The sequence below is a fragment of the Ixodes scapularis genome, unplaced genomic scaffold (assembly GCF_016920785.2).
Source record: "Ixodes scapularis isolate PalLabHiFi unplaced genomic scaffold, ASM1692078v2 PGA_scaffold0__279_contigs__length_252992795, whole genome shotgun sequence".
NCBI classification, from domain to species: Eukaryota; Metazoa; Arthropoda; class Arachnida; order Ixodida; family Ixodidae; genus Ixodes; species Ixodes scapularis.
Genome location: NW_024609835.1, coordinates 61,185,613 through 61,329,791, shown reverse-complemented (window position 1 = coordinate 61,329,791; position 144,179 = coordinate 61,185,613). Strand labels below are relative to the sequence as shown.

The 144,179-nt window shown below is 46.6% G+C and overlaps 2 protein-coding genes across 2 annotated transcripts; both read left to right on the top strand.

The window, feature by feature from the left end:
* The first annotated feature begins 82,540 nt into the window (after positions 1–82,540).
* On the top strand, positions 82,541–88,435 carry LOC120849836. Its single transcript, XM_040222092.3, has 2 exons — positions 82,541–83,205; positions 88,327–88,435. Exons 1-2 carry the CDS (start codon positions 82,652–82,654, stop codon positions 88,352–88,354), a joined length of 582 nt encoding a protein of 193 aa, XP_040078026.1. The 5' UTR covers positions 82,541–82,651; the 3' UTR covers positions 88,355–88,435.
* A 1,731-nt stretch (positions 88,436–90,166) lies between these two features.
* On the top strand, positions 90,167–138,886 carry LOC120849835. The gene is made up of 3 exons (XM_040222091.3): positions 90,167–90,808; positions 137,591–138,052; positions 138,619–138,886. The coding sequence occupies exons 1-3, from the start codon at positions 90,167–90,169 to the stop codon at positions 138,859–138,861; spliced, it is 1,347 nt and encodes a 448-aa protein (XP_040078025.3). The 3' UTR covers positions 138,862–138,886.
* Positions 138,887–144,179: the final 5,293 nt, after the last annotated feature.

Sequence of the window (144,179 nt, the reverse complement as noted above, 5' to 3'; positions counted from 1 at the left end):
TGTTTTTATATTTACACCGTTTCGCAACTGGGCAGAAAATGTCGGCACTTCGAAACATCTCTCGTTCCAATCCCCACAAAAAAAAAAAAAGAAAAAAAAAGAAAAAGGGGGGACGAAAGTCCCGAATTAAATATTTTCAAAGCTTGATATGGGAACCCTAAAAGGGGTATTGCTTTCTCGTGTTAGCCGTTGGTCGCAATCTAGGAGGGAGCGAGGGCTCCCTTTTTCTCTACGTTCCCTCCTACCGTGTCCCCAACACGAGCAAGCCTCAGCAATCAACTCCCTCAAGTGCTACCGCACCTTCATTGCCTTTGACCAAATGTCTAAACCAGAAAAACAAAACCTTATTTTTATACTCAAAAAGAACGGCAGTTTATTACATCGTTTGTTATATAACAAAAAGAAAAACAAAGTGTGCCTGGAAACGTCTCTTTGTACACCACTCCTTCTACAATGCGTCTCAGCACCACGTGTTGCAGGAAGAATCGTCCAAGCGGGGTCAGTTTTCCGTCCCGCTTTGGAAGCGGCGCATGATGTTCCTCAGGACAAGCTTTTCTCACTTCATCGACACGAAAGCTGACGCGGGATCCTTCAGAAACTGGATGATATCGGGCATCATTTCTAGCTCCGAAGAAACGTAGTAGCACAACACACGGCGCATCTACCTGTACCCGGCGGTCCTTCCTTCGTTCGCTTCTCCGCAGTATAGCGCTGTGAGGTGGCGAAGCACCCTTGCCAGGTCGGTTGTAAAGCGCGAGCGTATTATGTACGGGCAACAATGTTGCTATTCACGTCAAATGTTCTTTTATGTTACTTTTTGTTTTTAGTGGGGTATTTATGTGTGTGTGTGTTTGTTTGTTTTTGTGCCTGCGTGTGTTTGTTCGTTTGTTTTTCGGGAACGGGGGTTAGACTGTTATAACTGGGTTATCGCCCATTTATGTTAATATTTTATATTAATTCATTTATTTAGTCAGCGGAACCGCATCCTTTTTCTCCGCTGCTAAGTTAAAAAAAAAATTAGCATTTTTTTATTTGAGCCAATCTGGTCTTTTTTCTGTGGCTTTTTTTTTCGAACTACACAATTTAATTGAGCCGACAAATAGCGTCATATTTTTGTTTTCTACGTGAAATTAAAAAAAGTATTTTGTTGACAAAAAATATTAATTGTGCATTTTTATTTACCAACAAATATTCAGTATTCACTTAAAAAAAGTTTAAAATATCTTCCAAGAAAACCATGATTTCTTCAAAAAGTACACTTAAAATGAACTGAATCTTTTATTTGTAAGCTACCTAAATTGAAAACTTCCTGGAAAGAACCTGAAATAAGCCGTCAGTAGGTACAGTCACACGAACAAGACTGCTGACTGGGCGAGTTGGTAGTTCGTGTCGAATAACGTAACAGCGTACAACAGCGCACAACAGCGCACATCGAAGGACACATTGACAAGTGTGTCAGCAGGCCATCTTTAACTCTCTCACAAAGGGAGCGGGAGTATTTAACCAAAAGTTATCCTTGGCACCAGCAGTGAGAAATCTTTATTATTCTTCACTTTTTAATTTGTAATATTTATTTTTAAATAATTCCTAAATTTTATTGGGTTTTCAGTTTTATTTTTGTCAAAAAAAGTCAAATTGGACGTTTTAGTGATTTATACAGCGTAAGGTTGGTCTGCCAGTAGGGGCGACACTGGTTTACACTGTAGATGAGCAATTTAGCCAGTGCGGTACAACCGCTAGCCTGGGGTCTTTAACGTGCGCCACGCAGTAGTGATACAGGACCGCACGCCGGTACGATGCTCCTCCAGATCGAAACGGGCAGGGGTGGGGCTCGAACCCAGGATCCCTGGGTTCTGCAGCGCGAGCTTTCGCTCCACGCGCGTCGAGCTGGGTGTGCGCTTCAGCCCACTCGACCACCGATCCCCTTTTTTTTTTTTTTTTCGTTTTTTGTTGTAATCTGCATTTGAGGTTGTCATCTCTTTCTTAGGACATACAAAAAGAGGAGGTGGGTCTTTTTGCATAGGAGAAGAAGACAATACAAATCCAAGAGTTGTGAGTCAGCGCCGAGTGAGTGTATATTTTTTGGTGTGTCTGAGTTTGCGAGTGTATCTCTTGTTGGTGCGCTGTTACGTTAGTCACACGAACAGTAGTAGAAAAAAAATGCCTATTACAGACATTAGTAGTGCCTACTAGCGCGTGTAATCGTACGACGCGTGCTTGATTACTTCTGGTTTCGCCTTCTTTCTATAAAATAAACAAATAAACGTAGCATAGCAGAGGAAAAGTAAACACAACGAAAAAGAGCGCGGTTGCTTTGCGTGTGTTCTCCTTTTATCGCTCGGTCTAAGTTTACTTATAATATGCATATGTTTTAAGATCTTGGACGACACCACCCACAAAACCGCGGGCCGTACATCGGATCGTCATAATTTTGAGATGGCCAAAAGCGTCAGTAGTGTTCGTGAATTTAATCACAACGTTACTTTTGCTCTTTTTGAAAACTTTTACCACTAAGACACAACTCAATTTCGCTTTTAAACGGAGAAAGTTGATTGTGCGTCTGTTACCGTGTCGCTCCCCTGTCGATCTCTCACGGAGACTCCGTCATCTATGACCCCGTCCCGTCATGATTTTCCCGCCGACGTCTCAGATTCCGTTTGGTTTCCGGTCCGCTCTTGCCGAGCGTTTGTGACTTCGCATCCCCAGATGGCTCTTGTGATGGCGGCGGAACTCACCTAGTCTTGCTCAAGTTCGGCCGAGCTAGTGTAAACATCACGCGAAACCACGGGCAAAGCTCAGTCCGTCAGGCGCCTGTTGATGTTACTTGAGCATCCTCGTGCTCGTCTTCCTTCTTCTTTTTTTTTTTTTTTTGTGTGTGTGCGTGTACTTCCTTTCGTCCCGTTCAAAGTTGTATTTTCAAAGAAATAGAGCCGGTAACAATTTCTAAAATGTTAATGGCACATTCGATTGAATACCAGGCGTAAGACACAAGTTACTGGAGTGGTTAAAATATAAAAAAAAAGATTAGTAAAAAAAAAACGCCATGAAGGTCACGTGCAGCTAGACAACAACAAAGTGCATTTTTCTGCCCCAGAAAAACAACCGCAAACAAATATAATGAAATAAATAGACAAACAGGGGATTCGCCTTGCATTTTTTTTTAACATAAATGTAGTTTTTGACTTTCAATGAAATTCTTTTTTGTCAACCGGAGCTCATTATAAACGTCGTTCATGTGGTACGTTGTGTTCGTGTCCTCTTCGGTGCCTCTTTTATTTTTTGTCTTTGGTTTATACAGTTGTATTAAGAGTTCATAGTGCTTTACTTACAGCATTATGTTCAAAATGTTATATAAATAAGGTCTAACGAAAGAAACTCGTTACATGTATCTTGTAATTACGTTACGAATTACTGTAGCCACATGTAACGTTGAAATGACAAGATAATTTAAAATAGAAATGAATTACAAATATTTTGTTATTTGGAAGTTGTAACGCATTGCTTATCAAGTCTGCTGGTGAAATACCCCCCTGTAATGAGTGGCTTTCCACCAATGACGACGTCTCGGCACTGTTGTTTCATTGGGTCAATTCAAGGTGCTTGATAAAGTCGGCAGAAATGCACGTGTGAATGCATTCACAAAGTTGCGTTTGATTGCATTTGGCAGCGTTTGACGGCCTTTGACTGAGTCTGACTACGTTTGACTGTTTTTTTTACTGTGCTTGACTGCGTTTTCCTGTGTTTAACTGCGTTAAAACTGCCTTTTACTGCGTTTGATTGTTTCCACGGCGTTTGCCTGAGTTCGACTGATTTTGACTGCTTTTTATTGCATTCATCTGCATTTGACTCTGCTTGACTGCACACCCCTTCAGTGAGCATCGTTACACGACGACATTATGTACCAAGCGAATTGAAGAAAATGTGAAATAACGATGGTGGCGACCTTAGCGCTACCAACGCTCTCCCAGCACGTCTTTTCCGCTAATTTTGAAGGTCCCTTCACCAAGGGCTTTTTTCCTCGGATGTTTTGTCCGATAAAACGGGGCTGTCCACGGGTTTTCTTGACATAACTGAATGCGCACTTCTAGTGCCGTAACGGGGCGCGAACCAAGCTCAAGACATTCTTGTCGTTTAAGGAAATCTTTCCTGACCCTCATCAGGAGGAAGGTCACTCGGTTGTGCGCACGAACAATGCGTTGACTTTAGTTGTAAACATACCGACTCGCAATGACCTAAGAAGCAACCCAAAGGAAAAAAAAAAAAAGTAGGCGCTAATAAATGCGTGGTTGGGGGGCTCCATTTGGATATGAGAAGACCAGATTGAGTATCAATAGTTCGCTCGGTGATAATTTGCGCAATAATATCCGCCCCACTCTCAGACCTTTTTGTAAGTGCTCATATGGCGTGTCAAAGACAAAGAGATAGCGAGATCATACGCGTACGTAGTCTTGACTCCCTGGTGAATTGGCAGTGCCGGCTGTCGTGTTACGCCGCCGGAGAACTCCCTGACTGTCCGTCATAATTACATGGGAACATGCTAGAATCGAGTTTGCTAAATAATTTCTCTACGAGGAAGACGTTTGCCAAGATTTCACAAATAAATCACGGAATACCTAATGAGATTACGGCGGGTTGAAGAGAGATAGCTGTACTAATGAAATAGCAACGTCGCATATGGCGAGATAACGCAAACAAATGCCTTGCAGAACAGAACCCGATGATAAGTGCGGACACCTGGCTATCACACATGATTCCTTGATTACACAGTGGTAGATATGTAAAGCGGTGAGCTCTGTTCGTAAAGCGTTATCTCAATTTATTTTTCTTTGTTATCACTTTCCAGGAGTCCTACGTGCCCAGCATCGGCAGGTGTAACCAAACGAATTCGCCTGAAGCACACGTGTCCTCTCCTCTGTTCCTGTTTACGAGCGAAACAGGTGTAACCGCCACGAAGTTCCTCGTAACGGCATCGAACCCCCGCACTGATGAAACGATGATCACATAACGCGCTCCCTTCATGCATTTATTACGTTCCCAGCTACCGTCGCCCACGCTCTTAAACCAACTTATCACTGTGCGTTTCAATTTGAAACGTCTCTTCCATGCGTGTTATACCCGAGCCACACGGGCAACTCGAATGCCATTTACAACGAATGACATTGGTGTAATCGGCGAATCAGCTCGCACTCTTTCGCGCATGGAATGCGCTACGCCCGGAGTGTCGCGCGCTGATTGGCCGTCCGCTCAAATGTCATTCGTTGTAAATGGCACTCGAGTTGCCCGTGTGGCTCGGGTATACACCATGATTTCATTTCAAAATTGGTACCTTGAAACGCTTTACGTTATTTCTGTCGCTCGTGCCACTCACGCAGCCGACTAACCAACCGCCCAGTGGGCCACTCAGCGTGTAGGTGCGAAGCATGTGACAACGTATTGTCGGAATGCTCTTCTCCTGAGGGGAGCTGTCACGTGCTTCGCATCCATCGTTCTGATTGGCTCACGGGGGCCATAGCGTTGGCTCTTTGCAAAGCTACAGTGAAACGAAGTACAGGAGGCTTCGGAGCGAAGGACCTGGTTGACGTAAATCTGCTGGCCTCCTGGGCGCAGCCACCGCAAAACCCCTTGCCGAGCGGTATTAAAGTTTCTGCGAAAACTTGGCCTCGCATCGCGACTCTGATACTGTCCAACGTCGGGGGGTTGGGGGGGTATCAATGGGGATCCTCATAGGGAGGGGGGTGGAAATAAAACATCATTGCGGTGGTGGTTGCGTGGCACACTTGTTGCCCTGCGACCATCGACGACTCACAAGTATCGCCTTCTTGTGCCCCCTCGCAGGGTTGGGCTAGTGTCGGGCACCCATTGGCTTTTTATGAAATTCCACCTGATCCTAGGATCCTATTATTTATTTGAGTCTTGGCAGTGTTGTTTGAAGACCGGTGGCTTCGCTGCATTTCCATAGGAGCTAAGCCTTTTTCTTTCTTTACTTTTTCCTCAGGCAAGTTCGCGCTTTGCAAATTTTACAAAAAAAAAAAAATAAAAATACACAAAGACACCATCTGTGGGAAACGCTGCAGAAAGTCGTAGCGCGATAAGTCAAGAAACAGAATTTTGCGGTCGATTTAAAGAGCCTGGCCTCTCCTTGAATCACCCTGTACCTAAAGCCTGTTCACACATGCAGCGGAGTGCTACAAGCATAGCGCTGACTTCGCGCTAAGCGCGTGCTGACGGGAGCGTTCACCAGCTCTGTAACACACCGTAAAAACTGTTGCTCATGGCAGACGAGAAGTAGCTGATGACACGCTAGCAGCGCCACATCAGCGCTTCGCTGTATGTGAGAACCGGCCTTTATACGGTCGCTACGAAAAGTCACCAATTCAAGGAGACAGCCGGGCACGCGACATTCGAGACACGAATGTTTCGGTGACTTAGACGTAACGTAAAAAAATGGTACTGTGTGAAAAGTTGAACCGAGCTCAACTCCTTACGTTACGTTAAGACGAGCCTTGTGTCCTTGGTTGCACGGTAATTCACCCTCCTACCTTGTCGTCACCGAAACATTCGTATTTAAAATGTCGCGTGCAAGACTATCTCTTTGAATTGGTAACCACGCTTAATTCGAAGCACAGATTTTCCGGTGAATTTTCGTAACGTAAAGAAAGAAAAGGGGTCTCTGTGAACGAGCCTTTATGGGCTATATAGCTGTTCAATGTTTGCCCAGACATATGCACTCCGCTAAATTGAGCGCATATTTTATGCAATAAAGAACCAGTAAAAAAAAAATGAAAGCCGTTCACAACTCCCTGCAACGCCGAATTAGAGCGCAGCTCTTGAGGAGGAGGAGGGAAGGGTACTGAGAGGAGGGTATACCCCTCCTTCCCCCTCCTTGTTGTGGCTTACGACCACGGTGCTTACGACAAGAGACAGGACGAGGTGCAGCCGATGTAGCTTCCAGAGCCAAACGGTTTTAATGTCCCGTGCATTCGTTTCGTCTCGCACATCCCAGGCGCGCGCTCACTTCTTTGCCCGCCGCCTCGCGCTATTTATTGAAACAATACTCAAACACAACACTCCTTCCCCATCAATGTTTTGGCTGACTCACAAAAGAATACCTCTCCGGTGGCCTACGTTGTCGTATGCTACTTCGAAGCACTGGTGTGGTCGGTACCGCTGTCTCGGAAACAGGCTCCATATCGAGGGCAGCAGGCTCTGTCATGTTGTCTCGAGAACCACCGGACGCCCTTCGTGGTGTTGCAGCCGGAGTGTCGACATTTCTTCTCTGTGCAGACGAATCTTCGAAGTGTCTCGGACGGACATCATCCACGTGCACATACCGATGCTGATCTTGCACTATCACGACGTAGGTTGATGCACTTACTTTCTTCATAACACGTCCCACCAACCATGCAGGATCTGTCGGACGTGATCCCCGGACGAGGACTTGGTCGCCTTCTTCGAAAGTTCGCCAAGAGCCTCTTCTCATGTCGGCGGCTGTCTTGATTTGTTGCTGGCGATCTCTCATGCGTCTCTCCATTTCAGGATGAAGGAAGCTCAGACGGGTCCTAGGCTTCCAAGAGAGAAACAGCTCGGCTGGAGTTCTGTCGGTCGTACCAGTTGGGGTGTTTCTGTATGCAAACAGGAACTGGTCGACTCGATGTTGCATCGATTTCGGTACACCCGTCCGTTGCTCGTCGATTACCTGCCTCAAGAGGTCTCCGAATCGAAGCGCTCCAGCAGGATGCGCAGGTCCTCGTTCAGCTGGTTCCAGTACCTATTGACAACAGTGAGGACCCCCTCGTCGGAGGTCTGGCGCTTTTCGAGCTGCTCCACCCTCGCCCTGAGCTCGTTCTCTTGCCGGATGCGCTGCTCCAACCGCTGGTAAAAGTCCTCCGTACCATGCCATCCTCGTCGCCAATTATGTTGTGGCTTACGACCACGGTGCTTACGACAAGAGACAGGACGAGGTGCAGCCGATGTAGCTTCCAGAGCCAAACGGTTTTAATGTCCCGTGCATTCGTTTCGTCTCGCACATCCCAGGCGCGCGCTCACTTCTTTGCCCGCCGCCTCGCGCTATTTATTGAAACAATACTCAAACACAACACTCCTCACATCGTCACCCTGCCTCCCCTCCTCCTCCTTCACCCCCGTGGGGTCACGTGACCTCCCCGAGCTTTTCAGCCTTTCCACTCTGGTGAAGAAGGAAGACCAGCGGAGCTGTACGTACAATGGAAAGTAAAGGCCGGCCGCAAGTCGGAAAGCCAGAATGGAAAGGCTGCCGCCATCTATGAGCGACGGCGGCAATCAGATACGTGGCTTGCCGCCGTGACTCATAGATGGCGGTAGGTGTCCAGAGTTCGGTGTCTTCATTTCTTTGTGGGGGACACTATCCTGGGGAAACTAGCCCTTAACAGCTCCGCTGGAAAAAAACAAATCCGACGGGGGACGTTTGCCTTTCACGTTGCTTCGTTGTAAACCTATATCTAATGGGCTTAATTAAAACAAAAACTTCTGGACACATCAAATGTCCCATGTAAGGCACAATTTGCAAAATAGAGCTAAAAACAGCAGCTGCAGCCTGCACCATCAATATTCGAAGTATATATATATCGTTGGCATAAAACATTGCTTCATGTCATCATATTAAAAACATTGCTCAAGTTGTGAGGAAGAGAACACAGCGCTGACTGCCAACTGAGGTATTGTGAAACAGGAAGACGAAGCATCAGAAATGAAAGACACGCACTATACACGCTTGCAAGTCCGGCTTCAGGGCGCTGCCATCTTGCTCGGCTGGGGGGCGCTTGGACGAGCCGTAATCCGATTACGAAGCGTTGCTAAGGCGTCGTAATCGTATTATGGCCGCGCCCAAGAGCGCACCCCACTGAGGAAGATGGCGGCGCTCTGAGACCGGACTTGCAAACATGCATAAGCAAGAGGTTTTATTGACGGAATATGAAGAATTCCTTAGAGTGGGCGGTACTCGTTGTGGCCGTGGTGGCAGCGACCTCCTTAGCCCTTTCCTCCAAGGCGCGGTCCACCTCAGGCTCGGAGCTTCGGAGCAAGGCCTCCCACTCATCATGGTATGGGATTGGGGGAATAGGGCATTGTGGGCGAGCCCACATTATGTGGGGCAGAGTGGCTTTGTCTCCACATAGGGGTCCTTCCGAGGGAAGTACATTGAGGGGAAGATGTGGGTGAGGGTGGCGGGATTGGGCAAAGTGCCCGTCTGGAGTTGGCGCCAACTATAAGCCTGCTCCAGGGTAAGGGACTTGTCGGCTGGCAGATAAACCAGACGGGAGAGGAGGCAGTGTGTGGTGAATTTTTTTTTTTTTTTTTTTCATGGAAGCTGGATGGACTAGGGTGCCTACATGTTTCCGCCGCTCCGCTGTTTAGGGTGGCGACAACGTTTGTGATACCTGTTGCCGACAAACCAGTGTTGCCTACCTCGTTACCATGGCAGCCTCCGCTGTTTCGTCGACCATTTTGTCACACTCGCCAGTCGTGCGCTCGCGCTACTCCGCTAATCCTCGTTAGGGCTAGGGAGCGCCCACCGCTCTCGTTCCGACGGCGAGGTTTCGGCGTGCGATGCCGGTCTGTTGCGTTCCATTTTGTCGAGGGGACTCACGTTTCGATAAACGCAACGCATACTTCCTGCTTGCAACTTCAAAGTATGAAACGCCCGAATAAAGAGAGCGACAGCCACGACGACCGCCATTCCGCTGAGCCTCTGACTCGTCCGACTCCTCTTATTAACGGAAACGGAAGTGACCTCACAGTGTTGCCGGTGTGTCGAAACTACGAAAACTCAACGTTGTGTACGTTTAGGCAAATAAGAAGTGGGTCAAAATGGCGGTGGGAGAGGATCTGGGAAAGGGTAACAAGAAGTTGGCGCCACCCTAAAGCGGAGCGGAAACATGTAGGCACCCTAGGATGGACGGTCCCTGGCGGATCTGGCCTGGTGGTAGGTATAGAGGCTAGGCTCTGCCCGGATGGTGTATCCTCGGGCTGGTTCATGGGCCGCCTCGTTTCCCCTGAGACCAGAGTGCACGGGTGTCCAGACCAGTCTGACGGGGGTCTGGGGTGGGTTTCTGTCAAGAAGTTTGAGCGCTGGCTTGGAAATGCGGCCAGCTGCAAAATTTCGAAGGGCGGTTTTAGAATTCCTGATGACCACTGAGGGGGTTGGGATCACAGTGAAGGCGAAGGCAATGGCTATCTCCTCCGCAGTCTCCGGGTCAGTGGTCAGGACAGTGAGGGCGTCGATGGGGGAGTGTAAGTTGTCAGTCACCGCTGTCGTGAAAATCCCTTGGTGGTGTATTCTGCTGCGTCCACATATAGGACACCCAGGTTAACCCCGTAGGTTCTTTGCAGGGAAATAGCGCGTTGTTCCTTGCGAGCAAAGTGGTAGGTGGGGTGTACGTTTCGAGGTAGCTGATTTTCTATAATTTTGTTGTGGATATTGGGCCTAATGGGGATTTGTCTTGGATGAGCTTGTGATATTAAATCTTTAGTTTGGCGAGTATGTGCTGTAACAGCTCCGGGGTCGTCCTTGCTGTCGGGCTCCGCTGGAGCCAGGCACCGACCAGGACATCAGGCAGAAGGAGCTCGGAAGCAGGGCCGCTTTTGACAACGGGTTTACTTTACATTTGTACAGGGTCGAAAAACAGCATCAGAAGACAGGAGTCCCGAAGAAGTCCGCTTCTTTTAACGGGACGCGCTTCCCTACATTCCCCACGTAGGGATTTCAGCTAGCTATGTCAGCTCCTCCCCCACACACAGCGACACACCCTCGTGTCCGCCCACAGACGCCATCAACACCATGCAGATTAGCTGTCCCAAAGTCGTGTCCGCTTGTCCCCCGAGGGGTCGGCGGGGTCGGCGCGGCGCGCATCCATGATTGCTGCTGCAGCGGCTTCCTCTTCCGAGGGGAAGGTAATTGGGTGCGGGGCGCCCGACGGGTGGGGTCCACCTGGGAAGGTCGGGAAAGGATGCATTGACCTCGTGGGCCACTGTGGGATTCCTGGAAGGCCGAGTGGCTGGCCTTCTTCCCACGTCGGCGGGCCTCTTGAAAGGACGCTGTCCAGCACTCTCGTCTCGCCGCCGCCGCTTGTCCTTGGGCTTTCGGGAGCCCAATGGGTTCTTGGAACGTAGAAATGCCTGAACGTTTTCCCACGTCTGCTGGCTTCTTGGAAGGTCGCTTGGACGCCTGTCGGTCTCCAAGACGGCGTTCGTTACAGCTCCTCCACGGACGGGAAGATCTCTGAAGGGGAGGAGTTTCCGCTGCTCTCCTGAAGAGATCAGCTTTGAGGTCGTCGAGAATGGCCAACACCCCAAAGAAACACAGACCGCAACACACAAATCCAGTAAGCGACGCCACCCTCTCCGCAATCACCAGGCCCGCAATCACAAAAATTAACTTGGCAAAGTACAGTACGTCCTCGTGGACAGGAAAGGTGACGTTTTTTCGCGCCACGCCATCCTTGCAAGTTTCCCAAAGCTTGGTCAGACTGGGATCGGCCCTCTGCTCTTCGATGAGCACTACCTTTGTTTCGGAGACGAGCTGTTCGAAGCCTTTTGAGGTAGGGGCTAATAGCACCCCATCTGTCTGCGTCAGCTGCTCGTCGGGGGTTTCCCTGTCTAACGCGGAGCTTTTCTCGCTTTCTAACCCTTTCCTCGTCTCTTTAGAGCTACTCTGCTCTAAAACCCTTACTGGAGAGTTTTTTAGATTTCCCGGGCTAGAATCGTCATAAGCAAGCCGCGTGGACACCTCGTGAGCTTTAGCTCTTATGACTGCCTGAACGAGACCCTCCCCGAGGCTTTTGCCCTGCTCTCTTAGAATCTTCTCTGTTCGGTTAGAAAACAGGTAACGGTACTGCGGCGGCAGTTTGTCCGAAACCGCCGCCTCAGTGCGAACCTCTCCGAACGGACCAGAAACGAGGACATCCGCCACGGGAAGACACACGCTCCCTTTGTCTAACACCGACTTGATCCAACTACACTTTCCATTGTAGTTGGCTTCGGTGACATAAGTAGGGTGAACAAGGTCAATGGTGGCTCCACTGTCACGCAACACGCGGCATGCCTTCCCGTTTACCGTCATGTCGAACAGGTACGGGCTCAGGAGCTCATCATTTTCCGCGCAGTGACTAGCGCAGGCGAAAACCACCCTTGGTTTAGTGCATCTTGCGGCAATGTGCCCTGTCTCATGGCAATTGAAGCACGTTATGGGCCTCCTTGCCTCGAATGCTTTCTTCTTTTGCCTATCGTCCGCGTCACTGCCCTGGGATGCTTTCGTTTCCTCATCCCCCCGATTTTCCTCAGTATTCCTTCCCGTAGGCTCTCGCCCTTTCCATCCCTTGCCGCGTCGCTCGTCCCAGTTTGTCTTTTCGAAGGTTTTCCCCGTTCCTTCTTTGTTGTTTCTGCGCGAGCTATACTCGTCCGCGAAATCCGCGGCCTTGTAGACGGAGTCTACATCTGTTTTGTCTTGAATCCAAGTCCGCATGGGTTCACTTAGGGTCTTATAAAACTGTTCCAGCGCGACCACCTCCAGAATCCTTTCTTTGTCGTCATACGACTTGGCTACCTTCATCCATTCGATAAGATACGACCTCAGTTCGTACGCGAACTCCGCGTAGCTAGCCTCTGGCTTTTTGCTCACGCTTCGGAACTTCTGTCGGAACGCTTCCGCCGACAGGCGGTACTTTTTGAGCAAACAGCCCTTCACACACTCGTAATCGTCCGCCTCTTCCGCAGTTAGCCTGGCGATTACCCCGGCTGCCTCGCAGGGCAGTACACCCAGCAACCTTCTCGGCCAAGAGTCCCGGTTAAAACGGGCCCTTTCACATGCCCTCTCGAAGTTTACAAGGTAGAGACCCATGTCCTGTCCTACCTTAAAAGGTTGTATCAGCTTCGACATGTCATAGAGATTTCGGCTGCCTGCTACCTCCATCTCTGGTCCTCCGTTCGTCTTCCTCAGTTCCACCTCTAGACGAAGTTTTTCAAGTTCCAATTCTTTAAATTTTGCATCGTCTTCGTTTCGGTTTTTGATTCGTTTCCACATTACCTCAATTTCATCGTTGTCAAGACCCTCTTCCTGAATAGCCTTAAAGGAGCGATGCAACAATTTTTGTACTTTGCGCAAATACCGCTTAAAACGGATCCCTAACGTTAATGACTTATGAAACACGCGTTCGTTTTTCACCCCACGCAATAGAAGTCCCAGAAAAAAATTAAAGACAAACGAGCAGCGTTCACCCCCTCAACTCGCAGCTAGTACAAGCGGCCACGTGATCTGAAGCCGATTATATGCCGCCAGTGTTGATCATAGCCACGCGCTGGGGTTGGCAAAGCGCAGGACACGCGCTGAGTTCCAGACATTGTTATGGCTCGGCTGTTGTCGTCGTTGCAGCGATTGGACACGGGTCACTACCCGAGGTAGCGATTATCACGAGCCCAAGTCGAGTGCCCACGCAATGCTCGGGACCAATCTATGAACCGCATTCAAACATCGTCACTTGGGTGTACTGCGATCCCCACGGTACGTCACCAAATTTTGCGAAGGAGAGATTGAATGAAAATGATCGCTTTTGTCCTTGAAATTACACCGCAACAAAGGAGTTTCTTGGCCAGTGGCGTTGCGTGCGAGTATCCTTGAGTCCCAGGTGTGCCAGTAAGCTCGTGTCAAGTGAAAAACATTTCAATTGAATATCGTTGCACAGCTCCTTTAACGAGCTCCATTTTTTTCATTGATGTGCCCGCCTCAACCCCAAGCTCTTCACACAAGTCGAGCAACTCCGATTTCAGCAAGCGCTGCAGCTCCATGTCCGCGACCTATCTGGGCGGCAAACTTTGCTCCACTACCAAGAAGTACCAACTTCAAAACTTTAAAACTCCCAAGGTAGTCCCCACGCCCCTGCAAAATTCTCAACTCTATTTTACAGGCCTGGCGAAAGAGAAAGGACGCCGTCACTCACCAGACTCGGATCACGGTCCATGAAATCTTTCGGCGCCGCCGCTCACTGGTCGTTGAACTCGATCCCACCGGCTGCCATCCAGTTGTAACAGCTCCGGGGTCGTCCTTGCTGTCGGGCTCCGCTGGAGCCAGGCACCGACCAGGACATCAGGCAGAAGGAGCTCGGAAGCAGGGCCGCTTTTGACAACGGGTTTACTTTACATTTGTACAGGGTCGAAAAACAGCATCAGAAGACAGGAGTCCCGAAGAAGTCCGCTTCTTTTAACGGGACGCGCTTCCCTACATTCCCCACGTAGGGATTTCAGCTAGCTATGTCAGCTCCTCCCCCACACACAGCGACACACCCTCGTGTCCGCCCACAGACGCCATCAACACCATGCAGATTAGCTGTCCCAAAGACGTGTCCGCTTGTCCCCCGAGGGGTCGGCGGGGTCGGCGCGGCGCGCATCCATGATTGCTGCTGCAGCGGCTTCCTCTTCCGAGGGGAAGGTAATTGGGTGCGGGGCGCCCGACGGGTGGGGTCCACCTGGGAAGGTCGGGAAAGGATGCATTGACCTCGTGGGCCACTGTGGGATTCCTGGAAGGCCGAGTGGCTGGTCTTCTTCCCACGTCGGCGGGCCTCTTGAAAGGACGCTGTCCAGCACTCTCGTCTCGCCGCCGCCGCTTGTCCTTGGGCTTTCGGGAGCCCAATGGGTTCTTGGAACGTAGAAATGCCTGAACGTTTTCCCACGTCTGCTGGCTTCTTGGAAGGTCGCTTGGACGCCTGTCGGTCTCCAAGACGGCGTTCGTTACAGTGCCTACCGGAGGGGTGCGGGATAGTCTAGTCAGTTGGGCAGCACGATGTGCTTGTATTAATTCGTCCAGGTGATTAAGTAAACCGAGTTCGTCTAGTTTGGCAGTTGGAGTGCTAGGCTTTAGGCGTAGTGCTATTTTGTGAACCTTGCAGATCAAGGTATTAACCTTATAGGTGAAGGCCGGCGTTAGACGTAGGTATGGGGCCGACTATGTTTGCCGGCTTAGGACGAATGCCTGTAGAATGCGTATGCGATCCTCTTCGTTGAGGCCGTTATGTTTATTAGTCACCGTTTTCAGTAGGCCTATTGTTTGATTAGAACGAAAGGAAAACTATGTAGTGGTACATAATTGAGCTGTCCCAGGAAGGTAAGAGGATGAAAAAAACAAACCACAAACGGGAGCCAAATTAAATTTAAGAAAAGGAAATAAAAAAAGAAAACAAAAAAGAAGGGAAGAAAAAATAAGAAAGGAGAAATTAAAATAGGCAGAGTCAAATACTATACTTCGTTTCACCTTATGTTGTACCACTGCGAAGGCTAGAAGCGCGAGCTCGTAGCGTTGGCAGCGGCCCTATTATGCACGAGAGCTTGTGCCGCCGAGATGTGCCCCAGAGCAAGGAGCTCGCGCTTGTAGCCTTCCCTGCGGTACATCATAAGGTGAAACAGAGTATAGGACGGCCAAAATCAATCGTTGTTGAGGCGTTGGCTAGGAAAACTATACTTCCTGATCACTCAAAAATGGCGAGGGGTGGCTCGCACCTCACTGGCCAATTGTTTTTATATGATCGGCTTCCGAAATTTCTCTGATATCCCGATCTCGATACCTCCCAATGATTGCTGTGCTAAAATAACTTGGTGAGCACTGGCAGGTGAAACAGCGCAAAGGCAGGACGTCTGCCGCCATGGCATGAAGATAATAAAAATGTTCTCGTAATCGGTTGTTTAGGCGTCGTTCGGTCGGTGACTCCTATATAGACCCCTTCAAAAATTACACCCTCTTGCGGTTGGTCTGAATATACTGCAAAGTGGCGTGAGCAAAAGACACAATAAAAATATCTGATCTATCAATTGCATTAAGTATCTTGGAAGTGAGTATTATATCAGTTATGAACTTGCCAGCTTCTTTTTTTTTTTTTACGCGCATTTTGAAATATTTTTAGATCAAATGTAAGGGGCCGCAATTCTTTAAGGGTTTATAGCAACCACCAGACGTTAGGGGGATCCTGTACACAACACCCTCTGAGCAGAGAACGGGAGCAGAGAGACTTTCACTATCTGTCGAGACCAATCACCTTTTGCTGGTCTTTTTCTCCCTGATCAAAAAGAGACATTCTTCCATACTCGGCCTTCTATTTTAATGTGGTAAAAAGAGGCACATCCATTTGAACGCCCAAGGGCGTCTGGGTTTCCCTTACAGGTACTTATATAGGGGTGCTAAGGACCCTGTTCTAGAAGGTTAAAGGTGTTCACAAAAGTAGACCAAATATACAGGGGGAGGGACCGGTGAGAGTCCCCTACCTGCATAAATGTTCACACAATTTGAAACAAGTTGCCAACCGGTATGAGGTCCCAGTAATATTTTCAGCTCCACAAAAGATGACCAAGATTTGTTCTAGGGTGGGATGCATAATTGACTCGATCGCTCAATACGCGGGTGCCAAAAGCTTCACAAGCACAACCTCGCTCGCGAGCATTGCGCGAGCACTCGATTTGGGCTCGTGGTAATCAATAGCTTGACAAGCATTCGGGTAGTGGCCCGCGCTCAATGGCTGCAACGACCACAATAACAATGTCTGAAACTCAGCGCGTGTCCTGTGCTCTGCCAACCCCAGCACGTGGCTGTAATCAACATTGGTAACATATAATCGGGTCCAGATCACGTGGCCGCTTCTGCTGACTGCGAGGTGACAAGATTAATGGGAAGCCCCCCTATCCTGGGAAAAGTGTCGCCATTCATTGTTGTGGAAATGTTCGAGACACGTGCCGCGCGCCATATCTGGGAAGAACATGGTGTCTGAAATCTAGCTTAGTGGTGCGCAACGCCGCCATGATCTTCCCAAAGGCTGCACGTTGCACGTGTCTCGTGCATCGACGCACCTTGTGCTACGTTCGAAACATGAAGGGGCTTTAGGTTAACTCTGCTTGCTTTTTTTCGATTTTGTTTTCTGTGATTTCTATTGCGTGTGGTAAAAAAGGAACGCGTGTTTCATAGGTCGCTAACGTCAGGGATTCGTTCTAAGAGGCATTTATGCTAAGTACAAAAATCGTCAAACCCACGTTAGCAGTTCTGCTATACATAGCTTGCATGTGATGTCATTCTCGGTCATGCCAAACTTTAGTCCTTATTTTTTTGGCTCTGGAGAGCCGCGGCACCGCGGAAAGGCAGCAGCCCATACCATATGGAGGCCCGCAGTGCCACGTCTAGTGAGCATGATAATGTGATGAGTATATACATGCAGTATTTTGTACGCCGCAAGCGTTCGGTTCGCCATGTTAGTTTTACACCGCAGAAGTTGTATTTTTGTGGAAACCAGTAAGTAGAAATAACCGTCAGTACCAAGCCATGGCGACACTTGCAAGCTATGTATTGTCCTGCTGCAACTAGCATTCAAGAATTTTGCCTTCTTTTAATATTTGCTCGCCCCGTTTGTTTTTGTCTATAGTCCCTTGACACTGATTCTCAATGGATTATTGAAGTGATTTCATGGATGTCCACCGCAATCTTGCCCATCATGTGTCTTTGACAGAAGCCAAGAGATCGCGTCAACGAACATGATTGCAGAAAATGGGATCCTTCAAACGTTCTCTTTCTTCCTTTGTTTTTATCAAAAATACAAAACAAAAACGTTCGACATTTGTAAAGAGACTCATATCACCCTTGTAATAAGCTCAGAGACGTCTTGTGATAAGATCAATGACGCGATGATGTTTTGATTCGCCTTCTAGAGTAATGGACCATCCGTTCGCAGGTAGAATTACTAACATTGTCGCAATCTGGGACTCCAGGGGAGATCACACCGCGTGCGTAAAGCCCACGGTCACACCGGTAATACGTCTTACAAAAGACAGTGTGCACACGCTGTCTCAGCAATGCTTCTTTTTTATATCGCTGCCACAATCTTCATAAAATAAACTGATTGTAGACATGTTTGAAGCACATTTGGGGGGGGGGGGGGGGGGGCGTACTATGCACGAAGGAAGCATGCTTTTAAGATGCTTGAGGAATGTGTCTAGATAATTCTGTCGTCATGTCTGCAGCGAGCAGGGTGTCCTTAGCGGCTTAAGGGCGTGTCGGTGGTCGTAGTTCTCCAGAACCGCAGTTTGGCAGTCTCGATCTTCAAAGTACCACTCGTACTTACCTCTTTCAATATGGAGGGCCGATTCATCAATAAACTCGGCCGCCCACCCCGCTTTTCTTTTCTCTTCGGCCACGTCCAGCTTGGAGATAACATACTGTCCTTCGCGATAATTAATTACCTGACATCGAAAGAAGTTAAAAAAAAAGCCAAGCGGTTTACTGTGCCTACGAAGAAATAAAAACACACGCGACAGTTGAGTGCGTCACGTGATTTTACCTTCGCTGCCTGCGGATCAAACGATGACGTACTTGCGTCATCTAACGAGATGACGCCAAGGGCGCGTTTAGCTCGTTCGATCGGTTTTTACGATAACGCTTTCGGAGAATGACGGTGCTACGCTGGAACGATTGTAAACAGGAAGCCCGGCGAACAAAGTGCGTACTATGACCTCTTTCGGTGGATAATGATCACGCTATAATCATCCAGTTCAGTTGTATAAGCGTCATAGGGTGCGGTAAAACCGTAGCGCATTCATTTCCTTTTGAACCACTGTCGCTCGTTTTTTTTTTTTAATTTTCGACTTCCTGCAGTTTTGATAGATTGTGCCGTAATTGATAGCGTTGCCTAATTGCTGGTCAGAATATACTTACAGTATTTAACGTTGGCGTAAAAAAGGCTCGACACCACGCTGAACCATATATATAATTCGAAGCATTTATTTGTAATCTTTGACCGAAGCGAGTAAACCTTAATTCAATTGTGAAATTCACCGCCTAATCACCCTTTTATTTAAATTCCAACGTCATACCAGGCGAAGCGTATTGTTGCAGTTCATTTACGGTGGGCCAAATTCATTTCGTCCGCACGTAACTAAATAACACGAGGCCAAGCTTGTGCTGCTCACATGCACACTACAACTAAAAGTCCAAAGCAAGCGCTCCTGAGCCAGCCAGCCTGAAGCCTCACACATACATTGAAACTTCCCGAGCATTTGTGAGCTTATTATGTATCCGACGAAGGATGTGGACAAAATTTCGGCAGAAGGGTTTTCAGAGAAGGTACAAAGGCTGTTTCATGTTGTACGAAGTCTCGTTGTGAAGGTTGTGGTGTGTGTTCACAACGGAACGCTTGCGGCACGTAGCCAGGGGGGGGGGGGGGGGGGGCATGGGGCCCGGCCCCCCCCCCCCCATAGAAATCTTTCATTTTGCTGGGACCTCCTCTCCCCCTCCCCCTCATACAGCATTTTGTCATAGGCGCCCTCCCCTCCTCCTCCTCCTCCTCCTCCTCCTCCCCCCCCCCCCCTCCCGAAACAAAATCCTGGCTACGTGCCTGGAACGCCTTCTTGGCTACGTCGCAGAGCGAGTGTGAAGCGACGCGATTTTCGCTTACGGGCACAGGGTAAGTCCTATACTCCCCATACATTTGAGGCTATGTTGAGGAACATTTTTCTCGGTGACTATTAGGAGTATTCCTGTCATGTAAATATCATTTTGTTCGAAATATTGTGTTTTATCCACTGAACTAGAATTATTTAACCCAATCTAAAATAAGTTTTTTAGAGCGCAGCTCTTAGGGGCCCGTTTCCGGCTTGAGCGGCGTCGGCGTCGCCGTCGGCGTCGCCGTTGGCGTCGCCGTCGCCGTCGGCGTCGGCGTAACCGCGAGGTCACGTGACCCCCCGAGGTCACGTGACCCCCAGAAGTCACGTGACCCCCTGAAGTCACGTGACCCCCTAAGGTCACGTGACCCCCCGAAGTCACGTGACTTCTGGGGATCACGTGACCCCTTAGGTCATGTGACCTCATGGGGTCACGTCACGTGACCCCCGGAGGTCACGTGACCCCCTGAAGTCACGTGACCGCCTTGAGGTCACGTGACCATCTAAGGTCACGTGACCCCCTGGTCACGTGACTTCTGGGGATCACGTGACCCCCTTAAGTCATGTGACCCTTCAGGTCACGTGACCCCCAAAGGTCACGTGAGCCCCTGAGGTCACGTGACCCCATGAGGTCACGTGACCCCCTGAAGTCACGTGACCCCCTTGAGGTCACGTGACCTCAAGGAGTCACCTATCCCTCAGTACGCTTCCATCTTCCTCCTCAAGAGCTGCGCTCTAATCGGCGTTACAGGGAATTGTAAACGGCTTTCATTTTTATATATTTTTTATTCTAGTACTGAAATTTTAGTTGTTTTCATCTATTAAAAACTTTATAACTCAAAAACTGCTAGGTGCACATTTTTAATTTTAGTTCAGTATTTTTCAACACCCATGTATGTGGTAGGAATAAAAAATCAACCCTCTATAATGTCAGGTTAAGGAAAAAATGGTACCTATGTACTAAAAAACACTGTTTTGAGATAATTGAGTTTAAAGTAAAAAAACTGGTGAATAAAGAATTTCTATTGGCACCAACAGCCTCAGAGTCATTTTTTCAATAGCCGCCAGCTTGAAAGGCATTGCTAAAGTCATGTCGTCGCCTTTAGGCTTATCGCCTTGCTTGCCGGGCCTCTTTCGTGACCTGCCATGTCGCTTGGTCCGTAAAGTATATTAGAGTGACGTCAACTTCCCTCAGCCACTTGATGGCTTTCCAAACAGGGTTCCATCCACAAAACTTCAAAACATTGGCTTGTGCAATGCTGCCACCATTGAATAAAGGAACAGCATTCGATGGAGCCATTTTGTGGTTACGAAAACACAAACGCTTGAATGTACACACGGTACACTCCTGGGAAAAACGTGCACAGCTTCTCGTAATTGTCTTGGTTGAAATAAAATTATGCAATAGTTGCAAAATCATTTTTTGAGGTTATCTGTTACTGGACAAGCTTTTAGGTCTTGTGTAGATTTTGTTTTGTTGGAGAATTCATCGTTTAGCAGGGAGTGTATCCCAAAAGGAGGCGTGGTCACCTGCTACTTGCTTTCGGAAGAAGTGATTTTCAGCCCGAAATATAGCTTTTTAAAAACACTTGGACAATGGAAAATGTGCAGAAAGAACTAAACTTTTCAAATTGCAAGAAAAACTAAAATCGAATTTTTTTTAAATTTTACGTTACCCTGTGCCCTTACCTGCGTTTCACGCTTCACGGTGCTTGTAGCTCGTGCGGCATCCCAACGTGCAGCTCTGTCAAGTGTCTGAACCAGCCGAAAGCCGCAATCGAGTCGCCCATACAAGTTGCGATCAGAACGTTCCGAGACAAGGTTTGTAGCGCAAAGAGTTCAGCGCGGGGATGCGCGCACAGTTGTCGAGGGCAGGAACCTCGTGTGTCTTTAGGCCACAGGGTGCTGTTTTGTGAGCATTTGGAGCTACTCTACCCGAGTTTTTTTCACCACGTGTACGAGCAGATCTGAGTTTTTACCATAGACTGCAGCTATAGAGCGAAGAGCGAAGCTTAATTTTGCGTCAAACTCGGCAAATTTGGAACAGAGAACTTAAAATGAGCCGGCTGGCTCCGACCGAAAAAGCACCGGTTCGAGCGAGGCGTAGTCACTGGTTCTCGCTCTTCAAAGAATGGTGGAACATCACCAGGTGGACGAAGAGATTGTCGGGGAAGGTCACCACCACGGGCGTGATGTTCTGCCATTCTCGAAACGCGAGGACCGCTCAGAACACCTCTCGCGAGTCAGGGCTTTTCGACACGAGCCTGCCGACTTACGTCAAAATCTTTGATACAGATTTTTTATTTTTTTTTAATCTGACGCAGAACTGATGTTTGATCTTCGTTCTGGTAGCAATCCATGCCGAAATCGCCGATGATGCACGTGTTACAAAAAACTAGCGTAGCACAGCTCCAATTATTAACAGAACGACGCCATCTGGCATAACGGCAGATGAGAGCCCCTGCCTTCTACAGCTACGCGCGCATCACCGTGCTACCCTCTCATATTGCGGTATAAAGCTAATCTCGGAACGTTTTAATTGTATCTCGTACATCGTACAAAAAACGCGGTGTTAGCTGCAAGCACGATGACATAATTATGCTGTGGACACGCATCAAGCATCTTAGAAGCACGTTTACTTCATACAGATGTAGTTAAAACCTGTCTGCAGACAGATTTTGTATGACAGGGCCGTCCTACAAAACATAAAAACTCTTCAGGCAGTTTCTGCATGCAGACTGTCTTTGGGATATTTTAGCTTAGGAGAGCCGCAGCGGCGACGAAAGGCGAGTTGCCCGTAACATCAAGGACTGGGGCGCAGCAGCCATACTCCCATGGACTGTAACGGCCGTCGGCGAGTGGCTGTCCAGTTTCAGCGTCGCTGGCCAGAATAGTTTCCCAGGTTGTTCTGGTTCCTGCTCTTTGCCGCCGTCTCGTGCCAGTTCTTGATTGTAGTGTCCAGAAGTCTTGGCAGGCACGTAGCCAGGATTTTGTTCTGGAAGGGGGGGGGGGGGGGGGGGGGCGCCCATGACAAAATGCTGTATGAGGGAGAAGGGGAGAGGAGGTCCCGGCACAGCAAAATGGACAATTTCGGGGGAAGACCCGGGCCCTATGCCCCCCCCCCCCCCCCCCCCCCCCCCTTTGGCTACGTGCCTGAGTCTTGGACACTGGTTTCGGTGATGGGCGGGCTGCTCGCACTCGTAGCAGCAGTTCGACGTCAGTTGCCCTCTTGGCCACCCGCACCGAGGGTCCCGCCGGACCGCCTCCAAAGATCGGGTAAAAAACCACTATGGGAGGGCCTCCACCGGGCTGGCGATCGGTTGTTGTTGAGAAGACTCGTTCCGTTGCGGTGGGGGTCAATGCTGCATGGCTGCGGGATTCTACCGCAGCGTGCCGGTTTTCCCCACCGCTTGCATGCAGGAGCAGACTGACGAAGATAGTTCGCTTGGGAGGTGATCTCCGTTGTTCCCCAGCTTGCGATGTGGCGCGGCCAACGACCGGGAACTTCACGGTCCCCGCTGCGACCTCCGGGGACCTCTCGATGAGAGTTATGCGAGCACCCGACTATCCCGCACTGGAGAACGCCATGCATGCCGCGCCGACTCTCCTGGTTGACGTGGTGGGGAAGGGAGGTCTCGTTCAGACAGTCCACCTGCATAGAGGCCTCAGGGCCTCGTCATGCGCATGCCGGCTCGAGCGCGAACTTGGCGGGTGGCGGCGGCACGTTGTTCCGCTCCGCATAAATATGTTCCTCGATAAGGCGGGCGCCCCAGGCTAGCCCTTCAAGGGTCTCAAAGGTATGGTTGATGAAGTAGACATGGTATCTTGGGTGGCACTGTCTTCTGACCTGAGCTGCTCTGTCTTACTCCGGTGCATTCGGGTCCGGCCTTTTGAAGAGCTCTTGCATGACCTGAACGTGCCGGAGCAGACTCTCGACCGGATGCTGTGCCCTTGCCATGAGCTCTAGGAGAATCCGCGTTGCGTAGCCTGCAGGCAGGAACTCTTCTCGTAGTCTTGTTAGGAAGTCCGCCAGGCTGATGAAGGAGGCCTGCGTCCCCAACTAGCACCTGGCGCTGCCTCCCGACGCCAGCGGGACAATGCGGTCCACGGTGAAGTCTTCCGAGGCACCGGAGGCAAGGTGGTACGTGTGCAACTCTCGCAAGAAGTCTGCCACGGACTTGACGTCGTCGCACCCCGTGTAGACTGACACAGTCAATAGTGGTCGGAACTTTCGCGGTGGGGTCTCCTGCTGGCCAGGCGTGGGGGCCAGGTGCTGCATCACGGAGTCGCACATCTCCGTGACCTTCGTGAGCAGGTTCATTTGTGCCGCTGCGGCCATTGCGGCTTCCCGCTTCGTGTGAGGACGGCTGCAAGCACAAAAAAGAAAAAAAAAAGGAAGCACGGAACGATGGTAGGAAACACGGGGAGATTGGAAAAAAAGTTAACCGAAAGAAGAAACCAAGACCCGGAAAATTCCTGCGAATGGGTAGCATACCACGCTTAGGCGCCATTGTGTAGTCGGTTTGCCTTCCTGCATACCCGACCCGGAGGAATAACACGGAGCCATCGGTTTCAACAATAAGAAACTACGTTTAATTGGACATGGACGAGACGATCAATATATGAACCATCTTGTTCTTAGTCCGAGACTGAGGCAGGAAAGGAGGAAAGTTTCAAAGTAGAAGAAAAATAAACAGTCGAGGACACGTCTCTAGTAACTACATGATAAATACATTATCATTGAATATATTAACATTGTTACCAGCGGCGCTTGCTACCAGGCAGCTACTGCCTGTGCGCCGCCTCTGATGCGCCTTATCAAGGCGGCGGGCACGATGTGCGCGTGGCCGCTTGACTTTGCCGCCACGCGGGAAAGTTCGCCACCTGTGCTCCGTAGCCAGGCAACAGGGCTGGGGAGCCGCCAGGGTGCCCACACAGGTTACCTCTGTAAGAAGGTGGTACATAAACAGGAACTCAACTATTTGCGACCGTATCAATCACACTATCTGAGCCAGGGGTGGCCAAGCTGCGGCTCGCGAGCCGCATGCGGCTCTTCGCGTGTTAAAGTGCGGCTCGCGGCTTCCTCCACAACACACCCCCCCCCCCCCTCCCCCCCGTCCCGGCCACAGGAGCACTTCCTCAAAAAGAGAAATGGAACATGTATTAAATCGAAAGACAGGTTGCGGTTTGGTAGTCTTGTGCTACTGCCACCTTATGTACAGTTGGACTCATTTTTACTCAGATAGATTGATAGTAGTTTGAGTTTTGTTTATTGCTGAAAACAAAAGTTGCCCCCCCCCCCCCCCCACGCGGCTCTTGGAAGTTTCGTGGTTTTGTTTGCGGCTCTTAGGCCGGGTCAGCCTGGCCACCCTTGAGTCCAAGACAATTAAGTCCTATATTCGGTTGATCAGACTGCTGCGTAACCAATCCCTTTAATAGGGCGCCCTATTGTTTTAAAGGGGCCATAAAACGAATTTTGGGTTGGGATGAATGATTTTAAATTGGGACTTTACTAATCGCATATCGTTTAGTTGGCCAAAAGAAAGAGGCTAGAAAGTCAAAAGCCAGCTTTTCGGTACGAAAATTTGAAAATATAGCGGTCTATTTTGTACCTTCTTGCCTTCGAAAGCTCCCCGCCTTTTCACTATGATACATCCGCAGTTCCAAAAGCGCGTCATCGGCGCCAAACTGACGTCAGCAGAGCCCAGCTCACGCATTGGACACGAGAACTGCGTCACTCGGACGTATGCGCTCGGCAACAATAAATCCGTCGACGAATATTTGGATTCGCGTTCGTGGCCAATGAGTGCCCTGACGGAACTTATTGTCACTGGGGAATGAGAAGTTCTAAGGTGTGCATAAAAAGCACGGTGGAACCTAGGAGTCATCGCACCGGTGCCGAAGGAATGTCACGACCACGTGATTTCACAATTCGCATTTGAGTTGAGGATTAAAGCTAAGGAGGATGAAGTAGGAAAATCGTTTGATGACCCCTTTAAGACCGGTGGCTTCGCTGCGTTTCCATAGGAGCTAAGCCTTTTTCTTCAGGCAACTTCAACCTGCGATATTTTATATAAAAAATGCGCCACTCGTGGGCAACGCTGCACAACATCGTAGCCAGATAGGTTAAGAAAAAGAAAAAAGAGCGTTGCCGTTATTTGAAACACCTTGTAGATGGAACACTTAGCCAGTGCAGTGTACAGCTGCTAGCCTGGGGTTTTTAACGCGCACCACGCAGTAGTGACACACGACCGTACTCTGGGTTTACGACACTCATCGTACACCGGCGTTCGACATTTCGGCGGCAAAATATATCACCTTTACAGGTTTCCAATAAACTAGCTATCACAACTTCATGGTATACGCGGCATATACGTAATACGATTACTTCTTTTTGCGACGGGTGATCGTACAGTGGATAAAAATAAGCTTTCTACTTTCTCCCTGGCGTGCTTATTGGGGAGCGCCTACACACCGCGAAGGAAGAAAACAGAAAACTAGTTCATTGATGCTCCCGAAAGGGGAAAGAGTAGTTTCTATTTGTAACTCAGAATCTCGAAAAGGAAAAAAAAGAGTCCTTCGAATAAATTCGAACCGTAAACATGTTTACAAGGAAGTGATTTTTAGATGTTTTGCTTTATTTTTTTTAATAATAATAAAAAAAAGCAGTACTGTACTTACATTGACGTCGCAATCGCACCGCTCGTGCATCACGCAAAAGACACGATGTTCCCTGACAATGGCAGAACTGTCTACAGACATCGTGTGTATAGGGAGTATTCACTGGCGGCCATATCCGTGTGCGCTGCTGCTGAGCGCGTGCTGACGGCGAGCTTCCGCAGTCCTTTTGGAGCGTGCATTTAGCACCATCAAGGTTGCCGGTCTTACCAGGCTATTAATGTGAGCGCGTTCTGAGCATGCGCTCTAAACATCGCCCTCAAATATGGCGTCCAGTGAATACCTCATATACTGAGTTTCTGCAGAGTCTTTTGCGTGACGTATTAGCGGTGTGACAGGAACTTTCCTCTCGGTTATGAAGCTGGTGTTTTTTATGCTACTTAAAGAATTATACGTTTGCAGAGAAAAAACAAAGTCACTGAAAAGGAACGTCCCCATTTTAGCTCAGTACGACGCAAACGAACCGGTCACCCGAGATGGAAAACATAGAACGGCCGGGGAAAAGAACAATGGCTCAAAGTTTTGCTATTTTGCATGCTCCCTAAAGCCTAACTTCTGGAATTAGAGCTCAGCTCTAAGGCGTCCGACTGCGGGTTGAGCCGCGTCGGCATCGCCATCGGCGTCACCGCGTGCGTTGCATTAGGAGACGTCAGTTTCCCCGCTAAATTTAGCGGGAAAACTGAATTGGTATTGAGGTCATGTGTCGACAGTTTTACCGCTAAATGTAGCGGGGAAACTGAATGCGCAGTGCTGCATTGTGGGATGCCACAGACCTACACACCAATTCAGTTTCCAGCTAAATTTAGCGGGGAATTGAATTGGTGTTGAGGTCACGTGACGTCAATTTTCTGTCTAAATCTGGAGGAAAAAACGGCATTTGTTTGTAGGTGACGCGACACGAAGTCATGTGAGGTTATTTTTTCCGCTAGATTTAGCGGGGAAATTGAATGAGTGTTGAGGTCACGTGGCGTCAATTTTTCAGCTAAATTTAGGAAGGCAGCTGTGGGAGGAGGGGAGTGTATGGAGGAGGAGGAGGAAGGGTACAGAGGCGGAGGTGGGGAGGGTACGAAAGAGGAAAAGGAGAGGATGCGGAGGAGGGGGGGGGGGGTGCGAAGGAGGAAGAGGACACGGAAGAGGAGGAGGGTGCAGAATCAGTATGTGAGGAGAGTGATCTATATTTGTTCATATACGTTTCTTTCTTAATTTATTTGGCACGGTATATCGAAAAATCAAAATAGCTCAAGAGCTGCGTTCTAATTTCGCATTACAGTGATTTGTAAACGTCTTTCATTATTTTTTTTTATTTTTTGTAAAAACGCCTCTTGCAATGTTTATGATTAGCTCCTCTAAATACACGTACAATATTACTCCTCAAGTTGCGGACCTATTAGTCCGCTACTTCCATATGTCTGCAATTAAACCGCGAACGCCGCGTGACTATGTACTGGGTCTCGGGATCAAATAGCCCACGAGCGTTCCACATAACACCTCCGGCGTTTTGCTTTCCCGCCAATTAATATCGTCGGTATGATCTCCCGCGTACGTCATACTAGTACACCAAACGTAGGCGTACACCAGGCCCCGAGGACGGAGCGGTGCAGTCACCCCTGGGCAGTCGACTACCCCAACCGGTCCATTACCTTACGACGGACCGCTGCAGGCGCTACGAGCCATCCCAACCAATCCAGTGCCGCTTGAGTGTCACGTGACCCTCAAGAGGAACGAAGCGGCGTGCGAGAGGCGCGTAGTCGCGTGAAACGTTCGCAGCTCTCGATAGGCTGTGATGGCTGGTAGCAGCCGCTGCGGTTCATCGTAAAGTGGAACGGCGTAGAGCGGCGCGATTCGTAGAGGAAAAACAGAACGAGCGCATGAATCATAGCGACTGTCGGCGGCGGAGTTCAGCGGTCTGTAGCGACGGAGAATTTGCGATATGGATCTTGGCCGCTGTGTGTTATCGGCGCGCGCGCCAGAAGTCCCTGGAAAGTTTAGCGATGGACCGCAACAAGGTCGGCGGCGCGCACGAGGGACGTGTTCGGTCGGACCTTCAGTCTTGACGTCAGCATGTCCGCGCGGCGCAGGGTATCGATGTAATCCGAGAGAAAAAAAAGCAGTAATAAAACCGGGAGAGGGAGAGGAGGGAGCGGATATGTGAGTGAGAAAAAGAGAAAGCGCGCAAGGAGAGGAGAAGTGGCTTATTGGAATCAACTTGAAATGCGTCGTGCCACCCTTCGCACCTATATTTATTCACCAGGCAAGACCGGCGTATATCCGTGGATACTTTTTCGCAAATATCTATACCACCGAGATTAAAAGATCGCTCCTTTTTTATGCAAAAAAACAAGCGAGCAAAAAAAAAAAAAAAAAAAAATGTTGATACAAAGCAGAATGTTACCGAGAGCGGCACGTGCGTCTGTGGGCGGATTTTATTGCTCAACGCCGAAATACTTTCGTCCGGATTTTGGCTTATCGAACGTAGAATTTTGGCTATTCTCGTTCTCGGACATTTATATGAAAGAAAAAGTAGACGGGAAAAAAGTTTTCTTTTTGTAAGTTTTGAGTTTTAAATACGGAGGTCACACCAGGCTGTGAATACGTAAAGCGAGAAAACAAAAGGTAGGTCACATATATATGTTGTATAAAATGATGTGCTATATTTGCGCGGGTGAACTTACATTGGTCATGATAAAAATAGCAGAAACGTAATTTTTGAAAGAGAATTGGGTTTCATAAATTGAAAAAGGTTTACACAAAAAGAAATTAAAAATTAGAAAATCACACGAAAAAAAAGAAAAGGAAAAAAAATGGCCGCATCTCCACGTGGTGAATGATGTTGCTTGGGGCGAAGCTCTGGTGGTGCTTGTCTGCGTAGACGCTGAGCCGCAGCATGCCGAGCCTTTCGATCGTTTTCATCCATGTCAGAAAGAGAATGTGTGGTATGAAACGTGGTTATATACGCATTCGAGCATTTGACCGCAGCGCCCTCTCGTCTATAAACGTTGAGCCAATGCATGCAAAGTTTAACGCGATTATATACGCAATTGACTGCAGCGCCCTCTCCCGTATAGACGTTGAGCGGCTACATGCAACGTTTCATCCGTGACATCCCCAGCTGTTGAGTTACTACCACATCTCAGAGCCCCCTACTCGTCCCGCAGTCGTGGCCGAGTGGTTAAGGCGATGGACTAGAAATTCATTGTGGTCTCCCCGCACAGGTTCGAATCTTGTAGACTGCGGAAACACTTTTTTTTCATCATTTTTTTTGCCATACACGAGCACGGGCTCGTGAGCACGTGAGCATATGATCTCACGAGCACGATCACGAGCACGAGCACCAGCAAGATCGATGTGAGCACGGACGCCGGAAGGACAAGGCTAGACCCTAAGGAGCTTCGCCCGTAAAAAAAGGATTTCACTTATACAAATTGAGACTGGGGTATGACACAACATAACAGTTCACGTGCTCACGTCATGCTTACAGTCACATCAATAACTTGAGAAGTAGGTTAAAAGTGAGAAGGAAATGCGTCTCGAGTATTGATATTCGAGCCCGGCTTCGTAGGTGATTGCCTATTTATACAAAAAAAAAGTAGCATGGCCCATTGCTAGCATCAAGTCTGACAATAGACTATTTGCTATATTACCCAAGCATCAAGGAGAATGCAGGGATTGGTGTTCCACGCGCCGCACGCGCACGCCTTTCCCGTATGAAAGATTCGAAGTAAATAACAAAAATAAAGCGCTGACGAATGCGCGTAGAAGATGCCATTTGTTTTAGGTATTTGCTTTAGAAAAGTTACTACTGCTGAGGCCAGCACGTGCGGCGCGTGGAACACCAATCCCTGCATTCTCCTTGATGCTTGGGTAATTTAGCAGAAGGTCTGTTGTAGCGGGCCTTTGGACACGGGCACCAGTTTCTGACTATAAGCCAAAGTTGCCCAGGAGTCCTGTGACCAGTTTAGCACGAAATGGTTCTACTAATGTTTACGTAAGGCTTCCTCTCGGGTATAATGTGCTAGAAGGGGAGGTGTGAAAGTCGCTCGCTTCGTCGAGAGGGAGAAAATTGCAAGGATTAGAGTAACTGTATAGGCTCCGCTTGCAATGTCAGAGTACCGCGTTCCTTTTCCTTGCGCCGCCAACTCCGTATTGGCGGGGAAGCTGTCACGTGCACCGAGCTGGATCCAACCTTCACGAGGAAAGATGACCTTGCAGGCGCCGAGTTTCGGGCGGAGCATGTCCCTCGCTTTTGATTTGCAAAAAATACATCATACAATAACATCGAACGAGCTTAAAAGTTTCTTGGTAATTGAGCCAGGCACGTAGCCAGGGGGGGAGGCCCACGGGGCCCGCATCCCCCCCCCCCCCCCCCCCCCGAAATCTTCCATTTTGCTGGGACCTCCTCTCCCCTCATTTTGTCATGGGCGCCCCCCCCCCCCCCTCCCCCCCACCCTCTGAAACAAAGTCCTGGCTATATGCCTCATTGAACATCATGTATAGCCAATCGGTACATATATAATCGAGTGGTTTTATAACGCGAGCGATGTTTACAAACTTGTCTCCAAAGTCTGGGAAGCAGACGGCACGCGGGATAATCGCGTTGCTCGCGTTTGCGGCGCTCGTGGAGAGATAAGCGACCGGCACATCCACACACTTTGTACCAGAGAAAATGCCTCCGCACGGAACTCGGCGTGATTACGTACGCCCCAAACTACCACATCACGGTCACTGCTCGTCATAACAGCCTCGAGGGGAAAACGGAAGCCCAGGTCGCAGCGCAATACCACCGACTCAGCACGTCCAAGCAAGGCCGCGCCACTCTGTCCACCAATCGGATACCGAACTGCCCACCCCTCTCCCCTTTCCAAAGAACCGCCACCGTGGGACACGATTCCTCGCATTGCAGCACGCATTGCAGTCAAGCCATCCCCCGACACAGGAATCCGACCGAGGATCTCGCAAGACGCCAAAGCAGAGCCCTTCATCTTTCCACACCACCGCATGATATCTATTACACGGACGCCGCTTCACTTCTGGCATCTCTACCACCGTCACAGTGGGCCCAAAAGAGAGATAGTCCGACATCATGCAAACCATATGATTAGGGTTCGGCGTTTTCGGTTTAAACCGATAAAAACCGATAAAAGTACGCCGAATCCATTTTCGGAAATTCGGTTTTAACCGAAAAAGGTCAGTTTTTAGGCTCGGCATTTTCGATTTAAACCGATAAAAATACGTCGCATTCATTTTCTAAAATTCTGCTTTAACCGGAAAAGCTCGCTTTGACCTTCCAGTCGTACCGCAGAGCCGTGGCGAAAAAGTGGAACGACAGTGTTTATCGAAATGTGCCCGAATTTATGGGATACACGGATGCTATCACTACGTTTTTGTTTGAATGTGCCGCATCGTTGATCGGAACGTGAAGTCTGAGATGCCCCATGACTCCCCATATACGAGCGTGTTTTTTAACTCGTTGTAAGGAAGACTGACTCGAAGCAAGCTCTGCATGTTATGTTGTGCTTCAAAACGTCACACCTTGTCCCTTTTGGTGGTCACAATTGGTTGGTTGGCCGATTTTGGCTCAGGCAGCTCTTCATATCCTCAGCCTGCCAGTGTCCAGTGTTAGCGTTGTGAGGGCATTCTCGAAGCTCAGGGTCATATTAACAGGGAAGAAAGAGTGCTGATCAACGAGGAGAACTTGGGAATGTAAATGTGTGTGTACTATAATAAGATCACGTAATCCTGATGTACAGACGGTGAAGTTCCATTTTTTTTTTTTTGAAAATAGGCTTTATATCTGACTTGTCTGTACTTCTGTTTTTTTCTTGTTTCTTTTACAGTTGCACACATTTGCCAAATAAAGTGTTCATTTCTTTTTCAATGCATCTGTGCCGTTATTCTTTGAATGGTCACGAATATCAGAGCTACAAGAATCATCTGATCCGGTGACCGTTGGTGTTTATTGTATATTCACCGAAAAACGCCGATAAAATTTTGTGGGCATAAATATACGCCGAAAAAAACCGAAAATTGAATTTTAAAATAAACACCGAAAAAAGTACGCCGAATTTTGAAAAAATAGAAACCGAAAACGCGGAACCCTACATATGATGAACCATTGCGGTGCATTATATGGGACAAAACGGTGTAAGGTGATACCTTTATTTGTTTGAGTGTGTGGGTTGTGTTAGTGTTCTTACGTTCTTTTTTTATATTGTATTCCCATTTATTGCCACCCCCCTCATGCAATGCGTCCTCAAAAGACGCCCTTAAGGTAAATGAATGAAATGAAATGTAGCCTCCCCAACAGCGGCAGAGACACAGTCCATAGCAGAAGCTATTCTTCTTTAGTCCCACTCTGCCGAATCCATTAGTATCCGCTCCGATTGTCAAGAAGCCCTCAGAGACTTCTCAATAAACTCCGCACCGGCACACATCAAACACGGCCTGTTATCCTGCATGGTTGCCCACCCTTATCTCCACGTCTTTTTTGAGTGGGTCCCCGCTCACCAGGCTTGTGCCTATCTCAAATAATCTACTCAAGATACTGTGTATTGTAAATACTTTTTGAAGTATCTTGGTATCTTGGAAATACTTTCGATCGAGATACACCATCTTAATTACATTTCTGAGTATCTTGTACTCATTATGTCAAATACGTTTTTGACATTTCACCATTTTCCGAGCTTTTCGGTATGAAGTGGCGTGGGCGTGGCACGAACAAACGTGAACATTCTTTCGAGCAACCAAATCCTGGTGCTAGCTCCGATTAGCTACGGTGAATTTGATTGAGCTCGTAAAAACATCGCTTTTGTGCCGATTGTGACTCATATTTCAGCCCAAAGCTCGTACACTGTAGGTTTTCCCCTCGCTTTCCCAAATGCGCTTTTTTTCTAAAGTTTCCCCCCAAAAAATCCTCAAACAAAAGAGGTGGGTGTACGGAAGTAAAGATTGCCACACTGAGGCTCAACGCAGTCCGGGAAACGACCTACGACAACAATGCAGACTTGAGCTAAAAAAAAGAAATAGAAGAAAATAAAGAGTAAACACAACAATAAGAATTTTTATTTGTATATTTGACAACGCTACTGCAAAACCTCGAAGTTTTATTTTTGTTTCTTTTTTTTTTTCGTGTCAGTTCGGCATTTATCGCTTTCGCGAACACTATCTATAAACGATCATTGAAGCAGAAAACAAGACAGGAAATGAACTACGAGCTGGATGAGCACTCAGAATGCCAACAAAGCGTTTCTCCTGCCTTTCTGAACGCAACCTTGAAGGTGCCACCACTGCCGTGGCTATTATATAGGTTGTTTTTGTCATCCATTCACTCATATCCGTATCCCAAGTTTGTTTATAGTGAACTCCCCATATAGGGAATATGGATTGTAGTTAAACGATGCGTCTAAGGTGCGCCGAAGGACGTGATATTTAGCGATGTCACTATTGGCGAGGCGCTTTGTCCCGTTTATTGTCCCCACACCTGGGTGTCTACCCAACACAAGGCCTGTGCACGTGCCCACAGGCATTGTAGTGTAAATTACAAACAATAAACGAAGTGACGTTAAGTGCAGGATCTCTCCCGAAAGCAGTCGACGAAAGATGAGGGCTTGACCAACTTCGGTTTTTCTGCTCAGCTGAGGACCGTGCATGCTGCATTCTTCATGCAAGCTGGAATGGTACCAAAAGAGCCCCTCCTCCCCCTTACCGAAGAAGACAAACTCCAGCCGACCGCTGACGCCGCATTCGGTCATGTCAACCGAGCTTTGAGTCATTGTATTTGTTGCCCCCATCCGTGTAGTTCTAAAGTTAACCGCGTGGATCGCCACGGTCTGACCCCCTCCTCAAAACGACCTTTCTTTTTGTCCCAGATATGTTTTTGTAACATTAGACAGTTTTAGTGGACCGTACGCTATAGTTTTGCGTGCGCAAGGAAATTGCGGGTCGTGAGTGCGCGAGCGCAGAACGCAATAAAAAGGCTAGCGTATTGCGTACGCACGCAACGCTGGGGATTTTGCGTTGCTGGCTAGCGGGCCTTGCGGGACGCTTTCGAGAGATCTCGAACCCAACGAGAGCGCCAGTTTCAAGATGGCGGTTGCCTCGACTGGCGCAGCAAGGGCGACGTGGTATTTTCGAAGTTCTCTGTTACGTGAAATTGCGTGGTGTTCAGCTCGGCGATTCTTTCTGGGACCTACCGCGGTCGAATCAGATCGCCGTGCAGCTGAAGGAGTGCACAGTGAAAATGTTCGCCGCCCGGAATGAGCGTCGACGCTGCGTTCTGCTCAACGCGAAGCCTATTCCCACAGTCAATCGCCGACGGACGAACGACTCTAAAAGAAATCGCCGAAGTTCTCGCTATGTACTGGACATCAGGGTCATGAATTTCATTCCGCGATAGCATTGATAAAAGGTGCCGTTTCCACGGGACGGGTGACAGAGGCTCCGTGATCGAATTTGGCTACGCACTCGTACTCGTAGCCTCTGTACCCCGCCGAAAAGCGCGCTTGACGAGGCAGCTGTGGCTTGGTTGAATTTGAAATAAAATGAGTGGACACGTTTTCATTTTCAATATTTCTTTCCAGGAGCATGGTTGCGCTATAAGCACGCGGAATCCTACGACTCTAGCAAATTTAACCAAGATCAAAACGTAACGCACAACTAAATTCGGTACGAGCGGGTCATTTTTAGCGTACGCTATACTATTGCGTATTGCGTACGTAAGGTTCAGCAACGCTATACTAAACCTATCTATTATCAGTGATATTGCCATGCGCGTTAAAGATCGAATGCGTGTCCGAATGGTTGCCGCACTTGGCTCTCGCGCGGAAGCTTCGGGTTCGATTCCAGGGAGCGGACTCCTATTTTTATTTATTCCTTCAACCTGAAATTCTCGCAAGTTGAAAACCTTGTCGTCTGATGGAGTTACGAATGCTCTACGCCGATTGTTCCAGAAATCCACGCGGGTACACATGCTCCGTGGGGCGGTCTAGAGTCAGTCTCGCCCCAGCGCTCGATCCTGCTGTTTCGCCGACATCGACGCCTTCGACGCTAGTTTTTCTCTATTTTTGTTTTGGGCACAAGTTCACCCTATTAAACGTTTAGTTTCTTCAGTTCTTCGCCGCCTCATTATTTTTCATTCGGGACAATATCCTGTTCCTTATAATATGACTGCATAAAATAACCGTACGATGCTTGATTTTGTTTTGGCGTTTTGTGTTGTTGCGTGCTAATAAACCATTCTGGTAACCCAGATTTGCGCAGCTGTATAATTGTCGCTGTCAATGACGTCGATTTAAATTGAGCAATGCGGAAGTATCTTCAAAAGTAACTGAAATACATTTCTAAGTATTTGTACTCTACTCAAGATACTTTACAGTGAAAGTAACTTGAGTAGTATTTTAAGTACTTTATTAAGCAGGTATCTAGTAACTTAACTTAAATACTTTTATCGAGTATTTTGCCCAACACTGCCGCTCACCTAGGAATTGCAGGGAGCGAAAGAACCCACGTCCTTGCTCGCGCAAACGAGACTCCGAGCAACCATGAATCCTGGCCCCAGAACCACAACCCGGAAGAGGAACGCGCCGTTTATCGCAAGGCTCAACGACAGCGCCCGAAAGACCTCTGCCTTTCCCGCCGCACCCTCCCCCCTTCCACCCCTAGCCTCACACGGCGCGAGGGTACATACGTTCGCCAGGCACATCTCCCTGCCGTGGGACCTTATAACCCATCAGATTATGAACCGCCCCGGAACCACCCATTGTTACGTCTGTGGCGCCTATTCCGACGTGAGACACACCTACTGGTCCTTTCCACGTCTGTCCCCAGATGAACATCACACGGCAATACTTCGCTCTCGGCCAAAGGGTTTTATTCACTCACTTATTGCCTGGGGGAAGGGGAGGGGGGGGGGGGGGGGGGTTCGGGATCGGGGGGAACGGTCATCAGCGAAGCCTTGGGGAGGTCCGCTGCCGCTGCAGCTGCTCTATGTCCCAGCGGTGGTAATCCACCCCGCGTGATGGGGACGTCGTCGTCCAGGGTCGCTGTCCGGTCCGCCCGTCGAATCCGCAGCTCGACGTCGGGCCCGCACTTCCCCGCGCCAACGACAGCCCGTCGTCGATTCCCGACCCAGCGTCTTCCTCTTATCCCGTCAGCGCTGCACGCTCCTTCGTGTCCGTGGCCCGAGACAGCCTGCCTTTGTCCCCCGTCCCCTTTTCAAGCCTTGGCCCCTTTGATCCGAGAAGCCACACGCGTGACGTCAGTTACAATACGATACAGTACAATACAATTCATCTTTCTTTTTTGAATACATTTCACTCTGTACCCACGTAAGCCAGAAAACTCCCCTAAGTTGGCTTAGGGGAGTCTTCTGGTGCGCGGCTTTCCCGAGGAATGACGCATCTCGGAGGCATTGAGCGCGTTAAGCTTCTGCTGGGCCCCCGACGAAGTCCGAGTAGCTGGAATGTCGAGCCCTGAGGCTCAGCGCGGAGGGGGGGGGGGGGGGGGGGGGGCAGGGCAGCAAGATCTCCACAGTGTCTAGTTTTTGAAAACGACCAACCATTCCATTTTATTTCTTAAAGTTACTCAGCGGCATCCTCTCTCGAAGTTGGAAATCATGTGCTTCGTAGAGTGGACACAGATAATTGGTGTTGGCAAATTATTATTCCCTTGGACGACGACTGACACCAATCAAATGTCATTGCATTGCCGCTCACCTGCGTTGTCGTGCTTAGTGTAGAAGCTTGTGTCGTGCTTACCTCCCGTCGAGGTGATTGGGATCAGGAGCCTCGGGGTATGTCGGCACCAGGGACAGAGGCAGCCGAAGATACTCCTCAATGCACGGTGGTTACTTCAGGAGACGTGGTCAAGGGTCGTTCGGCAGGAAGTCTCGCAGGCCCATTCATTGGTACGGGCAGTTCCGGTAGACATGGTCGGCCTCATGCAATGGTAGCAGAGTTGTTTTCGGTCGGCCATTCGCAACACCTCCTTTTTTCTCGGTGTACTTTGTTCAGCACAGACCTACACCCGATGACGGGAATGCTTCGGCGTTGGGGTGTCTCATTGAATTGGCACTTACTACTAAGGCGCAGCCGGTGGCGGTCGTCGTGCCATTGTGGCGTAAGTCGCCCTCGGTTCGTCAGATGCCGCTTCGCTCGGAGGAGTTTCCGGTTGAAATGCCTGTCGAACTTCTTCCGAAACAATCTCGGCAATCAAAATAAAAGCCGGGAAACTGGTGACAGGAAGTAGCTTCCTGATATCCTAGCGGACAACGTCGTGGATGATGTCGCGGATGCCTGGGAGTCTGGCGTCAAAGTTGCAGCTGAACGACTTGAATGTCGAGACGCTGGGAAGTTGTTGATAGTGACAGGCTCGGGCATGCAGTACACGTTAAATGTTGAAAGCCTCGGTGATATGAGCCCCTTCGACTGTTGTCGGGGTTCTTCTGTAGCGTGAGGGTCGGCGCGGGCACTTGATCAGGTGCAAGACATCCTCTGCGAAGGCGGTGATGCTCTCGTTGAGGCCGTGTTTTGGACAGGATCATGAATTCGGCTCTCTCTCGTTGGTGTTGGCTGACAAACGAGCGCTTCAACTCGACCTTGCAAATTTTCCACAAAGTTAAGGAGGATTCATGGTTTTCAAAGCAGTGCCTGACAGTTTCTTCCACGATAAATGTAAGTTCTGCAGGTGCTGGTTGTCTAACCACCCACTGTGGCGGGCGACACGGTCGTATGGTTCAACCCAGTCCTCGACGTCTTCATACACCTTTCCGTGAAATGGCGTCGGAGTGCGAGGTGCGACGAGCATGCAAACAATGGTGGGAGCGGACGCGGATTGCTGCTACAGGTTTGTCATCATTGGCCTACTTCGCTTCCGTTTTTCTGGCAGGAGACCGAATTCCGGTGGTTCCTCCTGGTAGCAGCAAGCAACTCGCTCGGATTTCAGGTTCGTGGTGAATTTGCGGGGTTCGCTCTTGTGGGACTCGCTCGACTGGCGATGCCGGGCTTGGGACTGGACTTGGTTCACGGCCCGCGAGAAGTATAAGACGCGGGGCAGTCGGCCACCCTTGTCCCATTGTCGCGCAACTCGGCTGAGGAGCCGCCAGGGTGCACACAGAGTGAATGGCTAAAGGCAAAGTACCCAGCATTTCTGTTGACAGCCCCTTTTCCCGTGTTTCGACGACTTCCGTGGACGAACTAAGCTGAAATGTATGTGGGATCACTTTTCGGGCAATAAGCCACTGCAGACTGTCTCCGAAAAGCGGCGTGAACGAATGGGCTGGGAAGGTAACATGCGCCCCAGTGATATACGCGCGGAGAAATGTCCATACAGCTTGCAATTCGCTTAACGAGCGTTGATGAAACGTTTGTGTCGACGAAACGTGCGGCAAACCTGCAGATTCAATACCATTTGCAACACCTGTGCTGCGTGAAAGTGCACGTCTACGCCAGAACAATTTAGGAATCAGCACAGCATCAGCTAGGACGACACGGGAACTACTAGCCTCAAGGCAGCTCTCCGGTGCGCCGCACAATTAAAGTGAGCCTTCGGTCATTTGAACGAAGCGGCATCATGATTATACACTACCAAGCACGACTCACGCAAATTCCGTAGCTAAACTGTGCATCCAAATACAACGCCCACGTTTCACTGCAGGCCTCAATGATTCAAATGGTCAAATAGAGCACAAAAACGTCGATATCCAAATCAATTTGAGGTCCGAGCAACGCAGGGCTGATTGCCTCTTTCGTGGCAATATCCCCGTTGATCAACAGCGAAATGCACAACCTTCCTCCGTATCTACATGTTATACATACATGAGAGACCACGCTGAACTTTGAAGTCGCTTTCGATCGGCTTCACATGACGGCTCCCGCACATGAAATCAACTCGCCGAGACCAACGACCACGAACAACGCATCCGACAAGCTCCGGCCAATGCTCCTGCCCAGCTGGGGCCAGCCGCTGCATGGGCGCTGCCATATTTCCTGTGGCACCACGTATTTCGCATGGTCGCGTAACGAACAGTCACATTTGCGTGAAATGGCAGCGACCTTAGGGGGGGGGGGGGGGGGGAGGAGGGGAAGGGGGCAGTCGCTTGCGAGTGCAGACCAGAACTTTTATTTATCGCTCTAACCCCCCCCCCCCCCCCCCTACCCCATTGCCCTCGATGTACTTCGTTCACCTTCTTCTCCCCGCAGTGCAGGGTGCACGCTGCTATCCACTTCTCGGTGAATTGCCACCCCGCTATAACCCACCACAGCTCCGCATGCTCATGGTTGAAAAAACCCCGAGACTGCGGGTAAACGACACAACACTAAAAAGTCTCTAACACAGCTGAAATTTTTATTTTCCAAACCTGGTTATATAGGCACTTCGATACAAAAGAAAAAAAAGGGGGAGAGGGTGAGAACCCCAAAGAATGCCACTTTCCACCAACATAACCTCTGACTAAACAACAAGGACAACAGACTTTGCGTCACGCACTTCTCTTATCTTTGACCCCCCGCTTCCCGACCGCCAAACACACCGGTAACACCAAGCCCAGTAACACATATACAAAAAAGAAAAAAAAAAGAAAAAAAAAAAGAACGACTTATCGTCCCTTCTACCCGAAAACCCACAGACATAAACCTTGAAGGTCAGAACTTTTCACAGCCTAAGAAAACGCCGCAGTTCATTGTCCAACCCAAACGACGGCTTATTAACTGCATTCCCGTGACCTAATATCGTTAATGACTCTTTTATCAACCGCTTATGATCATCTTTTCCCGTAACTCTACTCAAGTTAGATGCCACAACGGTACACAGTTTCTACATTCGATAACATGTTTTGACACTTCGGAGTACGGGTCTTTTTTCATTATACAACGTTTGTGTTCCATCATGCGCTCATTTATACAACGTTTAGTCTGTCCAATATAACAGAGGCCACAATCAAAGGGTATCTTGTAAACGACACCCGACGAACATTCTACATCCTTTTCTCTGTGTTTTATCGTGCAACCTGAAACAGTTGAGGCAAAAGGGGTCAAACGGCTTAATCTATAATCTGTAGAAAAGGCAGTGCCAATATTAAACCTGCTGGCTAACGTTTTGATGTTGTGCGAAATTTTATGAAAATATGGAAGGACTACTCGCTTTGAAGGTCTAGGATTTTTCCGAATTGACTTCTTTGGACATATCATATACATCAACTGCCTTAAAATATGTTCCTGTGGATATCCAGCAACCTCGAAACGTTCTGTCAGTCGACGAAGAGAGGAGCCAATAAAATGTGAGCATGACTTCTGTACTGTTGAATTGACGAGATTCCGAATTATTCCCAGTTTGACATGTTTAGAATGGCAGCTATTGAAAGGAAGAAGAGGTTTTGCTGCGAACTTTCCGTACTCCCAACAAAGGCCTGAACTATTCCTAAGTTGAATATCGAGATACTGTAAACGGTCGTCATTCGGTCTCTCTAGCGAAAACTTTAATTCGGGGGCTGCTTCGAACACTACTTTCTCCAAAGAATCCGCCAAGGAGCCATCTGTCGAACAAACCAAGATATCGTCTACGTACCTCCTCACCAGAATTTCCTTAGGGGATCTATGTCTAAAAGACTCCAGAAGACGCAGATCTATAGTCTCTTAGATAAATATCCGAGAGAGTTGGGGCTACCGCCGAACCAATACACACACCCTGTTGCTGAATGTAACTTTGACCATTATGTTGCACAACCGTAGAAGCTAGATACACTTCTAATATCTTGAGAACATCCTGAACAGATACCCCCGATTGCGACTGGAAACTGACCAAATGTTCTTCCAAAAAGCTGCTGACCCTAGCCAATAACGTCTTAGGTTCTAAAGAATAGTACAGATCTTTTATGTCAAGTGAAAAGATCGTGCACCTCTTTCCGTGGAAAGGTTGCAATTCAGCTACTAAATCATCAGAACACCGCAGTGACAACGGGGATCTAGTATCCAAGATCGTGAGAGTCTTCTGAAGAAATGAGGACACTATTTTCTGCCATGTGCCATTCTCCTTTATGACTACTCTTAGAGGAAGATCTACCTTATGATCTTTAAGGAAAAATTTTATGCCAAACGTGTCTTTAGAAACATTATTAATTCTGGTGGTCAAAGCTGCTAGATCGGCGTCCTTACAAACCCTCACAATTTCTCTTTTGGACTTTTTCAAGCAACCGTCAAAAGGTCTAAACAACCCCGCCATGGCTTCGTCTGATTTCCTTCGAAACTCCAACACTGGTAACACTGAAAACAAACCCGACTTATCGGTTTCTAAGAGTACTACATCTTTCTCATCTAATTCCCTCTTGACCGATACGATCTTGCTGAAGTCCCTACGGTCGCTTTTGTACGAATCGTCAACCAAATCCGACATCTTTTTTAAAGAAGACGTTATCAATGCAGTTTTTACCGCCGGGTCAGAGACGGCACTTGACACAGTATGAATCGCAGATACAATATCCATCCTGGACGGTTTTATATTTACACAAAATTTAGGGCCGTTAGCAAGAATGCGTTCCGTCGGTTTTGATAGTTCAACATCACATGGGTTGACAAACTTTTTTAGCACAGACAATGCGGAAGACAAAACCGGATTCGGCCTCCTCCGGGAATATACCCTAAGTCTTAAAGTTCTAAAAGCTACGTCATAGTCCATCTTCTTTAGCGCAAGCCACTGAGTGAACATGGAAGAAGTGCGAAAGTTCCCATCTAGAAGGGCAGTCCATAGCCGGTCACATAGAAGACTCACAGTTCGAAGTTGATCTCTTGTGCCGTCCCGGTAGTCGTTGAGGATCCTCTTCTTTCGATGCCATCCGACTTGCATGGATGCCAGATGACCGAATCGTGTTGGGTCGACGTACTTGTGTCGGAGGCACATTCCAATGTACGACACCTCCGCTTCCATCTGGGCCATCCGTTGTCCGAGTTTGCAGAGAACCCACAAAGAGTGGGAAAACACTTGTGGAAAGTGGGCTGAATCCATAGAAATAATCGAATGGGGGGCGAAGTTTGCATCTTGTAGGATTAATGAACAAAAAGTAAGGGCGCAAACGAGCTGGTGTACATTGCACATGGTTGAAAAAACCCCGAGACTGCGGGTAAACGACACAACATGCATGCCGCATGCTGTATCACCAAGTCACTTCCCCAAGCGCGATCGACACACCTCCCCCTTCTAGCGCACCATATCTCGGAGGCACGCATGGAGGATTTCAGTTCACTATTTGTTTTGCGTTTGTTCGGCTACATACTTTAGTGCGTTTTCAAGTGACGTACTTTCTGCTCAAAATTTCACCGGGCGCCATGTTCATGCGCGAAGGCAGTGTATACCAGCTCGCTCGAGTTCTGTTGCGTCCTGATCGACTGCGTCGGCCGGAGAAGTCGACGACATAAAAAAGAGTCATCGGGTACTCGGTTTATAGGCATATTGTGGTCTTTATTGGGAAAGCAGACGAGCGGGCGCTTCCAAATCGCTGAATGCCTTAGCACCTGTCAGTCGGTGACACAAGGCGTTCCTCAAGGAAGCGTACTGAGCCCGTTTCTGTTTATCCTTATCATGGCAGAACTTCCGCCCAGCACAAACTCCTCAGAAACGTCCAGCACAACCGTTCACTTGACGATATACGCCGACGATATACGCCGACGATGTGGCAATTTGGTGTGTCGGTCCGTCCAGATTGTCTAGTACCATCGCCAAAAGGCTTCAGACAGTTCTTGACAACACGGCTTCTACTGTAGAAGAACTAGGACTTACTCCATCTACTACCAAAACGTCCTTCCTCTGTTAACGCCCTGGTCGACACCCAAACCGCAAAGTTTTACATATGCCAGCCATCAAAGAATAGCGGTCCAGCGAGTCTTAACATGCCGATACTTGGGAATGGAAATAGATGAACTCATTACCTGGAAACCCGAGATAAAATGACTTATATAGCAGTGCACTAAGTTATTAACTGTGCTTCGTCATTTTTATCGCCAGAAATTTGGACTGCCTTCTCAGGGACTTCTGATGTGCTATCATGGCCTTATCTTCTCAAGAATGGTATACCGCCTTCCTATCATCGCAATCATGTCTTATCGAATGACCACACTCGAACGTTTGCACCGAATTGCCCTCCGTCAGTACCTTGCACTACCACGCTTCGCGGACAATACGGCGACACTCGTAGAGGCCAATGATCAAACAGTAGCTATGCATATATCATGCATACGAGTGATATGCATGAATCATATCACTCGTATGCATGGAGCACAATCTGCGACATCACCGCTGTCCAACATTGAAGAACGGTCATATCCGCAGATAGGTCGATTTGTACAGGAATTTAATTTAGAAATTGAACCAACTAATCACCATTACTTTCCTCCGGCACCTTTCATCACCCAACCGCCGTACATTGTCGACGAAACGCTTCCTTAGTTTTCGAAGAATTGTATCTCAGCCATTGTCGGGAGTTCGCTTATAGCTGACCAACTAACAAGAAGGTACAACGGTTGGCTCCAAGTGTTTTATGACGGTCAACGAGTCCCGTCACTGAAATATCTCCAGCGGCACTCGTCATTCGCGATGCCGGAATCGAAGCATCACACCACCTCAATTTCGCAGCCATGTCAACGACATCGGAACTGGATGCACTAGCTATAGCAGCGGCATTAGATGCGCTTCACAACCTCAAACCTTGCAAGATAGTTATTCTCTCAGACGCTCGAAGTGCGATGTCCAATTTGGAAGCTTTAGACTAGGCTCCTTTTGTAGCCCAATGTGTGGTCAACAAGGCCCGAAAACTTTGTATGCGAGGGTGGCAGTTGGCTTTTCAATGGATTCCGTGGCATATGGGTATCTCCCGCAACGAACGCGCCGATGCCCTTGCTTCGAAGGGAGACACGGAATGGAAACACTGTCCTTTCATCCCACGTTGTGACAGCGTCCTCGCATAGGTGATATTCTGGACAATCTTGTGACATTACTATGGATAATTATCTCAAATCAACACTTAACACGTGAGCGTAAAAGTGCCTGAAATAGTGCGAAATGTGAAGCAAAAGGTTTTTTACTCCACAACAAAGCTTGCCGTTTTCCGCCGCATATTTAGTAGGATTCAAGCTTTATTTCCAGTTATACACACAAAATACTATATATTTTATTTATATATCGTGATAGATGAGGATCATACCTTGGTATTGATAAAAATGAAGCAAGTGCATATAGCAGATTTTAATTTGTACATATACTATCAAAGTTATAAAGAATAAAAATAGCTACATCGGAGCTTTCTGGTGATATCATGTCAATAAAATATCTTAAAAGGCTTGACGTAAGAACCTACAAAGCTTTGCCGAAAATCATCGACAGGAGAATGTCAGACATTTTGTTTTATTTGTTTGAAATACACGATTTTTCAAAATTTTATTTAGCGTAATAAAATCTATTTTGTAAATATCAGAGAAGGGTTCTCGTGCAATTGCTTGAAAATAAACAAAATAGCGGGCGGTGAATTAGCGTTCCCGCACAATTGGGAGAAACGCCAGTTATGGAGTTATGGCCTCGGCCCCTTCAATGCTAACATTTAAAAAAGAAAAACAAAATCGCCAAGCTTCAGCTTTGCGTTATTTTTCATTTCAAGAATAGACACAAAAAGTATCTAGTTTTGTAAACATCAAAACATTGAGCCCATAACCGTGCCCGAATCGGGATGAAAATTCCGAGATACTTTTAACACTTTGATATTGATATTATATACTGGAGCGATGATGTGGCGAAGTATCGAGTATAGTTATTAAAGCGATCTACTTAACATAATTTAGACATAACCTCAACGTGACTTCTGTAGGCACACATTTTTTCTAGGCCATTTAATTGAAGAAATATGGAGCGTCGTCCTGTGAAAAAAGTATTTTAACACAAACCCCGAGACCGGGAGCATTAAGGCCCAACAGTCATTCGTGTTTTCTTATTGTTTTTTTTTTTTTTGTTTTTGTTTTTTTCAAGTTCAGGGCTTTGTCTGAAAATATGTTCAACCATCACCAGCTAATTCGAGCCCTAACTTTTTTTTTCATTGAAACAGTTACAGTGGCTTTTTAATTTTTATCTATTGATCAGACAAATCAATCTCTAAGCGTCTCTACATTTCTAGCAGACATCCTCGTCAACCTGTGACTTGAAAGAGAGGGCCTTCTAAACGCTTATGCGCAGAAATTTTTTTTTAATTCATGAAATAGGAACGAGTTAAGCCGCAAAATGTTTTTTTTTTTCGCTTAGTGATGTCCTGCACAAAAACATGTAGAAATTACTGCACCGCGGTTCCCACTAAATGTGGCAGTTTAGGTACTTTTTGGCAGGTCATTACTCATCTCCTTTTAAATACGGTTTTGTGGGATTGATGTCATTCGAAAGGCAGTGCAATCCTCTTTCATTTGATATTATGCATGTGATGGTTTTTACTGTTGATGCGCATTTGTAGCGTTGCGAATATGATGGCGCGGAACCTCACTTGCTCCGCTAGTTCATGTTTTATGAAAGATCCATTAAAGATAACACGGTTCCAATATAGCAGTTCTGTTAAGATGATATAGGAGCAGAATGTAACGATACACTTTTTTGGTATTTGCGCTACTTTGTTTTTTTCATTCCTCCAAATATTGCCCTAAAATTGACATTTTTCAGCACAAATATGTTTTTAGTGACACGCGCTAGGGCAATAAAATTAGCTACAGATGTAGTGCTTATAATTGGTAATATGCAGAGAAAAATTTAATGTTGTGTAAAATTTTTTTGTTTAGATATTTTATATCAAACGTAGCACTTTTTTCTACTTCGAGTCATGGTACTTCAAATGCCGCTGAGGAAATAATTAAACTATGATAAAATCTTTTATAACATTTAGAGCTACAATGGTTGCCCAAGAGGTGGACGATGGCTTTTTTTCATTTTCAGAGTCATAACGCTCCAGGAGCGTTTCAAACTTACCTGTTTTGACGCATATCTTTTTTGGACATCAAGCAGATTTATTGGCATCTAATAATATTTATTGTTTGGAATAGATATACATTGCGATGTATTGAATTTTCACAATGATCTTGCTTTGGTTTCTTCATAGGTGTAGAGCTTAGCTAATTTTAAAAACAATTAAAAACTGTTTGGGTGTTTTGTTGCGCTACCTGGTGGATGGCAGACAAACTGCTGATTTCTAATGTTCAAAAAATTTCCGAGGCCGGCGTTGGCGTCTGTATCATCATCAATCTCCGTGTCTTTTTACCCTCACATTGAAAAAATATATTGGAAGATTTACCATCGATAACTGAGTGGTTTAAGTACTGGGTCAGGCTAATAAATCTAAGACAAATAATTACACAAGCGTAGCGTGATATAATGTTTTCATTATTCGATATGATTCAAATCAATAAACAATGAAGACGAAGAGGACAAGAATACACTCGAGTTCACTTTATGCCTAGAGTCACTAGATGAGCTTTAAGGTATCGGCACTCCGTTCCCCAGAATTGTTTTGGGCGCCGGCATTTTGGGTCTTGCTCAGAGCTAGCTCAGAGGAAACGCAACTGCCGATCATCATGATCCAAAAGTACGACTTCCTCAGCATTAGATGCGGTGCTAGGAAGCTGATGCAATATTGCAATGCTCTGTCGCGGGTTGTTTAAACATTTGTGAGGGACGGAAAAGCGTTTCCTGTGATTTTAGATAAAGCTTCATATAACTGGCAACCATGATTTTAACCCACAATATGGCCAAGTGTCGTTACTCTGAACCGTAGCTAATTTACTGGCACAAGCGGGAACAATGAAAAAGAGGCAGTTGTCAAAAGGTAGTGGCTTATGGAATCCACGGGGCTTACGTCATGGCCCCTCCAGGTATTACAAGCCTCTTGAACAAGAGCATGAATAGTCTCATTAAATTAGCTACGCTTCAGACTAGCGACATTTGGCCTTATTGTGGCTTAAAATCATGGTTGCCAGTTATTTGAAGCTTTATCTGAAATCACAATAAACGCTTTGCCGTCCTCCACTTTAAACAGTTTGCGACAAAGCAAAGCAACATTACATGAGCTTCCTAACACCGAATCTAATGCTGAGGATGTCGCACTTCTAAATCTTGACGATCGGCAGTTGCGCCTGCTCTGCACAAGCACCAAAATAGCGGTGTTTACAACACTGTCGGGGACGAGAGTGCCGATACTCTAAGCGCAGTTCATTTATTGGCTCTAGTTCCCGCAAAACTCCTTTTCCCTGACTGAAACTGAGAGTAAATATGAATAATACACCATTATTATAGCTTATTTAGCTATAACCAAATACACATAATGAGAGGAGGAAACGGGGGGGGTGGGAGAAACGCGGGTTTTATGTGCGACCGTTCTAACCGTCTCAAAAGAGAGAAGAACGCACGAGCTTGCGCTGGTTTAAAAAAAAAGGCATCCAAAAAAAAGAGGCGGCACGCTGCTTTTTTTTTTTTAAATTATTATTATGCGTCTAATTGCAGATAGGGTGCCTTCATGTGCGCTTTGCTTAGGGTGGAGACATCTGGCCATTTTGTCCCACACTTTTATTTTTCTGTTTTGTTCAGAAGCGCGTGAAAGAGCGTGTCTCTGCACGCGTTTGTGGCGCTGACTGTGCTATGGCGACATTTTGTTTTCGTCGATTTATTTGTATATTACCCGTGAGCGCGCGCTGTCGGCATCGGGTACCACAAAGGATGGCATCACCCTAAACAGAAGGACATTGAGGCACCCTAATTGCAGATTGTTGTGTGTATGTTTATACAGCCGGATGGGTTCTGCAGCGCGGGCTCTCGCTCCAAGTGCTCCGAGCTGGTGTGCGCTAGACCATGCACTCGGCCACCGATTCCCCCCCCCCCCCCCCCCCCCCCCCCCTTGTGCGTCTAATTTATATACACGTATAAGCATTTGAAGATCGACGATGGACGTCGATCGTCTCGAGGTAATGTAACGTAATAACATTATATAAATAATAAAGTTGTTGAAGAAGTGAACGACTAAATTTTTCAATTCTTGGATTGGAATATGGCGGTAGCCTATTGTACTTACTGTTGATGAAGAACAATATGAGGTGACGAGGTAATGATTAAATGATGAGCTCTATAAGGACGACGACATTTGTGGGTGTCGAACCACAACGTACAGTGCCAGACTTGTTTTAATTATCGTGTACCCAAAGACTTTCTTCACCCGCAACAGTATATGGTAGAATCAATGAGAATGCTGCTTTACAACTGTGCGTGGAACAGGAAAACTGCACTGTGCAGAAGTGCGGCTTATTCGTTAATATAAGGGACGAATTTCTAGCAGCATTGCCTGATTGACTATTTGGAACAAATGGCTTCGTTGACGTAAAGTGTCCCCGTTCCAAAAGATTCTTGAAGCATACTTAAACCCCAAAGGAGTATGAGGCGAAAAATAAGAAAAAGGATCCTGGTGTGAAAGGTCCAAATCACTACCATAGCTTCTACTATCAAATACAAGGGCAGTTACACAATACACAAAGAGAGTTTTGTGATTTAGTTATATTTACACTTAAAGGCATTGATATCCAACGTATTCAGAGAGATGACACCTCCTTGTCAACCAACATAGAGCCTTTTCTACTCAAGTTTTACGTGGAAGGCACGACTTGCGCTGAAATTCCTCGCGTAGACGAGTTGTGCGACCGAATAAACTGCCATTATTCCCGATCTGGGAATCTCTCAATATTTGTTCGTAGGCCATAGTATCATGAGATCGAGGGGTGTGGCTCTTCGTCCACCTAATATTGCTTCGGCGGGTTTTTTTCCGTGTAAGATGAGACCGTCGCGTGCTGCCGGAACAAGAACCTGGCGATTCTTCACTAAACTGCTTCTTCCGTAAGCTTCAAAAGGGCTTTTTTTTTTGTTTCGCACACCATCTATTCTGCTTGCCCGTTAGTTGCAGGATGGTATGGTGCACTAATGTGATGCCTGATGCCGGTTTTTTTTCTTCAAAAACTTGTTTATTTTATTTGAACCAAGATTTGGCGCGTTATCAGAGAAAAGTATTTACGGTAGGGCAAAAGTGGGTAAAAGAGACCGTAGAACGTCAATGACGTGTTTGGACGTCGTGGCAGGCATCGTGTAAACTTCCAGCCACTTAGAGTACGCATCGCCCATGACTCCGCAGATGTGGATACGTTTCGCCACCCACCGACTGAATAGTGGATCGTTTTCAGTTACTGTTCATGATGGCGTTGGACTCAAGGAAGACTTCGAGTCTTTCCACAAAGTTAGCCCGGGTGTCAGGACTTTCGTCGAAAGCGGTAAGTGTTCGAAACGTCGACAACGTCGGTAGCCACGTGTTGTGCTTGACACTGGACACTTACCATTCGCTAAGAAGAAACTTGCTTGTTCGTCTGCCATAAGTCGTCCGATATCAGGTCATCCCCGCAACACCATCTCCCGACAAAACTGGTCTTCATTGTTCGCATGTCCATAGTTGCAATTACGTCAACTTATAAATTCCCGAACGCTCATAACTTGCCGTCGCTAAACATCGTTCATTCATAGCGTCTTCATTGCAAATAAACGTCTTCCTATTTCTTCTGATGGTTTTCATCATATTCCTCCTGAGCTGTACTTACAACATTATGTGTGTCGGTACTTCCGAAAATATTGCAACGGCGTTTGTTTTCTGGGAACTATAATGTAACAGCCTTCATCTTCCGGACCCCGTGAAACATAATATTTCGTGACCTTTTTTTAGTCGTCATTAAAATGGTGAGGTAAGTACCGTAAATCGCGAAGCAGTTTATTTGGCGTTTGCTTCCACTGGTGTCTTGGAAGATTGAGTCTACTGAGCGTGCGTTCCTGCAGAGGAAATTTTCATTGATAAAATATTGACACGTCAATCAACATTTGATCCCTTCCTGGCAAGATTTATTGCGAAAGCCCGTTACAACCGCCGAACCGCATCTCCCTATATCAGAGAACAATTTATACCCAGCCTGACATTCTCGCATACATCGGCTTGCTGGTCCACGCTACTTGAGCTAGCTGAGCACAGCTGGCAGCGGCGCGAGCAAGGCCACGAGGGGAACGTGATGGTGCTCGGGCATCCCACTGTGAACCAATGTTTCGGCCACCCCACGGGTGCGTGTCGCCATCTATTGGTTGAACTAACGCCTTGTTCAAGATGGCTGCCGTGGGACCGCAGCCTTAAGAGACTATCCAGTTCGGCATCCTCCGATAGATGAGCTGGCTGGGCTAGCGGAGCAAGCTGGGCAGCATTGGCACCGCGAGAGCACGTGGTGAACGTGCAACATGCACACATTACTATACACCGCTTCACCTTAACCGTGTTCCAAAATTTACTCGATCTTACTCCAGGGTAAGGGTTTTGTACCCTTGGCGTTCTAAAACCTACCCAAAACCTACCCGCGTCCAGCGTTTTTCAATCTTTGCTGTCACGTGATACGATCCGCCGGGGTAACTCGGATCCATTTGGGTAAAAGTTGGAACACAGCCCTTATGTTGTACCGCAGAGAAGGCTAGAAGCGCGAGCTCATAGCGTTGGGAGCTGCTCTTAACGCTCGCGGGCTTGTGCCGCCGAGAGATGCCCTGAAGCAAGGAGTTCGCGCTTGTAGCCTTTCCTGCGGTACGTCATAAGCTGAAACAGAGCATAGCCAGAACATCGGCGCCACGAGCCATACCACCAGGCACGTAGGCCCCCCCGAAATCCTTCATTTTTCTGGGGCCTCCTGTCCCCCCTCCCCCTCATACAACATTTTGTCAAGGGCGGCCCCCCCCCCCCCCCCCCCAAAAAAAAAAAAAAGCTTAATTCTGGCTACGTGCCTGCATACCACAGAAATAATGGTTTATAACACTCTCTAAAGTTGTTGTGCCGATAAAGAAAAAGGAAAGGTGAGCGAAAAAAGTAGGGTTTATACAGAAATGCCAAGTGTTCCTGGGCCACCCGAGAGATGGTGCCTTTGTGTACTCTAGTCGTAAATTATTTTCAGAGATTTTAACGCATTCGATCGCAAGTAACGCAAGTATGTGAACTAGCCTGAACCACGGCCGGACTGGAAGCGCGCGCTCTCTTTCTCTTCTTACGGCCTTTGCAAATGGGGCAATCGCCACCTCCCGCCGCAATTCGCGGGGAGCGCTGTCACCCCACCCCTGGGCTACACTTTGCCGTTGGCACAAAGCGCGTCTGACAGTGTACCTCAACGCTGTCGCAACTTGCGGCCGAGATTTTATAGCCTTTGACACCTGCTCCTTACGTTTAGACTCTCAGCCACTATCTAATGCGCTTATTGTATCGGCCATTGGCCTAACACGACCAAGCAGCACGGGGGGCTGGCTTCACGAGCGAATAAAAAAGGGCACGCGCTGTTCCAACCGACGGCAGCAGCCATGGCCACACCGATTTGCTTCTCTGTCCTTCTTATCTAAACGATACATGGTGTCAGAAGTGTCAGAACTTTCCGCCTAAAGGTGAAAGTTGAGATTCCGCATGGCTGAGCTGAAGCCACCAGAAGGACTGCGGCTATCTGAAAATGCTGCCGAGAACTGGAAGCGGTTCAAGCAACGGATGGGGCTTTACTTCATAGCCACAGAGACCAAGGAGCCAAGAACGCAATACCAAAAGGCTGCAACCTTCCTGCACATTGCCGGTCAAGAAGCAATCGACGTGTTCAGCACATTCAACTTGACAGAAGAGCAGAAGAAAAACTACGATGTGTTGGTGAATCAGTTCGAAGAATATTGCCTTCCGAGGGTCAACGAAACCTACGAGCGATCCATCTTCCGAACCAGAGTCCAGTTTCCTGGAGAAGATTTCGAGACTTTCTTCCTTGACCTGAAGACGAAGGCAAGCACCTGCAACTTCGGGGATTTGTCTGATTCCATGCTGCGTGACCAAATTGTATATGGCACATCCAACAGAAAACTTCGGGAAAGGCTTCTCCGAGAAAAGGATCTGACCCTTGTCAAGGCAGTTGATTTCTGCAAGTCCGCTGAAATATCCGAACACCAAAACAAAGCTTTCGAACAGCTGGAACAAAATGTCGAGCCGGTGGCTCGTAACGAAAAGCGCCAAGCGAGAAGAGAGTGCAAGTACTGCAGCTTTGTTCATGAGCCCCGCACATGCCCAGCATATGGCAAGATTTGCAAACAGTGTGGAAAGAGGAATCACTTCGCCAAGGTATGCAACAGCTCAAAGAAGTCGGTTGACAACGTGCTGGATCCAGCAACGAGCTCGGACGGGGACACCGATGATATTGACATTCTAACCGTGGACGGAAAAAAGCAAATAGAACGTGACTGGATCATCACCGCGAAGTTAGGCGGCCACGACGCCCGCTTAAAAGTTGACACCGGTGCCCAAGCTAACTTGCTACCACTATCAATGTTCAAGAGACTACGGCTGTCAACAACACCAATGCACAGTTCCACCACCTTACGTTCTTACGGAGGGTCACCACTAGAGCACTTTGGGAAAGTTTCTCTCGAAGTAAAGATTCACGGAGGAAGAGGTCGACTTATCTTCTTTGTCATGAAGAAAGGGAAGCAGGCCCTTCTCGGCCTTGAAGCCTGTGAACAGTTTGGGCTAGTTAACAGAGTGGACTCGATAAGTGACCACAGCAGCCTCAAGCAGCGAGTGATGTCTGAATTCCCAGGACTGTTCCAGGGCCTCGGAAGAACCAAGAGGGAGTACAAGATGGTGCTCAAAGAAGACTCTCAACCAGTAGTTATACCAGCCCGACGTGTTCCACATGCTCTCAGGGATCCCTTGAAGGCCGAGCTTGAGAGGATGGTCGCAGGCGGTATAATAACCAAGGTCCAGGAGCCCACTGACTGGGTAAGCCCTTTAGTTGTAGTAAGGAAGAAAAACGGGAAGATCCGTGTTTGTATGGACCCCAAGCACATAAATGCCGCCTTGAAACGAGAACATTTTCAGTTGCCGCGTCGAGAAGATATCGAAGCAGAATTGACAGGCGCAAAATATTTCAGCAAATTAGACGCGAATAACGGGTTTCATCAAATTCCACTTGACAGCTACACGTCCCAAATTTGTACATTCGCGACACCCTTTGGGGGCTATCGTTATTTAAGACTTCCTTTCGGCATTGCTTCAGCACCCGAGGTTTTTCAAAAGGCCATGAGCCAAATATTTGACGATCTTCCAGGTGTCAGAGTTTATATTGACGATGTTCTTGTCTGGGGCTCTTCACGTGAAGAGCACGACTTGCGACTAAGAGCAGCACTGAGAGCTGCAAGATCGGGGGGAATAACACTCAACGCTGAGAAATGCCAGTTTGGTGTCCAAGCGATACGCTACCTCGGCGACGACATAAGCTGGAGGGGAATCACACCAGACCCTGAACTCATACAGTGCCTTCATGACCTCCCGCTTCCAAAGAACAAGAAAGAGGTTCAACGCCTTCTGGGAGCAGTTAATTACTTCGGAAAGTTCATTCCTAATTTATCCGATCGAAAAACTCTGCTTAGAGCCTTGATCAAGGAAGACTCAGTCTTCGAATGGAGCAGTGCCCATACTGGGGAGTTGTGTGCATTAAAACGAATGCTGACAGAAGCTCCAATATTGGCTATTTTTGACCCCTCCAAACCAATTAAACTGTCTACAGACGCATCAAAGGCAGCACTAGGGGCTGCCTTGTTCCAGCAGCACGGGAAGGAATGGCGCCCAGTAGGATATGCATCACGTGTACTGACAGACAGTGAAAGCAGATATTCACAAATTGAAAAAGAAAATCTGGGCATAGTCTATGGATGCGAAAAGTTCCACCAGTTTGTGTACGGTCAGTCCGTCACCATCGAAACAGACCATCGTCCGTTACTAGCAATATAAAAAAAAGCTATTGGAGACATGCCGCCACGACTTCAGCGATTTTTTTTACGACTGATGCGATACGATTTCACATTACAGTTTGTCCCCGGCAAGCAACTTGTACTGGCAGATGTGCTGTCCCGCCTAAACACAAGAAGCACAGATTCAACTACAGACGATGTCGAGGTTCACGCAGCAGCTGTACTGGCCACTCTTGTCAGCGACAAGACCAGGACACGACTCATCAAGGAAACGGCGCAAGATGGCGAACTGCAAGACGTCATCAACGCCCTTATGAATAAAGCACCACTGCAAGGCAAGTTTAAGCCATTCCTATCGGAACTTTCAGTGATTGATGGCATACTGCTAAAGGGCACTAAAGTTATTGCCCCGCAAAGTCTAAGACGCGAGATGCTACATCGTGTACATTGCGGACATCTAGGAATAGGGAAATGTAAATCTCGTGCACGACAATTGATGTTTTGGCCAGGAATGACAGCTGACATCGTTGCGTGGATAAGCAAGTGTTCGACCTGTAAATATTTTGCGTATCAACACCCAGATGAACTACTGATGATGCGAGAAACACCTAGGCAGCCATGGGCGAGAGTTGGAGTAGACCTGTGTCAGTACGCAGGTAAGACTTATTTAGTCGTCTACGATTCCTACTCGAATTTTCCGGAAGTTTCTGAGCTGCCGGACACGACGTCTAAAACAGTTATTGACGTTCTGTCAAGCATTTTTTCAAGACACGGAATACCTATGGAGGTATGCACAGATGGAGGACCACAATTCACTGCACGAGAGTTCACAAGTTTTGCTGCGCGTTTTGACTTCGTGCATGTGACCTCTAGTCCTCACTTTCCCAGGTCCAACGGCCTCGCCGAGAAAGGGGTTCAAGTAGTAAAGAGGCTCCTAAAAAAATGTCTACATTCCGGCGAAGATTTTTGGCTAGGTTTACTTAACTATAGAGCGACGCCACTCGAGTGTGGAGAAGCGCCTGCAGAGCTACTGATGAAGCGTAGGCCGCGTACTCTTCTTCCAGACTTCACAGCCCGGCCCGCTCGCGCCGTGCGTAAGCATGCTCAGAACTTGGATCAGGGACACCAACTACCTCCACTGGAAGATGGTGATTGCGTTAGAGTCAGAGGCCCCAAATCATGGGACACGAAAGCGCGGGTGGTGAGCAGCGGAGGGCCAAGATCCTACCGAGTTTACACAGAAAGGGGACGAGAAATACGCCGCAATCGTCGACATCTTTTAAAAATTCAACAAAAGGCCTCGTTTTCAGATGAAAGTGCTTCTGACGGGTACGAGACTGCAGACTAAACTGTGCCACCACAGATGACTCCTCCAGAAAGCGGCCTTGGTAGCACCAGCAGTCAGCATCCGAAAACCCCACCATCGCCGCCGCCGCCCCGAAGATCATCCCGACGAGTCTCTCCTCCGCATCGTCTAACCTATGACGAGAACTTTGAGCAAGAGGGATAGTTTTCTCTTGTGTGTGTTGTGTGTGTGTAATGTATATATGTGTCAAAGTTTTATTTCATTTTTTTTTTGTAAAGAAAGGAAGGTGTATCGGCCATTGGCCTAACACGACCAAGCAGCACGGGGGGCTGGCTTCACGTGCGAATAAAAAAGGGCACGCGCTGTTCCAACCGACGGCAGCAGCCATGGCCACACCGATTTGCTTCTCTGTCCTTCTTATCTAAACGATACACTTATGATGAGCCCAAAGCAATGAATATTTGACGCACATCTCCGAGATATTCGGGAGTAAAAAGTAATAAGTAGAGACAGCGAATGGGAAAAACTATACTCGTCTTTACCTCCAGGACTTCTGTTGCAACTCAAGAACAGGAGGGCACGGACCCCTTCTACGTGGAGGAACTTTAAATGATAAGTAATTTGTACCCTCTCGTCAAATGTAAGCAGGCCCAATCTATCTGTTGCCGTGGTTTGCATCATCATTTCATCGACCGCGCATGAAGTCGGTCAGCTGCTCTAGAGGAGCTCCAGACTCGGAGCGAAAATAAAAGTTTTCTCTCTCTCTCTCTCTGCTCTAGACGAGGGTGTAGTAGTCTGTACAATTTTCGCATAGTGCATATTACAGCCTAAAGTGCTTCCTCGAGGGCTTGTGAACATATCCAGCTGATTTTTCGTTTCTGTCCGTGATGGTCTTTGCATGGTTAATCAGAAGTATTCTGAGGAACCGTTGCCAAAACAACAACCTACGAAGCTCGAACACCAACCCAAAGGAGCTCGAAGGGACTCTCCGAGCGGGGTGAAGTGGGGTGAGGTGGTTGCGCCCCTGGCGGTAAGCAAGTGAACTACATACGGAGAAAAAATGCCATTGACTTCCGGGCGATTGTAAAGGCCGTAAGAAGAGAAAGAGAGCGCGCGCTTCCAGTCCGGCCGTGCCTGAACTTAGCACTTACGCAGCGCTGTATTAAAGTTGTGACGTAAATATAGCGCGAAGAGTCAGCGCTGCACCAGCAAGGTCAGCGCTCTTTCAAGCTCGACGTGCTAAGAGCACTGAGGCAGCGCTGTGGCATGTGAGTGAACAGGCCTTTAAAAATTAAAAGGAAACTCTGGTACATTTTCTTGATTTTAGGGTTACGACGGTTTTTACTAAGGGACTGTTCCTAAATTACGAAGTGTCAGTTTTTTTTTTCCAGGCCACGTTTAGCTTTGTGGATATCCAGTCTCAAATTTTGGTTCCGGGCGTCTACGGCGATACCGAAACAACCAGCTCGGGCATGATGGAAATCCTTGTGACCAGTTGCATGGCCATCGCGTGACGCAAAGTTCGTATTGTGTAACCGCGAAGCGTACAACTGGCTTAGTCGCAAGAGATCAGTCAGGAAAGATGCTACGGCGTTTTACTTTTTTTATTTCCAGATATCAAACATCTGTAGCAAATATTAATGCAAATTCATAGAGTTACCGGCCGAAAAGCGAGTTTGCCACGATGAACGCAAGCTCAGAACGAGCCCCCCACTTATCTTCGGAGAATAACTACAATCTTGTTGGTGTGTGATGCACGTTGCAGAAGCGTCGTGGAAGCTAATAGACCGATCCCACTAAGCGTTCCACGCATGCGTGACGCCGCCATCACTGTAGTTCATAGGAGTACAGTGTACAAGTATTCTAGTACACTGTAATAGGAGGCAGGCACCAGTTCACGAGGCAGCTCGTACCGCCTCGTGCTCTGCTCGCGCAGGCCCTGAGCGGGGTTGTCGCGCGTGCAGAAAAACTACAGCTCCTACGATGCAAGGCGGCAGCGGTGGCGTAATAAAACTGGCTGTGAGATCGGTCTATTGTAAGGTTCGGGCTAAGCTGTGACCGCCAGTGAATGCCACCTTCTGCACCACGACGTGCTTGAGCGAGCAGGGTGTCAAGAATCTTCGCGCGCTATCGCTGAGGAGCACCTACGAATTACGACTGCTACAACATAACATAACGAGCAGAAAAACACAGGGAAAGATGTAGTGGCACGAATGAGCAACCTTCTTGATTACGAACATGACATCAGGGCACAAAAAGGTTGCTTGACAAACAGCTGACGCGCTGAATGCCCGCTGCCAAAATATTGCACTAATGGGAAAGCGAGTTCTACTCTAAAACCGATATTAAAAAGGTGGTGGTAGCTTTCTTAATATTGGTTTTCGGAGTAGAACGCGCTTTCCCGTTGGTGAAATATTTCGGCAGTGCTCGTATTTAGTCTCCGTAAATCGATATAAGTAATTTACTTGGTTCGACATTTGAGCGGAGTTACTTAAAGGGATACTATAACAAAATGTCGGCGCTTATACTTTGGTCCAGACGTGTTCAAAGGAGCAGTCTCACATCGGACACACAAATATCTTGTTAAAAAAGACACGAAAATGAATTTTAAAACGTATTAAACGATTAGCAAACAGCACCTGGTGGACGTCGCTAAAGCCTCGTTTGTAGTGCCCGTCGAGGAACCTTGACAGGTAGTGACGGTAACTGTCTCGCCTCGAACTATACATGCCTTAAACCTGACGTTCTTCCGACAGCTCTACAGCCGGCACAAAAGAAGAGGGGAGGGAGAAAATCCCCACTCAACGGGACCCTCTTTTGTGTGCCCCAGACGTCCCTATTCTCCCTCCACACGATTATAGAATATTAACCCGTCACTCAATATTCACACAAAAGCAGCTTTGCGATTAGTTGCGGTGGCCCGATCGCTGGCCTACTTGAACCACTTCGGTGGCTGGAACGGCTTGGGCATCCTGAAGACGTCAGCCTCGCCACAGCTTTGCTCATCCCGAGACAGACTACGTCACGATTGCGCCGGATGTGACGTGGTCTGCGCTGGCTGCTCTCCGCGCGCTTGCCAGAGTGGGCCGTTTATAACGAAAAATACATCCATCAGGATCAGAATACATACGTGCGACATTCATTTACGGATATTGTGGATCATATTCAGCCTATTTCGGAACACGACGGTATATTTACAATTTCGTTGAAGCATCCCTTTAATGTGAAACGAGGCACAGTACGGAATACCAGAAACCGCGTTCCTTGGAATGCCGTTTTCTATTACACTAACCTCGAAAAAAAAAAAATGCGACACGAAGGGAACTGTTTTTCGTACCACCTACCGGGATCAAAAACCTAGAAGCGGTTTTTCCAGGTAGCGCGAAAACTTTTTCCGGCGTTCCGCGCGACCTTGAGAGCGAAAGGGAGAGGATCGCACTCGGGCCAAACAAAGGACCGGCTCGATACTATCGAGCGACACCTGGGTCGTCGGCGACGTCATAAGGCGTCACGTTGACGTCACGCGCTGACACCGCCGGCGGTAATCGAGCGGACCTCGGTCGGTTAGCCTAATTACCTGGCGGCCCCCCCTCCAACCTCTTCCGAGTGACGCGTGCGCCTGAGTACGGCACTCCGGGGGTGTCGTGCAGGGCCCCTCATCATGGGCACGCCGCCGGCGCCCACTCCTTCGCGGCAGACGTTTTCTTCGTCCGGAGTCTTGTGCGTCGCTCGCTCGAGAGCGACACTAATTGCCGTATGCCTGCCTTGCTCCTTCCCCACTCCTCCTCGCATTTCGTCCCAACATCTGTCGTGTCGTGTGCAACGTCGCGTGGTGGCGACCTCGCGGGAAAATTCGGCGAAAAGCCTCGAGTACACGTTCTGCAGTTTGGACAGGTTGCCAGAGGACCGCAAGGCTGCAGTCACTCTGGTTCATCATACATCGTACAAAAGACACGGTGTTTGCTGCATACATGGATGGCAGAATAGATCCCTTTCAGAAATTTATCGGGCAACATTGGTGGTCGCCATGTTAGGCTAGGTGGCGCAAGCTGCCACCCGTTACAAAAGGTATAGCCATTACCATCCATCCGTCCATCCAGCTATTGAGCACGAGGCTTGTGATTGGATCCGAGTACTCGCCGAACGCTGACGCAGCGCTCGTGTCCAATCCACGCTCAGAGTACGTACCCAGAACAATGGCAAACAGGCAATGGCTGTTTGCTATTGGCCCTATTGGGAGGAGAGGGCACTACTGGCCCTCTCCTCCCCCCCCCCCCCCCCCCCCACCATCTTTCACAACGCTTAGAAGAAGAAGAAGAGGCAATGGCGCGCACTTTTTGCAAAGGGTACGCGGACGTGCCTGAAGCGTGTCTGAAGCACGTTTGCTTTATACATGCGCCTGTTTCGAAGATGCCTGCAGCCAGTTTTTGTACGGCCAATGTGACAGGGCCGTCATACAACTATGGTGCCTGGAGTGCGTCTTCGACTGGTGGGTTTAGCGTCCTATACTATGCTGCCCTTACATCAAATGTGGTCCCGAGGTGGCAACAAATGACGTCACAGAAGCCGGAGTGTCATGCTGTTCCATGTCGCGATCCTGGCGGTTGGTCGTAGATTTGCCAACGAGAAGAAGCTGCGAGCAGCACAAAGGAACGCGAGTGTCGCTGTTCTTACGGCGCCCCAACTTCTGGCAGCCGAAGCTTCCGTGGACTGCCACACTGGAGAGCGACCGGCAGCAGAGCAGGCGTCTGCCACATACACTACAGCTGTTGGGACGCCGCCAGGATCGTCACTGGCGACAGCACGACACTTCTATGACGTTATCAGGAGGAAATCGTGGGACCACTTTTTTGGTATTGGTAAACACACCAGACGGAGACGCGTTCCAGGCACCATAATACAAGGAAGAAACACGCGTCAGTGTCTCTACAGACTGTCTTTTGCATGACGTGTTACATAGCAGTGTTACTGCCACTTGGGCCCGTTTTAGGTATCTTCATCTCGATTAATGGGAAACACACTTGAATTGCGAGGAATTCGAACGTCGTCGTTAGCTTCCGTTAAATCATATGTAGCCCCTCCTTGTAAAATACGCGCCGCATGTGTGCTGTCATCACAGCCGTGTGTATGACCGCGTGTTCAACGCTGGTTCGGTTGTTTAGCCCTGCATCGATACTTTAAAAAAAAAATGCCATTCGTCTTGACTGAATTGTCAATAAATAATATTTGTTTCAAATTTGGCAGAAATTTACGCGAGCGTTGGGGACTTTTGGCAGATCGTCTGGAACGGTGCTCGTGTCGGGAGCAGACTCGTACATAATCTGTTACGATTAGCGATATTACTTGTAATCCCTTACATTTATCGATAATTTTTAAGAGAATAATTACATAGTTTACAAAGTAATTTTGAAGTAATTTTCTTACTTATTTACATGAGGGAACGATGGTAATTCGTTACATTTTCGTTTTCATTCACGGTGAAAAAACGTGCGAATATAAAACATGAACAACCAAAAAATCGTTCCTAATTTTTTTTTGTAAGAGTTAGTTTACAAACAGGCGTTCTTCAGATGTTGAAAACCTTTCTTCACGTCACCTAAAGACTCAATTCTAATAGTTTTTTTTTTATTTGCTTTGCTGTTCGCAAATCGCAACTCGTCAGCTTGCTCGCCCACGAGAAGCACTTTGATAGAAAAAAGCCGATCTCTAGGTGCAAACAATATTAGCAAACTCGCGAGCTCGAAGTGTTTCCTTCACACAAAAGAGAGAGAGAGAGAGAGAAAGAAAAAACTGTCAATGTGCACGCAAGTTGGTGTAGCGAATATGTGCCAACACCACCTAGACTCCAAGACTAGGAGTCTTGAAGTCTAGGTGGCTACCCATTGGTCTTGGAGAAGGTGTTTGTAACTATGCCTTCCTAACTTCATGACTTTCTGAATGTGTTGTTTTTGTACTTCGTCACTTTCTCATTGCTTTCTTTTTCACTGGATATTTGTTTATCCTTTATTTGAGCACATAGTCCTTTCCTGATTTTAATATGTTGTTCGGCTGTTGTCAATCGCTTGTACCGACGGGAGGGTTAAGCAGCTAAAGTAAAAAAAAAAAAAAGGTAAAATCGATTGTCTGGTGGGTTTTTTTCTCTTAAGGTTTTACGTTTCGTTTACATAACACGCAGCACGAAAAACAGAAAACGTAAACACGGGCAACGTTTTCTATTACGCAGAGTTTTCTTTCAGTCGACACCCGAGGGGTTGATAAACAGTGTTACGTAAACTCGGGTCCCTTTAACTGCCATTACGTAAGAACAGAGCTGCAGAAAGTGACAAAAACGGCCTGCTTGAATGATAGTTTCGCGCGCACTTCCAAGTAGAAGGGTTCGTCGCTGACTCAAAAAATACATACTTGAGTACCACCGATCTCTGCATTAGAGATATAAGATATCGCGGCCTGAAAGACTTTTTAGACATAAAGAACACAAATTCAACCCCCTTATCAACTTTCAAATTGGACTGCTAATTCTTGCGCCTTGAGGTCGATTAAATATTGTGCTTTAGAAGCAACGAAGTCCTTTCCTGATTTTGGCGTTAGTTGTTTCAAGTAGAAAGTTTCAAGTAGAAAGGCGTTAGTTGTTTCAAGGCCCGCTTCAGACGGGGCAATTTCTTCCAGCAACTTCACGTCGCTTTCACACGCAGCAACCTAACCGCTACGATTCGCCAAAATCACCATTAAATTTTAATTTTATCGCACTGTATAGATACACAGGAATGCGCCATAAACCTGTTTTGAGATATCTAAATGGCGTTGAAAATACTAACTCATCTTTCTGAGACGGTTTGTTCCCAAATACGATTAATTTCAAAACCGAACCAAGTTTTTAGTGGTCGTCATCACCGCCACATGGCTCTTACGTGAAAATATCGCGTTTCTGATTGGCTGTTTTCACTCCAAACGTTTCCAAATTGTCCGAGTTGTTTGTCCGTTTCGAGCCGGACGCGATGCGAGCGATAGACCGACCTCACAGTCAGTTTCATTACACCGCCGCGGCTGCCATGCATCTTGGGAACGATAGTACTTTTGCACGAGCGATAAGTTGGCGATAACCATCCCGTTGAGGGTCTGCGCGAGCAGAGCACGAAATGGCACGAGATGTCTCGTGAACTGGCGCCTGCCTGCTATGAACTGTCACGCATGCGTGGAACGCTTAATAAGATCGGCCTATTCGCGTCGCAGCGTCACGATCTAGCGAAAGATAGGGAACAACTCGCCAGAAACACTGAAGTTGCTGCGAAAGCTGCCCTGCCTGTAGCGGGCCTGAGGCCCCGCTTGAGATGGTGCAAGTTATCCTGGCAACTTGACTTGGAATATAAGGAATGCTAGGGAACAACTCGCCGTGAACAGCAAAATTGCTGGGAAAATTGGCAGTTTCAAACTCGCCAGCGACAATGAAGTTGCTGGGAAGTTGCCCTGTCTGAAGCTGGCATTAGGCTTATGTTGCTTTTGGTGGATACTGATAAAAGAAAAATCATTTTGTTCGCATGTAAACATACGCACATCCCATTCGATGGCGGGTTCTTCGAAGTCGCGCGAATGGTGGACCAGAAACCTTTCCACGTTTAATTGGGGCTCTCTACCCTGCTAACTGTCGTAATAAATAAATATTAACGTTTCGCGTGAAGCCTGCCGTCAGGAAATAAAACTTCACCATTAGAAACTTTTAAACGTTTGGCGTAAAGTTTTGACAGTTTCTTTGTCCGCACAGCGAGTGCGGTTCCAGTTTGATTTACCAGTTTTTTTTTTGGGCGACGTTACGTTTTCTGTTGATATCTCGCTCGTTATATTTTATGTTACACCACACTGCGTTGTTGCAGTTGCCTCGGCCTTTGTGTAAGCGCGCCGGTGAGTTGAATAATAAATAAATAAATAAACATTGCGGAGAGCAAGTTGTCTGCTTCTTGCGCAGGGGTTGCGGTGACGTCAGAACGACGCCGAGTTCTGATGGGCTTTGATAGGAAGGATAGGGGTTAGACTTCATTGCTAGACGCCTTGAGGTCTACCCACTTTCTGCACGAAGCAGACGAACTTGCGATTTGCATATGCAAAACTGAAACACAGGAGCCTCATGTTGGGCGTTCCTGCCATATTAGAGCCATAAATACAACAAAGAAAAAAATTAGTAGGCAATTAGACGTTCGAGTGAAGTCAGCGCAAGCTCGGTCTGCCTTTGAGTTATGGTGACACTGGTCAACGCTTTAGATGATAAATTAAGCCAATGCAATACGATAGCTAGCCCGGGGTCTTTAACGTGCGTCACGCAATGGTGATTCACGACCGCAATCTGGTACGATGGTCATCCAGATCGAAACGGGCTGGGGTGTGGATTGAGCTATATTCCCTTCTGCGTATACTCCGTTTCCCTTTTAAGTTGGTCCTCAGCCTATAAGCTACGACCTGGTGGAGGCAATCAAGCAGCGCCGAAAATACAGCGTCGCGGCTAGAGGTACTATGCAGCAGCTGTTGTTGCGCGGAGTTGCTCTCGCAGCCAACGTTTTTAGATCTATCAGTTGACAAGCTCCATGGAAGAGCGGCGTTCGAAAACTGTTCTTCTCTCTGCCGACACGTTTACATTTGCCTTACAACTTACAAGTAGCGCCAAACGCGCCAATGTGTCTCGGGCGGCCCTCAGAAGCAAATGGCGGCGCAGCACTGAAGTGAGTGGCACTTGGAAGCGAATGGCGGCGGAGCACCCGCTCATGGCACGTGTCTTGCGCGTTTCCACAACAGTGGTTGGTGGTACTTGTAAAAAACACCTTTATCAATGGACGGATATCGTTCCTAGTGCCACCAGCGCCCCCACCACAGGCAACAGAAAAAAATTTGTTTTTTTGAACGACGCTTTTTTAGCGTTAAGTACTGCACCAACCTTATGTTTACCATAAAAAACAACAATAAAATCATTTTCCACCGCAGGTAATGTGTGTCCAACGTTCCACCAGCTCTGCCGCGTCTGTCCATGGGGCGGGCTGATACTACAGATACGTCTCTGGGCTGATAGTGTATAGATGGTATTCACTGGACGCCATATTGAAGTGACTGCTCACAGCGCATGCTCGGGGTGAGTTCTTAACAATGGTCTCCAAAGAATGCAATCTAGATGGTGTGCCATGTGCGTGTTGGAAGCGTCGTGAAAGCTTGCCGTCAGCACGTCCTCAGCAGCAGGGAGCTCAGCTACGGCCGCCAGTGAGTACCACAGCAAGCGCCACCGAGCGGACGTGCCGCAGAAAGAGTTTTCGAACCTTAACAGTTGACCCAGATTTAAGAACTAGTGATGGGGCGAAACTCCGGAGTTTCGGTTTCGAACTGTTCCGGAAGATTCCGGAACTTATTGGACGAAATTTCGGTTGTTTCGAAGATTCGGCAGTTTCGTCGCTATCTAGCCAATATGTCGTTTTTCCTTTTGGTTTTGTGTACGTTGCGCATATTTAAAGACTCTAAACCTAGATGCAACCCAAAATTCGATCAGTTTTTGTTTTGCGTCATAGAAATAGATACCAGGTTACCCGCGGTGTGTGGAGAATCTTTCTAGATCCTACGATCCCATGCCGAGGCTTGCGTGTGCGTCGACCCACCGGGCGCGTTCTTGATCCCTCGAAGTGATAGCCAAACTTACGGGAGGAGTTCACAAAGCAAAACTTTAAGGTAGCTAGTGCGTGTCCAAGTGTCAGAGCTCTGGGTGCAGTGGGTAGGCCTCCCGAACACTTCGGTCACGAATCACGGTGGACTGATCAATGGTTTTATTTCCTCTCTGGGCTGCCAGTGGTGTTCAGCGAAACATGTTGTGTGAAAGCCGCCTAACTGCGATGTACGAGCAATAAACATCTTCGAGTAAGCACTGGATTAGTCTCTTTCTGAAGACTTAGGAATGAGTTACATAGCCACTGCAGCAGATAGTGGCGGGAAATGAAGCGAACCCCGTTAATATGCACTGCGCAAATAGCGTTAGCTTCGCGAAGATCTGTCACCACCATTTGTTTTCAGCCTGTGCTGCTGCAAAAAATAGTCGCTCGGTGCGACTCCTTGAAAACGTACGTAAGTACCCGCATTTATGGTGCACTTGTTAAGTTCGTTGGAACTTGGAACCAACTGTACCTAGACCTACAATGTTTATTTCTTAACAAAATATTACACGTACAAAGCGTTCCCGGCGCTTCGAACAAGCATCACACACGTCGTCGAGTTAGCGATGCGAGAAAAACGAGCGTTGCGATTGAGGATGATTGATTTCACCGACCTTCCCGCTTTGTTTTGGTCCCGTGACGATGTCGCCATGGAAGTTGTGAAACCGAAACCATTTTGACCGACAAATCTCTACGTTTTGTGTTGTGTTGTCCGTTATTTTATTTCACCCTATCTCAAATTTTACCACGTTACATTTTATTTGGTTAAGTTAAGTATTTATATTTAGAATTTTAATTATTTATTGTGGTTTGTGAGACTTATTATTTTTAATTTGCAACACTCATTAATGTGGTCTGACTACTCTTGCAGCGGTCTGTAACTGCCGGAACCTATCCGAAACATACCAAGGTTCGGCTGTTCTTCCAAAACTTTTTGAAACCAATGGATCGGGTCCGAAAACAGTTTTTGAAAAGGTTTCGCCCCATTACTAATAAGAACGTTGCTCGCAGCATTCGAGTGTAGTCCGTACTAAAAAAAACCCTTACTGCCATCTGGCGAGGCCTCTGTCAGTATGTCCTCGTCGCTCGCATCCGGTTTGCTCTGTACCAGCTTTCCAAAGGCAACCGACGCGTGCGCCAACCAGCTAGCTGACTGCCAGAGCAGTCGGAAACCCCTGAATCAGCCTTGTGCCTATCTCAAATACTCTACTCAAGATACTGTATTTCAAATACTTTTTGAAGTATCTTGGTATCTTGTGAATACTTTTGATTGAGAGTATTTGATACTGTATTTAAGTACATTTCTGAGTATCTTGTACTCATTATCTCAAATACATTTTTGACATTCCGCCATTTTTCGAGTTTTTCGAAAAATGTTGGTATGTGTGGGCTTGGCACGAGCAAACTTGAACCTTCCTTCAAGCAGCCAAATCCTGTTGCTAGCTCCGATAAGCTCCAATGACTCAGATTAAGCTCGTAAAAACATCACTTTTGTGCCGATTGTGACTCATATTTCACCCCAAAGTTCGTACGATGAAGGTTTTCCGCTTCGTCTTTCCATAGGCGCCTTTTTTTCCTTAGAGTTTCCCACAAATATCCTTAAACAAAGGGGGTGGTTTTACGGAAGTAATGATTGTCACACTGAGGCGCAACGCAGAATGGGAAACGACCCCCGACAACAATGCAGACTTCAGTGTTAAGAAAATAACAAATAGAAGGAAATGAGAAGTGACACAAAAAGACTAGGCTTTTTTTCTTTTTTGCTGGCTGTACGTTTGACCCTGCTACAGCAAAACCTTGAGGTTTCTTTTGTTTTCTTTTTCTTCTTGTCGTCAGTCCGGCACCTATTTCTCTCGCGAACACTGTCTGTAAGCGATCAGTGATAAGCATAGAACAAGACAGGAAACCAACTACGAGCAGGATGACATCTCAAAATGCCAATAAAGCGTCTCCCAACGTCGAGTGCCTTTCTGAACGCAACCTATTCGAAAAAGGTGCTACGATTGCCATCACCATTACGTGGGCTTTCTTTGTTATCCATTCACTCATTTCCGTATCCCAAGTTCGTTTATATTGAACTCCCCATAGAGAAAATATGAATTGTAGTTAAACGATGCGTCTAAGGTCCGCCGCAGGACCTGATGTTCAGCGATGTCACTATTCGCAACTTTCAGTGATGGTCGTACCACGGTGCGGGGATCGCGCTCCCTAGCTCCTGGATGATTGGCTTCACAAAAAAGGTGCTTGCCTACACCTTCCTGGCGGGAAAAAAGGAGGCTCTAATACTGCTCGTATAAAGCAGAACTAGAATCAATTACACGTCGCAGATTCCGCCTCTTGCTGCTGTACTTCGACGACCATCCAGATGACAGCCATTTTGTTAGGCACCAGCGCGCCCCTCATAGGTCGTGCAAGTTGCAAAAAGTTCAAGCGACCTTTTTTATATTTTATTTGAGAAATGCTTTGTGACATGTGTCAGTGATATTCTGCACCTTATGGTTGGACTGCATAAATAACGCTAGGATGTTTTTTTTTTTGCATTCTTGCGTGCTAATTAACCATTCTGGTAAACTAGGTTTGCGTAACCGTATAATTGTTTGTCACAGACGTCGATGCAAATTACGCAATGCGGAAGTATCTTCAAAAGGAATTGAATTACATTTCTAAGTATTTACCGCCATTGGAGTGCTGGCCTTACGGTTCCCTCTACTTCAGGTGTTCCAGACCACCTTGCTGTCCACCTTGCTGTCAACGGCGCCGAGGACACTACGAGGAACGACGACTACCATCGACGGATACACTCCGGAGCCCGAAGCGCTGAACAACACGAGCACCTATTAGCCAGCCTTCTTCGCGGCGACCATTTCGCCAGGAACGGACGTCCACTCGCTTTTGAGCGTGCAACCATGGTCATCGATAAGAGGCGCGGGACTGCTTGACTGGCTTCCACCAAACCGTCATTCGAGGCACGACACCGCCATTGGAATGCTGGCCTTACGGTTCCCTCTACTTCAGGTGTTCCAGACCACCTTGGTGCCCACCTTGCTGTCAACGGCGCCGAGGACACTACGAGAAACGACGACTACCATCGACGGATACACTCCGGAGCCCGAAGCGCTGAACAAGAAGAGCACCTACCAGCCAGCCTTCTTCGCGGCGACCATTTCGCCAGGGACGGACGTCCACTCGCTTTTGAGCGTGCAACCATGGTCATCGATAACAGCGCGGGACCGCTTGACTGGCTTCCACCAAACCGTCATTCGAGGCACGACACCGCCATTGGAATGCTGGCCTTACGGTTCCCTCTACTTCAGGTTGGTCCATCACACCTTGAATGTTACAAAGACGATAACCCATTTTTGATTGCGGTGTCGTGCCCGACCCAAGCGTACACATTCATTGTTTCTGTCCATTGCTCTGTAACTCAGAAGATTAGAGCTCTACAGCTACTCCTTTCGGGTGACATCGAGGAAAATCCTGGACCAATGTCAAAAGAACAAGAAAAGCAACTAAATCTTGTAGTGTCCAGTGTTCAAGGCCTCGAGAAAGGTCAGGCTGAAGTTCTTGTCACTCTGAGACAACTTCGGGAAGACCTAAACAAAAGTGACGCTATCGTTGCATCATTATCAGCTAAGGTGCAGCCCTTGAGACGCACCAGACTGTTATACCGGATGTAAAAGAAGAAATCACCGCAGCTACTCAAGCACTGTCAAACGTCAGGCGTGAGTTGACTGTTCTGGGGACGCGTTGCGAGGATAGCGAGAACAGGCAGCGGCGCTCAAACCTGCTTTTTTATGGATCATCAGACAAAGAGGGGGAGACCTGGGCTGAGTCAGAAAAGCTTGTTCTCGATATCTGCTCTGCGCAACTTGGTTTACCATTAGAACCTGGCATCATTGAACGCGCCCACAGGATCGGTCATTTCGGCCCGAATAAAAAACGCCCTATCATTGTAAAGTTTTGCTCAACAAAGCAAAATGACTTAAGGCTGCGGTCCCACGGCAGCCATATTGAACAAGGCGTTAGTTCAACCAATAGATGGCGATACGCACCCGCGGGGTGGCCGAAACATTGGTTCACAGTGGGATGGCTCGAGCACCACCACGTTCCTCTCGTGACCTCGCTCGCGCCGCTGCCAGATGTGCTCAGCCAGCTCAAGTAGCGTGGCCCATCAAACGGATGTATGCGAGAATGTCAGGCTGGGTATAAATTGTTCTCTGATATAGGGAGATGCGGTTCGGCGGTTGCAACGGGCTTTCGCAATAAATCTCACCAAGAAGGAATCAAATGTTGATTGACGTGTTAATGTTCTATCAATGAAAATTACTTCTGCAGGAATGCACGCTCAGTAGACTCAATCTTCCAAGACACCAGTGGAAGCTGACGTCAAGTAAACTGCTTCGCGATTTACGGTACCTACCTCACCATTTTAATGACGACTAAAATAACGTCACGAAATATTGTGTTTCACGGGGTCCGGAAGATGTTGTAAAGGTTGTTACATTATAGGTTCCCAGAAAACAAACGCCGTTGCAATATTTTCGGAGGTACCGACACACATAATGTTGTAGGTACAGCTTAGGAGGAATATGATGAAAACCATCAGAAGAAATAGGAAGACGTTTATTTTTCAATGATGACGCTATGAATGAACGGCGTTTAGCGACGGCAAGTTATGAGCGTTCGGGAATTTATAAGTTCACGTGATTGCTAACTATGGACATGCGTTTTTGTCGGGAGATGGTGTTGCGGTGATGACCTGATATCGGACGACTCGTGGCAGACGAACAAGCAAGATTCTTCTCAGCGAATGGTAAGTGTCCAGTGTCAAGCACAACACGTGGCTACTGACGTTGTCGACGTTTCGAACTTTTTACCGCTTTCGACAAAAGTCCTGGCACCTGGGCTATCTTTCTGGAAAGACTCGAACTATTCCTTGAGTCCAACGCCATCATGAACAGTAACTGAAAACGATCCACTATTCAATCGGTGCGTGGCGAAACGTATCCGCATCTGCGGAGTCGTGGGCGATGCGTACTCTAAGTGGCTGGAAGTTTACACGATACCTGCCACGACGTCCAGATACGTCATTGACTTTCTACGGTCTCGTTTACCTACTTTTGCCCTACCGAAAATACTTTTCTCTGATAACGCGCCAAATCTTGCTTCAAACAAAATAAACAAGGTTTTGAAGAAAAAAAAAAAAAAAAAAACCGGCATCAGGCATCACATTAGTGCACCATACCATCCTGCAACTAACGGGCATGCAGAACACATGGTGTGCGAAACAAAAAAAAAAGCCCTTTTGAAGCTTACGGAAGAAGCAGTTCAGTGAAGAATCGCCAGGTTCTCGTCCCAGCAGCACGCGACGGTCTCATCTTACACGGTAAAAACACCCGCCGAAGCAATATTCGGCGGACGAAGAGCCACACCCCTCGATCTCATGAAACTATGGCCTACGAACGAAGATCGAGAGACTCCAACATCGGGAGTAATGGCAGTTTATTCGGTCGGACAACTCGTCTACGTGAGGAATTTCAGCGGAAGTCGTGCCTTCCATGTAAAACTTGAGTAGAAACGGCTCTATGTTGGTTGACCAGAAGGTGTCATCTCTCTGAATACGTTAGATATCAATGCCCTTCAGTGTAAATATAAAGAAATAACAAAACTCTCTTTGTGTATTGTGTAACTGCCATTGTATTTGATACTAGAAGCTACGGTGGTGATTTGGACCTTTCACACCAGGCTCCTTTTTCTTATTTTTCGCCTCATACTCCTTTGCGAGTTAAGTGTGCTTCAAGAATCTTTTGGAACGCGGACACTTTACGTCAACGAGGCCATTTGTTCCAAGTAGTCAATCAGGGAATGCTGCTAGAAATCCGTCCCTCCTATTAACGAATAAGCCGCACTTCTGCACAGTGCAGTTTTCCTGTTCCACATACAGTTGTAAAGCAGTATCGTCACTGATTCTACCATATTTTGTTGCGGGTGAAGAAAGTCTTTGGGTACACGATACTTGAAGCAAGTCTGGCACTGTACGTTATGGTTCGACACACACTAATGTCGTCGTCCTTATAGAGCCTCATCATTTAATCATTACCTCGTCACCTCATATTGCTCTTCATCAACAGTAAGTACAATAGGCTACCGCCATATTCCAATCCAAGAATTGAAAAATTTAGTCGTTCAGTCCTTCAACAAGTTTATTATTTATATAATGCTATTACGTTACATTACCTCGAGACGATCGACGTCCATCGTCGACCTTCAAGTACTTATACCTTTGCATAAATTAAACGCACAACGGGGGGGGGGGGGGGGGTTCGGTGGCCGAGTGCATGGCCTAGCGCACACCAGCTCGGAGCGCTTGGAGCGAAAGCTCGCGCTGCAGAAGCCACCCCGCCCCTGCCCGTTTCGATCTGGAATAGCAGCGTACCGGCGTGCGGTCGTGTATCGCCACTGCGTGGTGCACGTTAAAGACCCCAGGTTTGCGGTTGTACCGCACTGGCTAAATTGCTCATCTACAGCTGAGAGTCAGACGCCCACTAAGGCGGACTAACTTCCGGCTGTATAAAAATACACACAACAATTTGCAATCAGACGCATAATAACAAAGAGCAAAGCGTGCCGCCACTTTTCTTCGGATGCCTTTTTTGAAACCAGCGCAAGCTCGCGCGTTCTCTCTTTTGAGACGGTTAGAACGGTCGCAGATAAAACCCGCGTTTCTCGTACCCGGCCGCTTCCTCCTCTCATTATGCGTAGTTGGTTATAACTAAATAAGCTATAATAATGGTGTATTATTCATATTTACTTTCAGTTTCAGTCAGGGAAAAGGAGGTTCGCGGGAACTAGAGCAAATAATTTAGCTGCGCTTAGAGTATCGGCACTCTCTTCCCCGACAGTGTTGTGAACGCCGCCATTCTGGTGCTTGTGCAGAGCAGGCGCAACTGCCGATCGTCATTATTCAAAAGTGCGACATCCTCAGCATTAGATTCGGTGTTAGGAAGCTCATGTAATGTTGCTTTGCTTTGTCGCACACTGTTTAAAGTGAAGGACGAAAAAGCGTTTCTTGTGATTTCAGATAAAGCTTCAAATAACGGGCAACCATGATTTTAAGCCACAGTATGGCCAAGTGTCGCTACTCTGACGCGTAGCTTATTTAATGACACTATTCATGCTCTTGTTCAAGAGGCTTGTAATACTTGGAGGGGCCATGACGTAAGCCCCGTGGATTCCACAAGCCACTATTTTTTGACACCTGCCTCTCCCTCATTGTTCCCGCTTGTGCCAGTAAACTTAGCTACGGTTCAGAGTAACGACACTTGGCGATATTGTGACTTAAAATCATGGTGGCCAGTTACCTGAAGCTTTATCTAAAATCACTGGAAACGCTCTTCCGTCCCCTGCAAATGTTTAAACAACCCGCGACAGAGCATTTCAATATTGCATCAGCTTCCTAGCACCGCATCTAATGCTGAGGAAGTCGTGCTTTTGGATCTTGACGATCGGCAATTGCGTTTGCTCTGAACGAGACCCAAAATGGCGGCGCCCAAAACAATTTTGGGGTACGGAGTGCCGATACTTTAAAGCTCATTTAGTGACTCTAGGCATGAAGTGAACTCGGGTGTATTATTTTCCTCTTCGTCTTTATTGTTTATTGATTTCAATCATATCGAATAATGAACACATTATATCACGCTACGCGTGTGTAATTGTTTGTCTTAGATTTATTAACCTGACCCAGTACTTAAACCATTCATTTTCGATAGTAAATGTTCCAATATATTTTTTAAATGTGAAGGTAAAAGGACACGGAGATTGATGATGATACAGACGCCAACGCCGCCCTCCGAAATTTTTTGAACACTAGAAATCAGCAGTTTGTCTGCCATCCGCCAGGTAGCGCAAGAAAACACCCAAACGGTTTTTGATTGTTTTTAATGTTAGCTAAGCTCTACACCTATCAAGAAACCAAAGCAAGGTCATTTGAAAATTGAATACATTGCAATGTATATCTATTTCAAAGAATAAATGTTATTAGATGCGAATAAATCTGTTTGATGTCCAAAAAGATATGCGTCAAAACAGGTAAGTTTGAAAGGCTCCTGGAGCGTTATGACTTTGAAAATGAAAAAAAAGCCATCGTCCACCTCTTGGGCAACCATTGTAGCTCTAAATGTTATAAAATATTTTATCATACTTTAATTATTTTCTCAGCGGCATTTGAAGTACCATGACTCGAAGCACAAAAAAGTGCTACGTTTGATATACAATATCTAAACAAAAACATTTTACACAACATTACATTTTTTTCTGCATATTACCAATTATAAGCACTACATCTGTAGCTAATTTCATTGCCCTAGCGCTTTTCATTAAAAACATATTTGTGCTGAAAAATGTCAATTTTAGGGCAATATTTGGAGGGATGAAAAAAACAAAGTAGAGCAAATACCAAAAAAGTGTATCGTTACATTCTGCTCCGACATCATCTTAACAAATCTGCTATATTGGAACCGTGCTATCTTTAATGGATCGTTCATAAAACATGAACTAGCGGAGCAAATGAGGGTCCGCGCCATCATATTCGCAACGCAACAAATGCGCATGAGCAGTATAAACCAATACATACATAATATCAAATGAAAGAGGATTGCTTTGCCTTTCGAATGACATCAATCCCACAAAACAGTATTTAAAAGGAGATGAGTAATGACCTGCCAAAAAGTACCTAAACTGCCACATTCAGTGGGACCGTGGCCTTAATACTAGGGAAAGCTTACAAGTTCAATGGTACCACGTTTTCTGTAGGCGAAGACTTTTCCTCTGCCGTGCGTGTAGCTCGTCGAGAACTCCTACAGTTTGCCAGGCCCCAAAATAAACCGTTTAAACTAAAATTTAACAAACTTTCGATCGGAACGCAGATTTTTGTTTATGACCCTGAAAGCAAGAGGGTTGTGAAGGACAGGCATCCATAACATCTGTGTGATCGAGACTCACCTCAGTGCCCCCAGATTAAAAAAAAAAAAAAAAAGTTATTTTTCTGTACTTTACACTAACATAAGAAGTATACTGCCGAAGCGTGAAGACCTTCATTTATTAACTGACTCTTGTGCTGCCGACTTTGTTTTCCTAACGGAAACATGGCTAAGACCTGACATAAAAGACTCTGAAGTGTTTCCCACGAATTTTAATTACAATATTTATAGGTGTGATAGAGAGGTCCGACGTGGGGGTGGAGTACTAATTGCTGTACTGAATCATATTATAGTTTCTTTAGTTCAAATTCCTACTTGCCTTGAAATGGTATGGCTACGGCTGCATTCCCCCTCCGCGTGTATCTTCCTTGGTGTGTGCTATAGACCGCCCGACTTTGTTAATGGTTTTTTTGATAAGCTTCATGACGCGCTCTCTTTCATCTTCAACCAATCCCGAAACGCATCATGCATTCTCTTAGGCGACTTCAATTGTCCTGACATCATTTGGGATACTCTTTCGTTCTCGACACACATTTCAGGAGAACTCATAGACACATGTCTTACATTTAATCTATCGCAGCTGATTACTCAACCTACCAGATCAACCCAAAGAACAAGTCATATTTTAGATCTATGCCTCACTACTGACACTACACTTGTTAAAAATATAACATACCACCCACCCATTAGTGACCATGACGTAATTCATTTCAACATTGAATTTGAACCTAAGCGGAAATCACCATATTTTAAAACCATTAAAGACTATTATAAAGCTAATTACTCCGCAATTAACAATGAGCTTGAAATATTTTTCGATAGTTTTCAGCATGGCTGTATCAGCAGGACAGTCGATGAAAACTGGATTTTCTTCAGAAATAAACTTGCACATTTTGCCAACCAGTTACATCCCATCAATAAACATAACTTGTGACAAATCAAATCCCTGGTTCACAAAAACGCTTAACCAACTAAACAGAAAAAAGAAAAGACTATTTAGCCGCGCCAAACAACTGACTACCGATCTCGCTTGGAAACAGTACAATGATATTGCTAAAATTTATAAGAAATCTATAACAGGGGCGAAGGCAAAATTCTTTAACAATGACTTAGTAAACATTCTTCGCAATAAACCTAAAAAGTTCTGGGAGGTAATTAATCCAAAAACGTCTAGACCTGTACAACTAATGAGCGATGATCGGTTTGTTTCGGGGGGAGGGGGGGTGACCCCCCCTCCCCCCGAAACAAAATCCTGGTTATGTGCCTGCTTGAAAGATAACCTTAACTCGCAGAGTTTTAAGTTCGGTAAGCATGTCTGATAACCTATACGTACCATTCAGGAAAGGCCATTGATGCGCAAAGCCTTTGCGTAAAATTCGACGATTGATTGAATTCGATGCACACAAGTCACAAATAGGATTTGTGAAAGCTGATATCAACTCATTTTGTAATATGTTGGAAGACAGATTAAGCGCTGTTTATTCAACCATACAAATTGATTTTAGAGGGCTACCGTTTCAAAACATGTTTCACAACTGTTTTTCTAAATAACAATAAGATTACTGGAAGGCAGAAACTTTCCCACGCATTTACAAAATTCATATTTTCTGTTTTACAATTTCAGTTATAAAAGTCTGTGCATACTATATAGGCAAATAAAAGTTATAATTATTAAACTTTCATGCACAATAATGTGAAGCATTGTTTCTGTGCATTTATATCTTTTAAAAATGCGACAGACTTTAAGCAATCACGACGCTAAATGTTTACGTAAACAACTATTTGTTTAGGTACACGCGCAGTTTTTGAATGCACGTGAGACCCAATTTTCGCGAATCCAAGTAGGAATAGCGGATTAAAAGGATTTACATATAAGCAATGCATTTATTTGTTTTAATTGAATTGAGCCTCGAATATACTCCGCCTCAAGGCTTCAGCGATTATGGGTGGCGCGCAAACTATGGCACGTTTCTACACTATGGTGACTTGGCAATGCTGATCACACCTTTAGCATCAAGTCCTATCTGCAGAACCACCACCCACAACAATAACGAAAGCCAGACAAAACGAAACCAGCTAAGTCACCTAAATCTAGCGCCAAGGCTTAAATTTTTCACGGTATAACCGCGTTCGTTCTGGACAGAATGAATCTACGATATGGGGGTTCTCACAAGCAAATGACCCGAATATGTCAAACTAGACAACATTATGATTGAACGGCTCAAGAGAAAAAAACTGTGCATATTCCCACCGTTGGCCAGGCTCGGATCTTGTTTTCAAGCGCATCTGTATTCACTCTATAGCTGCATGCCTGACCGAGAAGAAACGCTTATCCGTGCATCTAGAAGTTTCGTGTTTATGCTTAACCCGAGTGTAAAATATAAGGATCTCAGAATGACAGTGAACCATAGTCAGTGCCGCCCTAGCTAACTCACGAACATTCTAGATCGAATGTTTGAGATGAGGACTGTACTAGATAAGGAGCAGAACGCGGTATTGCCGATGCATTCACTGATTCATTCTCGCAAAAGCCAGCTGTCACGCCGACGCACCGTCGATCGCTGCTGCCGCCGTCGGTGCTTGCTGCTGCAATCTCGACGTGCGTCTTTTTTTTTTTTCTGGCGCAAGTTCGCCTGATAAACCTTTATTTTCAGTTCATTATTAATCTTCTTCTGTGCAATTTATGGTGGAGTGCGGGGTTTTGGGCAGCAGCGGCGGAAGTTGACTGCGCACTTATATTGCACATCTTAATCACAGATTCTGTTTCATCGGAGCTGCTGAGGCCTGTCGTGGCAATCTCGTCGTGGGAGCACATCTGCCTCGCCGCACTCCTAACATCTTCGTGAGCTGCTGACGCGGCTTATGCGGTGACGTTGGTGCTCCAAGAACTGTGGTTGGTATATACTTCATCAGCGCACCGGCTACAAAAGCGGTGCCGGCAACCACCACGTCTCCATTACAGCAGCGGCGGCAGTAGACTGCGTACTTTTACTACACATCTTAATCACAGGCTGGTGCATTAGCTCCCTGCTGGGATTCCCTTGTTATTTTCTTAGTTTTCCCGCCGTTGCTGCCACTGTGAAAGTGCTTGTCAGTAGTCAGCATGCCGGCTGATATCCTGAAACTTTTGAGACTTTAAACAAGAAATGCGCGACATTAAGGGGGTATTCGAGAGAGAACTTAAAAATGAGTCACGGACCTAAAAAGTTCAATTGACTTTGTGAGTCAGCAGTTCGATGGTATGTTGCAGCGCTGCTCGAAAATCAAAAAACAAAAATACAGCATTAAAAAAACCAAATGCCGCGATTTCTGTTGAAAATGCTAAACTATATGATGCATGTAAATCGCTCAGGAAGAAACTTGAGAGCTCAGAGCAAAGACCAACTGATCTCGAACAATATTCAAGGAACAGAAATATTGAGATCAGAAATCTTGAAATCCGCCCGCTGAAAATGAAAACCTACCCGCTGTCCTAAAGAAGTTCGGTGACGTCATTGGCGAACAAATCGCCGAGATTGACATCGAGGTTTGCCACCGCGTGCCGAGAAAAGACGGAGGATGTCCAAACATTGTCGTACAATTTCACTCGCGCGCGAAACGAGATGCGGCAGTTGAAGGGGCTCGCAAGGAGCGAGTTTGTACTTCTAACCTGGGACTTCCAGGCCGGACTCCTGTTTACGTGAATTACAATTTACGTCTGGTGCTGAAGAAGCTGCTCGGCCAGATTATCGCACGAATGAACGGAAAACAATGGGTGTACACTTGGTCGCGGGAGGGCAAAGTCTTCGCAAGAAAGAAAGACACGTCGAGTGAGCTGTGTGTAACTTGCACCCAGGACCTGGACAAGATCCAATAGGTGCTGACCTCGGGTATCGTCTTTTCTGCACTAAGCAGATATGTCTGATTACATGTTAACGCCATCAGACATCACGTAACTGCTATCTATCGAACTAAAAAAAAAAGCGTACATCTTTCATTTGAATACGCAGTCTCTTCTGAATAAGGACAATGACTTGCAGAGATTGTTTTCTTTTTTTTTTGGCTTTTCTTTCGATGTTGTGTTGCTTTCCGAGAGGTGCTATCAGCAGGACAATGAAGTGTTTAGGATGCCTGACTATGAACCCCTGTACCCCAACCGCCCTGTCAAGAAGGAGGGCGGCATATTATTAATGATAAAAACACGTTGCAATTCGACGTAGTTTAACATCTGACAACAATAACAGATGATTTTAAAATCGTAACTATAATTGACAATCAAAACATTTTCTCTGTTGTGTACCCCTTTGAGGGAGCATATCTACTTTCCTAAAGTTTTGGATGATTTTTTTTTTGTGCTGCGTCAACGAAAATAGCTATAACCTAGGGGCCGATATTAATATAAACATGTTAAACGCGACCACAACACACTGTGAACTCATGAGAAAGTTAGAGTCAGACGCTTGTATTAACACCATTACTTTACCAACTCGTATTTAGAAAGATTCTGCAACGCTACTTGAGGTTTTTATTACAAATATCGGCACGCGAAAACTAGTGTCGGTGTTATTGTGGTGAATGTCAGCGACCTCTTGCCCCATTTTTTTCAAACATTTCAAGACATTAATCCACTAACATTAGAACAATCTCCCAATGAACTCTCACACATTTGGTGGGAAATAGTATAAAATAAAACTACCCCTGATGATGCTTACGACACGTTTTTAAACCCTTTCAAGTCAGTTTATGTAAGGTTATTTTGTCACAAGACAGCAAGAAGCAAAAAGTCAAGGAAACCTTGTATAACGAACGAGTCGTTAAAACTAATAAAATAAAAAGATGCTCTTTATCGACGGTTTTTACAGACAAAAAACTCAAATGATCTACATGCTTTCAAAGTGTCTCGTAATAATATGACTAGTTTCCTTTGAAATGCAAAAAGGAATTATTTTTCCAACCTCTTTAATGCCGACATACTAAAATGAAGTGACATTACGTCGCAAAGGCTGAACACAGTACTTGGTCGTGGCCAGCAGCACCCGCAGTGTGTTCAAGAGTTACTTTTTAATGGCCAAACAACATTGGGAACGGCACTAGCTAACTCTTTTAACAACGTTTTTGAATCACTGGCTAACAGTACATACGATCCACGTCGTTTACCCAAAAGCCAGAAACCGTGAAAGTGCGTTTGTAGGACCGACTAATGCTGAAGAAATTTATTACGTGTTTCTTTTTTTCCATAACAGTAACTGTTGTGACGCCGATGACTTACAAATCCGTCCAATTAACTACGTCCTAGATCTTATTTGTCCTGCGCTTGAACATGTTAAAGCCTTTCATTTATACACGGTGTATTTTCGAAACGTATGCAGTTAGTGAGAGAGAGAGAGAGAGAGCGAGAGAAGTCTCGCAAAAGAGGAAAAACCAACGTTGGAGTTACAGCCATGGGCCGAACGTATGCAGTTAGCGAAGGTGAGCGTTTTGTATGGGTGACAAAAACGAATTATAATATTACAGACCAATATGAATTCTTCCCATTTTTACTAAATGCCTAGAAAAATTAATTAATGATAGGACGACTGCTTTTTCTGAAAATCATAGCATAATCACAGACTTTCAATTTAGCTTCAGCAGGGGTCGTTCCACCGAGTGAGCACTCCTGACACAAAAAGAATTGGTTCTCCATGCTATTGAACAGAAACTGCTAACACTAGGGGTTTTTGCAAATTTTTCAAAGGCCTTTGACAAAATTAACCACGTGTCCTTACTAAAAAAAAACTCGATATCTATGGTTTTTGAGGGGTATTTCTAGATTTGTTGAAAAGTTATGCTCAGTTTCGTTTCCAGAAAGTTGTTATAAACAACAAAATGTCCAATATTAAAGCGATTAAATCCGGAGTACCCCAAGGTTCCCCGGATTGACGTAGTAACACAGAGAACTGGGTGCGGCACTCCTCCAGCGGCAAGAGGGTACCAAGCGAGTAATCACCCACGCAAGTCGGATGCTGTCAAAGAAGGAAAGCGATTATTTAACGGCGGAGGAGGAATGCCTCACAGTCGTCTGGGCGATAACAAAGTTTCGTCCATACGGAAGTCCTTTTTCCGTGGTTACATCTAGACCACCACTCGCTCTGCTGGCTCGAAAACTCGAAGGACCCATTAGGACGTCTCGCACGGTGAAGTCTCCGACTTCGAGAGTTTGACATGACTGCAGTATACTATTCCGGCCGTAAGCATAGTGATACCAACTGTTTATCTAGGGCACCTGTCGAGTTGGCGTCCGAGCGCACCGGCGACGACGACGGCGTCGACAACGTTTTTATTGGCGCAGTAAGCATCAAAAACAAAAAAATGGAGACAGGGGAAAAGGAAAGGACAAACACGACATGGCAGCACGCTAACAAAACAATCCTGAGCTACGCGCGCTCGTTGAGCACCTGAAGGGACAAGAGAATGCAGTTACCCACGAGTATTCGCACGAACCTTAAACTTTTGCCGTTCATCAAGGTATGCTGTACAATGAAAACTTCGGTGAGTACAACTCAAAGTTGCTGTCGGTTGTCTCCACAAATCTTCGAGCGGAAGTGTTCCAGGCCTGTCATGGCGACCCGACGGTCGGACACCTATACTCTGTTTCACCATGTATTTCTTCCACCGTGGTTTCACCTTATGATATACCGCAGGAAAGGCTACAAGCGCGAGCTCAATTTGCTCTGGGGCACATCTCGACGGCACAAGCTCTCGTGCGTCAAGAGCAGCTCCCAACACTATGAGCTCGCGCTTCTAGCCTTCTCTGCGGTACAACATAAGGTGAAACGGAGTATAGGATGGCGAGCGGACGTGTCTGTGGAGAGCTCTTCCATTCGCCCGGCCCGCATTCATTTTTGCCTCTACGAATAGTTCGCTTTGCCCACGCTAAGCGACGTAGAGAACACCGAGGTTGTGCGGCTTGCACGCTCGCGGGGCCGGCCTTCTACAACTCCGGACCGGGGACAGCAGAGAACCCCAGCTACGCAGACGATGGCTACGCCAATTGAGGACAACACATGCACCACCCAGGCAGCAGAATACAAGGTCACGGCACCGGACGGCAACCCAGCCATGCCACTAGGACCGCCACACAACGGACCCGCTGCTAGCGACGAGAGATCTATTGGCGCCGTGCCAGCTACGCAAGTGCTGCAGTCGCAAGAAAAACGAGGGATGTCTTCAACTTCAGCGAATGGCATTCCTGCTCAAACTGTAAACCTGGAGCAAATCAACACCCAGGGCAGCAACGTCATTGTACACACAGTAAGCGACACTTAAAAATTTGCCTCGAGAACAAAGACGCCATCTCAAACTTCATCACAATGAAAGAAGATTTCGATTACTTTATTCGAAACAAAGAAGAACTTCAATGTATGATGAAAAAATTCCGGGAAACGGATTGGGAATCCTTCGAAGCTTTCACAGTAGAACAGAACCGCAAGAGAAAGCAACCTCGTGGAGTAAGCGCGATGAGAGGAGCAGAAAACGAGCCCATAGCCACCTCTTCAGAGGAAATCGAGATGGTAGAGGACCACCAGACCGCGGATGATTTGGCAGATTTCAAAGTGGTAACATACAAAAAATCGAAAGCTAAACAACCAAAGACCGCCACAAATGTAGCAGTACAAGGAACCTCAACTAACAAAAGTTCGAATGAAAATAAAAGCAAGTCAACGACTTCTGCGGCCGTCAATAAAATGTCGGTACAAGAATCCCAAGAAGTGGACAAGCGTTCAACAGAAAGAGAATCAGCGCTACCCGCAGCTGGTGGCAAACCAAAGATACAAGCAGTAGTTTTCCGCCCAACTTGCAAAAGGAACGTCATGGAATTCACTCCTAGGCAAATCAAGTCCGCCGCTGCAGAAGCGGGAGTTAAACATCTGGAAAATTTTACGCTTAAGTACAACCGAAAAGCGAACACGATAGCTGCAATTACGCAAGACACAACCACCGCAGACGAGCTCACCCAATTCAAGGAAATTTGCACCTCTGATATCAACTCCCCACTATGGAATTCCAGGCAGTGAGAGCACAGAATCCCAACCGATGCAAGGGCATTATATACTTCAAGAACATCCCAGAAGAAACAGACGAAACACTTTTGGAGGAAGTGTCCTGCCGAACACACAACATTATCCAAGCCCATATCTTTGGCCCAAAGAGATCCACTGTCTTGCTTACGTTTGAGGGAACGACAAGGCCGCGCTACGTGCGCTTCTGCAACTTTACATACAAGGTGCACGAATACTGGCCTAAACCACTAGTATGCTTCAATTGCCACCGATTTTGACACCGTGCAGACATTTGCCCCAGCGAAAAAAGCTATTGCGGCAAATGCGGCCACGAGCACGACGAAAGGAACGAGTGCACCCAACCACCAAAATGCAGGAATTGCGGAGGCAAACATCCAGCTACAGATAGGAACTGTCCCAAGCGAACCATCCCACCCTCTTCAGACAAGAACGCTCCACCGAGGACAAAAAAGCCGCTGCCGACTAAAGAGGACATAGAAGCCTGGCCGGAGCTTCCCCAGAAGCAAGAAAAGAATGGCCAACAAACAACAAGAGAGACTCGCTCTTGGGCCGACATGGCAGGGGCTAACCACCAAGGAGGCTTCATCTTGGAGCAGCCGATTACTGTAGGTCTTCATACGGCAATGGAAGCACGATTCCAAGCTCAAGATGCGCGCCTGGACAAACTCGAAGCCATAATAGAAAAACTCAGTGAAACTGTCAACACTCTAGTCCGCGCCCATAATGGAGGACACTGAACAGGGACAAGACACGCAGAAGATGGCTGAAAACCCCCCATGGATTTTACAATGGAACTGCAGGGGAATGCGAAACAAAATGGCAGAACTAAAACTGAAACTCGAACGCATGCAACAGAACACGCCGATAGTCATCATCTTACAAGAAGTTGACATGATTCAACCCAAGATCACCGGTTATAAGACATATCAACTCCCCACTATCATATACAAGAAGAAAAAGTCGGACCTCGGTGAACCATGTGGAGCGACAGCCACGTTCGTCAGAGAGTACATGGCTCAGACTGCACTTGACACTACGCACGTCTGCAATGAACTTCGGGAAGTCATTGCGGTGAGAATTCGAATCAAGAAGATGTCATACATTGTAACAAACGCTTATGTAAGACCTCGTAAGAAAGACGCCGACGACATAAGCTGGATCACCGATCTGGCCCGTGAAAAGAGGAAAAAGGAGCAGCTCATTGTTGCGGGCGACTTTAACGCATGGGCAAAAACCTGGGGCTACCGTAAGAACAGTCAGAGGGGAGACAGCCTAAAAGAACACTTTAAGGCTGCGGTCCCACGGCAGCCATCTTGAACAAGGCGTTAGTTCAACCAATAGATGGCGACACGCACCCGTGGGGTGGCCGAAACATTGGTTCACAGTGGGATGGCTCGAGCACCATCAGGTTCCCCTCGTGGCCTTGCTTGCGCCGCTGTCAGCTGTGCTCAGCTAGCTCAAGGAGCGTGCCCCAGCAAACGGATGTATGCGAGAATAGAGAGTTTTAGTAGATCGTTCCCATGACTCCGATAACGATATCCCGATACTCCGCCACCGCCTCCCTTGCGCATGCATAGTATCGTTATCGGGGCTATCGGAGGTATCGGAACGATCCACTAAAGCTCTCTAATGTCAGGCTGGGTATAAATTGTTGTCTGATATAGGGAGATGCGGTCGGCGGTTGTAACGTGTTTTCGCAATAAATCTTACCAAGAAGGAATCACATGTTGATTGACGTGTCAATATTCTATCAATGAAAATTTCCTCTGCAGGAATGCACGCTCAGTAGACTCAACCGGTGGAAGCGGACGTAAAGTAAACTGCTTCGCGATTTACGGTACTTACCTCACCATTTTAATGACGACTAAAATAACGTCACGAAATATTGTGTTTCACGGGGTCCGGAAGATGTTGTAAAGGTTGTTACATTATAGTTCCCGGAAAACAAACGCCGTTGCAATATTTCGGAAGTACCGACACACATTATGTTGTAAGTACAGCTTAGGGAAACCATCAGAAGAAATAGGAAGACGTTTATTTGCAATGAAGACGCTATGAATGAACGGCGTTTAGCGACGGCAAGTTATGAGCGTTCGGGAATTTATAAGTTGACGTGATTGCTAACCATGGACATGCGGACAATGAAGACCAGTTTTGTCGGGAGATGGTGTTGTGGTGATGACCGGATATCGGACGACTCATGGCAGACGAACAAGCAAGTTTCTTCTCGGCGATTGGTAAGTGTCCAGTTTCAAGCACAACACGTGGCTACCGACGTTGTCGACGTTTCGAACACTTACCGCTTTCGACAAAAGTCCTGGCACCTGGGCTAACTTTGTGGAAAGACTCGAACAGTAACTGAAAACGATCCACTATTCAGTCGGTGGGTGGCGAAACGTATCCACATCTGCGGAGTCATGTACGATGCGTACTCTAAGTGGCTGGAAGTTTACACGATGTCTGCCACGACGTCCAAACACGTCATTGACGTTCTACGGTCTCTTTTACCTACTTTTGCCCTACCGAAAATACTTTTCTCTGATAACGCGCCAAATCTTGCTTCAAATAAAATAAACAAGTTTTTGAAGAAAAAAAAAAAACGGCATCAGGCATCACATTAATGCACCATACCATCCTGCAACTAACGGGCAAGCAGAACAGATGGTGTGCAAAACGAAAAAAAAAATCCCTTTTGAAGCTTACGGAAGAAGCAGTTCAGTGAAGAATCGCCAGGTTCTTGTTCCGGCAGCACGCGTCGGTCTCATCTTACACGGAAAAAAAACCGCCGAAGCAATATTCGGCGGAAGAATAGCCACACCCCTCGATCTCATGATACTATCGCTTACGAACAAAGATCGAGAGATACCCACATCGGGAGTAATGGCAGTTTATTCGGTCGGACAACTCGCCTACGTGAGGAATTTCAGCGGAAGTCTGGCCTTCCATGTAAAACTTGAGTAGAAAAGGCTCTATGTTGGTTGACCAGGAGGTGTCATCTCTCTGAATAGGTTGGATATCAATGCCCTTAAGTGTAAATATAACTAAATCACAAACCTTTCTTTGCGTATTCTGTAACTGCCCTTGTATTTGATAGTAGAAGCTACGGTGGTGATCTGGACCTTTCACACCAGACTCCTTTTTCTTATTTTTCGCCTCATACTCCTTTGCGGTTTAAGTATGCTTCAAGAATCTTTTGGAACGGGGACACTTTACGTCAACGAGGCCATTTGTTCCAAGTAGTCAATCAGGGAATGCTGCTAGAAATCCGTCCCTCATATTAACGAATAAGCCGCGCTTCTGCACAGTGCAGTTTTCCTGTTCCACGTACAGTTGTAAAGCAGCATCCTCATTGATTCTACCATATACTGTTGCGGGTGAAGAAAGTCTTTGGGCACACGATACTTGAAACAAGTCTGGCACTGTACGTTGTGGTTCAACACCCATTAATGTCGTCGTCCATATAGAGCCTCATCATTTAATCATTACCTCGTCACCTCATATTGCTCTTCATCAACAGTAAGTACAATAGGCTACCGCCACATTACAATCCAAGAATTGAAAAATTAAGTCGTTCGGTCCTTCAACCAGTTTATAATTTATATAATGTTATTACGTTACATTACCTCGAGACGATCGACGTCCATTGTCGATCTTCAAATACTTATACCTGTATTTAAATTAGACGCACAAGGGGGGGTTGGTTGACGAGTGCATGGTCTAGCTCACACCAGCTCGGAGCACTGGGAGCAAAAGCTCGCGCTGCAGAAGCCACCCCACCCCTGCCCGTTTCGATCTGGAAGAGCATCGTACCGGCGTGCGGTCGTGCATCACTACTGCGTGGCGCACGTTGAAGACCCCAGGTTTTCGGTTGTACCGCACTGGCTAAATTGCTCATCTACAGCTGAGACACCAGACGCCCACTAAGGCAGACTAACTTCCGGCTGAATAAACATACACACAACAATTTGCAATTAGACGCATAATAACCAAGAACACAGTGTGCCGCCTCTTTTCTTTGGATGCCTTTTTTTCTAAACCATGCGCAAGCTCGTGCGTTCTCTCTTTTGAGACGGTTAGAACGGTCGCGTATAAAACCCGCGTTTCTCATACCCGCCCGCTTCCTCCTCTCATTATGTGTATTTGGTTATAACTAAATAAGCTATAATAATGGTGTATTATTCACATTTACTTTCAGTTTCAGTCAGGGAAAAGGAGTTTCGCGGCAACTAGAGCCAATAAATGAGCTGCGCTTAGAGTATCGGCACTCTCTTCCCCGACAGTGTTGTGAACGCCGCCATTTTGGTGCTTGTGCAGAGCAGGCGCAACTGCCGATCGTCATGATTCAAAAGTGCGACATCGTCAGCATTAGATTCGGTGTTAGGAAGCTCATGTAATGTTGTTTTGCTTTGTCGCAAACTGTTTAAAGTGGGGGACGGAAAAGCGTTTCTTGTGATTTCAGATAAAGCTTCAAATAACTGGCAACCATAATTTTAAGCCATGCTAAGGCCAAGCGTGGCTACCCTGAATCGTAACTTATTTAATAACACTATTCATGCTCTTCTTCAAGAGGCTTGTAATACCTAGGGTGCCTCAATGTCCTTCTGTTTAGGGTGATGCCACCCTCTGTAGTACCCGATGCCGACAGCACGCGCTCACGGGGAAAATACAAAGAAATCGACGAAAACAAAATGTCGCCATAGCACAATCAGCGCCACGAGCGCGTGCAGGGACACGCTCTTTCACGCGCTTCTGAACAAAAAATAAAAATAAAAGAGGGGGACAAAATGGCCAGATGTCGTGCTCCACCCTAAGCAAAGGGCACATGAAGTGCTCACCCAGTAATACCTGGAGGGGCCATATCGTAAACCCCGTGGATTCCACAAGCCACTACCTTTTGACACCTGCCTCTTCTTCATTGTTCCCGCTTGTGCCAGTAAATTAGCTACGGTTCAGAGTAACGACACTTGGCCATATTGTGGCTTAAAATCATGGTTGCCAGTTATATGAAGCTTTATCTAAAATCACAGGAAACGCTTTTCCCTCTCTCACAAATGTTTAAACAACCCGCGACAGAGCATTGCAATATTGCATCACCTTCCTAGCACCGCATCTAATGCTGAGGAAGTCGTACTTTTAGATCACGATGATCGGCAGTTGCGTTTTCTCGGAGCAATGGTGGCGCCCAAAACAATTTTGGGGAACGGAGTGCCGATACTTTAAAGCTCATTTAGTGACTCTAGGCATAAAGTGAACTCGGGTGTATTCTTTTCCTCTTCGTCTTCATTGTTTATTGATTTCAATCATATCGAATAATGAACACATTATATCACGCTACGCTTGTGTAAATATTGGTCTTAGATTTATTAGCCTGACCCAGTACTTAAACCATTCAGTTATCGATAGTAAATCTTCCAATATATTTTTTAAATGTGAGGGTAAAAAGACATAGAGATTGATGATGATACAGACGCCAACGCCGCCCTCGGAAATTTTTTGAACATTAGAAATCAGCAGTTTGTCTGCCATCCACCAGGTAGCGCAACAAAACACCCAAACAGTTTTTAATTGTTTTTAAAATTAGCTAAGCTCTACACCTATTAAGAAACCAAAGCAATATCATTGTGAAAATTTAATACATCGCAATGTATATCTATTCCAAACTATAAATGTTATTAAATGCCAATAAATCTGTTTGATGTCCAAAACAGATATGCGTCAAAAACAGGTAAGTTTGAAGGGCTCCTGGAGCGTTATGACTTTGAAAATGAAAAAAAGCCATCGTCCACCTCTTGGGCAACCATTGTAGCTCTAAATGTTATAAAAGATTTTATCATAGTTTAATTATTTCTTCAGCGGCATTTGAACTACCATGACACGAAGCACAAAAAAGTGCTGCGTTTGATATAGAATATCTAAACAAAAAAAATTTACACAACATTAAATTTTTTTCTGCATATTACCAATTTTAAGCACTACATCTGTAGCTAATTTCATTGCCCTAGCTCTTGTCAATAAAAACATATTTGTGCGGAAAAATGTCAATTTTAGGGCAATATTTGGTGGGATGAAAAAAACAAAGTAGTGCAAACATCAAAAAAGTGGATCGTTAGATTCTGCTCCGACATCATCTTAACAAAACTGCTATATTGGAACCGTGCTACCTTTAATGGATCGTTCATAAAACATGAACTAGCGGAGCAAGTGATGGTCCGCGCCATCATATTCGCAACGCTACAAATGCGCATGGACAGTAAAAACCAACACATACATAATATCAAATGAAAGAGGATTGCATTGCCTTTCAAATGACATCAATCCCACAAAAACAGTATTTAAAAGGAGATGAGTAATGGCCTGCCGAAAAGTACCTAAACTGCCACATTCAGTGGGACCGTGGCCTTAAAAGAGCCCAACTCCGCCTACTGAACAAAAAGAAATCCACGACCAGGTTCGGAAACAACGGACGGGAAACTTCACCGGACTTAACTTTTTGTTCATACAATACGAGGATCCAATGGCAGACCCTGCCAGATGCGATGGGAAGCGACCACTTTCCAATTAAGAACACCCTCGCTGCTGAAAGGCCAGTGACGAGAGAGACGAAATTTATCCAGTGGGACTGCTTCAGAATGGCCTTCGAAAGAGAAGACCAAGAACAGAGCATCGAAAGCAGGATCTTCAACAAAAATTTACAACGTCAAGGAAGAAGCCCCGGATCCGGACCTTCACCTCCTTAACCTATGGGCCAGCAGGCTACAAGCGCAACAACGATATCGAAAGAACAGGAAGAACAAAGTCCTGAGAGCTAAGTTCAATGCAGCATTTGCAAAAGCCAAAAGGTACACGATTCAGCTAAAAAGACAAAACTGGCAGAGACACTGCCACAGTTTTAACGAGAAGACCGGATCAAAAAGAATGTGGAGAACTTTTAAGGGTCTCAACAATAAGAAAAAAGCAAAGAAGACAGGGGAGAGCATCGCCCTCAGGCTGGGGATATCGGAGCAAGAACTGGCAGACACCGCTGGCTCCCAGTTCTTCCTTCCTGACAACACCAAACGGCCACTGGAGGACAGACCAGAGTATTCGGAAGCGACACCCATGGACGCTCCCTTTAACATGGGGGAGCTAGTCCAGGCACTAGCGAAGGCAAGGAACACGACGCCGGGCCCAGATCGGATCACCCTGGCCGCCTTGCGCAATCTTCCGGAGAAGGGCAAAGAGCAACTGCTCGAAGTTTTTAACAAGGTCTGGGAAAGCGGAGAAATTCCGGGAGAGTGGAAACACTCAACAGTGATTCCCATCCCGAAGCCGGGAAAACCGCTCGATTCTCTGCAAAACTTAAGACCAATATCCCTCACTTCAAATATGTGCAAGATTAAGGAGAGGATGCTGCTGGCTAGGATCACCTGGATGTTGGAGGACAAGGGCAAGAACGAATCTCCCGCCTACTCTTTATTTTAGACCGGATTCAGACCTGGCCTTAGCACCACGGACAGCATAGCCCTCATTCACAAAGACGTGCTGTCCAAACAAACTTCTAATAGACCGAAGACAGTGGTGGCAATTGACGTAAAAAAGGCCTTCGACTCGGTACCTCACTGGGCAGTGATTCGGGGAGCCTTCAACAGAGGCCTCAGGGGCAAATGCCTACAGTTCATCAGGTCATTCTTAACTGAGCGAACTTTTTCTGTGCAAGTCGGCAGAACAGAAGGGAAGACCACTGTCCTCACCAGAGGCGTGCCACAAGGCGCAGTGATATCCCCCACGCTTTTCAACATGGTGATGGCGGACCTTGCATTCGAACTGGACAAGCATGAATGCTTAAATTATACCATCTACGCCGATGATATCACGTTGTGGTCAGTCGCCCCAACCATCTTATTGCAGCAACACTACCTAAACGGCGGTTTGGACGCAATAGCCTGCTTTCTGGAGAACATTAATATGGAAATATCTGCCGAAAAGACACAGTACGTAATAGTAGCCAACAAAACGGGCAGAGAAAGATTCAGGTCAATGCGGTTGGACGTAAACGGAACGACCATTCAAAGGGTCCCGGAAGTCAAAATTCTTGGCGTGATTATTCAAGAAGACGGCCGAGCGACCAAATGGTACGATAACATTAGAAGGACATGGAAGAGCACCATTGGAACAATCAGCAAGGTCACAAGCAAATCATGGGGGGCACAAGAACATACCCTCCGAAGGCTTGTACGTGCCCTGCTGGTCTCAAAAACAATGTACGGGTGGAACTACCTTCGCCTCTCTAGGGCTCAGAAGGACGGACTAGAGCGTTTGAACAGCAACGCCAGAAGGCTCATCACTGGGCTCCCTAAGTGTACCAAACTTGAAGATTTGATTGAAATCGCCGGTATCAACAGGCTGAACGAAATTGCGGCCGAGGACAAACTAAGCCAAGTATTGAGACTACAGAAAACACCGGCGGGGAGAAAGATTCTTAACAAGCTAGGATATCAATACGCCACCAACCTGTACGAAACTGCATCCCCGCCATGGGAAGACACCTTCATTACAGAGACAAAGCCCGTCCCTCAAAATATGAGCAAAGAACAAGAAAATAGAAGATGTACTATGGCAAGGGGCCATCTCAAACAAGCGCAAGCCGAAGTAGAATCGGGAAAGTCTGTTTATTACTCAGATGCGGCCGTCTCCAAAGACGTCGTAGCTTTGGCGACAGTTAACAGCAAGGGGGACCTGACCCTCTTAACGCTAAACGAGTCCATTGCTTCTCGAGATGCCGAACTCAAGGCTATTCTTATGGCAGTTGAAAACTCGGACCCTCAACAAGAATGCCTCGTCTACACGGACTCTAAGGCCGCATACGAAGAATGCAGGAACCCATCCACTTCTAACAAGAGTGTAAAGGCCATCAAAGCACGCGTCATGAACCGACAAACAAAGCTTAGTGGTGGTGGTGGAAAACCTCTTTATTGGTCCTGCGAAAACCCCTACCCCTCCGTCACCCCTTCACCAACACACCTACGCACAGTCTGCCGGTGAAGCAAGCGCCGGGTTCGCTGGACGAAACCCCTTTGTCCCTCCAAGTTCACACACATCACACCATCCTTGAAGTCCTCCGGCCAGTCCTGGGTCCCCGATGCCTCATGCCCCCGTTGTTCACAGTCCCACACAATATGCTGCAGCGTTGCCCGACTGTCCTTGTGAGGTGGATCCCAGGCCACCAAAACATTCCTGGGAACGAGGCAGCACATGCCGCAGCACGTGTCATGCTCTCTTCTCCTTCCTTTGATCCCGGCTATGGTGGCCTCACGTGCTCCCAGGAAAGACAAGACCCCACAGCCCTCAAGGACGATGAGCGGACAGAGCGCCGAGAGAGGCTCCATGTACTTAGAAAACAGGACTCACAGCCTTTGCCGGATGGACCCTACTCCCGATGGGACAGGGTCTGCATCAGGCGACTACGCACGGGAACCGCCATGGTACCTAAACGTACTGCAATGTATGCTTGGAACAAGCAAAGACTGAAAAGGTACAGCGGAGAAACTCAGACCCCGCAGACGACATAGACGAAAGTCTCTGCCGACACTGCAGGGTCGTGGCCTCAGAAAATCACGTTTTCTGGGACTGCACAAACATTTTTGAGAAAAAAGAAGAAATTTTACAGACCATTGCCGAGGATCACAGACCAAAGAGCTTGGCGGAATGGACCAAACCATCCGGCTCACCCAAGCATCGAAAAGAACTATTCGACTCCCTCCTTCGTTTCATTAAGGAGGCTCACCTGACTCACTACATTTAATCCCCCTCCCCCACCCCAGTTTCTTTCATCTTATTATTATTAAAGACATTTTCAAACAAACGGAGTATAGCATACAGCAGAGCACTTGCAAGGATTCGTGAGAAGTATTCCTAGCCCAAGCTCCCGAAGACCGTCCATATTTACGTCCGATCGTACCACGATTGTCAACGACGCAAGAAACCATTGACGCAGCCAGCACGACTTTTGCAACCGATTGCACCTCCAACCGCGTCCTTCCAGCAGATCAAAATGGATTTGCTTGGTCTCTTCCCACCGTCGACAATGGGAAATCGCAATTGATGATCTGAACGGTACGCCGAGTCGAAAGCCCTTCCGTCGGGGACTGCTGTTGAGGTTGCCAAGTTCTTCGTTGAATCCATCGACCTCCGGCACGGTGCTTCCGAAGTGCTGATCACATATCGAGGGTCGTCGTTCCTGGCGCCACTGACTCAAGAAATATTCCGACTCAGCCACACAAGCCACCGTCAGACCACTACGTACCACCCTCAGACAAACGGGCTGACGGGGCGACTAAACAAGACCATTGCCGACATGATCTCGATGTACGTCGACTTAGAGCACAAAACGTGAAATGAAATTTTACCACGTCGCATTCGCCAACACTGCGGTTCAAGAGACCACAGAAGTTACACCTTTCCAGCTGGTGCATGGTCGGAAGGTGACGACCATGCTCGACGCGATGCTTCCCCACGAGCTAGCTGACGATGGAAGCGACGACGCCCAGGTGGTTGCTCAACGGGCTGAAGAGGTTCGCCAGCTTGCCCGACTCCGATTTCAAGACCAGCAACATCTCGACGCGGGCCGCGGCCCGCTACAACCTTCGTCGTCTGGACGATCCAGGGTGGCCAGTTCCGCTTATTATGAGCGGATTTGGGCTTCTTTTTTCACCGAGTCGTTGGTAGATTTTTCCAGTCGCTTGTCGCGTTTTTTGGGCTTATTCGTGTTTTTCCCGCAAATATTGTTATTTCGGTGCTCGTCATGCTCATTGACAGCGCGTTTGTAGTCAAAAACGTGAAAAACAGCATGACCGTTTGGCGCCACGGTTAGGTGGCCCAAGCAACCGTCCGTCAGAAAGTACAAAACAATTACTATCCATTCACAAATGTTTTGGCGCCTTGCCCATCCTGCCAGTCGGTCGCGGTCGTCGTGTCTAGTTGCCATTGTATTTTGCGCAAAATGGCTTCAAAGTGGGCGAAGTGTGGCAAAAGATATTGTAAAGAGTGGGAAAAGGAAACGCAGCTTAAGGACTGGCTGCGACCAGTCACCGGAGACGATAAAAAAGCAGCGTGCAAGTACTGCAAGTGCGAGAACCGCGCTCATCATGCCGACCTCGTGCAGCACATGGCAACAGAAAAAAACGTGAGGAACTCTCGGCCACTTTCCAGTGCACGTTTGACTACCATGGGCTTGACCAAGTCGTCGCCTCCAAAAACGATACCAGAACTGGAGCTCAAGCTGGCATGTTAATGTTACTCAGCGTGCCATGCACTATCCGGCGGATGGTAGCATGGAACGCTGACTTTGTATTTGAGCGAGTTCGCCTTCATATTTGAGCCAGTTCTCTTTCTTATCTTATTCTTAATAAACTATTTTCAAGGATGTGTACATTTATTGAACTTCCGCTTGTTTTGGGCTTCTTCACAAAGGTCACGCCGCTTTCTTTGGGCTTGGTTGGGGACGACTATTTGCTTATTCGCTCGGCCGCATCTGGCCAGCCTGGGACAATCACTTCCAGCCCGGAGACAGCGTGCGGGTATTGACACCCATCCGTCGCCGTGGCCTCAGCGAAAAACTGTTGAAATGGTACTTCGGACCGTACAAGGTACTTTGCCACTTTGAGAGTTCAACTACGAAGTGGTGCCCGATGGAATGCGAGCATCACCACAACGCCGACCGCAACTCGAGGTGGTCTACGTCGTTCAACTCAAGCTATTTTGCAAGCGATAGGACTGCGGTGTATTTATTGTTGAGACGATTCCGCAGTTTATTGATTGATGGTTTAGCTTTGTGTTGATTTACTTAAAGGGGTGGTGCAACGATATTCGCTTGGATAGTTCTTTAATTTACACGAGCTTACTGGCACTTCTGGGACCGAAGTATGCTCGCACGCAACGCCGCTGACCAAGAAACTCCTTTGTTCGAGCGTTTTCTTTCAATCTCTCCTTCGTAAACCTTGATGATGTAACTGGGGGATCGCAGTATCCCCCAATGACGATATTTGAATGCGGCTCATAGATTGGACCTGAGAATTGCGTGAGCCCTCGATTTGGGCTCGTGATAATCAATAGCTTGACAAGCATTCGGGTAGTGGCCCGTGCCATTGCCCGTGTCCAGTCGATAAGAATAACGACAATAGCCGAACCATAACAATGTCTGGAACTCAGCGCGTGTCCTGTGCTTTGCCAACCCCTGCGCGTGGCTACGATCAACATAGGCCGCATATATTCTGCTCCAGATCACGTGGCCACTTGTTCTGGTTGCGAGTTAAGGGAGTGAAAGCTGCTCGTTCTTTAATTTTTTCGGCGACTTCTACAGCGTGGGGTGAAAAACGATCGCGTCTTGCATAGGTCATCAGCGTCCCGGATTCGTTCTAAGCGGCATCTGCTCAAAGTACGAAAAATCGTTGCATCGCCCTTTTAAGTTTGCAACGAGGCGATGTACTTTTAAAGGGGGGGAGTAATGCTGCGTGCATGACCGAGAAGAAACGCTTCTCCGTGGATCTAGAAGTTTCGTGCTTATTCGTATCCCCAGTGTAAAAGATGAGGAGGCCAGAATGACCTTGCCTAGTAAGTCCCGCCCGACCTAACTCACGAACATTCTAGGTCGAATGTTCGAGAGGACGAGTGTACTAGATAAGGAGCCGAGCACGGTATTGCGGACTCATGCACTGCTTCACTCTCGCGATAGCCAGCTGTTACGCCGACGCACCGTCTCTCGCTGATGCCGCCGTCGTCGCTCGCGTCTGTTTTCTCGATGCGTGTTCTTTCTTTTTCTTTCTGGCACCAGTTCGCCGATTAAACCTGTCTTTTCAGTTCATGTTCATTATTTATCGCCTCGTCACCTTCATCCGTGACAATATGACGTTCGTGGACCTACAGCCATCTTCGTGGCTCTTTGCCCGCGCCGTTTGTGTTATGCAGCGCGCAGCCCTTACTCGTCCTCTTCTGTAACCCCTGTGCTCAGGGGCATGCAAATGAACAAACAACAGCAACAAGTTTCTGGTCCCTCCTGGGAACAAAGCAGCTTATTTCTGTCTGCCAGAGACACAGCCCTGTATTGTCCTGGAGAGCTCTTCTCATCGCGTCCACTCTTATCGAGGGAGCTCGTCCAGTCGCGCAACTGCAGCTGCTCTCGCGGACTTTCTCTCGACAACGCCACATACACGTTCACCTGGGTGACGACTAAAGAAAATACAAAACAAAAATGCAAAGCCCTCACCGCGTTTTGTCGCTCGCGTTAATCATAAAAAGTGCAAAATGGAATTTTTTTTTCTCTACCATGCAAGAACCCACGTTCAACCAGTCTTTCGCCATGCCGTCCGAGAGTCACGTTTATGAAGGATTGTCTTGTAAAAAAGCAATAACTTCAGCTTTGCTAGTTAGCGAGCACCAAAGAAAAATAAACATTTACCCCCTTTCAGTAGCGTTTTGAAGGGCTTCCAACGGAAGGTCTTTTTAGAATCGTTTGGTAATGATAGTAACGCATGATTTGGAGTAGCTACCGACTTTAGGTGCTTATGCGTGTGTAAATCATAAAAGAATGGAGGGAACAGGAAGCAAGGGGCTGGTATTGACAATAGTTTACAGATTTTTTTCTTCTTCTCTTGAACTGTAAAACCGAGTGAGCCTTTTCTATCTAAAGTGCTTTTTTTGTTTCACCGAAAAAATATTAGTTATATTGAAACAACCACAACAACAACAACAACCGAGGTTAGTTTCTCTTTATTAATATATCTAAGGAACGCAGGAGTCGCCCACCACTGATTAAAGGGGCGGTACAACGATATTCAATGGGAATGTGTTTTTTTTTTTTCACTTGACACGAGCTTACTGGCACTAGTGAGACCCAATTATACTCGCACGTAACGACATTGACCAAGAAATCTCTTTGTTGCGGTGTAATTTCAAGGATGAAAGCGAATGTTTTCTTTCAATCCCTCCTACGGACGTAGCAGTCGCAGTAAACATCAGTGACGGTATTTGAATGCGACACCTATAGATTGGACCCGAGCGTTGCGTAAGGAATCGATTTGAGCTCGTGATAATAAATAGCTCGAAAAGCATTCGGAGAGTGGCCCGTGTCCAATCGCGGCAATGACGACAATAGCCGAACGTATAATGACCCGCTCACACAATCTGGGTTTGACTCCGTCCGACTGAGACAAGACCGTTTCTTAAGCCTTTTAAAATGGTTTACGACCGGATGCGTAGCAATGCAGCCGGTCGTTAGCCGTCACAAAAGGCTCAAAAGCCCAGTCTTTTCTCAGCCGTTCGGCGTCAGTGTGTGAACAATAGAGAGTATTAGCTTACCGCCTACCGGGCGACCGGGGGGTTACCGCGACCGTCACTGCAGAACTGCGCATGCGCCAATTATGCCACGCTACTCGGTTTACCGCGTTTACCGTCAATGGCGACTGCCGGGCATCGGCTCCGACGGCCGGCGTAGACTAATCACTTACTGTTTTGGAATGGCGGGGGAGGCGTCTAGAAACAATCGTCGCACCACATAACATGGGAAAGGGCAAGTGAAGCGGCTCTGGTTGGCCTATAAAGGCTTTCGCCTACCCGAGGTCCATAGCAAAAATCCGGGCTTCCATGGCCGCCGGACAGGCCGGTTGAATAGATGGATGGTAACTGCTATGCCCTTGTTTCGGGCGGCAACCTGAGCCACCTAGCCGACATTAGAGACTGGTGCTGATGGCAATGGAGCTGCGAATGCAAACAAGCAGCGTACAGGATGATGCTGTTTGCTTGCATTCGTGGGAGAACGGTGGCCGAGTGGGCTAACGCACCACAGCTCGGAGCACGTGTAGCGAAAGCTCGCGCTGCAGAACTCAGAGCACTGGGTTCAAATCCCCGTCCCTGCCCGGTTCGATCTGGACGAGCATCGTACCGGCTGCGTTCGTATAACCATGACTGGTGGTGCACATTAAAGACTCCAGGTTTTCGGTCGTACTGCACTGGCCACACTGCCCATCTACAGCGAAGAAACAGTATCGCCAAATTCAGGCAGACTAACCTCGCGCTGTGTAAATATTCACACAACGACCAATTTCACTTTTTCTTTTGGCTTGCATTCGTTCCAATAAGCTTTCTATTCATTTGCGCGCTCCAATAAATTACCAGTTGCCACAAATCTCTTCAAGTAACCGCATGTTTTTTGTTTTGTTTTTTTATCACAGGGAACAAACAAATATATGAAAGAAAAGTAGAGGATCCAACATTACATTGCAATTTCTTAGCAAGCTAGCCAAGACTAGACTGCAGCGTCTTAGCGATCATGTACCGCTTTAAAAACGAACCACGCCGGTATTCACTATCATCATCATCATGACTTTTTCCAGCCGTTGGAGAAAGAAGAAACTTCCATAGGCGCGGTCAGGCGCGGTTACGGTATGCTAAAACGTTCTTTACCCGCTACGCTCTCGGTCCGGTACCGGCTCGATGGTCGCGGTCGCGGTAACCCCGGCGGTCGCCCGGTACGCGGTAAGCTAAAACTCTCTAATATCTCTGAGCGCGTGTCTTGTTCTTTGTCAACCTCAGCGCGTTGCTGTGATAAACATTGGCGGCATATAATCGGCACCAGATAACGTGGCTGCTTGTTCTTGCTGCTAGTTGAGGAGATGAATGCTGCTCGTTGTTCTTTAATTTTTTCGCCGACGTTTATTTCATGGGGAGAGAAAAAAAATACTTGGGGGACGTTTAAAGGACTACTAAGGCGATTTCTCAATGATCCCCGATTTGCCTGAAAATTTGGTAAACGCATCAACAAGCATCGCTGAAATAGTATCTCAAATATCAGGTACAAATATTTGTTCCATGCAAAGTTAATGAATTCACAATTTTGATCCTCACCGTGTTTTTTTTTTTTTTTTTTTTTTTTTTAGACTGAAAATTTATATCGGTAAAGACGAAAATGTGACGCCAGTGGAAGGCGTGGGTTCACTCTTCGGACTATAGATTTTTTTCCAGATGATTACAAAGAGTTTCATAGTTTCAAAGAAATGCTTCAGAAGCTCGTTTCAGTACCCGCGCACCACCACAGAACAGATATGCTTGGCATAGTATATTTTTTAGATTGCTCGCTCGACTAGCAACCCTGCCTTCCTTTCACGTCACGGCACTAAAACGTTCGGGCATACTTTGGGTTTTTTAACAGTTTCATTTGCCGATTTCACAATAACTGTCATGAATTTCGCAATTTGCCGATTTCACAATAACTGTCATGAATTTCGCAATACTAAATGGTATACCGAAAAGGTGAAACGCCGCGTATTTGTAAAATATCGTTCGTTAGTTGGAGTAGCTCAATAAATCGTCGCGATAGCGTTATCGGGTCCCGTTCGCAAAGCCTTCTCACATAAATGCTTCTCACCGAAATTGTGAATTCAATAACTTTGCAAGGAACAAATATTTTTATCTGATATTTGCGATCCTCTTTCAGCAAAGTTTGTTAGTGTGTTTATCAATAAACGTCGCAGAGAAAATTAAAGAACAACGAGCAGCGTTCACGCCCTTAACTCGCAGCCAGAACAAGCGGCTACGTTATCTGGAGCCGATTATATGCCGCCAGTGTTAATCATAGCAACGCGTTTGGGTTGGCAAAGAACAGGTCACGCACTGAGTTCCAGATATTATTCACACACCGACTCCGACCGAATGAGACCAGACCGGGCTTTTGAGCCTTTTGTGACGGCTAACGACCGGCTGCATTGCTGTCGGTCGGTCGGAGTCAAACGCAAGTGTGTGAGCGGGCCATTATAGGGTTCGGCTATTGTAGTCACTGCCGCCATTGGACACGGGCCACTCTCCGAATGCTTGTCGAGCTGAGACCACCAAGAGCCCAAATCAAGTGCTTACGCAATGATCGGGTTAAATTTATGAGCCGCATTCAATCCCGTCACTGGGAGATACCGCGACCCCTACGCTACGTCATCAAGTTTTTAGAAGGAGGGATTGAAAGAGAACGTTCGCTTTTATCATTGAAATTACATCGCAACAAAGGAGTTTCTTGGTCAATGGCGTTGCGTGCGGGTACACTTGGGTCCCACTAGTGCCAGTAAGCTCGTATGAAGTGAAGAACATTCCAATTGGATATCGCTGCACCGCCCCTTGAAGCAGTGGTGGGCGACTCGCGCGCTCCTTAGATAATAAATAAAAATACTAACCTAGGTTCTTTTTTTTCTTTTTCAATATAAGTAATACTTTCTATACGGGAGAACAGAAAATGCACTATAGATAGGGAAGGCTCACTCGGTTTTACAGCTCAAGAGAAAAAGACAAGAATATCTGCAGACTATTGTCAATACGAGCCTCTTGCTTCCTGTTCCCTCCATTCCTTTATAATTTACACACTCATAAGCACCTAAAGTCGGTAGCTACTCCAAATCATGCGTGACTATCACTACCAAACTCAAGGCGAATCACCACATACTAACATGCGCTGGTTCGCCGATTTTAAAAGGCCTCCATTTGGAAACCCTTCAAAATGCCACTGAAAGGGGGTAAAAGTTTATTTTTCTTTGGTGCTCGCAAACAAGCAAAGCTGAAGTTGTTATTGTTTTTTTTTTTTACAAGACAATCTTTCATAAACGTGACTCTCAGACGGCATGGCGAAAGACTGCTTGGTCGTATACCTTTCATAATAGAAAAAAAAAAAAAGATTCCACTTTGCAGTTTTTATTATTAACGCGAGCGAGAAAACGTGATGAGGGCTTTGTATTTGTTTGTTTTGTATTTTCTTTAGTCGTCACCCACGTGAACGTGTATGTGGCGTTGTCGAGAGAAAGTCCGCGAGATCCATAGCTGCAGTTGTGCGGCTGGACGAGCTGGCTCGATAAGAGAGGACGTGATGAGAAGAGCGCTCCATGACAATACAGGGCTGTGTCTCTGGCAGACACAAATAAGCTGCTTTGTTCCCCGCAACGACCAGAAACATGTTGTTCCTGCTATTTGTTCATTTGCATGCCTCTGAGCGCAGCCGTTACGGAATAGGACGTGTAAGAGCTGAGCGCTGCATAACGCAAACGGCGCGAGCAAAGAGCCACAAAGATGGCTGTAGGTCCACGAACGTCATATTGCCACAGATGAAGTTGGCGAGGCTATAAATAATGAACTGAAAATACCGGTTTAATCGGCGAACTCGTTCCAGAAACAAAAAGAAAATGCAGCTGCAAGCATCGACGGCGGCATCAGCTAGCGACGATGCGTCGGCGTAACAGTTGGCTAACGCGGGAGTAAATTAGTGCATGAGTCGGCAATACCGCCGATCGGCTCCTATTCTACTAAACTCGTCATCTCGAACATTCGACCTAAAATGGTCGTGATTTAGCTGGGGCGGGACTGACTAAGCATGGTCCATTCTGGCCTGCTTATCTTTTACACTCGGGGTAAGAATAAACAGGAAACTTTTAGATACACGGAGAAGCGTTTCTTCTCGGTCATGCACGCATCATTACTCCCCCCTTTAAAAAAGCATTGCTCGATGGAAGCTTAAAAGGGCGGTGCGACGATTTTTGTACTTTGCGCAAATACCTCTTAGAACGAATCCCTGACGCTAATGGCCTCTGCAACACAGGATCGTTTTTCACCACACTCAATAAAAGTTGCAGAAAAAATTAATAAAAAAGGGCGGCGTTCACCCCCTCAACTCGCATTCAGAACAAGCGGCCATGTGATCTGGAGCCGCTGTGAAATCGCTAGTTTAACTAGTGGTGTGCGACTTCTTGGACTCCGCGTCTCTTTAGATTTATAGTGATACTAGCCTAGGTAGATTTTAGTAAGATTATCAACAATATTTATTCGGAGAAACTAAAAAGACACTTCCGATAGAGGAGGCTTGCTCGGCTTCACGGTTAAAGATAAAAAATAAAATAAAACAAAAACCTGCACAGGTTGTAGTTAAAGCGAGCCCCTGCTTCCTGTTCCTTTCGTTTCTTTATCATTCACACACTTGTAAGCACCAAAAGGCAGTAGCTACTTCTAATCACGCCTGACCATCACTACCAAACTCAAGGCGAATATCGAAACATACTGGAATGCTTGAATCTCGATTCTTCAATTAAGAATGAAATATTTTCTTATCACAATGAAAACGCAATAATTGTAAACTGGTGAGCAAAGAAGCAATCGCGGTGAAAGAGTGACCGTTCTCATAAAGAAGAATAAACGAGAGATAAAAAAAGAAAGTCGCTCTCTCTATATATATCATCGAAAGACGTGCTCGCAAAACAAACACGGTTGCTCCCTAAACCCTGAACGATCTCAGCGTCGCCGGTACAGCCGTTTACTAAGTTTGACGTCAGCGTGACGTGTGCTTACGTAACCGATGACCTAGAAGCGGGCCATATTGAACAATTGAGGGCGATCTGATCCTCCGTAATCGCCAGTGGGAGGGCAGCTGCTGCAACGTAAGGGCTGGAACCGACGAGTTAAGCGTCCGGGGGGTCCGTCATTCAGGGAAATCGCTGACGCCACAGATCGTCGAACAATGATGTACGAGGTAAGATATATTTTTTCCTCTGTTAGGAGTATTTCTCCTCTGAGGTTTTTAGGCTAAGGCCCACATAGTGCTCGTCCTTCCTGGGTCACAATCGGCGAGGGATAATGCCGATAAGCAGCGTCCATGTGCAGCATTTGTGATTTCGCTGAATGGTGAAGATCCTCATACGGACAATGATTCTTAAATAACACGGAACCTGATAGTGGGAAACTATCACCTCTAATGTCGGGGCAAGAGGTGAGCTTAATCTAAATTTCTACGGGGCCGGCTGGCTAGAACAGCGTCTCAGCTGTAACTGGGGGAAATAAAGCACTGTAAAGGCTGCAGGGGCCCGCGAGCGTCTTTAGACGCGGCCTGAGTCCTGCTCAGCTCGTGCGCTGGCTTTGGCGGTGCTTTCTTTCTGCCAGTCTCATGCAGACTGCAGCTGTACCGAAGTCTGCTTCTTTTGCAAATTATATACGCTTTAGCATTCGCCAAGCTTTAGCATTCGCCGATATTCTCCTCGGGCGTCTGTCAAAGGGGAAACAGTGTTTTGAAGTTCGTGGACAATATCTCTTACTACAAGCATTAATACAGCTAATAATAATTCGGCGCAGTCGCTAAAACAATATCCATAAGAACGGCTCCTAGAAAAAATTTTATTGCTTCTCTGCGTAGCACCACCCAGGATGAAGCGAGTGAAGCTGGTTTCTTCACTTTAAAATAGTTATTTTGCTTTTCTTTACTAGTTGACTATTTAATATGGACATTAACATCACTATATTAAAGTCACTGCTCACATCACATACGATGGTGAGTATACGCATTCAGTGAACTAACATTGTGCTAACACAATTCCACGACAAACATATCTGCTCACAGCACTTGCTGAAGCTTTCCAGTATCAGCAAGTGTTGTGGTTGTAGTTCCCGAACCCCGTTTGTGATTGGTGCGCAAGAAACTCATCAGGTGTGTTCTTGATAGAGGAAAAGGAAACAATAAAATAAACTGGGCTGATTTATCAGTGCGATGCTGCACAACTCGATTGACAAACTAATTAAATGTTGTGTTTCGGCGCTTCAGTGTACTCCAAATCTGCTTGAAGTGAACTTCTGATAGGCGAGCTTTTCAATACTTCGGTAGTTTACGTCAGACTACCAAAGTATTGCACTCAAAAGATACTTAGAGCATAACACAACAGTATTTAGATTTCCAGGTATTTTAAGAGTATTCTGCACATATTTTTCATCGCTGAATGTTTATTAGGGTTGGAGTTTATTTTGCATGAAATAAATACATATTTACAAAAAATCTATGTGAAAGGTAGTTTGGGCCTACTAATTTAGTATTTAGATATTTCAGAACGCATGAAGGGAACTTCAAATGCAGTTTAAGTAAAGGTATTTTTCAAATATCTTCAGAAATATATTTTAGTACTAAGTAAAAAAAAAAGAAGTGCATATTTTCGGTCTATTTATTGTGTACTTACAATTATGAACTGTACTTCAAATACACTTAAATTAGAATGTGGTATATTTCATACGTCTTAGCTTTCGCTAAGGGGGACCGGACAGCGATCCTGGACGATGTACGACGTCCTCATGACACGGTGTAGACGACCACCGCTGGGACATGGAGCAGCTGCAGTGGCAGCGGACTTCTCCCCGGCCTTGCTGATGACTGTTCCCCGATCCCGAAACCCCCCAGGCGATAAGCGAGTGAATAAACCCGTTTGCCGAGACCGAAGTATTGCTGTGTCATGTTCATCCGGGGACAGGGTCAGTGGGAATCGAAGTGAGAAGCCCGCAATCTGTTTCTAGGAAAGAACTGAGACAGTATGAATGCCTTTAACGAGCGCTCAGTGAACATTAAAGTAGGCTGCTACTGATGCTAAATACACGTAACATGGTTTTGGCGGAGTTTGGTTCTCGAACGAGGAGGGCTCACAGACTTTTTTTTGCGTTAAATTACAAGCATAAATGGTAATTTACTTGACGACAATACCACTCCTATTGTTGTAAGTTCAAGCACATTATAATGGTCATTGAAGTAAATTCAAGACGCTTTGTGTCGATTAATGTGCCTCACGAGTGCGAGAATAATAATAAAGTTATCACAATAGCTAACGTAATTTTTAGTCGAGGATTGGTGCCGGAAAGATGCTTTTAAAGGGTGAAAATACGGCGAGCAAGTGTTCCAAAATGCGTCTTTCAGTCATCGGAACGCAAGGAGGAGCATGCCAATCAAAGGGCAACACGAACACCCGTAGGGAACGCGCGATGACGAGGCAGCTAAGTGCGCGCCGTTATTCATTGAGACCGGTGGGGAAACAAAATCCGTGGGGGCGTTGGGGAGTAAACAAACGCACAAGGTGCACAAAGAGAAGACAAAATTGCAGGCCGTATACGAAGCAAAACCAGATGTTGACATTTTCTTTTCTTTATCAGCCGTCTATTGATTTTACAGCAATCAATCGACTGCGACGACAAGTTGACTTATTGCAGTTGAATGTTCCATGCCAGCAAAGAACGAAAGCCAGCAGGAGATTTCTGCGTGGCCATGCAAGGGCTCTAATCTGGACACTTGGCGAAAACGTCGGCGAGGAATTTATTTATTTATTTATTCTTGAGTTGAGGATGCCCACCAACAGCTAAACGCCTTACCAGTGGTACACCATAATACATTCACAACAAAACAAGTCATGCGAACACTGCAATAATAAAAGTACAAATACAACATTGAAATGCAGATGCCGTATGTCATTCTCCCTATCACTACGTTTTTAAAATAGCTAAAATTCATAAAGACATCTTTTGCAGGTGACTTAAAATTGTTATACAAGGCCATAATTCTTGTAAGAGGCGAGAGGTTAGAATGTCTGAGAACACAAAAAAGTTCAGTATATCTCAAGGAGCGTGAGGGTACGTGAATGCTTAAAGGGGCGGTGCAACGATATTCAGTCGGAATGTTTTTTTCTTTACACGAGCTTACTGGCACTAGTGGGACTCAAGGATATTTGCACGCAATTCCACGGACGCAGGTTGTCCATGGTAGGAAAAGGGTTAAACGGATAACGCGTCTCTGAACTCCTTCAACGCGCTCTCGTCTAGACAGCGTCAATGAATTCCACGTGTTTGATGCAAATTCCAATCTCGAGCGGACGTAACAATTATAGAGTACTATTGCAGTGCGTGGGTTTTTAAAGTCCCGTGTAATTCTGACCGTCGTGATTGACCGGCGTCAAGGTTAAGCGCGGCGCCGGCCAATGACGGCCGCCGAATTCCTCGCCGACGTTTTCGCCAAGCTTCCAAGTTAGAACCCCGGAACTAAGAACATTGCATCTCGACCGGTTCCATATGCGTGCGCGTGAAGTGGGGACGGCTAGACGCTTTACCTGTAATTTTCCATACGTTTGGTCAAAGCACTTCTCGGAGGTGCAGGCTTTTGTTTGTGCATTCAATAAAATTGCGCTCTAGCTATCCTTTTTCTTCCATTCTGCCAAGCCACCAAGGATAGGTCCCTCCCGCCGGGTACTCCGATCAAAGATGACCTGATGGTATCTTCCAACTCTGATCTCCGTCAACGACATGACGACGTGTTGTTCAATACGTTGGTTTAATTCGAAGTCTTAGGTATTATGAGCCCAACCAAAGACGAGTCCAAGTCCGTATCCCTGTCTCCCCTTTTTCCCCGTCGGTTAAAAACAACCATTAGGAATCCTTGCTGCCCTCCCTTCCCTCGGTGATATTCTTTCAATCGTCCATCACGCTTCAGGTCTGTCCCATCACACTCTCTCTGGTCATAACGTTCGCAGTTGCACGCTGCAGTTCTGTCCCATCACTCTCTCTGCTGGTCATAAAGTTCGCAGTTGTACGTTGCACATGTCATGGAGGGTGCCGCAGCCCGGGGCGCCGCAGCGCCCCCAGGCGTCTCGCTGCGCGAAAGGCAGACTTGGGAAGTAAGGCGTTACAAATAACGGATTACTTGTAATACGTTAATTTTTAAAGTGATTTTGTAATTGGCACGTTACTTTCTTTCTGAAGTAATTTGTTATGTAATTTTGTTACAAAATATTGGTAACGGATTACTTTAATTACTCGTTACTTTTTTTTAAATATGAGCATAATGCAGTAGCTGGAGCAATACGAGCACAACATACAGCACCATAAAGAGATCTAGTTCAACAAAATATAAAACACCAGGAAGGAGAGTATAGCCGAAAAGAAAACAAGATTTGTTATATGGCCGGTCACTAGAGCCACTAGAAAAACGGTCAAGACATGTGCAAATACCCGAAAGACAAAGGTCGAGTAAGACAGCGCCGAGGAGGCTCTCCGTCGTCTCCCATGAGATTTTCTTCTTGTCCCGGGCAGGAGAAAGCTCTCCGTGGTTATTTGTTTTTGTCTTTTACACCATTTTACCCTTTCCAACTTCTTCGACGTCTGCCGCCACCTGCACATACATCAAGCGCGGGTCCGTACCCCCTCGATTCGCGGGCTGACAACTCGCGTAACAGACGATGTAGCGTCGCGCGAGGGGGTCAAACTCTCTTTGTCTTTGACGTGCGCTATTTACTGTGTTCTAGTACGCTCTTGAGGCACGACTGAAAAGCGCCCGGCGCGAGGCTAGGAGCATCGTCTTCGAGGGTACGGACGATCCTTCTTTTAGTTTACTTGTCTGGGCATGGTGGTCGAGTCCGCCCCTCACTTTAAGGGCTGTGTGTACTCCGACGATGAGCGCAGTGAACGTAGCGTAGCGCAGAAAGCGCGCCTTTTATTGGCTGGCGACCATGGAACTCGATATCTGCGACCAATCAGTATCAGTGTGCGCTGCGCTACATCGCACCCGTCGACGTTACGTTGAAGTATAAACGTACCTTTACAGTGAACCGTCAACATAAAGGGGGGGGGGGGGGGATAGGTCATTTAAGGAGTGCTGACAGTGAGAGAGAGAGAACGCGTAAATGTGGTGTGATCCTCTATTATTTTCTGAGACCGATGGCCGCCGCTTCTCTCGCTCTCTATGCCCTCCCCTTCCCTGGCCTCCACGAATACTGGTACGAAAGTGAGAATCCATGAGCGATCGATAACCCGTAACCACCACTTATTCTCTGACTGGTCGAGTTTTCAGTCATGGAGTGACCGTCGTCTCCATGGCCATCTCTTAATGAGATGTTCAAAATTCAGGGCATTAAGGAGAACGGAAACCTAGAGTTTCAGTGCATACTTTGTTTGCCAAAAAAAACAAAAAAACACACACATTGTCATCAGCAAGAACAACGAACTCTAATCTACGGAAACACATCAAGGTAAGCTGGGACACCTGTATTCTGCATTGGGCTATACATTGTAACGCTAGAACTAAGTTCTTTTCTTGTGAATAACAGGTGAAACACCCGAGTCAAAAGGGAGCATTCGTAAATCGCTTCTTTAGCTCCGAATTTCGTAGCGAAGGTAGACGTTGCTACTGAACACTCTTTTTGTCTGCACAATTCCAGAGATCATTTCCGTAGGCCGTAAGCTAGCGGGATGGCGGGTGTGGTTGCAACTTTCGGTGTCTTGTCAGCTTACAGATGAACGGAGTGCGCCTACACTCTTTCTCTTAAATAAAATATTTTATTTTGACAAGGACTGCCATAATACGGACGTATGAGAACTAAAAAGTAGGGTTGCAGAACATTTCTGAAAAATATTAAAAAAAAATGTTTATATTTTTTTCTGGATAAGTGCACGGAAAAAAGTAACGTTAAAGTAATTTGTAACGTAACGAGTAAAGTAATCCTTTACTTTTCAGCGAAAGTGATATGTGACGGTAATCCATTTTGTTTGAGGCTCGGTAATTTGTTATTGTAATTCATTTCATTTTTCAAGTAACGAGCACACGTCGCCCTAGAGTTCAGCTTCCTCGTCTAAGGGCGCTCGACAAGCCGGAGCCAAACACAGAGACAACAGAAACTCACGTCGGCAAAAGGCGGGTTCATGCTTCGACTTAGTTGTCCATGGCTTCGGGTCTCGGGTGTCCAACTTGAAGAATTGAGTGGGCCGCGTCTGTTGCCGATGGCGGGCGCAGCACTTGAAGCAGCAACAGTTCACTCTCCGCCGGGGTCCTCCCTGATACAGTGTTCGGTGGTACCCAAGACACGGGGAGAATTATAGCCTTCCCCACCTCACGGCAGCGTGGTGAGACGGTCTGCTTGAACTCCCGCTCCGCCGGTGTACAAGAACGTCTGACAACCAAGACGCCAAGGCAGTTTCCCCCTACTTTCAATCATGATGGGGCGTTGCCACTGCACTACTTATTGGGACTGTTTCATTGGTTTGCAAAACTGTTAAGTACATTTCGAACGCGTGACACTAGCTGCATTCGATTTACCCGCACCTCTTGCATTGATGCCGGAGGTGCAAGTAAATCGAACGAAGTTAATATATAACAAGCTCGGGCAGGATGCAATCAAGAAATATGCATCGTCGATTACACATTCGAAATTACACTGCAGCGTCTCTGACACTAGCATGTATAACTGTTAAGCCGAGGTCACGCTGCTATTATGTCATACAATAGACACTCTGCAGTCACTGTCGGAGGCGTGTTTTTCCCTCGTGTGACCGTCCTCTCGCACTGGTCAAATAGGAACTGTCTGCAGACATATTTCGAGCATATGCGTACAAAGAAACGACACTTTCGCATGTGTGCAATAGCAGCGAACACCGTGTCTTCTGCGTACGTGTGACCACTGTCACTCACTACGGCCTTAAAGTGGGAATGGCACGCATGCTGCCTCACTGCGTACGAACAACTATGCCCCTCGATAAACTTCGCGCTTCTTATTAATGCGAATGCATTAACTCTCCCATGGAGTGAAGCCGGCGAACGGCACCTAAATTGCTATTGGCTGCGACGCGTCATGTGGTTCCAGAGCAACGGCGTCATCGTTGCTAAGGAGCCAGCCGAACATACTGGTAGCGCAGCGCAAAGAGTAAAAACACGTCAAAAATTTCTCAGAGAGGTTCCGGTAAACAAAGTAAATTAATGGCTTTGAAAAGAAAATTTCGTACGTTTCGGTCTGGATGGGAATGGAACCCGAGACTCCGGGGTGCGAGGCGAGCACGCTTCACCGACTCCACGGCGGCTCCAAGGTTCCAGCCGACTCAAGCTATGCCCAGTGCGTGCGTCATGCTTTCACATTCGCACACGTAAGCTGTCTTAAGTGTCTCTGCCGAATTTTTTCTTAGAAGCGTTGGCGGTCATTGCTGTTCCCGTGCGTGTGTTGCGAAGTTCTAAAAAAAAAAAAAACACATAATTGTATGTCGACAGCTCGGTCACGGCAGCAGAGATACAGCGGCAGTGGCTCGGCTGTCCTGCTCTTTCAGTTTCCCTCCCTGCAAAATATGTTGGGGCCTTACAGCTCGTGCATCTACGTACACAAGTCGATACTCGTACACAAACTACCCCGAAACAAACAAATCAAGGCACTGAACGTTTCCAATCCACAGAGTCCAGCCCAAAAAAACAACAACAACAAGAAGAACAAATGACTAAGCTTTTGATTAAAGGACAGCGCTAAGTGCATCGAGATACAGAGGAGGCCGCGGTCATGGCTCGAGCAACCGATCGAAAGAGAGCAGCTTGAAGAGTCTATGAAAGAGAGAGCCGAAAGGCAGTGAAGAGATAGACAAATAGATAAACAGAAAACGAAATTGAAAAAAAAAGGCAACGTCCTCTGAAAAGACGATCGTTGTCCGTCGCATGTACACGAGCGAGATTCGTAGGGCGCAACGACACGAGACAACCCCGGAAGAAGAAGTCAATAAAGAAAACAGAAAAAGAAAAAGGGAAACAGAATCCGCTCAAGCCGCAGACGGCGAACGAAGAGAAAACTCGCAATCCTGGAAAGAGGAGGTCGGAGAAAGCAGTCACAATGGCCGGCCCCAGATCGAAGCACGAGCCTAATGACTCGGAATAACGAGCGGTCGTAGTACATACGATGCCGAGGTCAGGGAAACAAAAACGAGAAGGGGTTCGCGAGCAGAAAGAGACACAGAACCGCCTGTCATTTGAGAGGAGGACTGTAATCAGGCAACGGAGGAGGCGACCTTTACACGTGAAGCGCCAACGTCAGAGCCTTAGAGAGGGCGGGGCTCCGCGCGCACGAACGGTAAGGGCTCGAGTTGTTGATCGGGCGAACGCCATGCTACGCACACGCCGCGCTGCGGGTGCGTGCAAAGACGAATCGTTGACTTCTCCAATAACACACAAAGATACGTTTTCATACGTTCTCTGGCTCGAAGGAGGCCGGCAGGAAAGGTGCAGTCGACTACAAAGGAAACGAGAATGTGCAAGGCGCGACACCGTTAGCACGAACGAGCGATCGCCGGTTTGTTGTCTGTTTTTTTTTTTTTTTTTAAAGTGAACAGCTGCTACGAGAACTACTATGGTTAAGCAGAAAGTCTTGATTCAGCGCATGAACCTAGGTGCTAAAGTTTAGCGCCCTTCAATAGACCAACGTAGCTCTCTAATGTCACGGCACCGCGGTTCGGCTGCTGTCGGCAGCGCTCCATTAGCAGAGGCTTCATCTCACGCAATTCTGGCTTCTGCGACGCGCAGTGCCAATATTTGGTGTGCGCGCGCTTCCTTGTCAACAACGTGCTGGCGTGTACATGGCAAAGCTCCGATGCCGTGCTAACAGAGTCGCGCAGTGAACCAATTATATATATATATATATATATATATATATATATATATATATATATATATATATATATTCTTTTATTTTTTCGTTAAGGGGGAAGAGAAAACGTATTGGGTGTCCAGACTTCTTCTTATCGCGTTACAAGTTAAACCGTCACGAGTAACTCGTTCCTGTTAGAACGAACGCCTTTCTAGCTTAGGCTTTCTGGACGGTGCCATTTTAAGGACTGTATAATCAGTCTATATTCATCCGGGTATTTTAGAGAATCCGAAGTTGTCCGCGGCTGTGCGACCGCCGTTACTGAACTGTTTTCTTGGACCGTGCGTGCACCGCAGGTTCGAGTTCCCTTTTGTCTTCAGGAGTCGAGTTTATCGAATTCGAGAGCCGGTGGCACCGCTGGCGTAGCCGCTGCCACCATCTCATTGTATTCGTCGACATGGCTGATGCAGAATTTTTTTCTGTACAGTATCTACGCATTTCGACATTCGCATCTAACCGTTATAATCGTAACTAACAACGTCAAAAAAAAAACAAAAAAACTATTAAATGGTTTGCGCACATTACTTCAATTTCGGCGAGACATATTCGTTCCGTATGGACGTTTTCTGTTTCCTCCCGTTCTCAGTCACGTCGGTTCCGTATCTGGTATGCGGGACGAAAAGAATAATGAAATATCTCAACCTGGAATATGCGAGAAAATATGGGTATGGCACAACAAAACGGGGGCCAATCACGCATATTTTGTAAACACCTTCCAGCGGCCTGGAGAAATCAATCAAAACGATGTTTTACCGAATACCAGAAGTAACGACATTCAAGATGGCTGCGCCTTTGTGGAAAAGGTGTATACCAGGCATCGCCTGCCAATCCTTACCCGAAGAGAAATCTCGCCCCCAAACTTGAAGTATATATGTGTCACGCAACTCGTTCGCCTAAAGCCGCCGTCAAACTGTACATCATACAAAAAAAAAAAAAAAAAAAAAATACACGATGACATAATTATTTGCGGGCGCGCGTCAACCAACTTCGAAGCATGGTTGCTTCATACATGCTTCAACACGCCCGAAAACAGTATTTTGTACGACCCATGTGACAGGACCACAACGAAGAAACTCACTTCAAGCAATGCCTGAAGGCTGTTTTTTTTTATTTATTTGTTTTTTTTTTTGTATGACGTACGGGTTGTGTAACCCTGGCTTACGACTTAAACAGCCCTCTGCTTACATTTCGCTTGTAGCTCCGATTCAGTATTGCCAGGGTATTCTCGGCGGTTCGCCCGTCATTCAAGAAACAAGGGACAGACGTGAGCGCTCTTCGTTTCCTTTATTTTTTTTTCTGCGGGCCTGACGGCACTACAATACAATACAATACAATATTTATTTTGCGTGCTTACCAACAGCCGGCTGGCCTTTGCGGTAAAGCACAATGAAAGACTTACATTTCCGTTACAAAAAATACATTCATAATCAAACCGATTTTAAAATCATGCACATGTGTAAAACATATGGGACAAAGTTGTACAAAAAATATCAATGCCGCAATACTTCGTGTTCAGGACATGTTGAATTCGTGATACAGGTGACAAGTTAAGGTGATCTGGATAAAACACTCTACGATTTCTAGAGCTTGTGTTAACAGGAATGCGAAAATGTAAAGAAGCAAGCAAAGTAGAACTGTCTATTGATCCGGTGAACCAACTTATGCAAAAACTTAACATGCCGGATAGACCTTCTGTTACATAAAGTGCACAATCCTAGTCTAGTTAAAATCAAATTGTATTCAAAATAAAATTTGCGACCAAAATATCTATCGTAGATTATACGTACGAACCGCCTTTGTACATGCTCAATACTTTCGCTTGCTGAGCTAGATATATTATTACAACCGACAGATGCAAATTCAAGTTTAGAGCGTACATGGGTGCTGTAGAGTCGCAACAGACAGTGATGACTGCTGAATGGTTTAGTTTAAACCAACCATTATTCCCAAAGCCTGCATGGACTGACTGACGATGGAATTAATATGTGAATAAAAAGAAAGGTGGTCATCCACAAAAACCCCTAGATCTCTTATTAGTTTGGTCCTACTTATAGGCTCAATTTCCATAGTATAGTCATATGATAACGTGTTACGCCTTCTCGAAAAAGACATCACTTGGGTCTTACGGAGGTTCAAAAGTAAATTGTTTGAAATGCACCATTTCTGTACTGACGAGACATCCTCTTGCAACAAAGTACAGTCGGCGATACAGTCCACCTGCCGAAACAGTTTAACATCGTCTGCAAAAATGAGCACCTGCGAGTGCTTTACGGAGGATGTGAGATCATTTACAAAAATGTTAAACAACAAAGGACCAAGATTACAGCCCTGAGGCACACCCGAAATAGAAATGAAAGGACGCGACAGGTATCCAGAAACACTAACACAGTTTTGTCTTTCATGTAAATAACTCCTGAACCAGGCAATGTACTCAGGGCCAAGCCGGTAGTTCTTGAGTTTCAGCAATAACAATTTATGATTAACCCTGTCAAAGGCTTTCGACATATCCAGATATACTGCACCTACCTGTCCCCGACTCCGGACAATTGGCATAGAATAATTAAGAAATGTGCATAAGTTTGTTTCCACGGATCTTCCTGCTAAAAAAAACATGCTGAACAGGAACAATCTTTTAAAATAGTTATAGAAACGGCTGTACATCACCTTCTCGAACACTTTTGAGAAGGCATTTAACAGAGATACAGGACGATAATTAGTGATGTCGCCACAATTACCAGATTTGAAAATTGGCACAACAATTGAGCCTTTCCAGGTGTTTGGAAAGACACTTTTCTGGAGCGACATGTTAAACACCTTTTCGAGAAGAGGAGCAAACACTTCAAAACAGCCCTTCACAATAAAGTTTGGAATACCATCGGAACCTGTCGATAGCTTAGAATTTAGTTTACGGATAGCCGAAACCACCTCATCAACCGTAATACTCGTTAAAGGTAAATAGTCATCAGAATCCCATGCCACAGAAGAAGTAGTGTTGAGATTAGAAAAACATGACTTAAAGTGTTCTGAAAACAGCTCAGAGACAGACTTAGGTGACGTATGAATACCAGACTCATTATGCAGCGTTATGCAATTTGACTCCTTCCTGGTATGCTTCTTCACAAATCGCCAGAATTCTTCGGGTCGCTTGTTTAAGCTAAGCTCCACCTGCTTACGGTACAGATACTGGTCATTAGCGAGGAGTTGCTTTGTTAGTTTACGACATATGCTGTATTTTTCATACCACACAGAGAGGAGTGAGTTTTAACGCAAAATATATGACTATATATATAAAAAAAAGGCGAGGCAAAAATATAGGAACAGTGGCTAAGGAACACTGAGAAAATTAGTAATTGGCATTTTAAAATCAGCAGCATCAGTTACTGAGACCATGGGCATGTGAAGGCGGCGATTCCAATCTTTTGAGGTTTGGTAAAGAGAAGAAGCATTAAGTGAGGAGGTGTTACAATTGAGGGATGCCTACCTTTGAGTGGTCATTTGTTCTTGATGGCGCAAGTTCCAATTTAGGCAAAATTTTCATAGCCACCGTTGTTGTAGGACCGTATCAGCGAGGAATCATTGCAGCATACGTGCCGTAGCTTAATTCGTGCCGTTTGACAGCCCAGGTTGCGCACACTGTTTAGGCATTTAATGTGTTTCTTTTTTTTTTTACTATTTGTGCAAGCAATGAAAACGCAAGCCAGTCTGGTCATTTCCTTTCTCAGACATCGTATGAAGTTAAAAAAACAAAAACAAAAAATTAAATTACTAATATCGCCAAAACAACTTTCATTCCTACCCTGAGCACGTGCTAACCCGGCCCTTTCTAACAGGCCCTTCGAATGACCAGACGAAGTTTCGAGGGAAAGAGTGAGGCTGGTTCTCTAGCCCGAAAGATATTTTCCTTCTCTGCTTTGACCTAATTGAAAAGGTCTGTAATGAAAAACAGGAACGTTATTGGGGAGTTTTTTTGTTTTTTTCTTCAACATTTTGAACTCGTCTCGTCTGTGTCCGCCAAAAATAGCGAAGCCGTTATTCCGTTTTTTTTTTTTTTTTTTTTTTTATGTGCTTTTAACGAAATTCGCAATTCCAAAACTTTGTCTGTCCGTCCGTCCGTCCGTGCATATTCCGCTAAATTTAGCGGGGAAATTGACGTCACGTGACCTGCACGTCAATTCAGTTTCTCCGCTAGATTTAGCAGAAAAATTCACGTCTTGTGTTTTGACCTAAGCACTAATTCAGCCGCGTTCCGAGTTTCGTGTATGTCCGTCCCTTTTTGTCACCTCGTTTCAGGGTTACCATATCAATTCAGTCTTTCCGCTAAATATAACGGGAAAATTGACGTCACGTGGCCTAAACACCAATCCAGTTGTGCCCGCTAAATTTGGTGGGGGATCGACGTCACGTGCCCTGATGTCATGTGATCTACACGATAATTCAATCTTCCCGCTTAATTCAGCGGGAAAATATACGTCACCTGACATACCTTTTTCCTCTCCCCCTTCCTCTCCTCCTTCCTTTCTTTCTCTCCCCATTTCTCCTCCCCCATTCGAAGGTGTCCTCCCGACCCCTCGCTCCCCTCATCTTTCTCCTCCCTTCTTCAACGATGCCTTCCCTTTCCTGCCCCTCCATGGTCATATCACATATGACACAATTCAGCTTTCTTTGTTTTCATTCCTGTCTCCTCCCTTCCCTCTCCCTCTCTTTGCCAGTCCCTCTCCTCATCGTCCAACAGTGCCCTATCCCCTCCCAGTTGCCTCCCTTTCCCCTCCCCCCCCGTGGTCACGTGGCAGTGAAACATCAATTGATGTTCCCCGGAATTGATAAGACAACTATAGGTTCTTCGCTTCATGAATGACAGTATTATACCTTTCAAACATTTAAAACAATCACTCCTAAACGTTCATTCTCTGCATTATAGGACTTCAAAAATAAAAGTCGCTGCCGTATATATATATATTTTGTCAACAGAAAGGAGCAACGCAGTTTGTCATTTTATGACCGAGTAAAGAGTGACGGTATTTGGTTAATTTCTAGACGGAATTAGGAAGGAGTTTTGAGATTTTAATTACTTGACGTTCACCGTGAGACTACAAACACCTCAAACGATAACCAGAGTAATAACTTGTAAGATACTTTCAAGACAGTAGATCAAAAAGCGGCAGTACCATAAAAACATAGGGTTGTTAGCCAACATCCGCAACATCTGCACTTATTCAAACCATAGGGTGTCCGAACCGAACCTTTGAAAAAAGCATACCTTCGATTTAACTGCCACGCTGTGCGCCTTTGGTTCGCAAGTGCCTCCGACAGTCGTGGTTTCTTCACTGTTACAAAATCACGGACGTAAGAGTCGTTCGCCATTCCTCACAGATATACAGGCGCGAGTCCAAGCGCACGTACGGTAGGAAACCATAAAATCGACGATGTAACAATTGCCATTGAAATAAGAGTATACGCAGCCACCCTCTGAGAAAATAAAAGCACGCACTCGTGTTTTGTGGTGGCTTCTCCGCATCACAAAGATCAATAGTGGCGAAGCCGGACTTTCTCTTCTGAGAAGAAAATGCCGGGGCCGCGGTGAATGGTGGGCTGACGAAGCAGCGGCTGTGCTGAAGAGTGAAGGGAAAGAGGGGCATTGTGTCGTCAAAAGATGAGGAAAGGTTGCTTTGGCGGAAACGAGAAAATAATATTGATTGAAAGGATAACAAAAAGAAAGGAAACGAAAGAGGGAGGGGAGAACCAATATCGCTAGATCTTGCTTGGTTTTCATGTTTCGGTATATATTGTTGTCACATATTGAAGATGAAGAAGCTGTACAAGGTATGTCAGGTATTTACAGAACGACTTATACCTCGTTTGAGCTTAAATCCAGAAGCAGCCTTTGCTACAAGCGCGAGCGTGTGGCCCTGAACACTGCTTTCACTGCACGACGCGCGTGCTTGGCGGGGACGCTGAAAGCCCGGAGCTTGCTCTTGTAGCTTCTGCTACGCTCACACATGGTGTGAGGCGGTGTGTAGTAACATAGCCTTCTATATACTGACAAAGCCTGGGAGATCGCCACGAGAAGCGGCCGCCGAAACGGAAAAGGTCGAGCGGCAGACAACGGATGAGAGGAGAGCCATGTGACTGGCGCCCCGCTGCGGCGAGACTCCGAAACACACTTCTCCCGAGCGAACAATTGTGTTTTGGGTCCTGGCCCCTGCAAAAGCTGTGCGCTGACGTCCAGGTTCCCCGAGAAATGGTTCGCTCTGTGCTACCAGATCCTCGCGCTCCAAATCTGCGACCGGGCACTCTATGGCTCCGTCGTCGAACTACCAGGCTTTGTGAGTATAGGGGAGGCTATGGTACTAGCCAACCGTGTCGTCTCCTCGTTCGTCCTGGTTAAAAATAAAATGATAACACCAATGCCATGGTCATGACAGCTTGAGAAACGCAGGGTGTTTGATTGTCGTTCCGCAGACAACAATAAAATCGAGGAATTGGCCGATAAGAACGTCGACGAGCCAATCACGAAGAAAGGAGCGTGATCACAACAAGCCACTCCCCACATCCCTTAAGCCGTCAGTGCATTAGTCCAATTCACTTGTGCTTCGAAGCACGTGCAAGACCAATGTCAAGGGGGTGGGGGGTGGAACGGCACAAATGATCCTGGGAAAAATGACCCGGAATAAATGGTCCCGGAACAAATGGCCTCGGAACTTATGGTACTGGAACTAATGGTCCCAAGTACAAACTAGGGGAAAATGGTCCCAAATAAATATCTCCAATGTGGCTTCTGCGTTTTCAGATAAAATCGATAAAATCCAATAACACTCTCCAAATTTCGAGGCTGCAGGTTGCACGAACTCGACCGGTTTTTATATCTTTCTGGGAATCTCAGAAATGTTTTGCGCTATGGAAACCTAATGCACCTTTAAAGGTATCGAGCTCCGCTTCTTTTGTGTGCTACCACCACGCGTCATGACGCGATGGAAGTAATTTGAGTTTCATGTCTTCAATTGTATGACTAGAGGGGGAGGCACTCTCTCGATCGATTGACGTTTTCGCAAACGCCCACGTTTCCCCGAATGACACTTTAGCGAATAGTCGGCCGCCGCGAAGCGGCGTTTACGGGTGGGCCAAGTGGGTTCACATTTTTGTAATGAGCCGCCGCAGAATGTCGCCGCGAAGCGGCGTAAGCGCAGCGCCGGAGGGGGGCGGGAGGTTAACACGCGCAACCGTTATTCTCGAAAACATCGATTCGCTCAAATGTCGCTGTTCGCTAAAACGTCATTCACTTATGTGATATGGACCCAACTAGGGGTACTCATTTTTTGTTTCCAAAGAGCCTACTGGTGTCAGAAATATTTTGAGGCCCCATATATGAAAGTATTAATAACTCATATAATATCACATAAGGTCACTGAATTTACAGTTAGGAGATAACTGTTAGACAGTATTCATTTCGAAAATATTCCGACGATTCTGAATAAAAGTAAGTACAATACCCGACCACTTTCATCGAAGTAACCGGCCTCAAAATAAAGACGAGATCCTTTATTCCACCAGGAAATCACTGATTGCATAACGGATGAAGTACATTGCATGGTATATCCTAACTTAAAAACTATCTTCTTACGGAACCATTTTTTCCTATCTTGGACTTGGGACCATTAGTTCCGAGACCATTTGTTACGGGACCATTAGTTCTTCTGGGACCATTCGTTCCTACACCCATGTCAGGGGTCATGGAGACGGCTGCGTTCCCATCTATTTCGTCAATCCGGCCCTGGAGATATATAGACGTTTTCTGTTTCCTGTCGTTTTTAGTGACGTGGGTTCCGTATCTGGTATGGGGGACGAAAAAAGAGAATTCAACGTGGAATATGCGAGAAAATGCAGGTTAAGCAAAACAAGAATGTGTGACAGTCACGCATTTTTTCATTCATATTAAAAATAGCGCAAAAGAGACGGGATAAAAAGACGAAGAAGCACACAGGACAAACGCTTTTTTAATATGAATGTCCACTACCAACTTGCCCAGCAGACCAAGCTTTTACAATACATTTTTTCATAAACACCTTCCAGTGGTGTGGAGAGATCAAAACGAAGTTTACCGCATACCAGAAGCGACGACATTCAAGATGGCTGCGCCCTTGTCGAAAAGGTTTATTAGCGCGTTGGTGAATACAAAAGTGCCCTAGTTTAATTCCTTCTATTTTTAAGGCTGAAGCCCCACGGCGGCCATTGAAAAATGGCGATATAAGCCGACTTTTGAATAGCAATTTTCACGCTTTGTTGCTTTTTAGTTATATTTATTTTATGCGAATATATAGAATGGTAATGGTCTCCATCTTAATATAAACAATATACTGTAAACGACTTATTTTTCGCTGGCTCAATATTTCGCGATTTAGGTCAAAGCTGAAGTTTTGGAATAATTCGCGGGTTCTAATTTTCGCGACGTGGTGGGATCTTATCATAGAATCCAATGTGTTTACATTTTACCGGGATTGCTCGCGGTACCTATTTTTCGCGAATTGTAGGCGATGCGCGAAATTCGCGAAAATTAGGTCCTCACGAAAGTTAAGTCGTTTACAGTATATGTTTATTAGAAATTCTGTTCACTGGGAACATTTGAAAGGCGACTTTTTTTGACCGTATATGATATTATAGTACAAATCGGCAGAATGTTAAGTTGGACCGAATTGGTTCAAATTTTAAGAAGTGTAGATAAAGACTGCTTGCTTTGCATATCGTGGTCCTTTTTTTTCCATTTTAATGTTGTATTGAGAGTTATATTTCTTGCAGAATAGGTTTCATGGATGTCAATTCACAATCAATTTCCACGACTATTGCTTGGTTTTTACGTCTGAAACTTGTAACAGTTATTAATGGATAAAACCTCAAAATGTCTGCCAAATGTTATTAAGATTAGTGTTCAATGTTTGTTTTAAGGCTCGCGTGAAAATGAATAAAAATGGCAAAAATAGGCTAACATTGTTTCGTAGTACAAATGCACCGCCACTAGTTTTCAACACAAGGTATCCAAATTGTATATATATATATATACAATTTGTATATATATATATATATATATATATATATATATATATATATATATATATATATATATATATATATATATATACAATTTGTATATATATATATACAATTTGTATATATATATACAATTGTATATACAATATATATTGTATATATATATATATACAATTATATATATATATATACAATTGTATATATATATATATATATATATACAATTTGGATACCTTGTGTTGAAAACTAATGGCGGTGCATTTGTACTACGAAACAATGTTAGCCTATTTTCGCCATTTTTATTCATTTCATTTTATTCATTATATATATATATATATATATATATATATATATATATATATATGGTGTTTCAGAAAACGCAGGCCAAATCGCTCCTGCGAAAACTACTCATCGCAACGAAAAAAGGCTTGTGGCGTTTTGTTTTTCGGCCAGGGGCCCATTTAGGAAAAGTATTACCGTCCAGGATAATTAAGTTGTTAATTATTTTTGCGTAATTAACTTTTTTAATATTGTGTTTAAGGCCATGGTTTAAATTAGAAAATTGTTCAGTATCATCGAAAAACACTAAATCAACAAAGTGCAGAACGATAGAAGGCACGCGAAGCATTTTACGGCTTTCTAAAAAGCCGCACAAAATCGACGGGTTTTTAAGTTTCGGTTTGCTATCGGAGCGCATCTCAGCCCCAGCGGCACCGCGCCCTGTGGAGAGATAGTGCAACCAGCCTTTGCTGCGTCGCGTGATGACAGCGCAGCAGAGGTTGGTTGCACTATCTCTCCACGGGGCGCGGTGCCACTGGGGCTGAGATGCGCTCCGATAGCAAACCGAAACTTAAAAACCCGTCGATTCTTGCCGCTATAGCATTGATGAAATTTGTTGTTTCCACGGGACGGTTGACGGAGGCTCCGTGATCGAATTTGGCTACGCTCTCGTACTCGTAGCCTCCGTACCCCGCAGAGAAACGTGCTTGACCAGGCAGCTGCGGGTTGGCTTAAATTGAAATAAAAATATTGATACGTTTTCATTTTCAATATTCATTTTGAGGAGCATGTTGGCGCTGTAAGCACGCATCTTCTAAAGCCCCTCTGTCCTGGGAAAAGTGGCGCCATTCATTGTTGTAGAAATGCTCGAGGCACGTGCTGCGCGCCACTTCTGGGAAATTCATGGAGTCTGAAATCTAACTCAGTGCTGAGCTGTGCCGCCATGATCTTCCAAGGGCTGCACGTTGCACGCGCCTCGTGCATCGACGAACCTTGCGCTACTTTTGAAACATAAAGGGGCTTTAGCAGCTCTTAGAGCCCCTTTACGCGTCGATGCACGAGGCACGTGCGTGCAACGTGCAACCCTTGGGAAGATAATGGCGGCACAGCGCAGCACTGAGCTAAATTTCAGATGCCATGTTCTTCCCAGAAGTGGCACGTGGCACGTGTCTCGAGCATTTCCACAACAATGAATGGCGCCATTTTTCCGAGGATAGAGGGGCTTTAGCAGCTCTGGCAAATTGAATCAAGATCATGCATGATGTTCACTCGACAACGCGTTTATGGAACGCACAATTGAAGTCGGTCCGAGCAAGTAGTTTTTAGCGTACACTATGCTATTGTATATTGCGTTCGTAGGAACGACCCACGCTATAGTAAGACTGTCGAATAACAAACGCGTAGCGCAAATCGTGCACTCATCTTACGGTCAGTGTGGCGAAGGGACAATGCATGAGGCTGGGAGATGTTGGATATAACGAGGAATTCATAAAAAAGCAATTGCAACTGAACTTCAAAGATGGACATCAGCAAAAAAAAAAAAAGATAAGATAGCAGCAATCCCGCATTTCCACGGGATTTCTCATCAGCTAAAAACCTGCGCCAAAAAGTTTGGAGTAGATGTAGCATTTTCCTCGTATTTCCAAATGAGGTTGACGCCATTTCCGTCATGCCATAGAGGCTGCTAGATGGCCCATCGAGGACATTCAGTACCTTACGTAGAGAGTGCTGTGTATTGTATGAAATATCGTCAACAAGCGGGTTCAAGTACGTGGGACAAACCTCGAGATGCGTGAACGTCAGGTTATTAGAACATAAGAGAAGTGTAAGCACAAATGCGTCGAACTCAGAAATCGTAAGTCACATTCAGGAATGCAACAATTGTAGTGCGTACTTGTCAAAGAGGGAAGTTGTACATAAATAGTGGAATGATATAAGGGTAGTGGAGATGTAAATGATAAGGGTAAGGTGTATCGGAAACCACTTAAGCCAAGCCTCGATGCAGCTTGGAAGCAACAGCAAGCATTTTCTTCAGATTATAGAAAACAACTTAAATTATTATATTTTTCTTGAGAGGGAGAATAAGAGAGAGATACTGAAGTAGTGCCATTATTTGGGAAACTCTGCCCTGGTCGTGGTACAAAGCGCAGCAGTCGCCGTGTTCCTGAGGTCAGCCAGGTGCAGGTACCGAAACTCTCTCCAGTCGTTCTTGATGTTAGGGGCATTGTATTGTGGATTTGACCACTTGGTCTCTTGTAAAAACATATATTTTCTCTACATTTGATAGTGTTGCCAACAAGGGAGACCTCTGCGTAAAAGGCGATTGAGAATGATTGCATTGTGGAGCCAAGTGGTCCAAACCAATCGGCCTCTTGCGAATGTGTATGTTCTTTGTGTTTGAAAATGCTTTCAACAAAGGAGATCTCTGCGTAGAAGGTAGATGAGAGTGGCTGTTTGGGTATATGTAGGATGCTGGAGAAATAAACCAGTCAGTTGAATTTGACACGTCCTCTTCTGTGTCTGCTCCTTCGAATAAATGTGTTTCCTTTTCTGCACCACAGAGTCGGGTGTTGACAATTTTAGTAGATGGAGCTTCATCTCAATTCAGGCACAAGTACGGCGTCAAATTTTTTACTTTAAGAAGAAAACATGTTCTGCTGAAATAAAGGACAGCCCAAACGGCAAGCTTGGCGGATGTTTTGTTTTAAAGTTATTGATCATTGAAGCGGCCAAGGCGAAAGCTGATGTTTCTTCCACCTGTATCAGATAGAAAAGGTTTGGCCGCTCGCTATTCTTTCACTTTTCACACAATTGCGCTAGAATTCTCCTGCGACACTTTCACAATAAATTTTATGACGCTTAATAAAAAAATAGAATTTTAGAAATATTTCGAATAAAAATTATTCGCTTTTTAATGGCTTTTGGCAAAGTTTGGCAAGTTATTCCATGCGAACTACATAAGATATTTTAAGAACCTTGATACCAACAAAAAACCGAACCTAGCTCTTTTAGTGTATATAAACGCAATATTATATGTACAAAATAAAATTCGTGCCCGCTTAAATGCTCCGAAAAAGATGACAAAGTTTCAGCATTATCCGTTACTTTATTCAACACGGTATGAAATTTTCTGAAATTTTGAATGAGAAAATGGCGTCCGACAGTGCTCTCGAATATGTGGATCTTTACGGCGCCTGTTACTGAAAAGGGACAAAAAAAGGACGACATTTTTTCGTTGATTAAAAAAAATAACTTGTTACTTTTGAATAAGATTACAGTTAGTTTTCAAACTTTAGCATATGGTTCCGACCTCTAACGCCACATTTGGATGGAGAATAAACGTTCGGTGTTGCGTAGTTCATTTTTCTTGTGAAAATAACGAAATATTTTGAGGGGCACGCTGTTTATTTGAATGAAAATATATTTAAAAACAAAAACAAATTTGAAACCGATTTTTTAAAAATAATGTATTCGCTTTGTGTTTTACTGGTAACAGCGTATGATTCTGTTCTATCAGAACATATTAATAGAAAATATTGTATTTAGTTTGTATGACTGCAATTGAAACTTGAAGCTTATCAGTAGTGCGTTGTCACAATATTGACAACATTTTGACAATATTAATATAAATAACTACCTCAACTTCTTACTTCCCACGTAAGCTGAAAAGTACTTGAAATAGTGGGCTAGTCGAAGTAAAAGTTATTTTACTCCGCAACAAAGGTTGCGCCAACGCACATTTAACAAGATTCAAGCTTTATTTCCGGTTATATACACCATATACTATATATTTTATTTATATTTAACGGTACATCATGATCCCACCTTAATATTGATAAAAAAAAACAAAGCAAATGTTTATAACTGATTTTAATTTGTACATGTATATTGAAATTATATGAAATAAATATAGTTACATTTCAGCTTTTTGGTGACATTAAGGTCAGCAATATATCTTTAAATGGTCTTACGTAAGAACTAGCAAAAGCCGAAAATCGCCCATGGATGATTGTCACACATTTTGTTTTATTACATCAAAATACAAGACTTTTTTGTGTAGTATAATAAAATCTATTTTGAAAGTGTCAGGGAAGGGTCAGAGTGCAATTGCCTGGTAAGTGACAAAATAGCGAGCGGTCAAACTTGCGGTCCCTGACAGGTGGGAGAAAAGACGTTTCCGGCCTGGGCCGCTTCAACGAAAAATAAATTGAAAAAAAAAAGAATTTCGCCAAGCTTGTTGTTTTTGTTCTCTTTCATTTTAGGAATGGACCCACAAATTGTATATTTTTTGTAACAATCAATGGATCGACCCCCAAACTGTGCTTGAATTGGAATGAAAACACCCAGATACTGCTTAGACTTTGATAGCGATATGGTAATGGCATGGCGAAGTATTCGGAACGATCTACTGAACCTAATTTAGTCGGCACCTCAAGAAATACCATTCTTCGTAAGCACAGCTGCTATCTAGGCGCTTTAAATTAACAAATATGCAGCGCCTTTATTCGAAACATTATTTTAGGGCAAAGCCCCGAGACTGACATAAATGCAAAGGACAACACAACAAAGTCATTCGTCTTTTCTCCAGTTTCAAGGTTTTGTCTTAAAATGTGTTCAGCCATCACCAGCTAGTTTGATCCCTAACTTTTTGTTATTTGAAACAGTGTTCTGTAACAACCAGTTGCTTTTCAGTTTGTATCGTATTGATCAGACAAATCAATCTCCAAGCATCGCTACCTTTCCAGACGTGCTCGTCAACGTCTGCTTAAGAGAGATAGCCTGCTAAACGTTTATGTCAATTTTTTATAATTAAAAAAAAAGTGATGCTTCAAAATTTTTTTCTCGCTTTATGATATGTCTTGCATGAAAGCATGTAGAAATTACTGCACCGCGGATAAGAAGTCCATACCAGAGATTACCCAGCTTGGCATCCTCCGAAAGATTAGATGGTTGGTCTAGTGCCACCAAATAAGTTACTCTTCGGAGTAATGACACCTGCCCATATTCTGGCTTAAAATCATGATTGCCTGTTATCTGAAGTTTTATCTAAAATTCCAGGAAACGCTTTTCCGCCCTCCACAAATGTTTAACAGTTCGCGAAAGAACAAAGCGATAATACACGAGATTCCTAACACCGAATCTAATGCTAATGAAGCGCACTTTTGAATTATGACGATCCGCAGTCGCGTCTGCTCTGCACAAGCCCCAAAATGGCGGCGCCCACAGCAATGTCGAGGAACAGAGAGCCCCGAATCTGCCTATACTGGGCAGCGCTGGCACCGCGTAATGTGGGCTAGAGCACGTGATGATGACGTGCAAAGTTCCTATGGAACTAGCGGGAACATCAGTGCCACAGCCAAACCACAGTTTCTCTGCCACACGGATCGGTGTCGCCATCTAGGTGTAAAATTTTAAGCTTCTTCATGATGGCCGCCGTGGGGCTGTAGCCTTAAAGGGGCACTGAGAACCCAAAGATCGTTGTCTCTTTTCATTTTTCGTTTTTGTCTAAAACAATGCAAGTTGTAGTCAGAGACACGCAAAAAAATACCGCAACGTAAAAAAAAAAAAAAAAAAAAATTTACCACGCGCGTGCGCGCCTTTTTTTTTTTTTGGCGCTTTTCTCTCCCTCTCCTAACATCCTCGCTTCTTTTGATTTGTGACGTCAAATATTATAAAATTTAGAAGTTTTGTAAGCGACATTTCTATAACATTTAATAATAACAATCGTAAACTTTTTTTTCTTTATTTTTTTTTTTTTTTACGCAGTTGCGAACGCACTGCGCCCTTCTTTTTGAAATACGACACTTCGGCTGGCGGCGGTTCGGAGGCGTCAGAGAAACTCGACTGGCAGGACGGCTCAATACTTGACGTCACTGCACTGGCGTGGATCACGCGGAAACTTCAAATACGGCATTTGGAAATTGTATTTTTACTTCACAAATACTGAGTCCCCTTCCGAATTTTGAGGGTAATGCTCAACACAGTTTTCCTTCGTATCGGACAAAAAAAAAAATATATATATATATATTGACGTACCAGAACTTCTTCAAGCGTACTTTATAAGGGGATCTTACCTCCTCGCTGGCCCGATAAAAATGCAGTGACTTCGAGTGTAAGTATAAAACAACGCACTATTTCCTGACCGAAAAAAAAAAGGGGGGGGGGGGGGGGGTTCTGTCCGCTACGCTCTTCAAAATCAATACCGACACATCTAAGAGCGTCACTAAAATACTTTCAGAAAAATTGTAGACAGAGTGCTTTCTTTGTTGGAGTGCCACGTTCTTTTTGGAGACATAATTTTGAGATTTGTCGCGCTGGCAAGGAAATCCTGAAGCTTTCCCTCTACAGTGAAATCAAGCATTGAAAGTTATGGAGTTCGACGCATGCATTCTACGGGCTTGGAATGAAAACATAGGCGGCATCCTAAAATTAAACGATAGTATGGCGCCCCCTGCCGGGGAGGCGGCTAATGTCGTCCGAAGCGGGAAATATGGTTGAACCTTCTTTACCACCAGTCGTAGAGATTCGGCATATTTGGTCATGGCGTACCTAGGCCACTAGAAGTACAGATAGTAAAATGAAGCCGTGTATATATATATATATATATATATATATATATATATATATATATATATATATATATATATATATATATATATATATATATATATATATATATATATATATATATATATATATATATATATATATATATATAAAATTAACTGTTGCCGATTTTTTTTTTCTTTTTTGAGGCAGTTATTTGGGGACCCTTTTTGAGGGGATTCAACCGCTATTTATTTGTAGCCTTTCCCTCATAGACGGCAGAGACTCTTTTCCGGAACAGACGAATTGCTCGCAGCTACGCATTCAATTCGGGCGCTCGGGGTGGTCCAAGGTGTAAGATACTCTTAAATGAGGGCACAGCGGGGCTGAACGCGTGGCGCGAGGAATCAGATAGCGTTCATTCGACGGGCATCCGAAAGGCTGCATCATTCCGCTGCCACCGTGCCCGCGGCTGACAGTGTCGTCGGCGGCCAAACGGCGAAACTGTGTGAGAGCGAAAAAAATTATCATCGCTGCCATGACACCCCGGTACACCCAGTATAAAAGGCTCTGGGTACACCGTGGTCTTTCTGAACGTGCGACAACCTCGCTGGAGCTCTGCGCGTGTGGTACATGAGGCGACACGAGCCGTCTTGTACGTGCCCATGGGTCGACGAGTCACTTGCCGGCGCTGCTTGAAACCATAGTGAGAGAGAATGAAGAACGAACTTTATCGGGCACGTCGAGAGGAGCGCGCTGTCCTCACCTGAAAAGTATTATCTCACACCGCGGGGTGGGGCTCAGCCGATGCACTGGCCACAGGCTGTTCGGCACTGATCTAGGAGAGCTATCATAGATTTTGCTCGCCCCTCGTCTGCCACTGCCGAAAAGGGCCAGTGGCATCCAACGGCCGGCGCGGGGTACGAGCTATGCTTTGTTGCAGCTTAAACCAAGAAGCAGCCGAAGCTACAAGCGCGAGCATGTGGTCCTGAACAGTGCATGCACTGCACGAGCGTGCGTGCTTGGCAGGGACGCTGAAAGTCCAGACACAGCATCGGCTGTGTCTGGACTTAAATTGAAACGAAGTCTAGTCAAATAACTGGCTGTCATTTCCGACTGACTCCGAACATGGAACCGCGGTCTGACCGTTCGAACGTATCTTGTGAACACCATATATTTGTTGATGGTGTAGTGCGTTCGGTTGTGCGCTCGGGTTTTCAGTATGTGCAAATGCGTCATTTCCGTGCAGGTGAAGTCCGTCACGCAACTGACGAATTTACATCATGTATCGGCTTCGGTGGCGTTCATGGCTTGTTCGTCGCATGGAGTTTGGTGCCCACAAATGCGTGGCGCTGTAGTGTGGAATAGGAGGTATTCACTGTACGCCATATTTGACGGCGATGTTTAGAGCGCATGCTCAGAACAAGCTCATATTAATAGCCTGCTAAGACCGGCAACCTTGATGGTTCTAAATGCACGCTCCAAAAGGATAGCGGAAGCTCGCCGTCAGCACGCGCTCAGCAGCAGCGCACACAGATATGGCCGCCAGTGAATACTCCCTATAAAATTTTGACTGCTACAATTTGGCCGTTAAACTTCGTCCTATGGAGTTCAGTTTTTAGATGCGAGCCTGTAATGGGTAGCCTCAAATCATGCACGAGTCACGATCGTAGGTAGGAAAGGGCTTCTGACACTGGTGCTATTTTCAGCGCTTGTACATACGGCGTGAGCTTTGCTCGCTTTCGGGGCCGACGAGCATGCGCGTACTGATCTGTGAAGATCGCATGATGAGCAATGCAGTCTTCACAGCCCAGTATTTTGTAACTGAAAGCGTTTTTCTGGTGCGATCTTCAGCGTTCGTGCGTATGGCCGGTTCTTTGCATGTCTTTCAAAGCGAAGAACAGAGGTGTAGGCCCGCTTCAGACTGGACAACTTTCCCAGGAATTTCGGTGTTGCTGGCGAGTTGCTTCTCAGCTTTCCTCAGATCCTGGCGCTGCGACACTAATTGCTCAGATTGAGTCCGGCTCGAATTGGACGAGCAACTCGGACAGCTCGGAGACGTTTGAAGCCGCAGCAGTCAAATATTGGTGTGTGTATGTTTATACAGCCGGAAGTTAGTCTGCCTTAGTGGGCGTCTGGTGTCTCACCTCTATAGATGTACAATTTAGCTAGTGCGGTACAACCGCTAGCCTGGGGTCTTTAACGTGCAAAACGCAGTTGTGATACACGACCGCACGCCGGTACGATGCTCATCTAGATCGAAACAGGCAGGGGTGGGGATTGAACCCAGGATCCCTGGGCTTTGCAGCGCAGCAGCAGTCAATGAGGAACGTAATATATGTTGACGTGACAGCTCTGTGGCAGCGATAATAACAACTAATCCCTTAGAGCACGTATACTTAGGGGGCGCCAGAGTCGAGCGACAGCCAGCGCCTTCTATCAGCGACGATATGAAACAATGAGTAGTCTCGGCGGAGTCCATGGGCGTTGGTAGCGGTGCACGTTTTTGACGGGATACCTCCGATCGTGCTATTTTTCGGATTTAAAGGGACCATGAAGGCAGTTTCGAAGTTTTATTCGACGATTGAAATGGATGTCAGGCACGTCTCAGATACTGTTGACCAAGTTCTAGCCCGAACAGAAGTTTGGGTGCCGCACCAATCGAGCAAACAGGCGCGGTAACAATAGCGCCGGGAACGATGCCTGCGACCCCACCTAGGCGGCGGCAGAAAGGTGAACTAAAGTGCGCCGATTAAGCGTGACGACAACGGGCTCCTCGTCTGGCGATTGGTTCAAACGATAGACGCGCTCTTGGTTTCGATTTCGGTGGTGAGATGTGATGAAAAATTATTATTTGAACGTTGGATAATCTTTTGAAGTTGTAGCTGGGAATTAATAAAAACATAATCTGAAGCGATCCCTCCGTTTGTCATTGGTTGAACGCATCCCGCACTGCTACCTCGGGCGATAACAAGCATCGAGCAACCATGGACAAAAAAAAAGAAAAAGGTGCGAACGCCGAGGGCGGCGGACTTTTGGCTTTGGTTTCGTGCGTCATCTCGTGTTCGCTTTGCGAACTGGTGTCTCACCAATCATGCCGCGTTTATGTGCAGTAGTAGGTTGCGCGAAAGGTCGGCTAAAGACGTGCGGTCGATCGGGCGACGTTAGTTTGCATAAACTGCCGACCGATGCAGCAATGCGCAGCATTGCTGCATCGGTCGCTAATCCAGAGTTCTGCGTCCTTAGCAGCATCTCCCGTTCAGTCGGCGTGAGGTCGCTGAACGGGAGCTTAAACTCGTTTGCGAGCGCGGCGTTGTCGTCCATTTCTTCCAGGTTTTCTTCACAGACCGCCGTGCACTAGAGCGAACCGCGGGAACCACACTGAGTGTGCACTAACTCCTACCGATGCCGACAGTGCTCCCTGACGTCACTTCTCTTTCCAGAGGCGAAAAAGGGAAGAAATCTGAATGTTTGTTTTGGTTTCGCAAATTTATTTGCAGGTACAGAAATAAGAGTCACAACGTTCTAGAAAAAATTGTGTGGCATGCCAGGACCCCAATGCTTCCAAAAACACCTTCTTTTTTTAAAAAAAATAAATTGCTTTAATGGTCCCTTTAAACCGTGTAGTGGTATTCACCCTTACTTTCGAGTGCAAGCTTTAAGGGGCAATGGCTATTTGAAAGCAAACACGCATATGCGACGAGCGAGACGTAGGGGACGGATGTTTCGGTGAAGTGTCACTCCAATTAGGGGAGACACGTGTGCAACCAACTGGTGCTAAACCCTGAGACTTGAAAGGAAATTGAAAGATATACTAGGAGAAACAGAAGAAAGAGGCTGTTTAATGGTGGACGCCTCCAACGGAGATTGGTCGCATGTGCGCATGCGCTGCGTTATCGCGTGGCGGAAAGCAGGTGGAAAGGCGGAGACGCTTGCGGACGACCAACGCGTTCGCTACTTGCAGTTCGTATTGCAAACGCGGCCCATAAATCACGTAACCCCGGTCGACCAGTTGGAAATTTTTCCGTAATACATACAGGCTCTGATTGTTCGCTGCCACCCAGCGGTTGTCGCCACCTATACTCGTCGGGAAGCAATTATGACGAATTGCGCGGGTCTAGCGTGCTCGTCGTTATTACGACGCGATTTAAGGTAGTTACTCATTGCGCAAGCTTTTTCCGTGGCGCAAAACTTGAGCTAACGTAATTTGAGTGCAGCGGCTAAAAAGGACCTACTTGGAGCCACTAAATTGGGTGCGCTCAGAGTATTGGCACTCCGTCCCCCGATCTGCTGGTGGGCGCCGCCATTTTAGAGATTCGTGCTGAGCAGAGGCAACTGCCGATCGTCACAATTTATAAATGCAATTTCCGCAATTGGATGCGGTGTTAGGAAGCTCAGGCCATGTTGTTTTGCCCTGTCGCGAACCGTTTTAACATTTCTGGAGGATGGAAGAGCGTTTCCGGCAATTTCAGATAACTGGCAACTAAGATTTTAAGCATGAAGATGGCCGAAGTGTCGTTACTCTGAAGCGTAGCTTATTTAGTGGTTGTAGACCTACCAATGCAGTGATAAGTTTGCCTCGTTTGCCTCTAGGGGCGGACTGGTCGGGGCTTGAGTTATCTCCGCTCCTTCCTAGTTATTTATTTTGTTATTTATTTTACTTGCCCAAAAAGAGCTATGAAGGTCTCTTCTTTCGTGCACAAATATATAAATATATGTATAAAAAAAAAACAATTGCAGGTTTCAAACACAAAGCAACAAATACACAATATTTAAAGTTCGGCAACAAGAACTTTCACTTGGTTCATGTCACGGTATATATAAAGTTCGGCATTTTATATATTGATAAATAGAGATTGTATCCGTGACTCAGGAGATAGTTTACAGACGGCGTGAATGCTGAAAGTACTGCGGGTCCTAGTGGAACGAGGAGGGTCATGAATGTTTATATCACGTAAAGACGAAGTACTGTCTTCAATCCCCACCCTCCCCGTTTCGATCTGGATGAGCATCGTACCGGCGTCCGGTCGTATATTACTACTGCGTGATGCACGTTAAAGACCCCAGGCTAGCGGTTGTACCGCACTGACTAAATTTATCATCTAGACCCGAAACACCAGACGCCCACTGAGGCTGACTAACGTCGGGCCGTAGGAGCATATACAGAGCATTATTATTAATTTGCCATCCCAAGGCATCACAGTTTCTGAGGTCACAAACCACTAATATAAATAGATTAGAATTCGCTTATGATTTGACAAGTGGAAGCTTGGAACGTCCTCCACGAGTTTAGCTAGGTTTTCGTATTCGTTTCGAACTAAAAATTCACTATTCGTGTATGACCAGTGAATACGCCCTCATAGACTGTTGTAAGAGGGAGGTCTGTCTATGAGCCCGTGCCATGTCGCGCTCGTCGCCTGACAATCGACTGCGACATCTGGTTCGCGTGCGTCGCGCGTCACCCGTCTACATAGACAAGGTGCATGCGGAGTCGGGTGCTCCGAGGCGGGGGTCCGCACGCTTCCGGCTTTGCCCCTGCCGAGATGTACACAAAAAGTCCCGACCAAACATCGCGAGGAAGCGCGCTTCTTTCGGAAGTCCTCGAAGCGACGGGAAGCACACGGTTCTAGTCGCGGGGGAGGCCGGCACGGGTATCGCACCCAGAGTCTCTTTCTTTGGCTACCACTCCGCATATAAATAAATAAATAAATAAATAAAATGTTTTGACGGGAATCTTTTTCAGCTTCCGGCCTGATTCCCTTCCTGTTAAGGTTTTTTCTTTTTTTTTTTTTCTTGACACGCTTTCTATTAATCTCAGAAGCCGGAAGCGACGCTGCCAAACGGCCGCCTAACCGCCGCTCCAGATCCAGCTCATGCTCTCTTGTTTGCTTTAATGAGGCCCACGGCTGTATTTCAAATCTCACTACAGTAGATTCGAGTCACACCCTCGGGTCATTTCCCGTGAAAACACAGACAGACCGCAGCTAAACGCGAGAGGTTTTGAACGCCGAAGTTCAACACCTTTCAAGCCGGAGTCACGCCACTCATACATCATTCAAAACATAGGATGTTCGCTGCACACATGATGAGCGAATTATCTGGGAAGACGCGTCAAGCATCTTAGACGCATGTTTGCCTCATACATACTGTCATACTATCTGTGCTTCGAACATGTCTACAGATAGTGTTTTGCGCACATTGTTCTGTTGTATGGTATACAGTGATGTCTCTGTAATGTAGACACCTCCGTTCCCGTAAAATAAGTCGTTAATAATGTGAGTTGTCCATAATAACGAGACAAAAATACATGTATTTTCCCAGTTTGTCCCCGAAAGTGGTGTCCGTATAGCGGGGTGTCCATAATAACGGGGTCCATATAAACAAGAAATGACTGTATTAGTAGTGTGACCACGACTTTGCTCTGCAGTGAGGTCGAGTAAAGGTTGGAACTCGGTCATTAGCAACTTCATGCGTGATCGAGAGAAAACAATTTGGCTTCTGACTTGACTCGTAAGGATTCGTCCGTGTTTTCCTTGTGACGAATATTGATTTTAACAAACATTACCACACATTATTCTCCCAGAGAATGCCTCTTGCGGGTGCATCTTTAGACAACGCCCACAGGACGTCGACATATAAGCGTTACGTGCTGCAACCCTACCTGACGAGTTTTAAATATAAAAATAACACGACAGGCAGCCAAGATTTTGCCAGAGCAGATCGATAGAAAATTTACTTATCTATTCTTTTTATTTAAATACTTTACGAACCCTGGAGCCAGGGTTATTGCATAAGGGAGCAAGCAAGTTTACGAAAAATGCGGAACAAGTCAATATCTTCAGTGAAGACGATGAATTCGGGCAGGCCGTTTCAGTCCGCAGATGTCGCCAGAACAAATAATTTAAAGAATTCTGGTTTTTGGGGTAAAAAGAAGGGCAACTTTTGCAGGCTGATCAACATGAGGGGACATGCGATGAGGTATAAAGATGAATGAGCTATGCAGGTGGTCATCGTAATAAAACCTGCGAAAAGGGCACAGTTTAGCAATACGCCTGCGTGAACATAACGGAATCAAAGGTAAGTTTTGTTTAGGTTCAGTGACGGAAACAAACCTGAAGTACTGAGACGTTATAAAGCAAGCTGCATGGTTCTGAAATAATTCTATGCCAGGTAAGGGTCCTAGACTGATTATTCATTTTCTAATTTTTGGCTTAGTAACTTGACGCGTACAAGGCGGTTGACAGAGGAGAACGCGAGACGAAGATTACATTGTAGAAAATCAAGAGTGCGGTTTTAATCGGGAATGATGCCGCTAATATGGGTTTTCCAGGAAAGGTCGTGAGTAAAGCGAGCGCCAAGATATTTCTAAATTGAGCCGGAATATACGTTGAGGTTACGAGTAGGAAACATGAAGATGTTGGTGAGTTCGAAAAAAAAAGAGGGATTTAGATTTGGAAACATTTGAAATCACTTGCCACTTTGAACGCAATGCGTTAATTTGGTCAAGATCAGTCTGCAGATTAAGTGAGTCATTTGTGTTAGCTATAGGTTTGTAGATAACGCGGTCCTTGGCAAACAGGCAGATCGCGGAGGAAAGCAAAATTGAGAGATCATTAACCTACGCAATAAAAAGCAGGGTCCAAAACAGATCCTTGTGGTATGCCAGTGGTTACAGGAGCGCTGCGGGAACGGCAGTTATTGACGTGGACATGGTGGGTTCTGTAGGATTCAGAGCCTACCTCTCAAACCCTGTGAGGCGGAGCTCAGTAAAAGACATTCGGCACCGACGGCTGCTCGTAAAGAACTCTCCTTCACTTCTTCTAAAGAACACGCACGTTCCTCTACACTAAGAGGGCGCCACTAGCTGGACAAATAGCGACCACTACATCTCCCCTTCTTAGAGGCTGCGTTTTCGCCAAATAGTTCTTGCGGCGAAACGCACCCACTTATTGTTCACAATAGTCCCATCAACTGCAATGTTTTCAAACTGTCCGCCGTTACAAGTCTAAACGCCTGGGGCGGGTCACGGCTCGTCCGCTGCGAGTCCGATAGGGACTTTTCGACACAGGCGGCCCTCTTGGGTCACTACTAATGTTCTGCTGAGCCGCTACTGGGCTTGGAGGCACACCGTCAGCTGCGGGTGGTTCAACCGGAGGCCTTGGGGATGCAAAAGGAACCAGTCCCCTGCGGTTGCGCTGAAGGACCGCTCCACTGTGGTCAGCTTCCACCAGATAGCATCGGGGACGCTGTCCTGGGCTGAGCACCGTGGCCGGACACTGTTCCAACTGTACCCACACTCTTTCTCCAGGACGAAGAGGAGGCGGCTCGCGGGCAGCATGCCGCTGGTTGAAGGCCTGACCTTGTTTCCGTTTATACAACTCATTCCTCCTTGCCACGCGGGCGGGCGATGGTGGCCGCGGAAGGCTTTCATCTTGAGCCCTAGGAAGCCGTGTCCTCAACCGACGCCCGAACAGAAGTTGTGCGGGGCTGTCTCCAGAAACACCGGGGGTGTCTCGGTAGCTCAACAGTGCCAAGTATGGATCCTCAGCTTTGTTTAAGAGTTCCTTGGTGGTGCGGAAAGCTCGCTCCGCTTCGCCGTTAGATTGCAGGAATCTGGGGCTACTTGTTTGGTGCTGGAAGCCGTAAACTTTTGCAAACTTCGCAAAATCCCCCGATGCAAACTGCGGGCCGTTATCCGTTCTTACGGATCGCGGAATACCATGCCGAGCGAAGGCTGACTTCATTGCCGCGATCGTAGCTTCACTCGAGGTGGTGCTTAACGTCAAGACTTCCGGGTACCTGGAGTGATAGTCCACAATAACGATGAAGTCCTGCTTCTTCCAATGAAACAGCTCGGCACCGACGACGTCCCATGGGCGAGTAGGAAAGCTGGACGATATGAAAGGTTCTGCCGGCTGCACTCTTGTCTTGGCACACTGCTCACAGCCGCTCACCAGGGAAGTGATCTGTGCATTGATGCCTGGCCACCAGACAGAGTCACGAGCTCTGGCCTTGCATTTGACAATTCCTTGGTGACCTTCATGCATGAGCCTCAGTATTGCCTCGGGCCTTTGAGGAGAATTCCTTTGCACAGCGACAGTTCGCCTCGAACAGACCAATACTTGGACAAATTGACGGGCAGCTTGTGCTTCGTCGGCCATCCAACCTCGCAATACTGTTTGAGTACACAGCACTCTCCGTCAGACTGTTGCGCAGCTTGGACTTCCTCGGGGAGGAGTGGAAGGTCAACAGACGTGTCTTCCAGTGCTGCAATTGCAAATGTGTCAAGGGAGTCCTTGCCCTTGTCTTCAGACCCCATTCTCTGGGGAGCTCTGGAGAGTGTGTCCGCTGTTGCCAGTAGTTTTCCCGGCACATACAGCATGCGAAATTGGTACTGCATCAGCTTTAAACGAAGGCGTTGGATGCGAGGAGGCAACATGTCTAACTCACTCTTGCCGAAGAGAGATACTTGAGGCATATGGTCGGTCTCCACACTGAGCTGCAAACCACGTACGAACTCGTCAAAACGTCGTACAACCCACACCGTTGCCAAAGCCTCCTTCTCTGTTTGGCTATAGCGCATCTCTGTCGGGGTCATGGCCCTAGATGCGAAGGCCACCGCCCTCCTTTCTCCCGAAGGTTGGTCTTGAAGGAGTACGGCACCGATGCCGAAGGAGTTGGCATCTGCCGAAACTGTTGTGGGGTACGCTGGGTTGTACTTGGCGAGACAGCAGTCTGAACTCAAGAGGTTCTTCACCCGCATGAATGCAGCCGCCTGCTCAGGATTCCAGGCCCATACGTTGCTCTTCGACAAAAGTGCTCGGAGAGGAGCGGTGACTTCGGAGATGTGCGGCACGAAACGCGCAACATGGTTTACCATGCCAAGTAGCCTTCGGACTTCTGCAACATCCTCAGGCCTTTCCATCGCCTAGACAGCCTGAATTTTGCTAGGATCCGGCTTCACACCTTCTGCTGATACGACGACTCCAAGGAAGCTGACTTCGGACACTCCGAACACGCACTTGTCTTTGTTGAGAGTGATGCCAGCCTTCGATAGTCAGGAAAGTACCTGGTTGAGCCGCGCGTCATGTTCTTCGCGCGTCCGTCCAAAGACAAGAATGTCGTCAATCATGTTGACGCACCTGACCTGTCCTTCGAGTATGCGCGCCATCTGCTTCTGAAAGTACTCTGGTGCCGACGTAAGTCCAAAAGGCAGACGACAGAAGCAGAAGCGGCCGAAGGGAGTAATGAAAGTGGTGTACTCCTGACTTTCCTTAGAAGAGGAACTTTTCAATTCATGCTACAACGGAAGAATCAATGGAAAGTGTGAACAAGTCTGTTAGCAGAAGTTAAAAAAAAATCGAAAGCTTTGGAAAAATTGAGTAAGAGGAAGAGGGAAATATGAATGTCATTGCTAAAAGCTGCAAGCTGTGTTTCGCAGGAACGATGTTTTCTGAAGCCAGAAGTCATGTTCGATGCTCAAAGCATCCTCGCAAACCCAGTATAAACAAGACCAATACACTGTTTGAATAGACGTTCACTGAAGCGGGTGGATAAATACCTACGGTGCTTCCAAAACATATGTACACAATGGTAAAAAAAAAACAAAAAAACCTTTTAGGTTTTTTTTACTTTGGTGAAGAAGGAAGAGCAACGGAGCTGTAGCTTCTGTTCTCGGCGGTGGCTTTCCAGGCGAGCGATCTGCTCTTCTTTCGCAAGAGAATCGTAAGCGCTCGATGCAGTGGAACTTTAGGCGATAGCGAACTCGCGGCGGTTGCGGAACAATTCGCGCTGCTGCGCAAACTGCCGCTCGTTCCGTTCCCGCTCTTCTTCCTCCGAAGAAATGTTGCCGCCATCTATGAGCGAAGGCGGCAACCATAGAGTTGTGTCGACATTCGTTCGGTACCGGACGCGATCCTGAGGAAACTAGCCCTCTGCTGTAAAAACGTTTCGGAAACCTGAAAAATTTTGCTGATATCTGTAGGTGTATGTGTGTTGTGTGTACGATAATATATATTAAATAATGCTATGTTAAAGAAATGCTATATTAAATAAATAACAATAAAAAAAACTGGGACGTAGGTCGCTCTGTTGCTCACCGGTTATGAGCTGTGGGAATGAAGTGCGTAGTGGCAAAAAGCTATGCGCCGAGAAAGTAAGGGAGAGGACTGGACGAGAGCGCGCGAAGACATCCGAACGCCGAGCTCTGGTTGGAATGACTAATGGGTAGACCTAAAGCTAGCAGCGCCGTATTCTTAAACGCTACTCGACTCGAAACTCGACTCGAAACTCGACTTGAGGGTGGTTTTGTGATTCATAAACAGATCTCCACTCGAAACTCCACTCGACTCCAAAATCTCCACTCGAAACTCCAAAATTTACTCGAGATCTCGAGTGCGCGGGAGCTACCTTGAACGGCCACTCGAGCCACTCGAGTGCGTTCAGTGTCATGGCGGCCGACGCATCGTTCGCCGACTTCGTCGACTTCGTGTTGAGAACGGACGAAGTCCTTCACGACAGCCGAGACCCCGACCAGGACGTCGATGTGCCGAGACGGCGTTGCCGGGACCGGCTCAATCCGTTGGAGCATTTCAACGACTGGGAGTTTCTGGTGCGATATCGTTTTACGAAATCGACAGTAGTAAGCCTTCTCCAGTGCCTGCCGCTGGAAGCAAACGAGAGCAGTCGCGGCCTGCCACTGTCCCCGATGCTCCAGCTCCTCGTAGCGCTGAGATTTTATGGCGCCGGGACTTTTCAAGTTGTTACGGGCGACCTCGTTAACGTGTCGCAGCCGACGGTGTGCCGCGTAATCGAGAGTGTCTCCCGGGTCCTCGCCGAGACTCTCTTCCCCCGCCTCGTGGATTTCCCGGAGGGCGACTGCGACGAGGTCATGCGGGATTTCTACAACATCGGGAAGTTCCCCAGTGTGACTGGGTGCATCGACTGCACCCACGTCAAAATAAAGGGACCTGGCGGTCCCAATGGGGAAGTCTTCAGGAACAGGAAGGGGTTCTTCTCCCTCAACGTGCAGGTAAGTTCACTTCTGTCTGTGCTGTTAGCGACAGCGAAGTAAGTTGAAAACAACGGCACGCCAAGACCCGGTGTGGCACGTGAAAGCTCGGCGATATTGTGACTGATATAGACTAGAACTTGTAGAGAGATCTGCACTCTGCGACAGTGCAGAGTGGTGGTGGGCCAGCTAGAGAGGGCTCAAAACCAAGAATTATGTATTGTGTGTTTGGAAACATACATTTAATTGGGTGCCGAGGTGGCTTTTGTTATTTTATAGCAAACGCTCATGTTTTATAACATTTTCCCCTTGAATTATACTTTTCGAACAAAATATTAGGGAGATTTTATCCCGTGCTGAAATTCTCTTCTATTAATTCTTAATTCCTAGGTGAAAAACCTAGGAATTAAGCCACATTGAAGCTTACGTCACATAAAACTGCGAGAACTCAAATGCTTGTTAATTTCCAAAGCTTGCAGATGCACTTTGTCAAAAATATACTAATCATAGTAGAAATATCAGCTTGAGCACTTGTGTTCATATCATGGCAACCTGCTCATCCCTGTACTGCTCCTTCCTATCCACAGGCCATCACAGGACCCCAGCTGCAGTTTTTTGACCTTGTTGCTAGATGGCCAGGCTCCGTGCATGACAGCAGGATATTCGATAACAGTCGTGCAAGGGTCCTGTACGAGAATCGGCGCATCCCTGGCCTGCTGCTCGGAGATGCAGGCTATGCCTGCATGTCATTTCTTCTGACGCCCCTGACCAGCCCAGGTGTAGCCAACAGCCCAAAGGGCAGGTATGTACTAATTTGTTGGAAGAAATAATGGCATGAAATTCAGAACAGCTAACAAGAAGTGATGCTGTAGCCACAGTGTTCCTATGGGTTACTATTAGTTCTGCAAATCTTTGTCACAGCTAGATTCATGACCTTTGGGCCTTTGTATGGCAAAAAAAGCTGGCATTATTCACTTCCTGTGGACAAATTTTTGTTTCAAAAGTATGTAGCATACAACATTTTAGTTCTATTTTTATTTTCCTCGAGAACATTTGTTGTTCTTCCTCGTCACAGTTAGTCGGTGTCAATTGTTGCTTTTTGTCACTAGAATTGGACTAGGGCCAAGAACTTGAATTAAGACGGTAATGTAGAAAACACCAGCCAAAACCACTGTATGCAGAACAGTAGCCTCTGGTAAGCAATAGAAAATGCCGAAAATGCAGCTAGCATGGATGGGCCGCACTCTACAGGTTACTGAACCATACTGATGGTTGCAGCAGTGGCGATTTTTACACCTGAAGACCCTTATCTTGCAACGTTGCTTCCATTACCAATGCTGCATCATATAGGTACCAAGCAGCTCATTTAAAAACAAGGAACTCGGTCGAACGGGCATTTGGAGTGTTCAAGCGACGCTTCCCATGCCTGGACATGCGGCTACAGTACAAGGCGGAACGGTCAGCCCTCATCATCACCGCCTGTGCTGCACTGCACAACCTGGCCCTGCTGCGAAAAGAGCCATGCCCACCTGCTCTACCCTCTCCACCAGTGCCCCGACGCCGGAGGCGGCTGCGTCCTCATGTACTGCCATCACCTCCAGACCCTGTCGACACAATCAACGGCTCGCTGAAACGCACACAGATCATCGCACTGTGTTTCCAATAGGGATATTCAGCCAGTAGCACATGTTTATAGTCAATGACAGGTCAAGGATAGTGTACAAGCTGGAGAGGAGGAAGCAGACAGAAGCTTGAGGTGGAGAGGAGAAACCTCCTCTCCACTTAAAGCTTCCGTCCTACTTCTCATCTCCAGCTTGTACTCTGTTCTTGACCCGTCACTGACTCGTGCAAATACTCGGACACGAATTCAGTAGTAAGCGCTCGAATAAATTGATTTTCAAATCCAATTCCGCGTATTTGGTCAATCTAACATATTCTGGGAAAGACTTGTGGCCAGCACAGAGCTAACGAAAGACCTACCCTTCCCTTCAATTGTAGTGTGCTGTTTCATTCAACTTCCGAATATGCAAAACACATTAGGTTCTATCGTTTCACTACAATGTAGCGCACATAAAATAAATAAGTAAATCCTCGGAATGCTTTTAAACTGAAAGAACCCAAATTTAATTGTGATTTCCACACCCTAGTAGCTTGCAGCGCAGGGCTGCCAGCTGCTCCACCTTTATCTCTCTCTTCAGCTGGAGCAGCTGGAACTCTGCCCGTCCGTGTCGTCGCTGCTCAAAAAGCTTGTTGCGGAGTATGCGCATTTGCATTAAATGTTGCGCCTCCTTCCGCCGATCTTCCCTCTCGAGGACGTCTACACGGGCCTCCTTTTCGGGAGCCATGATCCGCTCCAGTGCTGCGATGCGGTTTCCAGTTCTTCTGGATGCCCCGCTTGGCAGCTCAGCACGGGGGCAGGTAATGCTCCTTGCCGGCGAAGTCACACAAGCAGCTCCAACGCTGCTGTCTTGGAGAAGTGAGGCGGACGGCTCAGGAGCATCTGGGCGTGCAAAACACATTGGCACTGTGAGTGCTAGGGGAAGAGCAAGTACACAGGGGAAGAGGCCCAACAGCCACATGGGCCTTTCGTAGAAATGTTCAAAGCTAGGCGTTGGCAAATTAGTCAAACCTCGTTATATCGAACAGTGCAAGGACCGTGAAATAGCTTGATATAATCAAAATTCGATATACAAAGTCACACACAAAAAGAGCGTCAAAGTACAGCGTGATTTAATCAGTGAAAGGCTAACGGCAAAAAAATGACTATACTTTGTTTCAGCTTCCGTTCGAGCGCAGCCAAAGGCTGACGGACGCTTCGCAACTTCGAGAAGAGCATTTTTACGCATCGCAAAGTAGTCCGCAAAAGTAATTCCTTTTAAACAACTGTTTTGTGTGTAAACGCTGCACAATATTCCAGATGTGTACTGCTGAGAATGATTTGCAACTAAAGGAATTAAATATCTGAAGTTTAAGTTCTTATTAATATATGTAGATACATGTGGTTTGGTGAAAAAACGTACGTCCGCTGGCAACACGGCTGCAGCGCTCAGTATTGATTTTGTTCCTGTAATTGCCGAGTCATGTGCTTCGCTGCTTGTTTGTTGCTTTCCTCACCGAGTCTCTTCAAAACGTCCTTTCGCAAAGGCATGTCTGGGCGTCAGGCGCGAGAGGTCGTGATGAATGTCTACTTTTCAATTCTGCAGGAGACTCCGGCCGCATCGTACCGCAAATGCTTTGTAAACAAGAAAAGCGTCCGGGCCACTACAATTCCCTGATACACAGCGAAATCAGGGCACCCCTTTACCTGCCGATCACATTGTACGCCAAGAAGCTGGTAGAAAGGACTGTGGCTCGAGCCCTGGTATATCCAGACAATACAAGGAAACAGCAACGGCCGGGTCGTCGGGCATCTTGCAATGTCTACTTACATCTCGAAACTATGCCGAAATGCCGAACAGGTGGAAAGCTCGGACACAGACGCCAGCGGCCAGCATACGTACTGACATCCCCTGCGACTAAATTTCAGAACGTGAAAGGTCACTTTTTAAACCTGTAGCAGACGATTTCGTTGATACACCCGTAGCAGACGAAATACTCGGCGAGCGCGGGCGGCGCGGACGACCAGCGACGCAGCGGAGCGATACCAAGTGCAGGCAAGATCGCGTGACCAATTGCCGGCGTGTGATTGGCTCCGGCCACACGTAGCTTTGGCTGCGTTCGGACGGAAGTTGAAACGAAGTATAGTATTCATGTGAAGCGTTAAGGTGAACTATTTATTCCGACGAAAAAAACTGCCGCAGCGTAGATTGCTGCATGGAGCTGACCGCATGCCTTATTACGGCCGGCTCCACTGTCTCCAAGCAGTCCACCAGCGCCAGATCACTACCGTCGATTGCACTGCAGTAGCGGCGTAAAAGTGAGACCGTCTTCCCGACAATGTTCTAACAGGCTTTGAAGCGTTGCAGCCACCCGCTACTTGCGGCGACGTTTTGTGCTTGGTGGATGAACGCGAAGTCCTTTGCTTTCTGTTGAAGCATCGGCCTGACGCCGGAATGTTCCGAGCCCTTGCGTCCATAAACCACTTGTGAAGTGATCTTTCCACCTTTTCGAAGGCCGGTGTCCGAACACGGCGTGCGCTGGAGTGCTTGCTTTGTTCAGCCTTCGGTTTGATGTCACTTTTCGTCTTCAGCAGCGTGCTCAAAGTGCTTCGCAGCATGTTGTACGCTTCGGCAATGCTGGACTTCTTTTCTTCTTTTTCAACGCGGCGGATGATTTCAAGCTTTGTCGCGAACGTCAGCGACGTACGTTTCTTTACGATTGTTGCCATCGCCACATGCGGTTGACGCAACGTCGGAGGAAAGAACCCGGAGCCACGAAACTGCGCAGGGCTTGAAAAGAGCGATGCTGGCGATAGGATTGAGCTGACTGGACTGAGCCCGAATGTCGCCAAATCTGGATGGCGTTCCCGGCACCACAGGCATAAAGCTTTACCCGGACATGCGCGTGAATAAAAGTCGCAAACGCCTGCTGCGCCACCGCTATCCTACGATGTGTTGCGGGAAAGCCCGTGTTCCAAAACTTACTCGATCTAACTCTAGGGTAAAGGTGGTTGTCGAAAACCTACCCGCGTCCAGCGTTTCTCTATTTTTGATGTCGCGTGACATAATCCGCCAGGGTAACTCGTATCCATTCGAGTAGGTTTGGAACGCAGCCTCGGTGTGTCGCGCTCCTGTACGCTATGCGCCGTTTAGTTGCTGCACTCGGAGTAGGAGGAGTAAAAGAGCGCCGACTTAACGCGCCCACTGCCACAGATACGGTACGCCGCCAACGACGGTTTGGCGGGATGGCGGATGGCTGCGACTGCTGCTGGCGGCAGCTGCCACGACTCACTCGCTGTCGCGGAAGCGCAACGAGAAGGCACTTGATCTGTACCGAGTCTTCCCAAAATTCTCTGCCGTCGTGGCGCTGTACGCTTTGCAACAGGTCTATTAACCACTAGTTTTGGTTTCAATTCACAGTACTATCAGTACTATGTCACGACCCACTGCTCGCATTTTCAATTTTGGAACTTCGAAGATATGTACAATAGTGTAGACGTTGCCGAGCAATAAAAGAAAAAGGCTTCGGTGCCTTTTTTTCTGTTCCAGATTTGCTGTTAAAATTATACAAGTCGCGAATACAAGTAGACATTTTACGGCTCACGGTACCCATCCCCGACATGTTGGTGCAAATTTGTCCCAATCCAAAAGCCCCCAGTTACCTGGCACGTCGTTCCAGCAGGCGTGATTGTCATTGCCTTCAGTGCCTCGCACCATTGCTTCAAACATTGCAGCCGGAGGCAGCGACAGCACTGGCCGGTCTCTTGCCCTGTCGCTGTCGCAGAGATTTGTCACCACTGTCTCCATGTGGTCTGCCGCCGCTCCCACAAGAATGAGTGAGGGGCTCATCGGCCGGCTTGTTCGTGGCCCACCTCCTGTGACAGAAACCAAAGAATTTGAAGCTCAGATTGGAGAGAGTGAACAATGTATGGGACGAACAATTCAAAGAGCACACTGAATTTTCGAAACGCCTCCGTGCGAGATAAAAACAATTGTTAAGAGGACTAGAGCGAACCTAACGAAGAGAAAATCTAGCACAACCCAGTGGAGGCCCACCTGGAACCTTCTTATGGGCAATTGAATGCTGGGCACTTTGTTAGAATAGGCTTCCGGCAAGATGCGGGGACCTCATTTGTTTTCAATGACGATTGTAAAAAAAAAAAAAAAAAAAAATGTCAATAACGCCAAATGTTCTACAAAAAAATGTGTAAAAAAAAAGCAAAGAAGTAGGCCCACTTTGGATCGAACCTGGATCGGCTGCATGCGTATGAAGCGAACTTTGCTACGCTACAGCTTTGAACAACTCGTTTTGAAAATTCGTTTTATACGAGACCCGGAAAGGAGCACGACGTCGTGCACATAGCATTGTTCTGGTCGAAAGGACTTTTCTCCGATGTTTACTTTTTACACATCGGGAACGGTTTACCAAATATGCAAATTATCGACTTACCCGTGGCGTGGATGTCTCTCGTCTCGTCGGACTTGGTTTTTTTGTATCTGGATTTTTAGTTCTCCCAACGCTTCTTAAGTTGCTTAGCGCATCGTGGGCG

Excerpts from the sequence above, each read along its gene's own strand:
- LOC120849836 (XM_040222092.3), top strand. The coding sequence starts at position 82,652 with ATGGAGGACACTGAACAGGGACAAGACACGCAGAAGATGGCTGAAAAC. Across the intron at positions 83,206-88,326 it reads CAGAGGGGAGACAGCCTAAA|CTTAAAAGAGCCCAACTCCG; the intron begins AGAACACTTTAA and ends TGGGACCGTGGC.
- LOC120849835 (XM_040222091.3), top strand. The coding sequence starts at position 90,167 with ATGTACGGGTGGAACTACCTTCGCCTCTCTAGGGCTCAGAAGGACGGA. Across the intron at positions 90,809-137,590 it reads CATCCACTTCTAACAAGAGT|CGGCTCAATCCGTTGGAGCA; the intron begins GTAAAGGCCATC and ends CGTTGCCGGGAC. Across the intron at positions 138,053-138,618 it reads TCTTCTCCCTCAACGTGCAG|GCCATCACAGGACCCCAGCT; the intron begins GTAAGTTCACTT and ends TCCTATCCACAG.